General features: G+C 42.1%; 1 protein-coding gene across 1 annotated transcript; it reads left to right on the top strand.

Annotated features, from left to right (window-relative positions):
- Nucleotides 1–55439: 55439 nt before the first annotated feature.
- On the top strand, nt 55440–111129 carry LOC110498936 (glutamate receptor ionotropic, NMDA 2C). The gene is made up of 14 exons (XM_090211867.1): nt 55440–55454; nt 57252–57317; nt 60043–60231; nt 60347–60687; nt 60794–60908; nt 75690–75901; nt 82630–82798; nt 85045–85198; nt 85874–85999; nt 90821–91050; nt 97945–98105; nt 98327–98514; nt 99052–99284; nt 106613–111129. Exons 1-14 carry the CDS (start codon nt 55440–55442, stop codon nt 108248–108250), a joined length of 3837 nt encoding a protein of 1278 aa, XP_090067993.1. The 3' UTR covers nt 108251–111129.
- Nucleotides 111130–144179: the final 33050 nt, after the last annotated feature.

Here is a 144179-nt window from a genome sequence, read left to right as displayed (position 1 = left end):
AGGTTTTCAGCGGTTTAATTATATTTATTCAGTGCGTGCAGGGGAACCACACCAGCAAAGCCCGTTGTGCAACTTTATAAGGTAAGTATGAATATCAACTACTGAGTAGTGCGTAGGAAAGGAGTGCGTAAAAAGGGTCATTTTTGGGTCAAAGTCGGAATCGGCCCTGTGAGAGAATTTGGGTTGATGCATACTATTTAGGCTGGGAATGACATTGGCTCAATGTTTACCTTGTTACATGGCAACAACACCAATTGCGTTTCAAAGTGCTCTTGGTCAAGGTGAACTCATGAATATAAGCTCCTCGCCCACTCAGCCTGTTCTTTCAGGCTCCTGATAGTTTGAGATGAGAGAAAATATAACATTTCTTCAATTCTGAGCATTTAATAGTGTAGAAATATTATGGGTGATGTTTTGGTCATTCAATGTCTCTTTTTACTTGGGAAATCGGATGAATGTGCGGGACCTTTAAGGTAAGGGTTAAGGTTTGGGATAGGGTTACAACAGAAATAACTCAACGGTTAAGTTTAAGCGTTCGTTCTTAAAGGTTAAGGTAAAGGTTAAGGCTCGGGATACGGTTAAAATGAAATAAAACAAGTGCCTAGCACTGGGATTGAACACGCAACTCTTGGAGCTGGATCTCGCAGTTTACACTCATCCACCAACCCTTTCCACAATGCCCTAAGCCTACTTGATGGTAATAGTGCTCAACGTTGCCCCTAGTGGCTGGTTTTGAAGGCATCCCACGTCAAAGAAAATATTCGAAGAACTCTGTCAGCTGAGTTAAGCCACAGGGGTCAGTCACACACACACACACACACACACACACACACACACACACACACACACACACACACACACACACACACACACACACACACACACACACACACACACACACAAACGCTAACATTTTGCTAAGGCTCCTTCTGCCTCAACCAGGGTCACTGAAATGTTTTGGGGGGATTGACCACCTGGCATGGGGACATGGGGTTCCTTTAGCTCATCTGGCTAACACTGTCTCTTAATGTGGGTTGGCAGTTCATGGAGCAACACTGTAAGAGCTTCAACTCTATTACCATCAGCTGTTTCCTGTATCTATTACCATCAGCTGTTTCCTGTATCTATTACCATCAGCTGTTTCCTGTATCTATTACCATCAACTGTTTCCTGTATCTATTACCATTAGCTGTTTCCTGTGTCTATTACCATCAGCTGTTTCCTGTATCTATTACCATCAGCTGTTTCCTGTATCTTTTACCATCAGCGGTTTCCTGTATCTATTACCATCAGCTGTTTCCGGTATCTATTACCATCAGCTGTTTCCTGTATCTATTACCATCAGCTGTTTCCTGTATCTATTACCATCAGCTGTTTCCGGTATCTATTACCATCAGCTGTTTCCTGTATCTATTACCATCAGCTGTTTCCTGTATCTATTACCATCAGCTGTTTCCTGTATCTATTACCATCAGCTGTTTCCTGTATCTAGTAAAGGTGTCACAAAACCTCTTTTTCTGGTCTATTTAACACCACACACACACACACACACACACACACACACACACACACACACACACACACACACACACACACACACACACACACACACACAAACGCTAACATTTTGCTAAGGCTCCTTCTGCCTCAACCAGGGTCACTGAAATGTTTTGGGGGGATTGACCACCTGGCATGGGGACATGGGGTTCCTTTAGCTCATCTGGCTAACACTGTCTCTTAATGTGGGTTGGCAGTTCATGGAGCAACACTGTAAGAGCTTCAACTCTATTACCATCAGCTGTTTCCTGTATCTATTACCATCAGCTGTTTCCTGTATCTATTACCATCAGCTGTTTCCTGTATCTATTACCATCAACTGTTTCCTGTATCTATTACCATTAGCTGTTTCCTGTGTCTATTACCATCAGCTGTTTCCTGTATCTATTACCATCAGCTGTTTCCTGTATCTTTTACCATCAGCGGTTTCCTGTATCTATTACCATCAGCTGTTTCCGGTATCTATTACCATCAGCTGTTTCCTGTATCTATTACCATCAGCTGTTTCCTGTATCTATTACCATCAGCTGTTTCCGGTATCTATTACCATCAGCTGTTTCCTGTATCTATTACCATCAGCTGTTTCCTGTATCTATTACCATCAGCTGTTTCCTGTATCTATTACCATCAGCACACACACACACACACACACACACACACACACACACACACACACACACACACACACACACACACACACACACACACACACACACACACCTGCACACACACACACACACACACACACACACACACTCACACACACACACACACACACACACACACACACACACACACACACACACACACACACACACACACACACACACACACACACACACACACACACACACACACACACACACACACACAGATCTATTTTAGAGTAGCGGTGTTGTATTTTTAGTGGTAAAAGGACCCTGACAAAGCGACTGAGAGGGAAACAGACATATTTTAGTACAGACAGTAACTTGGGAAGACAGGGAAGTTTAAAGTTGTGAAATGCCTGCCGGAATGAGTGAATGATGTAGAGAGAGGAGAAAGAGAGACGGGGAGGGTGTTTGGGTGTTGTTTTAGAGAGATGATATAAACCTTGGTAGTAGAAGTGACAAATGAGAGGTAATCTGAGGATATTGTACACACACACACACACACGTACACACACACACACTAATAATAATAATAACTATATTTGTATAGCGCTTTTAAATACAAGTAACAAAGTGATTCACATCATAAAACAATGAAAAAATAAACAAAAACAAGAGGAGGGAGAAAAAAACATAGCTTATTAAAATCATTCATTAAAAAGCATCTCTATAAATGCCTGTCTTCAGCAGGGATATAAAAAGAGGCACTGAATCTGCAAGCCTTGTGTAGTTTTAAACAAGCGAGTTGACTCGTCTCAATGGTTATGTGTGTGTGTGTAATAATAATAATATAGCGACACACACATAAACAAACATTGAGATGAGTCGCACGCACACACACACACACACACACACACACACACACACACACACACACACACACACACATTGAGACGCGTCAACTCGTTTGTTTAAAAATACACATCAGTCACTTCGGTGCCAATTGCAGAGGTGTAACAGAGTCTATGTGTACTCTTTAAAAGACACCCACAAACACACTTGTAATCACTGTTAAATATAGCTGTTAGTTACTGGAGGTTAACGTTAGCCAAATTATTCAGTATTTTGTCTGCGTGAGTCACAATGTTTCCCTGTGAATACCCATGGACGGATCTCTACGTCTTCGCTGTTAATTCAGATGTAGGATCTTCATTTAATCATTCTGTTGCAGGTGATTTTAACTTAAGGCTTTTGAGGTTTGTAATTTCCACTTTGAAATGTCCGACTTGATTTTCCCTTAAGAGAAACGTATCAACCCCTACAAAAATGTCCATTAATTATAGTCCATTAATTATCGTCCTTATTAATTCACATCTTCTTCACATCTTTGCTGCAGGATTATTTTCCTGCTGTAGCAAACTGGCTCAAATTAAGATCCTACATCTTTATGCTGTCAAGGAAATAGTGCTGGGGTGTAATGGCGAGAAAAAGAGAGGCGGGGGTGAGAGGGAGGGAGAGAGAGAGGGGGGAGGTATGAGAGGGAGGGAGCGACAGGTAGAGAGGAGGGTGAGAGAGTGAGAGCTAGGAGTAAGAGAGAGAATGAGACAGAGAAAGAAAGAGATGGGGAACTGAAACGAATTCAATGGAGAGAGGGGGGTTATAGGATCCTTCGGACCATAAATAGGACCATCTGGACCTATTGATGTTGATGGGGAATTAACGGCCAACCTGAGAGAAGACAGACAGACAGACAGACAGACAGACAGACAGACAGACAGACAGACAGACAGACAGACAGACAGACAGAAGGAGAAATAGAGAGGAAAGGGGTTGGAGGTTCACTGGGTATAGAGAGAAAGAGAGCCGGGGGATTGAAAGGAATTGTGGTAAAAGGAAAGTGTGAATATTACAGAGAGCGGGGCTCCCAGCCTGTCCTGTGACGGGGAGAGAGTTAAAAAAAAAAAAGAGAGAGATACAGCGAAAGAGAGAGAGAGAGAGAGTGAGAGAGAGTGAGAGAGAGAGAGAGAGAGAGAGGGAGGGAGGGAGGGAGATATAGTGCGGGATAGAGAGAGGAAAGCAGGATTACACTCCGACAGTGTCGGCAGTCGAGCGGAGCCAGACAGGAAACTCTTTGACTGTGTGAGTCAGAGCAACAGGAGTTTCAGATCCGACACGCCAAACCACCATTAGTCCGTCTGTCCATCTGTCCGTCTTCCGGTCCCAGAGACATCTGGAGCTCTTCCATATGGGAGCTTCCTCTGGACTCTACTGAACACATCAGACCTGAGGAACACAGACCGGAATACCAAGACACACATCGGAATACTCACCACGCTCCACAAAGAAACCACAAGGAATATTAATATTAGGGAGATTTACACTTACTCCACACACTAGAACACACTACAAACACCGGAGACGCAAACACATCGGAGTACTAACCAAACTTTATAGAGAGGGGACAACAAGGAGAACACACTGGAATACTGACAACACTCCCCAGGGACTCGGGAATACAATAACAAACCAGGAGTGGAGGAGTACTCCAGGAGGAAAAAGGACAGAAACTTTTCTCTTTTATCTGATGACCTGAATAACAATCTATCCGCATGGGGAGGACCTGTACATTCCTGGAGAGAGAGAGGCAGAGGAGGAGGTAGAAAAAGAGAGTGAGAGAAATAGAGGTGTTATGACCAAGGTGGGGGGTTCAGAACAATTTTTTCACTTTTTAAAACCTTTTCACACTGCTTTCTCTCCTCCGCTGAGCGTACTTCTCATCGCTCTGATCTCTCCTCACCAGACCAGCAGGGAGCGAGGGAGACAGGCAGACTGACAGAGAGCTAAAAAGCAGGTTCCCACACACACACACACACACACACACACACACACACACACACACACACACACACACACATACACACACACACACACACACACACACACACACACACAGGTTGCCTCTGTAGTCCCTCACACCTCTCCCCAGTGTATCGCTCCGGTTAGGAGGAAGAGTGTATAGACAGCTTCCCTCCTCTCTCTGTCATCCTCATCTTGCTTTCTCTCCACCCCCCTCTAATTTTCACTGTCCTCACCTCAGTCCCACTCATTAACACCAGCTATCGTCCGCCTTCACACATGAACACACACACAGTAGCACACACACACACACTCACACGTCCATATGCTGGCACTCTCCCGTTGAGATGTGCTCTCTCTTCACGAGAGCATGCCACCACCTCACACACTTTCATACACACACACGCTCTCTCACACACGTACACACACAGTTTAAACACACACTCCTCCTTGCTGAAAGAGGATAGAGGGAAGTGAGAGACAAGCGAAAGGAGAGAGAAGACAAAGCAGGAGAAGAAGAAAAAGGGAGAGTGCACCTAGAGAAAGATGAAACAGCACAGGTAACACGCAACCTAGGTGTGTGTGAGAGAGATGGGTCTGTGAACGTAATGTTTCTGTCAAAAAAGCTGGGTCCTATGAGGGAGAACGGAAGAGGGAAGAAAGAGAAGAGAGTACGAGAGTTAGAGAGATAAAAGGGGGTATAGAGAGAAGAGACAGACAGACATTCCCTGAGTGCAAGATGTGTCGTAGTGGAAATGGCAGCTTATTAATATAATTTTACACTTTTCCAGAGGTGTTGGTGGATCTTAAAAGGTTGGGTTTCTGAGTTTTTCCTCTCTCTCTCTCTCTCTCTCTCTCTCTCTCTCTCTCTCTCTCTCTCTCTGTGTGTGTGTGTGTGCGTGTTTTTGTGTGTGTGTTTCTGATGCCATTTTCTTGCATTTTTAGTAGTGCCATTCACTGTCCCGTTACAGCTGTGTGCAGAAGGTCTAATGTGTGTGTCTGTGTGTGGTTATGATTGGGTAGGGCAGGTCTATAACGCATCTCTGTTAGCGTATCCCACAGTTACTAAGTGATGAATGGCCATGACAAGTCTAATATACATGTCAGGCTGTATAACTGTTTGTTACAATCATAATTACATCCTATCTGACAGGACACAACACTGTCTTTGTATGTGTGTGTGTGTGTGTGTGTGTCTTCTGAAGTGTGTGTGCATGTCTGTGTGGTTTTGTGTGTGTGTGTGTGTGTATCAATCAAATTTCAATCAATCAAATGTCTTTATAAAGCCCTTCTTACATCAGCTGATGTCACAAAGTACTGTACAGAAACCCAGCCTAAAACCCCAAACAGCAAGCAATGCAGGTGTAGAAGCACGGTGGCTAGGAAAAACTCCCTAGAAAGGCTATTACTAACCAGGTATGGCCTGAACATAATCAGAATTAATGTAAACATAACAGTTTCGAAAACACAGCTTTTCCCAAAAAAGTGGTCTCTTGGCACAACTTACCCTGGGTATGGGGTAAGTTGAGCATAGGGACATGCTTAGTTGAGCTGCCTCGGGGTAAGTGGGTGAGGATGTCCTGTGACAGTGGGTGATGATGTCCTGTGACAGTGGGTGATGATGTCCTGTGACAGTGGGTGATGGTGCTGGTAGATCAAAGTGTAATTCATGGAATGGGGTATTTTGTATATCTTGAATGTATGCCTACATTCAGATATAGATCTTTCTGTTCAATATCACTTAGTCTTCCACTTCATGAAGAGCAACTCGTAGGCTGGTTCTCTGGATTTGAGGTTACTAAGCCCGTGAAACTGGTCCACAAGAATCTTGATGTTTAGCAAGATCAGACTATGTCGTCCTGCTCTCGAGAACCCAAGGTGGCATTCTGCCTTATCCCTAGGGTTCTCAGCCGTAAGTGTCGCCCACAGCTGGGACCATGTGAACTACACTCCCAACGCTCAGTTTTAACGTTTACAAAAGTCAATAATCGTCTTTTGCGATACGATTTTACTTTAACATCAGTCATTTCATACTTACTGTACGTACACTGTTTTACTTTTTTTTTTTTTACACAGCCGACAGTATTTTTCAGTTGCAACACTTTTCTGGCGTCCGTCTTCACAGGTGTTCATCACCACCCACTGTCACACACAGGTGGTCGCCTCTGTCTTCCGCCTGTCTTCCGTAAACAAGCGCTGTAACATGGAAATATGGCTATGAGGGAACCTTATAACACTAGAGTCTCAAAACACCATGATTGTGTAATGAAACCATGAAATGCACCTAAGCTGAGATCTGGTGTTTGGAGGGTGTTTGAATGTAAACCCAGTGTAAGTGTTTTCCTACAGAGAATGTGTTTAAAAAATAAAAGAAATATAGTACTCTGAAACAAGTTATACTTCAACCTGAATATTGATGTTTTTAAGACGGCGTTGTGAAAACAGGCAGCATCAAAATAACAAAACTGCAAATGGTTTATAGCCTAACTACCCCAAAGCGATATAAAAAAAATGTATGCAACTCATTTCAATGATTTGTTAATTTAATTTGACTAAAACAATGTAAATCCAATTTTAACGTGGTTCTCAAAATGTAAGTATTCTCACGAAAGAGGAAAACCAAAGAGAGAGACAATACAGTGATTGAACCATTGGAAGTCTTTGGTTTTAATCTCCTTGCATTTCCTGTGACTCTGTTTTTAGAGGATTGTGGGTAAATCAAAATTGTTTTGACTTTATGATTCATTCGCACAACGTTGTATGCATGTTTAAAGAAAATAATATTTATATATCAGTACTAAGCTTGTTGTGCCATGAGGTGTAATGGATCATGATGAACGTCTATCAAAATCATTAGGCAAATTGCCTTTCAGTGAGGACACCCGTTCCCACACTTTTGGTTGTCAATGGAAGAATCAAGCGTAGAATCCTCAGTTCAACTACCAGTTTGAACACTGTGACATTGCCTGCCAAAATGGTACATAATGGTACATTATCAAATGCATAACATTAAGACAATTCATAAAAAGGGATTTCATTCTGCACAAGATGGGATTCAAAAGATCATAATGGTGTTTAGAAGATTTAAAGAGAGGAAACAACACCAAAAGAAAAGGTATCTAATTTTGCAGTGAACAGGACTTGAAACACCAAAATAGGGTTTTATCCCTTTTTTTGTTAGTGCTCCCAGTCCCTATCAAGGTGTTAATTGATTGAGTGTTGTTACAACACACCATGTAAAGTTTCAAAACATCTCAGGAAGATGTGTTTCAATACTTATGCAAAGTTAAGGTTTCATCTCCTTCAACTTGGAGGCAGCTTAGTTGCCACTAGTTTAGGTGTTACAAAGCACTTGATTTCAACAGTGTAGTAAAATCAACCTTTACATTTTTTAGGTATTGATTTCTAGCTGATATGAGATAAGGCCCTTATGTTTCAAAAACTGTACCGTTCAGACAGAGCGCTGGGTCTCTTAATGGAAGGTGCCTTCGCGAATAGACGCTAGAGTTAGCTAGCGTGTATGAGTGAGCTAGACCTTGTGTGCCTCTGCTACAATATAATAGCCTCTCTTTTGCGTAGGTACATGTTTGTTTTCTTTTTTTGTCAATGTACCTCTTCAGTGTCATTCATTGTCATTCAGTGTCATTCAGTGTCATTCATCTGTTGCTGCTGCTCAAATGGACTTATTCCCTTCTCTCATTTCATTGGCTGCTCTCTCAACAGCCTCAAAAGGGAGGCTAAACCCTGCTTGTTTTACATGTGTAAACATGATGCATGATGTCTGCTTTGTAATGATAGAAATGCACATGACACATTGCAAAAATACTAGGAATACTATGCATACAACGGACAACATCGTCATTTGTATGGGGGTGTGGGGCCCATTGGCTCAACTTACCACAAGGCAAACATTTTGATAATATTAGCCCACACAGCTACAGGGATGCACTGCTAGGTTTAAGATGTCATATTGTAGCTCGAGTCCCCGACTGATGTACAAAACGATCTTGAAACCATCTACATTGGCTTAGATACAAGCATCATGAAACCTATAATTTATATGGTAAAAGATGGTGCTGCAGTGGCTAGCAGCTGTTTAATGGGCCCCTGACCAATTTTGATATTTTTCTGTGTTCTGTTACGCCGATGTCACGCAAGCCTTTTATTCTCTATTTGGTTAGGTCGGGGTGTGACTAGGGTGGGTACTCTAGTTTTTTCTATTTCTATGTTGGCCTGGTATGGTTCCCAATCAGAGGCAGCTGTCTATCATTGTCTCTGATTGGGGATCATATATAGGCAGCCTTTCTCCACCTGTTGTGTCTGGGATCTTGTTTTTGTATTGTAGCCTTTTGCACTACAAAGCTGCACGTTTGTTTTGTTACTCTTTATTTGTTTTGTTGCTGGTTCACATGAATAAATATGATGAACGCCTTCTCTGCTGCACCTTGGTCCAATACTTCCAACAACGATCGTTACAGCCGATTGTGTATATAATGTCTCAACCATTATTTCCTATGACCCAAAACAGCTTCTGGACATCAGAACAGCAACAGAACAGCAGAACACTAACCTGGATGCTTATAAGAAATCTCACAACAACCTCCAACGAGCCATCAAAGAGGCCAAGTGTCCACATAGGACGAAGATCGAATCTTCGGCTCTGATGTTCGTAGGATGTGGCAGGGCTTGGAAACTATCACGGATTACTAAGGGAAACCGAGCTGCTCAGTGACGCGAGCCTACTAGACAAGCTACATGCATTCTATACTCGCTTCGAGGCAAGCACAATTGAACCATGCATGAGAGTACCAGCTGTTCCGGATGAAAGTATGATCTCGCTCTCCGTAGCCGATGTGAGTAAGACCTTTAAACAGGTTAATATTCACAAGGCCGTGGGGCCAGGTGGATTACCAGGATGCGTACTCAGAGCATGCGCTGACCAGCTGGCAAGTGTCTTCACTGACATTTTCAACCTCTCGCTGACACAGTCTGTAATACCTACATGTTTCAAGCAGACCGCCATAGTCCCTGTGCCCAAGAACGCCAAGGTAACCTGTCTAAATTAGTATCGCCCTGTAGCCATGAAATGCTTTAAAAGGATGGTCATGGTTCACATCAACAAAAAATGAACCCAGACACCTTGAACCCACTCCAATGCATGTACCACCCCAACAGATCCACAGATGACACAATCTCTAATGCACTCCACACTGCCCTCTCCCACCCGGACTTGAGGAACACCTGTGAGAATGTCTACAGCTCAGTGTTCAACACCATATTTCCCTCTAAGCTCATCATTAAGCTCAGGACCCTGGGACTGCACAACTCCCTCTGCAACTCCACATCAGCCACCGACTCCAACACCATCAGTAAGTTTACCGATGACACAACAGTGGTAGGCCTGATCACCGACAATGATGAGACAGCCAGTAGGGAGGAGGTGAGTGACCTGGCAGTGTGGTGCAGGACAACAACCTCTCCCCCAATGTCAGCAAGACAAAGGAGCTGATCGGGGCTACAGGAAACGGAGGGATGAGCACGCCCCCATCCACAATGATGGGGCTGTAGTGGAGCGGGTCGAGAGCTTCAAGTTCCTTGTTGTCCACATCACTAAGGAATTAACATCGTCCATACACACCAACACAGTTGTGAAGAAGACAAGACAACACCTCTTCCCCCTCATGAGGCTGAAAAGATATTGCATGGGCCCTCAGATCCTCGTTCCTCAGCTGCACCATTGAGAGCATCTTGACTTGCTGCATCACCACTTTGTATAGCAACTGCTTGGCATCCAACCACTAGGAGCTACAGAGAGTAGTGCGTACGGCTCAGTACATCACTGGGGCCGAGCTCCCGGCCATCCAGGACCTCTATACCAGGCGATGTCAAAAAAAAATCAAAGACTCCAGCCATACATATCATAGACTGTTCTCTCTACTACCACACAGCAAGTGGTACCGATGCACCAAGTCTGGAAATAACAGGACCCTGAACAGATACTACTCCTAAGCCATAAGACTGAGCTTAGTATTGACCCTTTTTGCATGAACTCTTTTGACTCATCACATTAGCTGCTTCTACTGTTTATTATCTATCCTGTTGCCTAGTCACTTCACCCCAACCTATATCTACATATCTACCTCAACTATCTCGTACCCCTGCACATCGACTCGACTTTATTCCTACCTCGTGTAGATAGCCAAGTTATCGTTACTCATTATGTATTTATTCCTAGTGTTATTATTTTTCTATTATTTTAAAATGTTTCTCTCTGCATTGTTGGGAAGAGCCTGTACTTAAGCATCTCACAGTCTGCTCCTGTTCTTTACAAAGCACGTGACAAATAACATTTGATTTGATTTGACAATACATTTATTTGACTTTTTGAAAATCCGTTTTTTTGGATCTAACTTGCTTACCACATGATGACCACTCCCAAAATATTTGGTTATGTGATTCATTTTGTGTAGGGTTTTCTAGAAACAAGGGGTGGCTCAACTTAACCTTTAAATCGACTAAACCCACGTTTCCCTATCTGAGTTTTACACTGTACAGGGAAACGACTAGCATAGCCTTGATTGGTTCCATACTGCTGTATCATAACCCCCCCGACACACACACTTCTCTCTCTCTTTCTCGCCATCTACATATAGGCAGTAACATTTATCTGCAAGAGCCATCAAACCTTTATGCCTCAGAAAAACATGGTCCAATAGAGACTGCTGCAGAATATATGACTAGCTGTTCTATGTTGGCTATGTTACACTGTAGGTTAGACTCAGCTGTTACAATGGAGAGGCGTAGAGACACAAAGTTATGATGAATTATAAAACATTAAAGTGAAGAACAACGTAATATGATTTACAAACCGTAATGTGGGGTATTGTTTATTCAGATGTGTGTGTGTGTGTGTTTGTAGGCACAACTGAGTGAGCATACATTTAAATTATTCTCTTTTTTATTTATTTTACTGGTCTGATGGAGCCTGCATCTGAAGGTCAGAATCAAGTCATGGTTTTAAAAGTTTAGAAATCTCACAGTATCAATTTTGCTGTAGCTTTCATTTGCACCTGCTGTGTTACATCCAATTGGCCAGTGGTAGGCCTACAGCACACTTGATTTGCTCCCCCCCTGGAAGGCAGAGTTTCTACTTTCAGACATATGAAATGGTACAAAATGCGAACATGTCGCCTACCTGGCACCTGGCAGCTGAAATGGGTGAACCTAGTGCCAACAGTGCCAGACAAATAGAAACAATAGGAGCGCAAGGCCTATCATTTGGTTTTCTACAGAAATGTTTGGCGATCTACTAAGAATGCCTTGAAGATCGACCGGTCAATTGCAGTCAACCGGTTGGTGACCACTGTCCTATAGCATACTGCTGTGACGGGTGAAACCTGAATATATTGCTTCGCCATAGGTTGTGGAAGCGATTATTGTGGGGTCAGCTGTCATTGAGTGTGTTGTGTACCTCCAATCTTGTTGGTGTCATATGGGCTTAGATATGATGGTAGGGTGTAGGGCTGTGACAGTCACGAGATTTCGTCAGCAGGTGATTGTCAAGCAAATAACTGCCAGTCTCATGGTAATTGACCGTTAATTAACATAAACACATTTAGCAGCTCCTGGCTTCCACACACTACAAGCCACTGATGCAGACCTTTGGAGCATCTGCATGTTAAAAAGTATAATAAATCCATGTAATATAACCTACACCTTCACAATAAATCCATGATTTATTTTAGACAGGTCTAAAGAAACATGATATGAAGAAAATGTAGGCTATTTCAGAAGAACAGAATAGAATACTGTGAATTGTCCTTATATTAGGTCCTCATCTGGCTATGCCATATGGCTGTGGGCTACACTAGTTAATTAGCAGACAAGACTTGCTTAGAATCCAATAGCATTATTTTATAGAATTTTATAGTATGAAGAATACAATTGAACAGAGCTGAATAAAATAGAAAGGATATTTGAGGGAGTGTGCACATTCTGTGTTGAGTGGTTAACAAAGAAATAGTTACTCCTATGTGCTTAACTTAGAGTTTTTCATGTAACTTCAGTTGTTCTACAAATGTTGGGCTATATGTTTAGATATTTCATACATTATAAGGCTGCATGATGTGACTCTAAAGATTATTTGAAAAAAGTTGCATGAAAGGCATGAGCTCTGCTTAGTTTTTTTTGCACAGGCTGTACAAACTTCATCAGTCTCTCTTCCACAATTTGACAAGCACTTGATAATGCCTTGAATTTCCCTGGGGCATCCCCTTTGTGTGGCCGAAATGCCCATTAAAAAAATCCATGCCTTTGCGGCCAGTGGCCGTTGTGCCCTTAGGCTGAATATAAAAATTATAATTCCCTTCTCCCGGAGTGCTGCTTGCTCCCAAGCACATCACATTCACATGGCTCTTCATCACTTGATCGGGTCTTTCTCACAGGCTACAAGTGAAGACAGACCCTTGCTTAGTGGTGTTGCAGACTCTGGGGGCTTTTCAGAACAGGTGTATATATACTGAGATCATGTGACAGATCATGTGACACTTAAATAAAGTACACCTGTGTGCCATCTAACTAATTATGTGACTTGTGAAGGTAATTGGTTGCACCAGATCTTATTTAGGGGCTTCATAGCAAATGGGATGAATACATATGCACACACCACTTTTCCATGTAATTAAAAAAAAAATTGTTCAAACAAGTCATTTTTTACATTTCACTTCACCAATTTGGACTATTTTGTGCATGTCCATTACATGAATTCCAAATAAAACATTTTTTTAATTACAGGTTGTAATGCAACAAAATTGGAAAAATGTGTCACAATCGTTTGAAGCATACTCGGACCAACGTGCAGCGTGATCTGGGTTCCACATCTTAATTTAGTGAAACGCACAAAACAATAAAGCAAGAACAAAACAAACAACGAACTGTAACTAAGAGGTGTAACATACACTAACTCAAAACAATATCCCATAAAATACAGGTGGAAAAATGCTACTTAAATGTGATCCCCAATTAGAGACAACAATAGCCAGCTGCCTCTAATTGGGAATCATACCAAACACCAACATAGAAAAACAAAACTAGAACCCCACATAGAAAATAATAACTAGAAAACCCCCAGTCACGCCCTGACCTACTATACCATAGAAAATAAGGGCTCTCTATGGTCAGGACGTGACAAAATGACAAGGAGGATGAATACTTTTGCAAGGTACTGTACATGGGAATATCTTTGTTTAGTCTCTATGGCTGAGTTACATGACTTTAAAATGTCAATGACTTAAAACTGTTTTCTTTCAATGGGATTGAGTCATATTTTACAATGTAAGACTATCACAATCAATTGAGCTATTCACCTTCTGAGAACAGCAGACAATTAATTTAGACTATTCATGGTCAAATCTACACACACACATATATGTAAAGTGGGGCAAAAAAATATTTAGTCAGCCACCAATTGTGCAAGTTCTCCCACTTAAAAAGATGAGAGGCCTGTAATTTTCATCATAGGTACACTTCAACTATGACAGACAAAATGAGAAGAAAAAAATCCAGAAAATAACATTATGATTTTTTTATGAATTTATTTGCAAATTATGGTGGAAAATAAGTATTTGGTCACCTACAAACAAGCAAGATTTCTGGCTCTCACAGACCTGTAACTTCTTCTTTAAGAGGCTCCTCTGTCCTCCACTCGTTACCTGTATTAACGGCACCTGTTTGAACTTGTTATCAGTATAAAAGACACCTGTCCACAACCTCAAACAGTCACACTCCAAACTCCACTATGGCCAAGACCAAAGAGCTGTCAAAGGACACCAGAAACAAAATTGTAGACCTGCACCAGGCTGGGAAGACTGAATCTGCAATAGGTAAGCAGCTTGGTTTGAAGAAATCAACTGTGGGAGCAATTATTAGGAAATGGAAGACATACAAGACCACTGATAATCTCCCTCGATCTGATCACAAGAACGGTGAGCAAAAATCCCAGAACCACACGGGGGGACCTAGTGAATGACCTGCAGAGAGCTGGGACCAAAGTAACAAAGCCTACCATCAGCAAGGGCATTGAAGATGAAACGTGGCTGGGTCTTTCAGCATGACAATGATCCCAAACACACCGCCCGGGCAACGAAGGAGTGGCTTCGTAAGAAGCATTTCAAGGTCCTGGAGTGGCCTAGCCAGTCTCCAGATCTCAACCCCATAGAAAACCTTTGGAGGGAGTTGAAAGTCTGTGTTGCCCAGCAACAGCCCCAAAACATCACTGCTCTAGAGGAGATCTGCATGGAGGAATGGGCCAAAATACCAGCAACAGTGTGTGAAAACCTTGTGAAGACCTCTGTCATTGCCAATAAAGTGTATATAACAAAGTATTGAGATAAACTTGTGTTATTGACCAAATACTTATTTTCCACCATAATTTGCAAATAAATTCATAAAAAATCCTACAATGTGATTTTCTGGATTTTTTTCTTCTCATTTTGTCTGTCATGGTTGAAGTGTACCTATGATGAAAATTACAGGCCTCTCTCATCTTTTTAAGTTGGAGAACTTGCACAATTGGTGGCTGACTAAATACTTTTTTGCCCCACTGTATATTCATTAAACAAACTTTTCCTGTGGTGCCCCAAATTACTAATGAGTTGTTACATTGATTAATTTAATTGATTATCAATTAAACATAGTTGGTTGATAAAATAAATAACAGTCATCAGGTTAACGATAGTCACGTCACGACAGCATTGTTGGGAAGGGCCCATAAGTAAGCATTTTGCTGTTAGTCTACACCTGTTGTTTATGAAGCATGTGACAAATACACATTTATTTTGTTTTAACCTTGGTTGTCTGGGCACCAGAAGACTGTGTAAGGCCTCTAAGCTAAAGCCTGGGCATTAACTTCGGGAGCTAATTAATGTCCAAGTCTAAGGATTCATGCTACCGTAGGTCATCAAACCAAGTCGGTTACACTGTATGTCTCTAGACATGCTCATATCCTGTCCTATACCTTATCCCACTCTCCCACACACTTTCTGTTGTTAACCTGCTTAGTTCATCACCGCCCAGCCCAGAGTGTAGAGATTATAGTGCTATCAACACACTATAACAGAAAACCGTGAAAATAGACAAATTACTTATTTGAAATTCGTGACAGTACACGATTTCCTTCATAAAGACTTGCAACTTGTTGCGGCTAATGTTAGCTAGGTGGCTAACGATAGCTAGGCTGGGGGTTAAGGTAGGGGTTAGGTAACACACTAGCTAAGTAACTAAAGGGTTAGGGCTAGCTAAATAGCCAGTTAAAATTAATAAGAAGTTCCTAACTATTTAAAATACTAAAGTTGTCCATTGTCATTCGAAAACACAACATTTGGGTTGTTAGACCTTCGCATTATACGCCCACCCATCCTCACCGACCAATCTCCCTCCTATCGTTTCTGTTTCGGGTAAGGCCCAAATTTAACCAGGGTAGGGGCAAAGGAACAGGACGGCAGGCAGGCTCAGGGTCAGGGGCAGGAAGAGTGGTCAGGCTGGCGGGTTCAGAGTCAGGACAGGCAAGGTTCAAAACCAGGAGGGCGAGAAAAAGGGAGACTAGGGAAAAGCAGGAGCTGAGAATAAAACGCTGGTTGACTTGACAAATAAGACAAACTGGCAACAGACAAACAGAGAACACAGGTATAAGTACCCAGGGGATAAATGGGGGATACCTGGAGGGGGGTGGAGATAAGCACAAGGGCAGGTGAAACAGATCAGGGCGTGACAGTTTTAAGTAACCTACTACCTTGATCTATGATTGAAGTGCACTGTATACAAAATTGTGTGGTGAACATAAGTAATTTGTGTCTGTTTCACAATAAAATGTTTTACAGTGGGTTGAGTGTATCTGCAACCAGCATCTCTGTTCTCCAGTCATCTCCTCTAACTAACCCACACACTCTCTTTTTTTCCATTTTCCTTCCCCCTTGTCTGCATTTCTCTTTAATCTCTCTGTTTCTCTATCTTTAAATGGTTATTTTGCCTTCTTGCTATTTTTCTGTCATACTCTCTCTCTCTCTCTCTCTCTCTCTCTCTCTCCCCTCTCTATGTATTTGGCCTTGGGTTGTGACTAGTTTCGATCATATAACTGTAAAAATACAAAGTATTTTTCAAATGAGAAAGAATGAGACCTTGTCTTCTATTACTGTCCGCCACCTTGCTCACCTCTCACACACTCATACTCACACCGGCACAAACATAAACGGAACGCACACGCAGGCATGCATGTGCACACTTTTGACAAATTGTGCATGTTGAGAGCACTTCTTCTTGTCTGTGGGATTTTAAAGTGGGCATTACAAACTAACCAGGCGAAGCCTTTGGTGTTTGATAACCTCTGCACAATCCCGTTCCTGCTTCACACACTCACACGCAAGCACCCACCCACACACACGCACACGCTACGCCCTCCCTCCCCCCCACACCATACACTCTCCTCTGTCAGATGTGCTGTTGGTGTGGTGTGTTTTTGCATTACCGCTGGAAGATGCTATATTGGTCTGTTAATACTAGTACTAGTAACTAGTACTAGTAACTTTACTAGGACTAGTAAAGGCCCAGTGCACTACTTAAATAAAAAAAATATATATATAATGTTATTGTAGAGGCCTGCAGAGGCCTGCAGCACACTCAGCACCCCTACTTCTCGCGGCTATGTGTCTATGAAGTGACCGCTGGCTAATCCATCTGTGTGATCTCTGGTCATCAGAGAGGCCCTCACAATCATCTCACATTCCTCACACTTTCCTATCTCTTTGTTCCAATACAGACCAAATGGCCCAATGTCTCGATGCTGGGATATTGTCGTTTTGGTGTGCAAATGAAGAACGAGACTAAAAAACAAAAGATATTAAGCTCTTAGAATAGAACTGTCATCAGACGTATCCTTTCAACTCTCTTTCAAGCCTCTCTTTTCTAAGGTGATTTTTGTCTGTTTCCTTCCATATGACCGAATGCTCCTGCCGTTGAAGATGGGTACTATTTTATTCATGTACCTGCAGTTGTTCAGCACTAGTTGTTGTTGAAATCAGTTGACCAAAAAATAAATACATCTAATCTAATTGAAATGTTTCTAGATGAAATCTTGTGGAAAGGGGCTAGAGACTAAAATGTTAATGTCTGATGGAGGTCAGGTGCTGGTGTCAGTGTCAGTGGGTGTGTGTGAGATTGCAATGAACAGGGATGGAGAGAGAGAAACATATATAATCCTTAAACAAATGCACTGAAGGATTATGGGTTTCAGTGTCAATCCACAAAATGAGTCAATTTCTGGTAGTTTAATTTAACTTTCTGTCATGATGAGCACATGTTCAATTTATAGGTCCAATGCGGTCGAAATGTCAGGCGCTCTTTTGAAACAGCTCTTGCACTTAATTGGAATTATCATAATTTTCAAAGTATTACTCCAACTTGTGGAAATATATATAAAATGACAACAAAAAAATCACATTTTTGACTGCACTGGGCCTGAACACGATGGGAGACAGAGAGCTGGTTTCGAGCGCAGGGCGTAGCAGGTGTTTATTTGTAAAGGACCATAGGCAGAAGATCATACACAGGGTTTAAAAAGGCAACAGTACAGGCAGTGAAAAGGCTAGTAATGTCATCTGGGAGATCAGGCAATAGGTTGATAACAGGAAATCCGATAGGCTAAAGAACAGGCAGGACTAGGCAAAAGGCGCCGTTAGTGAGGCAGGCAACAACTATCATACCCGAGAGGATTAAATTACAGGAAACCCAAACACTCTGAACAGAAGTGTGTCACAAAACAAACAATACCGCACAGTGATGGGTGCAAGGAACTGAACTAAATAGTGTGTGATAATGACATACAGGTGTGTGAACAGGTGATCAGAATTCAGGTGATTGGGATCTGGAGAGTGAGTTGCGTTCAGGGCATCGATGTGTTTGAGCGTGTGAGCTGGAAAGTGGGCTAGAAAGTGAGCTGCGTTCAGGGGATCTACATGCTTGAGAGTGTGAGTTGGAAGCAGACGTTAAACTTAATATGTTACCCCATCTAAATAAAGACTATAGTAAGTGCCAAATAAAGTAACAGGGTTAATTTAGGTTTAATTTCATCTTAACTCAGCCATAACTCTCATTATGGCAGGGGGAATGGAAGCTTGTGTGCAACAAGGAGAGGAAATTGAATGCAAGTTTCACCCAAAATGTAAATTGGTAAAACATTTTAAGCCTGTCTATCTATGGGTAACAGGGTTGACATGTTATGCTCGACGTGCTCAGTTTTCCACCACAAAACACCAGGGGGGAAAAGGAATAGTTTCACAATATTAAAATGAGGAGTTTGCGTCACAGGGTTGACCATAAAATGAGGGATTTGTATTTTATATTTATCAATCACTAATCAGATTAAATAAATGATCATCTTCAGGAAATACTTTGTCAAAGCAACAAAATAAATAGGGCTTTACAATTATGGGGAAAAATGTGGGCTTAAGTGGGTTAAAATCTTCCCGAGAAGTCACAGAGAGTGCACAAAGGGACATTAGCAAATGTTTATTTATATAAAAATGTTGGATTTATTGAATTGTCCATGTGGTCTATATTAAAGGGCACTTCATTTAATATAACAGACTTTTAAAATCCAATACTGGTGCACAATTTCTACTTAAAATATCAAAGGGACGCAAAAGAGACTAGTTTCGTGGAGCGACACATCAATTGTCACAGACAAAAGCTGCTTGCATGTCTGACTACTGCTCTCCATTTCTTTCCCTCTCTTTGAACCCTCTGTCCCACCCTCACCTCCTCCCCCTCTCCATATCTCTTTCTCTCCTCTTCACCCCCCTTTCTATTTTTACTCCTCTTACTCCTCTCCAGGCAGTAAGGTGCTGACATGGCTGCTCCTCCAGGACAGCCACCTTCTTCTCTGCGATATCCTCCTCTTTTCCTCCTCTTCCTCTCCTCCCTTCCTCCCCTCCTGTCCCGCCCTCTCATCCCTCATCCCTCTATTAACGTGGCGGTGGTGTTCTGTGGCTCTGCTTACCAGAATGAGGTCAGGGGTCATTTGAGCAGAGAGGACTTCGCTGATCTTCCCCTAGGTATGAACCTGTGAACCAGTTTTGCCACTGTATGTTCTTGACATGAATACTTATGGGCAAAAAAGCACTAAAGCACATACTATGTTCACTTTGGAGTGCAACATTCTTTCTTCTTCTGCTTTTGTCATTTTCTTCTTAGAGGTGAACCCGGTCACTGTTCTGGTTAACGACACCAACCCTCGTGCCCTGCTGACACGTCTCTGTGAAACCATGGCGACAGAGAAACTGCATGGGGTCGTGTTCGAGGACGATGTGGGATCAGGAGCTGGACCTCAGGTCAGTCAATCGATGGATCAATCAATCAATCAATCAATCATGTTAAACAAGGCGGAAGGTTAACTCAGATACTGACCTCTGTCCTTTGGGGATATTGAAAAAGCGGGATAGATATGAGATGCCAGATTCCTTGGTAAAAATCATCTATATGTTGTGTGTATCTATTTGACTATCTCCTGGACTGAATAAAAGCAGGTGGCAGAAGTGGCTCAGATCCTAGACTTCCTGTCGACTCAGACAGCTCTGCCCATCGTTGGCATCAGTGGAGGATCTACCGTTGTCATACCTCACAAGGTAAGACAACACATAATACTGTATATATACTCAAGCTACCACACAAATCACAAATAACCCTAGCATAACACATCATGTAGTACTAAAACTCCTCTAGACACCACATAATGTGAGACAAATCACCTATACTGTATATCCCTCAAACTCAACCCTGGACCTTGAAGTCAGTTCCACTGCTTTTTTTTCAGTCATTCCCGCTAATCAGGGACTGTTTTAGACCTGGGACACCAGGTGGATGCAATTCATTATCTCGTAGAACAGAAAACATCAGTAGGATAAGATTCAATAATCTGCTGTACAGGGTACCAATTCAAACACCTACAGACAGCAATGCAACACCACAACACCTCTACAGATATGCTGTTTAACACCAGTATGTAAATAAATGTATGTGTTCTGTCTAAACATGCAACACAGGGCATGGATGAGAAATAGAAATATGTCTTCTACCTCATCTCCATCAACCTTAATCAGATAATAGCTGGGAAAGAGTTGTTCTGCTAGGAAACAAGCAGGAAATAATTCTGAAAATCTGAGACGAGAAATACTGAGAGGGATCTATACCTCAATCACTCATCCTTATACAGACAAATTATACCATGATGATGTGCACAGTGTTTCACAGAAATACATTCAGACAGACACATTGAGCTCGATGCTTAGAGTGTAGAGAGATTATCAATCATCAGATCACTTCTGGTTCTGTTGTAGCCTGATCACCACAGTGTCCACCGAACCTCACCCTCTCTTCTTTATCTTCACTTTGTCCCTCCTCTTGTCCCTAGCTCATCCCTCAGCCCACTTCAAACTCATCTTCCCACTTTCACCTACTATTCCTCCCTCTCATCTCTGTCTCATCACTCCTTCCTTCCCCTTTTCCTCTCCCCCTCCCCTCACCCAAGAGATGTGAGGCACCAACACCTGTCATCAACAACCTGTATTTATAGTACTGACAGTAGCACTCACACACATACAATACAGATGCGCGCGCACACACACACACACACACACACACACACACACACACACACACACACACACACACACACACATACTCCCTATCAAATCACATTTTCTTGGTCACATGCACATGGTTAGCAGATGTTATTGCGAGTGTAGCAAAATGCTTGCGCTTCTAGTTCCGACAGTGCAGTAATATCTAACAGTAATCTAATAATTCCACAACAACTACCTAATACCTGTACACACAAATCTAAGTAAAGGGATGGAATAAGAATATATACCTCTCTCACTCACGTGCACATGCCTAGTGTAACGGATGTGAAATAGCTAGCTAGTTAGCGGTGGTGCGCGCTAAATAGCGTTTCAATCGGTGAGACCTTGAAGTAGTGGTTCCCCTTGCTCTGCAAGGGCCATGGCTTTTGTGGAGCGATGGGTAACGATGCTTCGTGGGTGACTGTTGTTGATGTGTGCAGAGGGACCCTGGTTCGCGCCCGGGTATGGGCGAGGGGATGGTTTAAAGTTATACTGTTACACTAGCCTGATGTTCGGATTTAGCAGGGAATTAGTAAAGAGTGGTCGAATGCGTAGACAAGTCAATGAATAGAGCATCGCAGTATTTCTTCCTATCCAAACAATTTACCACATCGTTTAAAATCAGTGATGCTCCCGAGATGTTGCTCTGCCCTGGGTCTGAAGCCTGACTGATGCACATTTAGAATAGATTTTAAAGTAAAGAAATGTCTTAGCTGAGCATTAATCAAGAATTCCAAATGTGTTTCGAGGCAAGAAAGTTTAGAAATAGAGTGATAATTATTAAGGTCACAAGGGTCACCACTTTGCCGAAGAAAAACATCGCAAAATGTCCTAATGTATGCAGGAACAGTTCCGAACGGTTTCAGATGGGAAGCATGCGGACATCTTAAGTCATCCCTGTGATCGGGTCTGGTGACTCGTATATCTGTATTTTAACAATGAAGTAAAGTACGGTGGAAGTTTGTGCAAGAGTGCTTTATAAACAAAAAGAGAGCAGTGTGTCGATTTACAAGACTTCAGAGAGGGCCAGCCAACTTTCTGATATAAGACGCAATGATGTGTACTGAACCTGTCGCCCGTAATAAAGCTAAGTGCATTGTGGTAAACTGCATCTAATGGTTTCAGTGCAGAGGCAGCTGCATTCATATAAATGGTTTTGATCTATTTCTAAAGAAGAGGCCCATTTGTATTCTCAACTTCTTAACTAACTCATCCATATGCTTTTTAAAAGATAACTTTTCATCAATTCAGATGCCCAGATATTTATCAGAAAACTTAATAACATCCTTGGTTTTATCTGCATATACATTTCAGTTCATGCAAATGCTTTCTGCAAATCAACAAAGGCAGATTGCAGCTCTGAAAAAGTCTGGTCAACCATGGGGGCAATAGCATACACAACAGTGTTATCTGCATACAGGTGTATGTTACAATTCTTTGCAGATAGACCAATATTTATAGAGACAGTAAAAAGTACAGGACATAAAATCGACCCGTTTAGGTTGTTTTATTTTTATTTAACCCTATTTTACCAGGTAAGTTGACTGAGAACACATTCTCATTTTACAGCAACGACCTGGGGAATAGGTATAGGGAACAGGAGGGGGATGAAGGATGGTATGAGGGCACATCTGTGGTCGAAGGTGGCCGAGCTACAGCAGTGTTTGTCAGACCATGAGACATCCCAAAAATCAGTCTTCTCACGAAAACATCTGAAGTGTCCAAATAATTTGGCCTACAAACTAATGAGACTCTCACAAACACGATGGTGTTCTTTGCTCTACGACTCCCACAAGTGTCACAGGACTCGTCTGAAGGTAACTCATACAAATGAATGGAAGTATGGAGGTAGTTTTGTGCCAACAAATATAAGGGATGTAAAAAAACAAAATATTTCCTAATTCCTTATGATTTATTTGATGACTGTCTTTTTGTCATTTATAAATGTGTTATTCAATACGTTTCTATGGCTTGTAGTAGTAAAGGCCAAATTCAATATTTTCTGAATTTTTTTTTTATATACATTTTTTAGACCTAAAGGGATCTTAAAATTCTAAATAAAATAGATAAATGATCCATGGTATGACCATCTTAAAATGATTCCATATGTTAGCTTAGGAAAACCTTACCCTGATTAAATGCATCACTTATCTCTCTTATTTTCAGTAATAATGCCAGTGCCGGACAGAACTTGCTTAGGCAGAGAGTGGGTGGATCCCTGTTACAAACAAATACATATTTTGGCATAGGGCTACATTTATGATCAAAAACACAAACTTTTGGGGATCGTGACACTTAGAGAACATGTTGCCACAAGTGTTGATATCGCATACAGCACCAGTCAAAAGTTTGGACTCACCTACTCATTCAAGGGTTTTACTTTATTTTTTACTATTTTCTTCATTGTAGAATAATAGTGAAGACATCAAAACTATGAAATAACACATATAGAATCATGTAGTAACCAAAACAAGTGTTAAACAAATCAAAATATGTTCAAGATTCTTCAAAGTAGCCACCCTTTGCCTTCATGACAGCTTTTCACACTCCTGGAATTCTCTCAACCAGCTTCATTAGGTAGTCACCTGGAATGCATTTCAATTAACAGGTGTGCCTTGTTAAAAGTACATTTGTGGAATTTCTTTCCATCTAATTGCGCTTGAAACAATCAGTTGTGTTGTGACAAGGTAGGGGTGGTATACAGAAGATAGCCCTGTTTGGTAAAAGACCAAGTCCATATCATGGCAGGAACAGCTCAAATAAACAAAGAGAAATGACAGTCCATCATTTTTTTAAGACATGAAGGTCAGTCAATCCGGAAAATGTCAAGAACTTTGAAAGAATCATCAAGTGCAGTTGCTCTCATGAGGACCGCCACAGGAAAGGAGGACCCAGAGTCAGTTCTGCTGCAGAGGATATAATCATTGGACTTACAGTGCCTTGCGAAAGTATTCGGCCCCCTTGAACTTTGCGACCTTTTGCCACATTTCAGGCTTCAAACATAAAGATATAAAACTGTATTTTTTTGTGAAGAATCAACAACAAGTGGGACACAATCATGAAGTGGAAAGACATTTATTGGATATTTCAAACTTTTTTAACAAATCAAAAACTGAAAAATTGGGCATGCAAAATTATTCAGCCCCTTTACTTTCAGTGCAGCAAACTCTCTCCAGAAGTTCAGTGAGGATCTCTGAATGATCCAATGTTGACCTAAATGACTAATGATGATAAATACAATCCACCTGTGTGTAATCAAGTCTCCGTATAAATGCACCTGCACTGTGATAGTCTCAGAGGTCCGTTAAAAGCGCAGAGAGCATCATGAAGAACAAGGAACACACCAGGCAGGTCCGGGATACTGTCGTGAAGAAGTTTAAAGCCGGATTTGGATACAAAAAGATTTCCCAAGCTTTAAACATCCCAAGGAGCACTGTGCAAGCGATAATATTGAAATGGAAGGAGTATCAGACCACTGCAAATCTACCAAGACCTGGCCGTCCCTCTAAACTTTCAGCTCATACAAGGAGAAGACTGATCAGAGATGCAGCCAAGAGGCCCATGATCACTCTGGATGAACTGCAGAGATCTACAGCTGAGGTGGGAGACTCTGTCCATAGGACAACAATCAGTCGTATATTGCACAAATCTGGCCTTTATGGAAGAGTGGCAAGAAGAAAGCCATTTCTTAAAGATATCCATAAAAAGTGTTGTTTAAAGTTTGCCACAAGCCACCTGGGAGACACACCAAACATGTGGAAGAAGGTGCTCTGGTCAGATGAAACCAAAATTGAACTTTTTGGCAACAATGCAAAACGTTATGTTTGGCGTAAAAGCAACACAGCTGAACACACCATCCCCACTGTCAAACATGGTGGTGGCAGCATCATGGTTTGGGCCTGCTTTTCTTCAGCAGGGACAGGGAAGATGGTTCAAATTGATGGGAAGATGGATGGAGCCAAATACAAGACCATTCTGGAAGAAAACCTGATGGAGTCTGCAAAAGACCTGAGACTGGGACGGAGATTTGTCTTCCAACAAGACAATGATCCAAAACATAAAGCAAAATCTACAATGGAATGGTTCAAAAATAAACATATCCAGGTGTTAGAATGGCCAAGTCAAAGTCCAGACCTGAATCCAATCGAGAATCTGTGGAAAGAACTGAAAACTGCTGTTCACAAATGCTCTCCATCCAACCTCACTGAGCTCGAGCTGTTTTGCAAGGAGGAATGGGAAAAAATTTCAGTCTCTCGATGTGCAAAACTGATAGAGACATACCCCAAGCGACTTACAGCTGTAATCGCAGCAAAAGGTGGCGCTACATAGTATTAACTTAAGGGGGCTGAATAATTTTGCACGCCCAATTTTTCAGTTTTTGATTTGTTAAAAAAGTTTGAAATATCCAATAAATGTCGTTCCACTTCATGATTGTGTCCCACTTGTTGTTGATTCTTCACAAAAAAATACAGTTTTATATCTTTATGTTTGAAGCCTGAAATGTGGCAAAAGGTCGCAAAGTTCAAGGGGGCCGAATACTTTCGCAAGGCACTGTACCAGCCTCAAATTGCAGCCCAAATAAATGCTTCACAGAGTTCAAGTAACAGACACATCTCAACATCAACTGTTCAGAGGAGACTGTGTGAATCAGGTCGAATTGCTGTAATGAAAGCATTACTAAAAGACACCAATAAGAAGAAGAGCCTTGCTTGGGCCAAGAAACATGAGCAATGGACATTAGACCTGTGGAAATCTGTCTGATTAGTCCAAATTTGAGATTTTTGGTTGCAATTTTTGATTCAGTGTCTTTGACGCAGAGTAGGTAAATGGATGATCTCTGCATGTGTGGTTCCCACCGTTCAGCATGGAGGAGGAGGTGTGACGGTGCTTTGCTGGTCAAACTTAACCAGCATGGCTACCACAGTATTTTGCAGTGATATGCCATCCCATCTGGATTCTGCTTAGTGGGACTATCATGTTTTCACAGCAGGACAATGACCCAAAACACACCTCCAGGCTGTGTAAGGGTTATTTGACCAAGAAGGAGAGTGGTGGAGTGCTGCATCAGATGACCTGGCCTCCACAATCATCCGACCTCAACCGAATTGAGATGGTTTAGGATGAGTTGGACCGCAGAGTAAAGGAAAAGCAGACAACAAGTGCTCAGCATATGTGGAAACTCCTTCAAGACTGTTGGAAAATTATTCCAGGTGAAGCTGGTTGAGAGACTGCCAAGAGTGTGCAAAGCTGTCATCAAGGCAAAGGGTGGCTACTTTGAAGAATCTCAAATATAAAATATATTTTGATTTGGTTAACACTTTTTTTGTTACTACATGATTCCACATGTGTTATTCCATAGTTTTGATGTCTCTACTATTTTTCTACAATGTAGAAAATAGTAAAAATAAATAACCTTTGAATGAGTAGATGTTCTATAACTTTTGACCGGTAGTGTAGTAGCTACCCCTCCCCCTTTTCAGTATATAATACCTGAAAATGTCGAGCCAGGTCTCCGTGAGAACCAGAATATCAGGGCTCGTGTCTATACTCAGACATCAAGAAGGTCCATCTTTGACATCAAGCTTTGCACGTTTATGTGTAACAGCCCCAAGCCCTCTATATGATTTGAAAACTGAGGGGGTATCAATAGTTATGGTATTTTAAATAATAGTACTGGACGAGTTGACCACAGTGGGCTTCCCATTTGGGATAACAGTAACAGAGCTAACAGTGGAATTTAAATGTATGTGCACAGGAATATTACTGACAACAATGCTGGGAATAGAGATAACTGTAGTAGTACAATGACAATGCTGTGAAATAGTGGGAATATGAATAAATACCTGAACAGGGGTTGGGCTGTTGTTGAGCCAATGTTTTAGATAGAAATGCATCAAACACAAAGACGTGATGGCGTTATTGAGAGAGAGGGATTGATTGAGTGGAAATAAATCAGTCATAATCTGGTGTCTATATGAAGCTGTAGCCTACTGACAGAAGTCAGTAATTCAGTTCAATCGAGTACAGGCTTAACTGAACGAATAACAAAGACAGAATGCAATATGACATTTTATTAAATAGTTTGGGGAATGACCTCGCTTCCGAGGTAAGATCCCCGGAGACAGATGATGTGATGGCAGGTAGCAAACACTATGCTGGGCTGATGGCATCGGGTGAGTGTGTGTGTCTGTCTGTGCGCTTGTGTGCTCACGTGCGTGTGTGTGACACAGTCAGCCAGTGGTCTCTCAGAGCTCTGCCACTCTATTAAACACTTAATTAGACCCTTTAGGAGGTAGAGACTCCCTTCTGCCCCTGTCACTCTCTCATCTATTACGCTCTCCATGTTCTACCCCCCCCCCTCTTTCTCCATCTCTCTTCCACTCGTTTTTTTCTCTCTCTGTTTCTCCCTCTCCTCTCCACCACTCTCTCTCTTATCCACTCTCTCGCTCCATTCCTATCTCTTTTCCTCTATCCCTCTCTTTCTTTCTCTACCCCCCCACCTCTCTCCATCTCACACTTGCGGATAGCTGATAGCCTGCGAGTGAGTATTTGGCTCTATCTGTAATTAGAGTATAGATAACCCTTGTCTCTTCTTTAAAAGGGTCTAATTGACAGCTTGTTAAAGACTCAGAGATGAGTCACTCGCTGACACACAATCAGCCATGGCTCTTCAAGCGAAGGTAAGGCTTTGAGACATCTAAAATGTCTTAGAAAAAAATTGTGCTATCTAGAACCTAAAAGGGTTCTCCGGCTGTCCCCATTGGAGAACCCTTTGAAGAACCTTTTTGGTTCCAGGTAGAACGCTATTGGGTTCCATAGAACCGGCAAAGAAACTCATTAGTAGGGTTTCTTACAATAGACTAAGATTAAGATCACTTTATTGGTCAATTGCACCCAACCTAGGGTCCAACCAACATGTTACTTTCGCTTTTATCCCAATCCCCCGAAAGACACACATACTGTTCATACACATAGCCACATATATAGGTTTTGGAGAGGAGTGGAGGGCTGCCACACTGGGTGCCCCAGAGCAGTTTTTGTGGGAGGTTAAGTGCCTTGCTCAAGGGCACAACGGCAGGCAATGGCATCTAGGATATGATACGAGCAACCCTCCGGTTGCCAACTAATTTCCAGACAGATTTTTCCCCATCAGACTCAGATTTTTCCCCGCTGGCTCGCCTCTCTAACCTGCAGGTGGGAAGGGAAGTGTGTGTGTTTCTGTATGTGTGATCCTATTCATAGATAAAAGGGTTCAATAGTGCTTGATTATCAATGGCCCTGATGATGAAGATAATGATGAGGAGGAGGCATATCTTTGATGTCTTTGGTGTATTTTTTAAAGGACCCTGCTATTCAGTCTGACACCTATTTCTGGTTCCTTTTTGTTGTCCTTTATCCTCTGTCCCTGATCTATCCATCACTAAACAAGGAACGATGAAAGGGAGATGAAAGATTAAAAAAAAGGAAAGGAGCTGTATGTCTTTTGTCAGGTTATGCATGTACCAATCAAATGATCAAGAGGGTATGATATAGAGGGGGGAGGAAGACAAAGTGTGTGTGTGTGATCGTAAATATTCTGGCTATTGGTGTGTGTGTGTGTGGGCTTGCTTGCATGTGTTATCGTATGCTTTCTTTTGGTGAGTGTGTGTGTGTGATTGTATCTGATTGCTATTGGTGTGCGTGTTTTATGTTCACGGTCGGATATGCTATTTGTGTGTTTGCGTGTGTTTGTATCCGCGTGCATACGTGCGTGCCTTTGTGTTTTCCAGGCTATGAGTCATATTTGTTGGTTGTGTTCAGTAGACAGTGGTGTATCCAGATGTTGTGATGAGGGACTGGTACACACGCTAACATCAGTATCTCCTAACGAGGGAGACAGCTAGTGTCCCCTGAGGAATACTCACACAACTGCGTGATAAACACTCATAAACACGTACCGTATCCCAGCCAGGGCTCCATATGGAAAATAGCTCTGGTCTATCCAGAAACACATGGTAATCATAATCAGTGGTCATATAGTGGAACAGTAAAAGAAACAGTCGTGGCCAAGAGTTTTGAGAATGACACACATATTAATTTTCACAGTCTGCTGCCTCAGTTTGTATGATGGCAATTTGCATATACTCCAGAATGTTATGAAGAGTGATCATATGAATTCCAATTAATAGCAAAGTCCATATTTGCCATGCAAATTAACTGAATCCCCAAAAAACATTTCCACTGCATTTCAGCCCTGCCACAAAAGGACCAGCTGATATCATGTCAGTGATTCTCTCGTTAACATAGGTGTGAGTGTTGACGAGGACAAGGCTGGTGTCAGCGATTAGGAGAATGGATAAGAGGAGTCAGGCGCAGGACACAGGTATGAGTCATCATCTGAATTTACTCAAAATGTAAGCAATGTTCCAACAAGGAAAAATACAAATATCCAGAGCACAAAGAACGAACCCACATGACAATGACAATCACTCACAAAACAGAAAGGGAAGCCAGAGGGTTAAATAAGGAACATTGATGATGGAATGAAACCAGGTGTATATAATGAAGACAAAACAAAATGAAACATGGATCGGTGGTGACTTTTACCGCTGAACGACGCCCGAACAAGGAGAGGGACCAACTTCAGCGGAAGTCGTGACAGTACCCCGCCTTTGACGCGTGGCTCCAGCAGCGAGCCGACACCGGCCTCGGGGACAACCCGGAGGACGAGACGCAGGGCGATCCGGATGGAGCCTCTCGCCCGACGCCTTGAGTCCATGATGGCTCTCACAGTATACGCCGGGGCCCCCTCGATGTCGAGGTGCGGAGGAACCTCCCGCACCTCAGACTGCTGGAGCGGACAAGCCACCACCGGCCTGAGGAGAGACACATGGAACAAGGGGTTAATAAGTTGTAACCTATAACAAACCTTGTTCAGTCTCCTCAACACTTTAAATGAGCCTACAAACCGCAGACCCAGCTTCTGGCAGGGCAGGCGAAGGGGTAGGTTTCGGGTGGAGAGCCAGACCCGGTCCCCTGGTGTATACCGCAGGAGCCTCGATCTGGCTCTGATGCCACGGTGCCAGGACCGGCTGATAACCTAGCACACAATGAAAATGTGATAGGTTAGTGGAAGAGTGGCGGAGGGAGTTTTGGGCCATCTCTGCCCAGGGGATGAAAACCGCCCACTCCCCCGGCCGGGCCTGCAATAGGACCACAGAAACCTACCCACATCCTGGTTTATTCTCTCCACCTGCCCGTTACTCTCTGGGTGAAAACCTGAGGTGAGGCTGACCGAGACCCCCAGACATTCCATAAACGCCCTCTAGACTTTAGATGTGAATTGGGGACCCCGATCAGAAACTGTATCCTCAGGCACCCCGTAGTGCCGGAATACGTGGGTGAACAGGGCCTCCGCAGTCTGTAGAGCCGTAGGGAGACCGGGCAAAGGAAGGAGATGGCAGGACTTAGAAAACCGGTCCACAACGACCAGGATCGTGGTGTTGCCCCGTGACGGGGGAAGATCCATCATGAAATCCACCGATAGGTGTGACCACGGTCGTTGTGGAAGGGGAAGGGGTTGTAATTTCCCTCTGGGTATGTGTCTAGGTGCCTTGCACTGTGTGTACACCGAGCAGGAGGAAACCTAAACCTTCATGTCCTTAGCTAACGTGGGCCACCAGTTCTTCCCAGCAAGACAGCGCACTGTCCGACCGATGCCAGGATGACCAGAGGAGGGTGACATGTGAGCCCAACAGATCAAACGATTGCGGACATCAAACGGAACGTACAGACACCCAACTGGAGACTGTGTGGGAGTGGGCTCTGCACGTGACGCCCACTCGATGTCCGCGTCCACCTCCCATACCACCGGTGCCACCAGGCAAGAAGCTGGAATTCTGGGAGTGGGATCTGCAGACCGCTCCTCTGTGTCATACATCCGGGACAGTGCGTCTGCCTTAACGTTCTGGGAATCTGGCCTGTAGGATACGGTGAAAACTTAGCGGGTGAAAAACATGGCCCACCTCGCCTGGCGAGGGTTCAGTCTCCTCGCTGCCCGAATGTACTCCAGATTGCGGTGGTCAGTCCAAATGAGGAAAGGGTGTCTATCCCCCTCAAGCCAATGTCTCCACGCCTTCTGGGCCCCGACCACAGCCAACAGTTCCTGGTCCCCCACATCATAGTTTCATAGTTTTCATAGTTTCGCTCCGCCGGGCTGAGCTTCTTCCTGGGAAGTGCAGCGTCTACCAGGAAATTTATCTCACAATCCCCCTGTCGATGGGGTGGTAATTGAGTCGCCTTCTTTTTACAGAAGGCGAGTGCCAAATAGGCATATTCGGGGGGAATGTGCATGGTGGAGACCTGGTTTGGACTCTCCACCATAGTGGCACCTAAGGAAACACCTACACACCTCCCTGAGCTCTGACGGGACCATCCCTTGAGAGCCCTCTGTTGCCACGAAATAGTGGGGTAATGAGAGGCCAACCAGGGAAGGCTCAACACCACAGGAAATGCAGGAGAGTCGATTAGGAAGAGACTAATTCTCTCCTCATGACCCTCCTGCGTTATGACCTCCCTAGCTGTGACCTCCCTAATTAGCCCTGACCCCAAAGGATGACTATCTAAGGCATGTACAGGGAAGGGAACATCAACAGGAACAATAGGGATCCCTAATCTAAGTGCAAAGGAACGGTCAATAAAGTTCTCAGCTGTGCCTGAATCTACTAGCGCCTTATGCTGGGAACGCGGGGCAAACTCAGGAAATTCTATATACAACCACATGTGTGCAACAGAGAGCTCAGGGTGAGTTGGGTGCCTACTCACCTGGGATGATCCACCAGTGCTCCGCCTGCTACCTCGACCCCCTGGTGAACCTCCCCAGCACTGACCAGCAATGTGCCCTCTGCGGCCACAGGTGGTGCAGGGAATGGTCCCCCCTCCGGTCCCCCTCATAGCAGCACCTCCCAGCTCCATCGGTGTTGGATCAGAGGTGCTGGGGGATGGAACTGCCGGACCCCGATCTGGACGTCTGCGGGAGGCCAACAGGTTATCCACCCGGATGGATAGGTCCACCAGCTGGTCAAGGTTATGGGTGGTGTCCCTGCAGGCTATCTCCCTATGAACGTCCTCGTGTAAACTACATCTGTAGTGGTCGATCAGGGCCCGCTCATTCCATCTCGCGCTGGCTGCCAGAGTTCTAAAGTCCAGCGCGAACTCTTGAGTGCTCCTCATCCCCTGTCTTAGATGGTACAAGCGTTCCCCTGACGCTCTCCCTTCAGGTGGATGATCCAAAACCGCCCGGAAGCGGCGGGTGAAATCCTCGTAATTGTCCAACGTCTGGCCTTTCCTTCCCCAGATGGCATTGGCCAATTCCAGGGCTTTACCAGTCAGACAAGAGATGAGGGCGCACACTCTCTCGCGTCCCGAAGGGGCCGGCTGAACAGCTGCCAGGTAGAGCTCCAGCTGGAGTAGGAACCCCTGGCACCCAGGAGTGGAGGTTGTTGTGGGAGCTGAAGTGGTGATGATGGATTAACCGGAAAACCCCCTCTCTCCCATCTGTTCATGGTTTGCAGTACGCGATCCATGGCTGTATCGAGACTCTGTAACATAGTCGCGTGCTGCTGAACGCGCTCTTCCACTGGGAGAGGAGTGCTGGCTGGCTGCACCTGCTGACTCCATTCTATGGTGAGTGATTCTGTCAGCGATTAGGTGAATGGATAAGCGGAGTCAGGTGCAGGACACAGGTATGAGTAATCACTGAATACTCAAAATGTAAGCAATGTTCCAACAAGGAAAAATACAAATATCCAGAGCACAAAGAATGAACCCACATGACAATGACAATCACTCACAAAACAGAAAGGGAAGCCAAAGGGCTAAATAAAGAACATTGACTATGGAATGGAAACCAGGTGTGTTTAATGAAGACAAAACAAAATGAAAATGAAACATGGATTGGTGGTGACTCGAAAGCCGGTGACGTCGACCGTCGAACTTCAGCGGGAGTCGTGACAGCTGAAGATCACTCTGTCATGCTGATTGAGTTCGAATAACAGACTGAAAGCTTCAAAAGGAGGGTGATGCTTGGAATCATTGTTTTTCCTCTGTCAACCATGGTTACCTGCAAGGAAACACGTGCCGTCATCATTGTTTTGCTCAAAAAGGACTTCACAGGCAAGGATATTGCTGCCAGTAAGATTGCACCTAAATCAACCATTTATCGGATCATCAAGAACTTCAAGGAGAGTGGTTCAATTGTGTGTGAAGGCGTCAGGGCGCCCAAGAAAGTCCACCAAGTGCCAGGACCGTCTCCTAAAGTTAATTCAGCTGTGGGATTGGGGCACCACCAGTACAGAGCTTGCTCAGGAATGGCAGCAGGCAGGTGTGAGTGCATCTGCACGCACAGTGAGGCAAAGACGTTTGGAGGATGGCCTGGTGTCAAGAAGGGCAGCAAAGAAGACACTTCTCTCCAGGAAAAACTTCAGGGACAGACTGATATTCTGCAAAAGGTACAAGGATTGGACTACTGAGGACTGGGGTAAAATAATTTTCTCTGATAAATCCCCTTTCCGATTGTTTGGGGCATCCGGAAAAAAGCTTGTCCGGAGAAGACAAGTTGAGCGCTACCATCAGTCCTGTGTCATGCCAACAGTAAAGCATCCTGAGACCATTCATGTGTGGGGTTGCTTCTCAGCCAAGGGAGTGGGCTCACTCACAATTTTGCCTAAGAACACATCCATGAATAAAGAATGGTACTGACACATCCTCCGAGAACAACTTCTCCCAACCATCCAGGAACAGTTTGGTGATGAACAATGCCTTTTCCAGCATGATGGAGCACCTTGCCATAACGCAAAAGTGATAACTAAGTGGCTCGGGGAACAAAACATCGATATTTTGGGTCCATGGCCAGGAAACTCCCCAGGCCTTAATCCCATTGAGAACGTGTGGTCAATCCTCAAGAGAAAGGTAGACAAACAAAAACCCACAATTTCTCAACTCCAAGCATTGATTATGCAAGAATGGGCTGCCAACAGTCAGGATGTGGCCCAGAAGTTAATTGACAGCATGCCAGGGCGATTTGCCTTGTCTTGAAAAATAAGGGTCAACACTGCAAATATTGACTCTTTACATCAAGTTCATGTAAATGTCAATAAAAGCTTTTGACACTTATGAAATGCTTATAATTATACTTCAGTATTCCAAAGTAATATCTGACAAAAATATATAAAGACACTGAAGCAGCAAACTTTGTGGAAATTAATATTTGTGTCATTCTCAAAACATTTGGCCACGACTGTACATTTGAGTCATTGTTAGTTTTACACTTAAGACATGACTCTGCCGTTGTGCTGAAGAAATTGTGAATTTTATATGTAAGAAATGATATGCATTAGTAAATAATGGATTAAATCTCAAATAGTCCTTTAACTGATATTTCGTTAGTTATGTTTCAACATTCCCCCCATCTTGTGCCAATATCAGTTATTTTTAAGTCTTGGTTCCAATAGTAAATCTTTTTTTCGAAGACACTGTCAGTTGGATAGGCTGTCTGCAAGTTTTTATATATCTTATGATATGAAAATCCTTTTCTGACTCTTAGGATTCCTTCAAGACTGCCCTGATGTCCAAAATATTTCAAGTCAACATTTCTTGATATTAAACTTTTAAGTTGCATGTATTTGAAAATATCTACACTGGCCAGTCTAAAATTTGTTTTTGGTTTCTATGCCTTTAGTTTTCCATGTGGACCAATTTATCGGTGAATTCTGAAAAGCTATACAAGGATTGTAACATGGGGTTGTGTTTTTAGCGAGTAGTGTTCTTAACGATGAAGCTTTATCCTTTGAAAATAGACAAGTGAAAAGTTCTGGGGATGAGCATGCTCATCTTAAATATGCACCCATTGTTCCTCTTTAGTGCATTTAACAATATGTCACAAGTAAAAGCCTTGGGTGGCGAGTTGATACAATTCCAAGTCTGGAAGGTTAAAACCACCAGCACCTCTTCTCCGGGCCATAACTCTCCCAGTCAACCAGGTACTGGAAAACCCTGCCCCGTGGTCGAACACTCAGGAGGCGTTTCACCGTGTATGCCGGATGGCCATCGATAACAGGGGGAGGAGGGTTGAGCCTGGAGACAAAAGACAAAGGGCTGTGAGACACGGGCTTAATCCTAGACAAATGGAAAGTAGGGTGAATGCGGAGGGTACGGGGTAACAAGAGATGGACAGCAGTGGAACTAAGGACTCGAGAGATGGGAAAAGGACCAATGAAACGGGGGGACAGTTTGCGGGACACCACCCGAAGAAGCATACCTGGAGTTGGTCTTGAGAAGTGCCGCCCGAGCTCTTCTCCAGGTACGTCGACAACGTCGGACAAACATCAGGGCCAAGGGTATGTGGACCTCCTACTCTTTTGTCACATTATAACCTACCCATCTTTTTCCCACCCTTCCTACCTCTCAGACACACTTACTTACATCCATCGACTTACTCATCCATTCTCATTCATTCCCACCCAACATGTACCCTATGGATCCACCCACCCGTTCTCTCCCACACTCCTACACATATTCATGTTTATCGTCCCTCACACACACACACACACACACACACACACACACACACACACACACACACATCTCAGCAATTTTAGGGTTTTCTGTATAGTTGTCTAATGTTGGTGGAGCATATTATTCTGTTTTAATGTTACTCCTGAATCACTGTGGTAAATAAAATTTATTTTCTTGGGTGTATTTCAGTGCTTAATTGGTAAATTGGGAGGTGCCGGAACAGAAAATGAGCACGCAAGGGGGGTAATCTGGGGAGCTCTGAGGTACTGGAAAATCACCTTTATAATAAAGCATCGCACGCGTAGTGGTCTAGACTAGAGCAGTAGAGTAGAGTTATTGTTTTGTAACCCTTTGTAACCTAGGGTGTGGGAAAAAAATTGGCCTTTTTATAAACACATTTTATGCAATTCTATGTAATTTTACATGACTGGAGACTTCAGCAGAATATTTTTTAATACTGCACAAATGATTGAAATGTCAGGCTACTTTGACACTGACAAACTGAGAATGAGAGATCATAAAAAATGAAAATCTTGAATCCATCAGTAGCCTAGGCCAAGGTGTGTGGAAGAGACACAATCTTGACCAATATGAGGAGGAAATTATAGTCCTTAAAAAGCTTTCCAGTTTCACTGACTCACCCATGTGCAGCTCACTCGTCGGCAATGGCCGATGAGCTCATGCCAAAAGCCTATCCCCCTCGTTTTAGTTTGTAAAAACAATGCTGTTCACTCAATAGGAATATTTGAAAGTTGGAAAATATTTTCGTAGCCTACAGCCAGATAACTATTTTTGTTTCAGCGGGACCCATTTGCTTTCCAACCTGTGCTATCCCATGATTGTATTTGAAATATTGTGAAAGGCCTGTTTTGTCTGAAAATTATGTTTTATGCCACCAGAGGTACCGGATCCTGGCAAATAGGTTCCAAAATGAAACAGTCCAAAACTGAGAGGTGCCGGATCCTGTGCTGGCATGATCCTGCTCAAATTTTAAGCACTGGTATATTTATAACAAAGCTGAGGTTTACTTTGAAGTGCAAAGTCTAGAAATACAGGTGAAATCAGTCAATAGGCAGGTTTCCATTGACCCAGGATTATTCAACAAAAGCAGTGTCTTCCAGTCACGATGGCTTATGAAATATAAATCATGAGGATGTGGTAGCCTCAGCCTAATTGTGATGTTAAACATTTCTCCAATCGTTGTTGAGATCTGATATTCTGCACAGTTTAAGATGAGACAGTAGGCCAATGTAATGGGCTTATCATATTTCTCAAATCCTTTCAGGCTAAACTCCAGTTAAACTTGGAGTGGACAGTTTGGCTTCCCAACTATATACACAATATATACAAAAGTATGTGGACACCCCTTCAAATGAGTTGATTCAGCTATTTTAGCCATACCTGTTGCTGACAGGTGTATAAAATCGAGCACCCAGATATGCAATCTCCATAGAATACATTTGCAGTATAATGGCCTTACTGAAGAGCTCAGTGATTTTCAACATGGCACCATCATAGGATGCCACCTTTCCAACAAGTCAGTTTGTCAAATTTCTGCCCTGCTAGAGCTGCCCGGTCAACTGTAAAGGCTGTTATTGTGATGTGGATATGTCTAGGAGCAACAACGGCTCAGCTGAGAAGTGGTAGGCCACACAAACTCACAGAATGAATTCTCGGTTGCAACACTCACTACTGAGTTCAAAACTGCCCCTGGAAGCAATGTCAGCACAAGAACTGTTAGTCAGGAGATTCATGAAATTGGATTCTACACAAGCCTAAAATAACCATGTGCAATGTGAAGCGTTGGCTGGAGTGGTGTAAAATTAGCCGCCATTGGACTCCTGAGCAGTGGAACGTGATGAATCACGCTTCACCATCTGGCAGTCCAACAGAAGAATCTGGATTTGGCTGTGCCAGGAGAACACTACCTGCCCGAATGGATAGTGCCAACTGTAAAGTTTGGCGGAGAAGGAATAATGGTCTGGGGCTGTTTTTCATGGTTTTCATGGCCCTTTAGTTTCAGTGAAAGGACATCTTGACGCTAAAGCATACATTCTAGACAACTCTGTGCGTCCAACTTTGTGGCAACAGTTTGGTGAAGGCCCTTTCGTGTTTCAGCAAAGCGAGGTCCATACAGAAATGGTTTGTCGAGATTGGTGTGGAAGAACTTGACTGGCCTGCACAGAGCCCTGGCCTCAACTCCATTGAACACCTTTGGGAGAAATTGTAACGCAGACTGCGAGCCTGGCCTAATCGCCCACAATCTGTGTCCAACCTCACTAATGTTCTTGTGGCTGAAAGGAATTAAGTCACCGCAGCAATGTTCCAACATCTAGTGGAAAGCCTTCCCAGAAGAGTGGAGGCTGTTTTTATTAAAGCAAAAGCGGGACCAACTTCATATTAATGCCCATGATTTTGGAATGAGATGTTCCATGAGCATGTGTCCATATACGTTTGGTCATGTGCAGTAGTGTACTTACAAAAAGCGTGCTTCTGATGAAGAGCTACAAAATTAAGTAAATAGTCTTATTAGGCTGAATGATATAAGGTCCTTTCATCAACTTGGGAGGCTCTCCATACTTATTAGTTGCTCATTTGATATATTTGCTGCTACCTCACTCAATACCATGTTAAAAGTCTCCCATCCTAACTCTTTTACATTCCCTGAGACCTAGCAGAAATGCTTCCTTTTTTCATAAAACAGCCACGTGCTCTCTCAATTCTATCACCAAAGTTTTCACAAGGCAATGGAGTTGGCTACGCTTCAATTGACTGTTCGGTGCAACGAACTGCAGGGCTGCCAGAGCACACCAGAGCATCGCTCCGCCACTTCTCGGAATGGGGCTCGATCCCTTAGTAAAGTTAGAATAAAAGCTGAATCAATGTCTTCAATGATCACATGATGATTAATAAGTAGTCTACATAACAGAACCAAATATAATAGCATAGTGTAACATTGCTGTTACTCCAAAAACAGCACCTAATTTATCATATTTCAGGATGGTTAGCTGAATGGTCCCAAAATAATTAGCGTAATTAGGCAGAATGTGCTTTGATTGAAACAAAATCCAGGAAGGCTACATAGTTTGTTAACGCCATCTGCTCTAATTTGCTCACAAAACAGTAATTCAATAAGATCTAAATGTATATCCCCATGAAACTGAGATCAAATGATTGGCATGCAGACGCAGTTTCGACATTTCACTGGTAAAATGCAAAGAACTATCATTACCAATTGACATTGACGAAATTACGTATGCTTAATATGGTGATTGAGAGTATTAAAAATATAAATGTTTTAGAAACAATAGGCAGTTGTTGCAATTTTATAATGATATTCCAGGTCTGCTGCCAAATGTTTTTATTCATGTAGGCTACACTGTCCCGGGAATGTCTCCTAAAATCATCCTGTTGTCCCGTATTTGACTATTTTAAATGTGGTCACCCTGTGATGTGATCATGTAACTATAAAGCTCCTTTCTACATTAAATTCTAAATGCCCACTGATGCGAAATACATTTTTTCAACTATAAACATTTTTCTTTGCAGGACAAGGATTGTCCTCACTTTCAAGAATGCCTGAATTGCTTCGCCTGCTTTTCTGATTGGCTGGCAAGTTTCACCATAAAATTATTTCAGATCTACAGGAGTGGAAATTTCACCATGGCACGGACTGTAGTGATATATTGTGACATGAGAATGATTAGAATGTGGCAAATATTAGTCAATTATACAACAGGTGGGTCTAATCCTGGATGCTGATTGGTTAAAAACGCATTCCAGCCAGTGTCTATTCCACAAGTTACCACCGGCTAAAGCTATGACTTTGAAATGCATATTTATTCTGTTCCATCTCACTGAGCAATCCACTGTCTCATTAGCCCAGCCAGGCAATGTATAAACATGATCTCCAATATAAAAAGCATCTATACATTATCTCCCATTTCTTTTAGACTAGCATTTGGTTTTCAACAGCATACAAAGAAATATCAGTAGAAGACAGGTAAAACAAAATTAAATGCAGCTAGATTGCAGTCTTTCCAGCTTCAGTTTTAAGTGATTGTGTTAATTGTATTGTTCACTATCTCCTCTGAACAGCAGTGCCTTTACGAGAGAGCACATTTTCTATGCCATGTGCATAATTAGCTCATTAGCTGTATCCAAATAAATGTCACTAGAAAACAAGCTTAAACAAATGCAGCTACTTTTCTGTTATTCTGGCTACCCTTTCGACGTGACCGTAAATTAGCCGTAGTTGGCTAGCTAGCAAAACAAGGGATAAGAACAGCCAGTATTACAATGGAACATTTAGAAGTAAAGACGGGGTTGCGTCCATAGATACAGAACACTTAACAAATGGGTCGCGTCTCTGGCAACCGAAACGATAGAATGAAAGATCAGCTGGCTTGGGTAGCAACCTTAGATTTGTGTCTAGACTATATCTCATGGAAGGATTAAATAATATCAATAAATTCACCAGAATATATTTTTTATGAAAATAAGTCTATCATTATTTGAATATTTTCATAAAAGTGATAATGCCCTCGAAGCCGGTGTTTTGAGGATACATTGGCATATAGAGTGTCAAGAAAAAGTATGTGAACCCTTTGGAATTACCTGGATTTCTGCATAGATTTGTCATAAAATATGTTCTGATCATCTAAGTCACAACAATAGACAAACACAGTCTGCTTGAACTAATAACACACAAACAATTATAAGTTTTCATGTCTTTATTGAACAGACTGTATAAACATTCACAGTGCAGGGTGGAAAAAGTATGTGAACCCTTGGATTTAATAACTGGTTGACCCTCCTTTTTGCAGAAGTAACCTCAACCAAACATTTTCTGTAGTTGCGGATTAGACCTGCACAACGGTCAGGAGTAATTTTAGATAATTTCTCTTTCTCTCAGCAACTTTCTTGGAATGTCTGGTGTGAACCTCTCTTTTGAGGTCATGCCACAGCATCTCAAATCGGGTTGAGGTCAGGACTCTGACTGGGCCACTCCAGAAGGCGTATTTTATTCTGTTGAAGCCATACTGTTGTTGATTTACTAATGTGTTTTTTGTCGTTGTCCTGTTGGGCTTCAACTGGCAGACAGATAGCCTTACATTCTCCTGCAAAATGTCTTGATAAACTTGTGAATTCATTTCCCCATTGATGACAGCAAGCTGTCCAGGCCCTGAGGTAGCAAAGCAGCACCAAACCATGATGCTCCCTTCACCACACTTTACAGTGGGGATGAGGTTTTGATGTTGGTGTTCTGTGCCTTTTCTTCTCCACACATAGTGTTGTGTGTTCCTTCCAAACAACTCAACTGTAGTTTCATCTGTCCACAGAATATTTTACCTGTAGCGCTGTGGAACATCCAGGTGCTCTTTTGCGAACCTCAGATATGCAGCAAAGTTATTTTTGGACAGCAATGGCTTCTTCCGTGTTGTCGTCCCATGAACACCATTCTTGTTTAGTGTTTTATGTATCGTAGACTTGTCAACAGAGATGTTAGCATGTCCCGGAGATTCATGTAAGTCTTTAGCTGACATTCTAGGATTCTTCTTAACCTCATTGAGCATTCTGCACTGTGCTCTTGCAGTCATCGGCCATTACTAAGGCGAGTAGCAAAAGTGCTGAACTTTCTCCATTTATAGACAATTTGTCTTACCGTGGACGGATGAACATCAAGGCTTTTAGAGATACTGTTGTAACCATTTCCTGCTTTATGCAAGTCAACAATTGTTAATCTTAAATCTTTTGATCTCTTTTCTTCAAGGCATGGTTCACATCAGGCAATGCTTCTTCTTGAATTCAAATTGCGTGAGTTTTTTTTATAGGGCAGGGCAGCTCTAACCAACATCTCCAATCTCGTCTCATTGATTGGACTCAAGGTTAGCTGACTCCTGACTCCAATTAGTTTTTGGAGAAGTCATTAGCCTAGGGGTTCACATACTTTTTCCAACCTACACTGTGAAAGTTTAAATGATGTATTAAATATAGACAAGACAATTACAATAATTTGTGTGTTATTAGTTTAAGCACACTGTGTTTGTCTATTGTTGTGACTTAGACGAAGATCAGATCAAATGTTATGACCAATTTATGCAGGAATTCAGGTAATTCCAAAGGGTTCATGCTTTTTCTTGCCACTGTATATACAGTGGGGCAAAATAGTATTTAGTCAGCCACCAATTGTGCAAGTTCTCCCACTTAAAAAGATGAGAGGCCTGTAATTTCCATCATAGGTACACTTCAACTATGACAGACAAAATTAGGAAAAAAAAATCCAGAAAATAACATTATAGGATGTTTTATGAATTTATTTGCAAATTTTGGTGGAAAATAAGTATTTGGTCACGTACAAACAAGCAAGATTTCTGGCTCTCACAGACCTGTAACTTATTCTTTAAGAGGCTCCTCTGTCCTCCACTCTTACCTGTATTAATGGCACCTGTTTGAACTTATCAGTATAAAAGACACCTGTCCACAACCTTAAACAGTCACACTCCAAACTCCACTATGGCCAAGACCAAAGAGCTGTCAAAGGACACCTGAAACAAAATTGTAGACCTGCACCAGGCTGGGAAGACTGAATCTGCAATAGGTAAGCAGCTTGGTTTTAAGACATCAACTGTGGGAGCAATTATTAGGAAATGGAAGACATATAAGACCACTGATGATCTCCCTCAATCTGGGGCTCCACGCAAGATTACACCCGTGGGGTCAAAATGATCTCAAGAACGGTGAGCAAAAATCCCAGAACCACACGGGGGGATCTAGTGAATGACCTGCAGAGAGCTGGGACCAAAGTAACAAAGCCTACCATCAGTAACACACTACACCACTAGGGACTCAAATCCTGCAGTGCCAGACGTGTCCCCCTGCTTAAGCCAGTACATGTCCAGGCCCATCTGAAGTTTGCTAGAGAGCCTTTGGATGATCCAGAAGAAGATTGGGAGAATATCATATTGTCAGATGAAACCAAAATATAACTTTTCGGTAAAAACTCAACTCGTCGTGTTTGGAGGACAAAGAATGCTGAGTTGCATCCAAAGAACACCATACCTACTGTGAAGCATGGGGGTGGAAACATCATGCTTTGGGGCTGTTTTTCTGCAAAGGGACCAGGACGACTGATCCGTGTAAAGGAAAGAATGGATGGGGCCATGTATTGTGAGATTTTGAGTGACCTCCTTCCAACCTCCTTCCATCAGCAAGGGCAGTGAAAATGAAACGTGGCTGGGTCTTTCAGCATGACAATGATCCCAAACACACCGTCCGGGCAACGAAGGAGTGGCTTTGTAAGAAGCATTTCAAGGTCCTGGAGTGGCCTAGCCAGTCTCCAGATCGTAACCCCATAGAAAATCTTTGGAGGGAGTTGAAAGTCCGTTTTGCCTAGCAACAGGCCCAAAACATCACTGCTCTAGAGGAGATCTGCATGGAGGAATGGGCCAAAATACCAGCAACAGTGTGTGAAAACCTTGTGAAGACTTACAGAAAACCTTTGACCTCTGTCATTGCCAACAAAGGGTATATAACAAAGTATTGAGAAACTTTTGAATTTGACCAAATTCTTATTTTCCATCATCATTTGCAAATAAATTCATTAAAAATCTTACAATGTGATTTTCTGGATTTTTTTTCTCATTTTGTCTGTCATAGTTAAAGTGTACCTATGATGAAAATTACAGGCCTCTCTCATCTTTTTAAGTGGGAGAACTTGCACAATTGGTGGCTGACTAAATACTTTTTTGCCTCACTGTACTAGCAACACCCGTGCCAATATATCCTCAAACAGTGGCTTCTCTGGCATTTTCACTTAATTATTGCATTCTATCTTGCAGACTTTCATGGGCTACCTGAGACATGAGACAGATACTGTACTGCAGGTGGGAGGGCATACACGCTTTTGCTTGTATGGACCCATCAGCCTAATTGGACAGCTTCAGTCACACACAGAGGAAGTTGACAGAAAGTAAGCAGCGTGACAGTGTAGCGTGTGTGTGTGTGTGTGTGTGCAGCCAGGTGGTTCAAGATTCACATCGAAATTGGACGTCTATCCATGTCCTGAGGATGTTAGGAAATGCCTACAAAACCAGCCACTAGGGGCAACATTGAGTGCTATTTCCATCAAGTAGCCCTGGGTTTTGCTAGTGTGTTGTGGATGGGTGTAATTCCATGACTCTGGATCAGAAAGTTGCATGTTCGGTCCTAGTCATGGAAACCGCTTTTGTATTTTCTATTTTAACCCTATCCCAAACCTTGACCCTTACCATAAACATTTGGAATGAGTGCCTAAATGTAATGTTTTATGCCTATCCCGAACCTCAACCCTTACCTTAACCCTTCAGAATGAGTGCCTAAACTTAACCATTAACTTAGAAATTTGATGTTTGGAGAAATGGAAAGATACAGCAGGAGCAACAACTTTTGTTGTTGAAATTTGACATTGTAGAACTTGGATGAACATCTAATTCTGCAGTGAGACCGTTAGAGCTTGATGGTGTGTCTGTGTGAGAACATACTTGTTGTGATCTTGTTGGAGTGCTGCTAAGTCCACGAAGTACTCCTGAAGTCATTTGAAGTTGCGTCTGATGACTTGCACAAGCTCCACTCTCTCTTGTGGACTCTTGAATTAGTTATACATGTCCCATTTCCACCTGGAAATATCGCCAACTGTCAATTAGTCTTATCAAATGTCAAATAATGTCATACAACTAATAATGAATGAATGAAAATCCATTAGAAAGAAAACTAACAGAACTGAGTTGGACTTCTTTTATTACTATTGGCTCTGGTTCGTGAGGTTGACAACAACAAAAATACTAGCAATACAAACATTCTTCTTGTCCTTGCAACAGATGTTTTTTGGATTATGATCAGGAAATAGGTAGTAAACTGCTAACTTGAAATGAAAACTTTCTGACAAAATTAGAAATGTGAAATGTAGCTGGCTAGACTATCTTACCAGCATACATAGACTGACGCTTCTCCCTCTCTGTCATGGTTGCCCTTAGTTTAAAGATGTAATCCGGAGACAGGTGTTTTATACAACAGCCTTTTGTGTGTTCTCTTTTCGACTCCATCTGCATATTTGCGATCAAACTCCTGAATGTTCTCCATCTCCTGAGCTATCATACTCTAATTAATCTGATTTCAAAACTCGGTCCTCCAGAAAGTGGAGAGCAACACTTGTGCAGTTCTAATACGTGATATCTTTCAATAAAGCCACGTTAGAAAGGATTACCTACACATACTAACCAACTCATGTTATAGATAGAAGCGCGTTACATGGCAGACCGATCCAAACTCATCTCTCTGCAGCCCACTCATTATCTCAGCCTATCATGGCTAGCTGGAATGTTGCTGTCTTTTTCCATGGCTAGTATTTACAGATGGCATATACGTTTGTTATTAAGGCACAGGAAAGTTCACATGTTCCAGAAGGCATTTCTGCCCAAAAAAATAATAATTGATGAAAAAATAGAGATAGGTAACAACTGCGCATGTGCGCTCTCCTGGGGGAATCACTTTATTTACAAACGGCATGTAAGGCCCTTGAAAAGATGGTCCCTAAGAACATGGCAGATGGTTTACATTCTCCCAACCAATTGTGCAATTTGTTTTTGTATTTTGTGTAACCTATTTTTTTAAACTTATTGTGTACATAATGTTTCTGCTACCGTCTTATGACCGAAAATAACTTCTGGACATCAGAAAAGCGATTACTCACCGGGGACTGGAAGAAACTTTTTCTTTTAACGAGTCTGATGAGAAGGATATTCTGCTTTTAATGGAACAGGCCCAGATCCACGCCTTTTGCGCAAAGAAAAGATGCTGGAAAAGGGGTTCGCAGATCAGGGATCGTTCTGAGAATCTGGAGGAAACTCCTAATGCCTTCCATTCTCCTTGCTAACATGCAATCGTTGGAAAATAGATTTGATGACCTACTGTTAAGATTATCCTACCAACGGGACATTAAAAACTATAACATCTTATGTTTCACCGAGACGTGGCTGAACTAAGAAACGGACAATATAGAGCTGGAGGGATTTTCCATGCACCAGCAAAACAGAGACGCTACATCTGGAAAGACGAGGGGTGGGGGTGTGTGTCTTTTTGTCAATAACAGTTGGTGTGCAATGTCTAATATTAAATAAATCTCGAGGTATTGCTCACCTGAAGTAGAGTACTGTATGATAAGCTGTCAACCACACTATTTACCAAGAGAGTTCTCATCTGTATTATTCATAGCCGTCTATTTACCACCACATAGCGAAGCTGGCACTAAGACCGCTCTCAACAAACTCTATAAGGCCATAAGCAAAGAAGAAAATGCTCACCCAGAAGTGGCGCTCCTAGCAGCCGGGGACTTTAATGCAGTCAAACTTAAATCAGTTTTACCAAATTTCTACCGGCATGCCACATGCAACCAGGGAAAAAAAAAATCCTAGACCACCTTTACTCCACATACAGAGATGCATACAAAGCTTTCCCCCACCCTCCATTTGGCAAATCTGACCATAATTCTATCCTCCTAATTCCTGTTTACAAGCAAAAAATAAAGCAGGAAGTACCAGTGACTCACTCAATACGGAAGTTGTCAGATGATGCGGATGCTACACTACAGGACTGTTCTCCTAGCACAGACTGGAATATGTTCCGGGATTTATCCAATGGCATTGAGGAATACACCACCTCAGTCATCGGCTTCATCAATAAGTGCGCCGATGACGTCGTCCCCACAGTGACTGAACATACCCACCAGAAGCCATGGATTACAGGCAACATCCACATCGAGTTCATGGCTAGAGTTGCCACTTTCAAGGAGCGGGAGACTTATCCGGACGATTATAAGACATCCCGCTATGCCCTCAGATGAACCATCAAACAAGCAAAGTGCCAATACAGGAGTAAGATTGAATCCTACTACACCGGCTCTGACGCTCAGATGTAGCAGGGCTTGAAAACTATTACGGACTACAAAGGGAAACCCAGATGCGAGCTACCCAGTTACGCAAGCAACACTGAAGCATGCACGAGAGCACCAGCTGTTCTGGCTGACTGTGTGATAACGTTCTCGGTAGCCGATGTGAACAAAACCTTTAAACAGGTCAACATCCACAAAGCCACTGGGCCAGACGGATTACAATTACGTGTACTCAAAGCATGTGCGGACCAACTGCCAAGTGTCTTCACTGACAGTTTCAACCTCTCCCTGACCGAGTCTGTAGTACCTACATGTTTCAAGCAGACCACCATAGTCCCTGTGCCCAAGGAAGCGAAGGTTACCAGCCTAAATAATTACAGCCCCGTGGCACTCAAGTCGGAAGCCATGAAGTGCTTTAAAGGCTAGTCATGGCTCACATCAACAGCATCCTCCCGGACTACCCTAGACCCACTCCAATTCGCATACCGCCCCAACAGATCCACAGATGACGCAATCTCAATTGCGCTACACACTGCCCTTTCTCACCCGGACAAAAGGAACACCTATGTGAGAATGCTGTTCATTGACGACAGCTCAGTGTTCAACACCATAGTGCCCACAAAGCTCATCACAAAGCTAATGACTCTGAGACTAAACACCTCCATCTGCAACTGGATCCTGAACTTCCTGACGGGCCGCCCCCATGTGGTGAGGGTAAGCAACAACACGTCTGCCACGCTGATCCTTAACACTGGGGCCCCACAGGAGTGTGTACTTAGTCCCCACCTGTATTCCCTGTTCACCCATGACTACATGGCCAAACACGACGCGAACACCTTCATTTAGTTTGCTGAAGACACAACAGTGGTAGGCCTGATCACCGACAATGATGAGACGGCCTATAGGGAGGAGGTCAGAGAGTTGGCAGTGTGGTGCCAGGACAACAAACTCTCCCTCAATGTGAGCAAGACAAAGGAGCTGATTGTGGACAACAGGAAAAGGATGGCCGAACAGGCCCCCATTAACATTGATGGGGCTGTAGTGGAGTGGGTCGAGAGTTTCAAGTTTCATCACCACCTGGTATGGCAACTGCTCGGCCTCTGACCATAAGGCGCTACAGAAGGTAGTGCGAACGCCCCAGTACATCACCAAGCTTCCTGCCATTCAGGACCTATATAATAGGCGGTGTCAGAGGAAAGGCCATAAAAGAGAGAATCCAGTTTTTATTATTATAACTTTTTTATTTTAGCCTACTTAGTAAATATTTTCTTCTTCATGAACTGCACTGTTGGTTAAGGGCTTGTAAGTAAGCATTTCACGGTAAAGTCTACACTTGTTGTATGCGGCACATATGGCAGATAAAGTTTGATTTGATTATTCACAATCACAGATGCAAGCTTTTTCAGGGGACAGTAGCCTAGCATTACAGATTAGTTATACGAAAGTAAACAACAACCTGAAGCATGTCTAACGATGAAATATTTGCGAGTGATGAAGAAAACTACTAGAGGGGTGCCAATGGTGGCACCGAACCGTATTTATTTGAGCCTGACTATTCTGACAAGGAATTGAGGCAAACTTGAGTTTCAGATGGCCGCCACCACTCTAGTCACCGAGGCCGGAGAAGCAGCAGGACCACAGCAACAGCCCAACCCCAAAATGAACGCAGATCGGTAGTGTAATTGTGCTCCAATGCAGACTCACGAAGAATGTGATTATTAATGTTGAGAAACAGTTTGCTTGCTTTCGCAACAACAGGGATTTTTCTGCCCAGAACAACTCTGGTGTCCTGGATTTTTTTCTTCTTCTTCCATATCCCAAATATAAATTGGCAACCCCACTCCAGACGGACCAAAATGACAGATATCCAATGAGTAAGTAGCTAAACTTTTAATTTTTTATTTCACCTTTATTTAAAACCAGGTAGGCAAGTTGAGAACAAGTTCTCATTTACAATTGCGACCTGGCCGAGATAAAGCAAAGCAGTTCGACACATACAACAACACAGAGTTACACATGGAGTAAAACAAACATACAGTCAATAATACAGTAGAAAAATAAGTCTATATACAATGTGAGCAAATGAGGTGAGATAAGGGAGGTAAAGGCAAAAAAAAAGGCCTTTGGCGAAGTTAATACAATATAGCAAGTAAAACACTGGAATGTTAGATTTGCAGTGGAAGAATATGCAAAGTAGAGATAGAAATAATCAGGTGCAAAGGAGCAAAATAAATAAATACAGTAGGGGGAGAGGTAGTTGCTTGGGCTAAATTATAGATGGGCTATGTACAGGTGCAGTAATCTGTGAGCTGCTCTGACAGCCGGTGCTTAAAGCTAGTGAAGGAGATAAGTGTTTCCATTTTTTTTGTAGTTCGTTCCAGTCATTGGCAGCAGAGAACTGGAAGGAGAGGCGGCCAAAGGAAGAATTGGTTTTGGGGGTGACCAGAGAGACATACCTACTGGAGCGCATGCTCCCGTGCTACAGGTGGGTGCAGCTATGGTGACCAGCGAGCTGAGATAAGGGGGGACTTTACCTAGCAGGGTCTTGTAGATGACCTGGAGCCAGTGGGTTTGGCGACGAGTATGAAGCGAGGGCCAGCAAACGAGAGCCTACAGGTCGCAGTGGTGGGTAGTATATGGGGCTTTGGTGACAAAACGGATGGCACTGTAATAGACTGCGTCCAATTTATTGAGTAGGGTATTGGAGGGTTATTTTGTAAATGACATCGCCGAAGTCGAGGATCGGTAGGATGGTCAGTTTTACAAGGGTATGTTATGCAGCATGAGTGAAGGATGTTTTTTTTGCGAAATTGGATGCCGATTCTAGATTACATTTTGGATTGGAGATGTTTGATGTGAGTCTGGAAGTTGAGTTTACAGTCTAACCAGACACCTAGGTATTTGTAGTTGTCCACATATTCTAAGTCAGAACCATCCAGAGTAGTGATGTTGGACGGGCGGGCAGGTGCAGGCAGCGATCGGTTGAAGAGCATGCATTTAGTTTTACATGTATTTAAGAGCAATTGGAGGCCACGGAAGGAGAGTTGTATGGCATTGAAGCTCGTCTGGAGGGTTGTTAACACAGTGTCCAAAGAAGGCCAGAAGTATACAGAATGGTGTCGTCTGCGTAGCGGTGGATCAGAGACTCACCAGCAGCAAGAGCGACATCATTGATGTATACAGAGAAGAGAGTCGGTCCAAGATTTGAACCCTGAGGCACCCCCATAGAGACTGCCAGAGGCCCGGACAACAGGCCCTCTAATTTGACTCACTGAACTCTATCAGAGAAGTAGTTGGTGAACCAGGTCAGGCAATCATTTGAGAAACCAAGGCTATCGAGTCTGAGGATGTGATGATTGACAGAGTCGAAAGCCTTGGCCAGATCAATGAATATGGCTGCACAGTATTGTTTCTTATCGATGGCGGTTAAGATATCGTTTAGGACTTTGAGCGTGGCTGAGGTGCACCCAACACCAGCTCTGAAACCAGATTACATAGCGGAGAAGGTATGGTGGGATTCGAAAGGGTCGGTAATCTGTTTGTTGACTTGGCTTTCGAAGACCTTAGAAAGGCAAGTTAGGATAGATATAGGTCTGTAGCAGTTTGGGTCAAGAGTGTCCCCCCCTTTGAAGAGGAGGATGACCACAGCTGCTTTCCAATCTTTGGGAATCTCAGATGACACGAAAGAGAGGTTGAACAGGCTAGTAATAGGGGTTGCAACAATTTCGGCAGATCATTTTAGAAAGAAAGGGTCCAGAGTGTCTAGCCCGGCTGATTTGTAGGGGTCCAAATTTTGCAGCTATTTCAGAACATCAGCTGACTGGATTCTGGATCTGTCGTAACCAGCCGTGACCGGGAGGTACGTGGGGCGACGCACAATTGGCCTAGCGTCGTCCGGGTTAGGGAGGGTTTGGCCGGTAGGGAAATCCTTGTCTCATCGCGCACCAGCGACTCCTGTGGCGGGCCGGGCGCAGTGCACACTAACCAAGGTGTTTCCTCCGACACATTGGTGCGGTTGGCTTCCGGGTTGGATGGCGCTGTGTTAAGAAGCAGTGCGGCTTGGTTGGGTTGTGTATCGGAGGACGCATGACTTTCAACCTTCGTCTCTCCCGAGCCCGTACGGGAGTTGTAGCGATGAGACAAGATAGTAGCTACTAAACAATTGGATACCACGAAATTGGGGAGAAAAAGGGGTAAAATTCACAAAAAAAAAAAAAAGCTAGCCTTGGCTTTTCTAACTGCCTGTTGGTTTCTAGCTTCCCTGAAGAGTTGCATATCACGGGGGCTGTTCGATGCTAATGCAGAACAACATAGGATGTTTTTGTGTTGGTTAAGGGCAGTCAGATCTGGAGATATACCAGGATATCTGTTCCTGGTTCTAAATTTCTTGAATGGGGCATGAGGAACTAATTAAAAAAAAACAGGCATCCTTTACTGACAGGATGATGTCAATATCCTTACAGGATACCCCAGCCAGATCGATTAGAAAGGCCTGCTAGCTGAAGTGTTTCAGGGAGCGTTTGATAGTGATGAGAGGAGGTCGATTGACGGCTGACCCATTACGGATGCAGGCAATGAGGCAGTGATCGCTGAGATCCTGGTTGAAAACAGCAGAGGTGTATTTAGAGGGCCAGTTGGGTAAGGATGATAACTATGAGGGTGCCCGTGTTTACGGTTTTGGGGTGGTACCTGGTAGGTTCATTGATAATTTGTGTGAGATTGAGGGCATCAAGCTTAGATTGTAGGATGGCTGGGATGTTAAGCATCTTCCAGTTTAGGTCTTCCAGTTTAGGTCGATAGATGGTGGGCAATCAGTTCACATATGGTGTCCAGAGCACAGCTGGAGGCAGAGGGTGGTCTATAACAGGTGAGAGACTTGTTTTTACAGAGGTGGATTTAAAAAAAATAGAAGTTCAAATGGTTTGGATACAGACTTGGATAGTAGGATAGAACTCTGCAGGCTATCTCTGCAGTAGATTGCAACACCGCCCCACTACTGAATGATCATCATAAACCTCTGAGCTTGACTGTTGTGGGTTTATGTTTCTGCATGATCTCAAACACTGTCCAGATAGGTTTTCACATGATCACAATGTTTTTAGCATCTTTTATTTGAGTAGGATATAGGAAATATAGGCCTACACATTGAACTTGAAATAACAGCCAAATCTAAGAACAGAAAATGAAAACTTGTTTCCATATATTGTCCAAAAAATTAAATGTTATGAGTACATGACTTCTGCTCCAGATTCTCAAATCCACAATGCCCTTTGGTCTATTGTCATTCCAGACAGTTGAGACTAGTCTCCTACCACATAATTTTGGAGTGGGTCCTCCACGGTGAGACATTGGGTCCAGGAGTCCAGATCCCTTTCCCAGCCTGCGTGGTAAATGCCATTGTAGCCAAATATCAATCGCATTATGGGGTCTACACTGGTTTTCAGGAAGTGGAAGACTCCCAGGACTTGTGAATAGTCAAAGTTACAGGTATTCGCTGCTCCCAGACTGTGATTTGTCTGTTGTGTATCATGTTAGAAATGTGACTGCAAAAATAAAGAATATCCATGCAAATGGGCCAATAAAGCATGAATTGTATTGCATTTTTATAATATATATTTTTATAATATATATTGAACAGAAATATAAACGCAACATGCAACAATTTCAACGATTTTTACTGAGTTACAGTTCATATAAGGAATCAGTCAATTGATATAAATTCATTAGGCCCTAATCTATGGATTACACATGACTGGGAATAAAGATATGCATCTGTTGGCAACCTTAAAAAAAGATGAGGGTGTGGATCAGAAAACCAGTCAGTATCTGGTGTGACCACCATTTTCATCATGCAGCAAGACACATCTCCTTCTCATAGAGTTGATCAGGCTGTTGATTGTGGCCTGTGGAATGTTGTCCCACTCCTCTTCAATGGCTGTGTGAAGTTTCTGGATATTGGTGGAAACTGGAACATGTTGTTGTACAGTGTGCAAACCCACAGTTTCATCAGCTGTCCGGGTGGCTGGTCTAAGACGATACCGTAGGTAAAGAAGCCGGATGTGGAGGTCCTGGGCTGGCGTTGTTACACGTGGTCTGCGGTTGTGAGGCCAGTAGGACATACTGCCAAATTCTCTTAAATTACATCTGCTTATGGTAGAGAATAGAACTTTCTATTATCTGGCAACAGCTCTGGTAGACATTCCTGCAGTCAGCATGCCAATCACACATTTCTTCAAAACTTGAGACCTCTATGGCATTACGTTGTGACACAACTTCACATTTTTGAGTGATTGTAATGACCAGGCTGTTTAATCAGCTTCTTGATATGCCACACCTGTCAGATGGATGGATTATCTTGGCAAAGGAGAAATGCTCACTAACAGGGATGTAAACAAATTTGTGCACACAATTTGAGAGAAAAAAGCTTTTTGTGTCTGGGAACTTGAAACATGGGACCAACGCTTTACATGTTGCGTTTATATTTTTGTTCAGTATATTTTGTCACAAAAAAAATGTAATACAAAACATTCAAGTATTGTTTGTGCCCCCTCAACAAAGAAAGGGGAAGACATTTGGTTGCATATAAAGAACAAATCCTGGGGTGATGTCTTCTGATCTAACCAGGTCCTCTTTCTCAGGTCTCTCCTCTGTGGCAATGTTGTCTGGAAGATTATGCTTGGGCAGGTGGGATGAAGGAAACCTGTAAACCACAGTCGGATCCTGTCGCAGCTCCAGCACCTGGTTATTTATTTGGCAACACACTGCTTGGACTGTTTCGGGAACTGTTTTTCACAATCACTGCAGAGTGCAGTTAGGCATATTTAGATGACACACACACACACACACACACACACACACACACACACACACACACACACACACACACGCACACACACACACACACACACACACACACACACACACACACACACACACACACTTATTCTAAATAGTCATTTTTGTGTTTCACAAAATACAGGTAGCTTATGTTGTAACAGAAAATATGGTACTTTATGTTATGCTAGACAATGTCTTCAAAGTGTGATTTACATGTGACGCATTTTATAATAAAAAGACTGACATAAAGTCAATTGGGTTTATCCATTCGTTCAAGTTCTTCAAGTATCAGTGGCAGTTGTAGCTTATTCCATGCTCACATTTTCATTGATATATGCCAAATTATTATTATGTGTATTGACTAAGAAAAACTACCACCCTGACACACAAGTCAAGTGATACCATGTTTACTAACCTGTACTAAACTCGCATCTGTGATGTCAAGCTCCAAATAAGGGCATATACGTCACAGAGTTTGCGGCACGAGAGCGCACATGCACAGTTGTTACCCATCTCCACTGTTGTTGCAGTTGGCCACATAAAATAATGATATAAAATAATTGCAACCACTTTAGGTGGAAAGGTACACATTTCCTGACTAAAAAACATTAGTACTTTTGATAAAAATAGCAAATTTGTCTGTATTCTTTCAATAAAACAACAAATTTGCCCACAATTCACAGATTTCTCAATTGTTCTTAGTAGTGCACAAAGAAACCTCATGAGTCACATGAACCGTTTTTGCAGCTTTCCAGTTCAAGACTGCAGGGAGAGAAGGCAAACCTCACCTAACTAATTTCAATGAATGGTATCACTTGGGAAATTTGTGATTTAAGGTACTTACCCTTTAAAGGTACTTACGCCTGCCGTAAGACAAGTTTAGCCTTTTATTCATTTTATAAAATATTTTATCCACATTTTATCCCCAATTTTGTGATATTCAATTGCAATCTTGTCTCATCACTGCAACTCCCCAGTGGGCTCTGGAGAAGCAAAGGTCGAGTCAAGCATCCTCTGAAACATGACCTGCCAAACCGCGCATCTTACATCCGCCGGCTTAACACGGAAGCCAGCCGCATCAATGTGTCGGAGGAAACACCGTTCAACTCACGACCAAAGTCAGCCTGCAGGTTCCCGGCCCACCACAAGAAGTCGCTAGAGCGTGATGAGCCAAATGAAGCCCCCCCCCCCCCCCCCCCCCCCCCCCCGCCCAAACCCTCCCCTAACCCGGTCGAAGCTGGGCGAATTGCGTCCCCCTGGAATCGAATCCTGGTCTGTAGTGATGCCTCAAGCACTGCGATGCAGTGCCTTAGACCGTTGCGCAACTCAGGAAGCCCTACCTTTTGCCTTTTCACAGTGTGTTATTACATCAGGTGCTATGTCATTTTCATAGGATTGTTGTGTCGGATTTATGACAGCTTATATAGTCTGCTCACAGTCATATACAGAATGCCTGCTGAGAAGGTAATGTTTAATTAACCATTTCACATATAGTGCATTCGAAAAGTATTCAGACCCCTTGAGTTTTCCACATTGTGTTACGTTACCGCCTTTTTCTAAAATTGATTAAATACATTTTCAACCTCATCAATCTACATAAATTACAATACCACAAAATGACAAAGCAAAAACAGATATGTAGAAATTGTAAAAATGAAAACATTCAGACCCTTTACTTTGTTGAAGCAACATTTGCAGCGATTACAGATTCAAGTCTTCTTGTGTATGATGCTACAAGCTTGGCACAGCTGTATTTGGGGAGCTTCTCACATTCTTCTCTGCAGATCCTCCAAGCGCTCTCAGATTGGATGGGGAGCATCGCTGCACAGCTATTTTCAGGTCTCTTTAAGGATGTTCGCTCGGGTTCAATTCGGGCTCTGGCTGGGCCAATCAAGGTCATTCAGAGACTTGTCCCGAAGCCACTCATGCGTTGTCTTGGCTGTGTGCTTAGGGTCGTTGTCCTGTTGGAAGTTGAACCTTCGCCCCAGTCTGAGGTCCTGAGCGCTCAGGAGCATATTTTCATCAAGGATCTCTCTGTACTTTGCTCCATTCATATTTTACCCTGTCCTGACTAGTCTACCAGTCCCTGCCACTGAAAAACACCCAAAAAGCATGATGCTGCCACCACCATGCTTCCCAGTAGAGATGGTGCAAGGTTTCCTCCAGATGTGACGCTTGTCAATCAGTAAAAGAGAGAATCTTGTTTCTCTTTGTCTGAGAGTCTTTTACAGTAGGTGCCTTTTAGCAAACTCCAAGCGGGCTGTCATGTGCCTTTTACTGAGGAGTGGCTTCTGTCTGGCCACTCTACCATAAAGGCCTGATTGTGGGAGTGCTGCAGAGATAGTTGTCCTTCTGGAAGGTTCTCCCATCTCCACAGAGGAACTCTGGAGCTCTGTCAGAGTGACCATCAGGTTCTTGGTCACCTCCCTGACCAAGGCCCTTCTCTCCCAATTGCTCAGTTTGGCCGGGCGGCCAGCTCTAGGAGGATTCTTGGTGGATCCAAACTTCTTCCATTTAAGAATGATGGAGGTCACTGTGTTCTTGGGGACCTTCAATGCTGCAGACATTTTTTGGTACCCTTCCCCAGATCTGTGCCTCGACACAATCCTGTCTCAGAGCTCTGCTGACAATTGCCTCGACCTCATGGTTTGTTTCTTGCTCTGACATGCACTGTCAACTGTGGGGCCTTATATAGACAGGTGTGTGCCTTTCCAAATCATGTCCAATCAATTGAATTTACCACAGGTGGACTCCAATCAAGTTGTAGAAACATCTCAAGGATGATCAATGGAAACAGTATGAACCTGAGCTGAATTTCAAGTATCATAGCAAAGGGTCTGAATACTTATGTAAATAAGGTAGTTCTGTTTTTTAGCTTTGTCATTATGGAGGATTGTGTGTAGATTGACGAGGAAAAAAATGTGTGTATTTAATACATTTTAGAAGAAAAATGTCTGAATACTTTCCGAATGCACTGTATATCAGTGTTCATAGCGTGGCTTTAATAGAGATAGAATCGACCCTCACAGCCCGTTGTTTACGTGTGTGTTTGTGTGTGTCTATAGGTGTGTAGGTGTGTTTAGGTGTTATAACAGCGATAGGATTGACCACACATTATTTACCTCCTCTGGGTGTGTTTACTTGAGAGTTTGCGAGTGCTTGTGAGTGTGCTCACCTGAATAGTGTACAGTATTATTGGATTGAGCTAACATTCTCATTCCCCTCTCCCCCTCTTTCTCACCCCACTCCTCCCCCCTTTAGGCTGAGGGTTCCACGTTTCTCCAGATGGGTGCCTCCCTGGAGCAGCAGATCGTCTGCATGTTCAAGGTACAGGAATAGAATAATCTAAAGTTCATGTTCACTTATAGAGCCCCCTTTCAGCCAATCAGAATGTAGTAATCAGGAAAGCAGTGGTCTGAAATGTTATGTCAATATATGATTTTACATTTATGGGTCGTTCCACAAGTACGTTTTGCATTTCTTTTGATATTTTGAGTATAAATTGTGCACCAATATTGCATTTTAAATGCCTGTTATATTAAATGAAGTGCCCTTCAGACTATTAGTATGAATAAAGACTTGCTAAAGCAAGGTTTCCGAAACCTGGTCCTAGGGCCCCCCTGGGCGCACATTTTGGTTTTTGCCCTATCACTACACAGCTGATTCAAATAATCAACTCATCAAGCTTGGATTATTGGAATCAGCTGTGTAGTGCTAGGACAAAAAAAAAACGTATGTGCAACCAGGCTGGGCCCCAGGACCGAGTTTGAGAAACACTGCGCTAAAGTGTCACAATTCAGCATTTTGACATGTTTCTTGTCTCGTTTTTCCGAATTAGATTAAGATTTCAACCCACTTATGAAAGTTTTCATTTTAAAGCTTTGACCAAGTTCTTTCTGAAGAGTATTATGTATTTATGTTATTAGTAATCAATTAGCATCTGTCCCTCATTTCAAGGTCCAATCTTTTATGTGAACTGAACTCTCGTTTCAATGTGGTGAAACTATTCATTTTTAAATAATTTTTTCAGTAAAAGTAAAATCATAGAGTGAAAGCAGGTGAGCTGGTTCTACTCTTTTTGGCCTTTTTCTGGTGTTCTGTGGTGGAAAACTGAGTGCATCCAGCACAACACGTCAACTCTGTTACCCATAGATAGATAGGCTAGAGATGTTTGAACAGTTTCATTTTTTTGTGAAGCTTGCATTCAATTTCAACTCCCTGTTGCACACAACAAGTGTCACGGCCGTTAAAAGAACTGGACCAAGGTGTAGCGTGGTGAGCGTATATTTTCTCTTTTATTCGAAATGACACCGACAAAACAAACCGTGAAACTTAAGGCTATGTGCCGTCAAAAAAAGTTAACTTCCAACAAACACAGGTGGGAAGAAAGTATGGTTTAAGTACCTAAGTGTGGTTCCCAATCAGAGACAACGATAGACAGCTGTCCCTGATTGAGAACCATACCCGGCCAAAACATAGAAATAAAAAATCATAGAAACACAAAACATAGAATGCCCACCCCAACTCACGCCCTGACCAAACCAAAATAGAGACATAAAAAGGATCTCTAAGGTCAAGGCGTGACAACAAGCTTCTATTACCGATGTCACAAGTGGATTTATCGCTGATTTTAAGATCAAAACATCAACCCTGCTAATTTATTTTGCACTTTATTGGCACTTACTTTTGTTAGACTTCAGTGCGGCCTTTGACATTATCAATCATAGTCTGCTGCTGGCAAAACTTATGTTATGGCTTTACACCCCCTGCTATATTGTGGATAAAGAGTAACCTGTCTAACATAACACAGAGGGTGTTCTTTAATGGAAGCCTCTCCAACATAATCCAGGTAGAATCAGGAATTCCTCAAGGCAGCTGTCTTGGCCCTTTACTTTTTTCAATCTTTACTATTGAATTGCCACTGGCTTTGAGGAAATCCAGAGTGTCTATGTATGCGGATGACTCAACACTATACATGTCAGCTACAACAGCGACTGAAATGACTGCAACATTTAACAAAGAGTTGCTGTTAGTTTCAGAGTGGGTGGCAAGGAATAAGTTTGTCCTAAATATTTCTAAAACTAAAAGCATTGTATTTGGGACAACTCATTCACTAAACCCTAAACCTCAACTAAATCTTGTAATAAATAATGTGGAAATTGAGCAAGTTGAGGTGACTAAACTGCTTGGAGTTACCCTGGATTGTAAACTCATGGTCAAAACATACTGATACACCAGCACTGTCAGCACGGCTGGCCCTTGGATGTACACGTAGAGCTAATATTATTAATATGCATGTCAATCTCTCCTGGCTCAAAGTAGAGGAGAGATTGACTACCTGTTGAATGCACTGAGCTGTCTGTTTGAACTACACCCATGCATACCTCACAAGACATGCCACAAGAAGTCTCTTCACAGTCCCTAAGTCCAGAACAGACTATGGAAGGTTCACTGTACTAAATAGAGCCATGACTACATGGAACTCTATTCCACATCAAGTAACTCATGCAAGCAGTACAAATAGATTTTTCTTAAAGATAGAAAAACACCTTATGGAACAGCGGGGACTGTGAAGCAACACAAACATCGTCACAGACACATGCATACACACACACACACACACACACACACACACACACACACACACACACACGATAGCATACGCACTATACACACACGTACACATGGATTTTCTACTGTATATATGTTGGAGTAGGGGCCTGAGGGAGCACAGTCTGTGAATGTATTGTAATGTTTTTAAAATTATATAACTGCCTTAATTTTGCTGGACCCCAGGAAGAGTAGCTGCTGCCTTGGCATGCGGATCCATAATAAATACAAATACAAAATACTAAAATCATTTTTTTATTTCACTTCTTGAGATGGAAAAACTTGTTTTTTTTTTCAAATGAATTTGAACATGTGCTCTTTATGACAATGTTAAATAGGTGAAATAAAAAGTTATTTTGGACCAGATTACACGAGCCAAAATGTACTCTATTAGTGGAACGACCCTTTACATATAATGTGTTCTATCATGTCTATATTCTAGTTGATGGAGGAGTATGACTGGGGAGACTTTGTAGTAATCACCAGCATGTGGCCGGGATATGAGACGTTTGTAGACTACGTCCGATCCTACACGGACACTTCCTACTTCCTATGGAGGCTACAAGATATCCTGTCTCTGGAGATGTCTGTCGGAACCAGTGACGTCCGAGCCAAACGCATGTTACAGCAGGTAGGAGAGAGAATTTTTTCAAACTATTTCCAACGAGAGAGAGAGAGAGAGAGAGAGAGAGAGAGAGGTTAATGTTAGATATTACTTACAGTGTTATATCTGTCTGTCCCTCTAGATTGATTCCCAGGTGCTCCTGGCCTACTGTTCCTATGAAGAGGCCCAGTACCTGTTCCAGGTAGCAGGGGAGGTGGGTCTACTGGGGCCTGGGTACATCTGGATCCTCCCCTCCCTCGCGTTGGGCAACACAGAGAGTCCTCCACCTATCAGCTTCCCTGTAGGACTGATTGGCGTCATCACTGACCACTGGAGGAAGAGCCTGAGGCAACGTGTCAGAGAGGGAGTGGCCATAGTGGCCAAAGGGGCGGATAGTTTCAGAAGGCATCAAGGGTTCCTTCCAGAGGGACACAGCGACTGCAACACACCAGTTACACATATCAACAACAACACACTGTTCAGGTGAGTGTGTGAGGCCACACACCCTCTCGTCCTGTGTGTGTTATTGTAAGTAGACACATACTAAACATGTTGAACGTGTTGAAAACTGAATCTGTGTGTGTTGCAGACACATGCTAAATGTGACATGGGAGCGTAAGGATCTGTCGTTCAACAGTGATGGCTACCTGACCAACCCCTCCATGGCCATCATCGCACTGGACAGAGACAGACTGTGGGACAAGGTACTGAATTACATGTGTGTATGTATGTGTGTGTGTGTGTGAGTGAGTGGGTGTGTATCTGGACCATGAAACAACCAACCCAGCACTACCTGGTGGTGTCCTTTGACAGCTCTTTGGTCTTGGCCATAGTGGAGTTTGGAGTGTGACTGTTTGAGGTTGTGGACAGGTGTCTTTTATACTGATAACAAGTTCAAACAGGTGCCATTAATACAGGTAACGAGTGGAGGACAGAGGAGCCTCTTAAAGAAGAAGTTACAGGTCTGTGAGAGCCAGAAATCTTGCTTGTTTGTAGGTGACCAAATACTTATTTTCCACCATAATTTGCAAGTAAATTCATTACAAATCCTACAATGTGATTTTCTGGGGGTTTTTACTCTCATTTTGTCTGTCATAGTTGAAGTGTACCTATGATGAACATTACAGGCCTCTCTCATCTGTTTAAGTGCGAGAACTTGCACAATTGGTGGCTGACTAAATACTTTTTTGCCCCACTGTATATAATTTACAAGTCCAAAAATGGATGTAGCAACTACAGATTTCCCCCTTAAGTCTTTCAAAAGTTTGCGAGTTTCAGCAATAAAAGCCCCACGTTTATTCCATAGGCTGGGATCCGCACTGTACAGCTGTTGCAAGAGTGCATTTTTCACTGGCTGTCCACTGGTTTCAAAAACAATGATTGATAGGCAGCTTAAACTTCTTGAATTCAATCATTGTTGGGTTCAAATACACATTTAGATTTGTGAACAGGCATCCACAATAACCACAATCCATAATAGCTAAATGAGAGAGCAACAGTGTGATTCACATCAATGCGCTATGTAGATAACACTATTAAGTGATCTGTATTGCCGTAGACTACTCCACTGTTGTCATCCTTACCTCCAAGCACGTATTTACATAGGATAATCTTTGGATGCCGACAGCAGTCGTACTATTCGAAGACATTGCTTGGACTATAGACTAAAAAAGCCTATTCCTGCTCTCTTCCCGCGATCCATCAAACTCATTTGGTGTGTCATCATAGTGGTCTCTGACTTGTGGTCAGACTCACTCAGGTGGAACAAACTTAAACTTGTGCCTCTTTTCAATGCTGATTTGAATGTCATTGAGAGAACAGTGTCAAATAGCCCTTTCTCTCAAACATCCTTTATGAATTTAAAAGTAATCAAAGTAATCATCTAGTTTTTCCAAAAGTATCTGTAATCTGATTACAAGATTTTTTTCTGGTAACATTACGGATTACAGATACCATTTCTGTAATCCCTTACATGTTACGGATTGCAGGTAATCTGTTACCCCCCAACCCTACACACACACACACACACACACACACACACACACACACACACACACACACACACACACACACACACACACACACACACACACACACACACACACACACACACACACACACACACACACACGCCAGGCAGTGACATTGATACAGTAGGCTTGCTGTGGCAGGGCAGGAATACATGTGTTCAATAGTAGGAGGGAGATTACTCTCTGGGCTTTTCCTACAGTCCTACTGTAGTCCTCTGGCTACCCTTGGGAGATTTGTCTGTGTGGTTTGGTTCTTCTGTCCTTGCGGGGACCTAAAAGCCCCCAAAGTCCCCACAAGAATAGCAAACAAGAGAAATTCTCCCTTGTTGGGACATTTCCCACATTCCCATGAGGACAAAGGCTATTTTAAGATTAGGGGTTAGAGTTAGGGTGACAATTAAGGTTAGGGTTCGAATTAGGGTTAGGGTAAAGTGTTAGTGGTGTCGTGTATTTACTATCATTAAATTGAAGACTTATAGTTTTTTATCAAAGATTCTCTGTAATTAGTATTACGCGAAATTAGTATTCAGATTACAAAGTTATAATTTCCTAAAATAACTTTTCAGGTATTTTAATCTGATCAATTAGTCTTCGAATTAATGAATGATTTACTTTACCTCACGTTAGCCTCATTCCAAACGTCGTAAATTGTTGGTTATCTGCACAAACCCAGTCTTCACTATGAGTCATCCATACATCAATTGTCTTAAATCATTTATTTATTACTAACTAAGTAATTCACAGAAATGCATAAACATACAGTAAATATGGTTACAAGAAATTATACGAGAATGTGCCCTAGTGGGCTAAACTGGCATGGCGGCTTGTTAGACAAAAGGGGAAGTGGGGGTCGACTAAGAAGTCACTACAGAGTGATAATTATAACAATTGAAATGCTAATTCTTTGCACATAAATGCTCACTCATTCGGGAACAATTGCAATCAATATATATTTACGCTCAGTGTGTCGTCTTGATCGCTGGTGAAAAGTTGTTTCTTTTGTAGAATTGTTCGCCTCTCTCCCTCTATCTCTGTCGGGGTTATACTGGATAGTTCAGAGTGACATTCATTCGTTTCGTTATAGAGTGGATGTTTCGGCGGTTGTCGTTCTTCTAGCTGCCGACTAGTAATTAATATCAAAGACTTGTTTTTATTCTGTCGGTATCGATAGTCTAAGAGTTTAACAATGTGGTATGGTTAAAAGATTCAGCAATGGTCTACAACCTTTGTCCTCTCCTAATAGAGAAAAACATGGTCTGGTGATAATTTCCCAAAGTTGGGTTTTATTTGGAATTGCAGAAAAGGGGCTGTCCCAGGATGCCTGACCTAACTGGGCTCAGGGGCAGTCCTCTGATTTAGTTCAAATCAAAAGGGAATTGTATTTTCCTTCATTAAACAGTTCAAAATCATAGTACACAATTTTACAAACAGTATCATACTCACTCATTCATCTTATACAACAATTTGATGTAAACCTCATATCTGAGGCTATTATATAAACAGTGTTATGGTAATCTGGCCACAACGTCTCCCTTGAGCTTCCCCAAATTGTAACAAACGGACCAGTTCGTACCTGGATTCTTCACCGATCTTTTATACTTTCTCCAGAACATGAAATTTGTTTGTACCTCAAGTTCTGTGAGGTGGAAGAAATTCCTTTGTGCTCTATGAAAATGTACTCTGCCTCTAATACTATGTGGCCATGTGGCAGGATCTTCTCAGGAATTTACGACCTCTCTCTGACCACAGCAGCCTAGTTGAAGGAGGCCAGGGGAAGGCAGGGAGAGGGGGATGGGGCTTGCTATACCCAAAGAGGGCAACTTCATGACAGTGGTCAGGTTTAGGGTTAGGAATTAGATGTAGGGTTTGGCTTAGGTTTATGGGTTAAGGTTAGTTAGGTTTAGTGTTAGGGGTTAGGGAAAATAGGATTTTGAATAGAAAAACATTTTTAGGTCCCTACAAGTATAAAGGAACATAACCGTGTGTGTATGGTTGTGTGTGCGTGTGTGTGTGTGTGTGGGGGGGGGGGGGGGTCGTGACTGTGCAGTCGGAAACTCAAACACAAACAAAAAGTCAGGCTGCTGGGGAATGCTCTGGAATTCCAACAAAACACACAGTCATTCACAACCCCTGCTTCTATTTCTTCCCTTTAACCTTCTCACTCTCTCTGTAACACTCTCTCCCTCTTTCCTTTAAACCTCTCTCCCCCTAGTTACCTCCAGTGTCATGTAGCTCATTCATTAGTGAAAAAGTGTCATTGTGCACTTACTTGTGGGTTTGTGCATGTGACATGCCCTTTTCATCCCTTCTCTCTCTTTTTGACACACTGACAGCACTACACATCTCATTTTTTAAAACTAAGTCAGGGGGAACCGTCTCTCTATCTACCTCACTGCTTTCCTCCTAGAGAGGGAGGGAGGAGTGATTGATTTCAGTAACTGCCTGCGAAAAGTTCATAACAGTTAAAACAGCACTGCAATTCATAGTCAGACACAATCGTGTGGGTTATGTACATGCTAATGTCGCTTTAAATAGTGTTGTAGCTATTTCTACTTTAAAAAAAATGTAATATAAATCAACAGAGCTAGATTTAGAGTTAGAAAAATGTATTTAAGTGTCACTCCATAATGACACAATAGTCCAAAATGCAGATTATCTTTTCAACCACAAAAGAAACGTCTTCGTTGGAGGATAAGATGGCAGGCTTTGGCGCATTGACCTTTGACTTATTCCACATGTTGTTGTTTGTTACAGCCTGAATTCAAAATAGATCAAATAGTTTTTTTTCTCACCAACCTACACACAATACTGTGTGTGACACTTTGATAATGACAAAGTGAAAACATGTTTTTAGACATTTTTGCTGATTTATTGAAAATTAAATACAGAAATAGAGTCAGCTCCAAAAGTATTAGGACAGTCACACTGTTTTGGTTTTGGCTCTGTATTGCACCACTCTGGATATGAAATTATACAATGAATTTGTTTGAGGGTATTTTCATCCATAGCAGGTGATTTTACAATTGTTAACACATTTAGTTACACTGTACGTGTATTAAAGTAGTCTAAAGTGTAGTATTTGGTCCCATATTCCTAGCATTATATATATTTTTTTGGTTGTGTTTCAGATGATTTTCTCCCCAATATAGATTAATGGTAAACAATGTATTGTGTCATTTTGGAAGAACTTTTACTGTAAATAAGAATATAATATTTTTCTAAACACTTCTACATTAATCTGGAATCTACCATAATTACGGATAATCCTGTGTCACACTGTGAACTGTTTCACCTGTCCTTGAGATTGTCTCCACCCCCCTCCAGCTGTCACCCATCTTCCCCCTTATCCCCGGTGTATTTATACCTGTGTTCTCCGTATACCTGTTTGTCCGTTGCCAGTTCATCTTGTTTGTCAGTTCAACCAGCATTTTTGTTCTCAGCTCCTGCTTTTCCCAGTCTCTCTTTTTCTCGCCCTCCTGGTTTTGACCCTTGCCTGTCCTGACTCTGAGCCCACCTGCCTGACCACTCTGCCTGCCCCTGAGCCTGTCTTGCATGTCTTGGGGGGTATGATATTTGTGCATCTGTAATATTCTCACTTATCATTATTCACTAAAATATATCACTGTCCCAATACTTGTGGAGCTCACTCTATACCATTTACATAAGTATTCACACCTCTGAGTCAAAACCTGTTAGAATCACCTTTTGGCAGCTATTATCTTCACTGACAGTTTCATACTCTCCCTGACCGAGTCTGTAATACCTACATGTTTCAAGCAGACCATCATAGCCCCTGTGCCCAAGAAAGCAAAAGTAACCTACCTAAATGACTATTGCCCGTGGCACTCACGTCGGTAGCCATGAAGTGCTTTGAAAGGCTGGTCATGGCTCACATCAACACCATCAACCGGAAACCCTAGACCCACTCCAGTTCGTATACCGCCCCAACAGATCCACTGGTGACGCAATCTCAATCACACTCCAAACTGCCCTTTCCCACCTGGACAAAAGCAACACCTATGTGAGAACGCTGTTCATTTGACTACAGCTCAGCGTTCTACACTATAGTGCACACAAAGCTATCACTAAGCTAAGGACCCTGGCACTAAACACCTCCCTCTGCAACTGGATCCTGGACTTCCTGACGGGCCGCCCCCAGGTGGTAAGAGTAGGTAACAACACATCTTCCACGCTGATCCTCAACGTGGGGGCCCCTCAGGGGTGTGTGCTTAGTACCCTCCTGTACTCCCTGTTCACCCACGACTGCGTGGCCAAGCACGACATCCAACACCATCATTAGGTTGGCTGATGACACAACAGTGGTAGGCTTGAGGACCGACGAGACAGCCTATAGGGAGGAGGTCAGAGACCTGGCAGTGTGATGCCAGAATAACAACCTCTCCCTCAACGTGAGCAAGACAAAGGATGCGGATCATGGACTACAGGAAAAGGAAGGCCATTCACATTGACGAGGCTGCAGTGGAGCGGGTCGAGAATTGACATAATTTGAGTCAATTGGAGGTGTACCTGGGGATGTATTTCAAGGCCTACCTTCAAACTCAGTGCCTCTTTGCTTGACATCATGGGAAAATCAAAATAAATCAGCCAAGACCTCAGAAAAAAAAATGTGGACCTCCACAAGTCTGGTTAATTCTTGGGAGCAATTTCCAAATGCCTGAAGGTACCACGTTCATCTGTACAAACAATAGTACGCAAGTATAAATAACATGGGACCACGCAGCCGTCATACCGCTCAGGAAGGAGACTCATTCTGTCTCCTAGAGATTAACGTACTTTGGTGCGAAAAGTGCATATCAATCCCAGAACAACAGCAAAGGACCTTGTGAAGATGCTGGAGTAAAAGTATCTATATCCACAGTAAAATGAGTCCTATATTGACATAACCTGAAAGGCCGCTCAGCAAGGAAGAAGCCACTGCTCCAAAACCGCCATAAAAAAGCCAGACTATGGTTTGCAACTGCACATGGGGACAAAGATCATACTTTTTTGGAGAAATGTCCTCTGGTCTGATGAAACAAAAATAGAACTGTTTGACCATAATGACCATCGTTGTGTTTGGAGGAGAAAGGGGGAGGCTTGCAAGCTGAAGAACACCATCCCAACCGTGAAACACGGGGGTGGGAGCATCATGTTGTGGGGGTGCTTTGCTACACGAGGGACTGGTGCACTTCACAAAATAGATGGCATCATGGAAAATAGTTGGAGAATTGGATATATTGAAGTAACATGTCAAGACATCAGTCAGGAAGTTAAAGTTTGGTCGCAAATGGGTCTTCCAAATGGACAATGACCCCAAGCACACTTCCAAAGTTGTGTCAAAATGGCTTAAAACCTGTTAAAGAGGCTGCAAAATTTCAACGTCCTGCTACTCATGCCAGGAATATAGTATATGCATATGATTAGTATGTGTGGACAGAAAACACTCTGAAGTTTATAAAACTGGTTAAATCATGTCTGTGACTATAACAGAACGTGTGTAGGAGGCAAAATCCCAAGGAAAACTGTTCACAAAAAAACACAAAAAAAACATCACTCCGCCAGTCTCTGTATTGTCTATGGCCAAATGGGAAAATAGATAGGGCCCAGTTTACAATGCCTACAGCTTCCACACGATGTCGCCAGTACTGGCATTTAGATTGAAGTTTATCCTTGGTGAAATGAGAAATAGGCACTTCCTGTCGTCGAGTACACCAGAGGAAGTTATGAAAGAGAGAATGTGGACCATGATTTCAAAACGTGCTGCTATTGAATACAGATCGCCCCGTGATCAATTTGATCGATTATTAACGTTTACTAATACCTAAAGATGGATTACAAAAGTAGTTTGAAGTGTTTTGTCAAAGTTTATAGGCAACTTTTTTAATTAAAAAAAATGACGTTGCATTTGGAACGGTGCTTTTTCATGGATCAGACGGGCTTCATAAATGGACATTTTGGGTATACATGGACGGATTTAATCGAAAAAAATACCCAATTGTGATGTTTATGGGACATATAGGAGTGCCAACAAAGAAGCTCGTCAAAGGTAATGAATGTTTTCTATTTTATTTCTGCGTTTTGTGTAGCGCCGGCTACGCTAATTATTTTGTTTACGTCCCCTTTGGGTATTTCGGGGGTTGCATGCTATCAGATAATAGCTTCTCATGCTTTCGCCGAAAAGCATTTTAAAAATCTGACATGTTGGCTAGATTCACAACGAGTGTAGCTTTAATTGAGCACCCTGCATGTGTGTTTTAATGAAAGTTTGAGTTGTATCGAGTACTATTAGTTATCACTCTGAAATTTCCGCTGATGTTGGTCCCTGTACAGGGACAGCAGCCCTAAAAGGACAACAAAGTCAAGGTATTGGAGTGGCCATCACAAAGCACTGACCTCAATCCTAGAGAAAATTTGTTGGCAGAACTGAAAAAGCGTGTGTGAGCAAAGAGGCCTACAAACCTAACTCAGTTACACCAGCTCTGTCAGGAGGAATGGGCCAAAATTCACCCAACTTATTGTGGGAAGCTTGTGGAAGGCAACCCGAAACATTTGACCCAAGTTAAACAATTTAAAGGCAATGCTAACAAATACTAATTGAGTGTATGTAAACTTCTGACCCACTGGGAATGTAATGAAAGAAGTAAAAGCTGAAATAAATCATTCTCTCTACTATTGTTCTGACATATCACATTCTTAAAATAAAGTGGCAATCCTAACTGACCTAAGACAGGGAATCTTTACTAGACTGAGTTTAAATGTATTTGGCTAAGGTGTATGCAAACTTCCAACTTCAACTGTATGCAGGATGCTACCCACCCTCCACGGCTTGGCCTTCGCTCCAGACCAAAACTCCAAACCCATAACCTAATTATTACTAATTGCTTAATTACCTAAAGCAGAGATTACTGCTTTCAAGGTTTTCTTTTTCCAAGCTATTCGAAGGGTGCTCTAGCAAACAAACAGCAGAGACCCGAGGACACCATTCCAACCTGGAACTGAGTGAGTAGCATTTGGTCTGATGCTATTTTGAAAGCCTAGAAGAAAAATAAAAAAACGTTTTTTTAAATAATCAAGTGCATTACAGTGATATATTTTACTTTATGGGGACTGCATGCTGAGTTAAGGCTCCGAGGCTTGCAAGGACAGACCAAATACAAATTCAATTCGCACTAAATTGTGACGTAAACAGTCTTTGGGCCCAACAAGTGTCAGGAGTCTTTGAAGAGTCTTCTGAACCCCCCCTGCTGCTGTTCAAAGACCATTTTCTACAAGAAATCTGCCTCTAGAAATAAAAGCTTATCCCAAGTGTGTGTGACACCTACTACCATTGCCTGCTGCACTGCTGCTTGGATTACACCTGGCCATCTGTTTGCCGTCTGCCCTGCCCACACGCACTGTTAAGGCGAGTAACTATTAAATTACTATGGCTAGCCCAAGTCTATTCGTTATATATTATTTTTCTTTCTTGTGCATTTTGCTATTTTGCTATTTGCCTCATGACTCCTGCATACTTTGTTGACTACAACCTTCTTTACCCAACTGTGGGACAGACTATGTTTGTTCCCACACTCAGGACTCTCGATTGGTTACACAAACTTTTTGCCTCCCATCCTATTCTAACCACCTCTTGCCGGCTTTGTATTCATGTTACCTGATGAAATTGCTGTACAATATGATCTTGTTGCCATCTGATGCACATTCAGATATCATAAATCAGCACTGCAGAGCTCTCCCTGTACTCTGTCGTGCCTTGATTGTATTACAGTTGATGATAGCTGGAAATGTGCATTTACACCCTGGCCCACCTACTGTTGCTAGCCCCAATTCTGACTTGTGCTCTGATATCTGCTTCACTGATTTCTGATTTCGTAAAAGCCTGGGTTTTCTGCACGTTAACACTGGAAACTTATTACGTAAAATGGATCAATTGAAAGTGTGGGTTCACAGCTCAGAGTGCTATCGTCCTCCATCAGTATCGGCCTACGCTTGCTAAAAAACTTTAATAAGCAAGCCTTTCTTCATGAACTGTGTAACAAGTGCACTGAGAGTCAGGAAGAAAGTTCAGGGAGTGAGTGTTTTAATAAATATAATTAACAATAAACACGTAACACAAACAACGCACCAACATGAAAACAGAGTCAATAACACCTGAGGAAAGAACCAAGGGGAGTGACAGTTCTAGGGAAGACAATCAAGGAGTTGATGGAGTCCAGGTGAGTGTCCAGAGGCGCAGGTGCGCGAGACGATGGTGACAGTTGTGCGGGAGAGGGAGTATATGTGACAAACTGGCCTCTGTAAAATGGTATAGAATCAGCTTGAAGACGCTTGGACCTTCTTTTTTAATTTTTTTTCAGTGGTATTGTTAACAAACACGCCCCCCATAAAGAAATTAAAAACAGGTTCAGCCCTTGGTGCGGCCATGATCTTGCAGAGTTACTCCACCTCAAGAATTGCATTTGGCGAAAGGCTCGGCAAAAGGCTCAGGCTGACTGGCTATCATTCAAGCAAATGAGAAATAAGTGCATTCAGGCTACCCAGAAGGCCAAAGTTAGTTACTTTATGGAGCAGTTCTCTCTCTGAGGGTCTAAACCCAAGAAGTTCTGGAAAACGGTTAAAGACTTGGAGAATAAACCCTCCTCCTCACAGCTGCCCATGTCCCTTAATGTTGATGATGTGGTTGTTACTGACAAGAAGCACATGGCTGAGCTCTTTAATCACCACTATTTAATCTTCAGGCACTCTAAGATGTAAATAAACTATAATATTTCATACGGAAAGAAGTATGTTCAATAGGAAAGCAAAATTAGAAAGCGCGCCCTCACCCTCGCGCGCCGAATGACTGATAATGTTCCGGTGCTCTCCTCTCCAAAACTCAAAATTCTTGCTTGTTTTTTAAAAAACAAGCCTGAAACATTGAATAAAGATGGTTGACATATAGTGGAAGCCATAGGAATTGCAATCTGGGAGACGGAATTACATAGGACCCATAGCTTTCCACTGTAGGAGCCTGGGACCTAAATAATAAAAAATCTCTGGTTGGTTTTTCTTCTGTCATATCAATTCTATTATAGTCTCAGACATTATTGTAACAGTTTTAGAAACTTCAATGTGTTTTCTATCCAATGCCACCAATTATATGCATATCCTGGCATCTGGGCCTGAGTAACATGCCGTTTACTTTGGGCACGTCAGTCAGCCGGAAATTCAGGAATCTAGACCCTATCCCTAACCAGATTGATTAATTAAGTCAGGATTCCTATTTGACTCAGCCATGCCTCCTTGCCCATCCAGCATTTCCTCATCTCCCACCCCTTCTAATGTGACTATCCCTGATTGTCACGGGTAACTTGGTGCGTGAGGGAAGAATCAGGCGCAGAGAGCATATAGTTCCACAGGAAGACGTGTACTTTTAATATCGCACAGAAAATAATGCCGAACAAAACAGGGCGCGGAAAATGTGGACCAACCCAACGCAACAGGGTACCAGGTCCAGAGCACGAACACCAAAAAAACATACACACGTAACATATGAGTAATCCCGCACGAAACAAGGGCGGGTAAACTTATTATAAATAAGGAAGCCAATCAAGCACACAAATAGACAGGTGCAACTAATAAGACAAAACAAACAGGCAACGAAAAAGAGATCGGTTGCGGCTAATAGTCCAGTGACGACGACCGCCGAGCACCGCACGAACAGGCAGGGGGGCCAACTTCGGTGGAAGTCGTGACACTGATGCTTCTCCTTCTGTTTCCCCTGCCCGCTACAAAGTTTCTTCCTGCAGGCAGTCACTGAGTCCGAGGTGCTAAAGGAGCTCCTTAAACTTGACCCCAAAAAAACATCTGGGTCAGATGGTTTAGACGCTTTCTTCTTTAAGTTTGCTGCCCCTATAATCGCCAAGCCTATCTCCAACCGTTTTAATCTGTCTCTCCTTTCTAGGGAGGTTCCCATTGCTTGGAAGGCAGCCACAGTTCACCCTTTATTTAAAGGTTGAGATCAAGCAACCAATTTATATTATGCCCTGTTTATCCAAAGTGTTGGAAAAACTTGTCAATAATGAACTGACTGGCTTTCTTGATGTCTATAGCATACTCTTGGGTCTGCAACCTGGTTTCCGCTCAGATTATGGATGTGTCACTGCAACCTTAAAGGTCCTCAATGATGTCACCATTGCCCTTGATTATAAGCAATATTGTGCTGCTATTTTTATTGACTTGGCCAAAGCTTTTGATATGGTAGACCATTCCATTCTTGTGGGCCGGCTAAGGAGTATTGGTGTCTCTGAGGGGTCTTTGGCCTGGTTTTCTAACTACCTCTCTCAAAGAGTGCAGTGTATAAAGTCAGAAAATATGTTGTCTCAGCCACTGCCTGTCACCAAGGGAGTACCCCAAGGCTCAATCCTTGACCCCACGCTCTTCTCAATTTACATCAACAACATAGCTCAGGCAGTAGGAAGCTCTCTCATCCATTAAATGCAGATAATACACTCTTATACTCAACTCGGCCCCTCCCCAGATTTTGTGTTAAATACTCTACAACAAAGATTTCTTAGTGTACAACAAGCTTTCTCTATGCTTAACCTTGTTCTGAACACCTCCAAAACAAAGGTCATGTGGTTTGGTAAGAAGAATGCCCCTCTTCCCACAGGTGTTATTACTTCCTCTGAGGGTTTATAGCTTGGACTAGTCAACTCATACAAGTACTTGGGAGTAGGGCTAGACGGTGAACTGTCCTTCTCTCAGCACATATCAAAGCTGCAGGCTAAAGTAAAATCTAGACTTGGTTTCCTCTTTTGTAATCACTCCTCTTTCACCCTAGCTGCCAAACTAACCCTGATTCAGATGACCAGCCTACCCATGCTGGATTACGGCGACATAATTTATAGATCGGCAGGTAAGGGTGCTCTCAAGCGGGTAGATGTTCTTTACCATTCGGCTATCAGATTTGCCACCAATGCTCCTTATAGGACACATCACTGCACTCTATACTCTTCTGTAAACTGGTTATCTCTGTATACCTGTCGTATTTATAAAACCCTCATCCTCCAAATACAACACCCGTTCTGCCAGTCACATTCTGTTAAAGGTCCCGAGAGCACACACACATCCCTGGGTTGCTCCTCTTTTCAGTTTTCTGCAGCTATCAACTGGAACGAGCTACAACAAACACTCAAACTGGACAGTTTTATCTCAATAACTTCATTCAAAGACTCAATCATGGACACTCCTACTGACAGATGTGGCTGCTTTGTGTGATGTATTGTTATCTCGACCTTCTTGACTTTTGTGCTGTTGACTGTGCCCAATAATGTTTGTACCGTGTTTTGTGCTGCTACCATGATGTGTTGCTACCTTGTTGTTGTTTTGTTGTGTTGCTACCATGCTGTGTTGTCATGTGTTGCTGCCTTGCAATGTTGTTGTCTTAGGTAGTTTTGTGTTGTCTCTCTTGTTGTGATATGTGTTTTGTCCTATATTTATATATATATATATATATTTTTTTTTTGAATCCCAGGCCCCTGCCCTGCAGAAGGCCCTTTGCCTTTTGGTATGCTGTCATTGTAAAGAAGCATTTGGTCTTAACTGACTTGCCTAGTTTAATAAAGGTGAAATAAAAATTCTGAAAGGTGAATTTGTCACCTAGTGTCTGATGGAAAGCAGTTTTCCTGTGTTAAGCTCTATTCTGTTTTTTTTATACCCTAAAACCTCCCTAGTCCTTGCCAATGACAAGCAAACCCATAACATGATGCAGCCACCACCATGTTTGAAAATATGAAGAGTGGTACTCAGCAATGTGTTGTATTTGCCCCAAACATAACGTTTTTTTTTTCAGGACATAAAGATTGTTTCGTTGCCACATTGTCTTTGCATGTTTTGGAGTATTTCTATTTTGTACAAGCTTCCTTCAATTCACTCCATTGTTTAGGTTAGTATTGTGGAGTAACTACTATGTCGTTGATCCATCCTCAGTTTTCTCCCATCACAGTCATTAAACCCTGTCATTGTTTTAAAGTCACCATTGGCCTCGGGGTGAAATCCCTGAGCGGTTTCCTTCCTCTCCGGCAACTGAGTTAGGAAAGAAACCTGTATCTTTGTAGTGACTGGGTATATTGATACACCATCCAAAGTGTAACTAATATTTTCACCATGCTCAAAGGGATATTTAATGTCTGCTTTTTTCTCTCCCTGGACTTTGTGATTGAATCTGTGTTTGAAATACACTGCTCAACTGAGGGACCATTGTATGTGCGGGGTACAAAGATGAGGTAGTCATAACAAAATTATGTTAAACACTATTATTGCATACAGAGGGATTCAATGCAACTTATGTGACTTGATTGGCAAATATTTACTCCTGAACGTATTTAGGCTTGCCATAACAAAGGTTTTGAATACTTATTGACTCAATACATTTTAGCTTTTCATTTTGAATTAACTTGTAAAACATAATTCCACTTTGACATTATGGAGTATTGTGTGTGTGACACAAAATCTCAATTCAATTCATTTTAAATTCAGGCTGTAACACAACACAATGTGGATAAAGCATATTATTGTTATCTGTTAACATGTCACATAGTTTATTATTTTCATCAAGACCGTTACAATTTCCATTTTGGCTGATGCATGATGCAAAATCACTGCCATTTTTTTTTAAACATAGCAACTGACGATGCCATATTTTCCAACCCATACAGCGCCTTGAATAACAGGATTTGTTGTGTATTTATCCACACCAAGGTAAAATCAGCATTTACACAAGACAAAATGATAATTTCTGTGCCCCCATACTCCTGCAGCATAAGTATAAATACGGTATGTAGCACCAATGAATCAAACAGTTTAGTGAAACATTTAAATGGTAGCCACCCATGGCTTTGTACTTTGCAATGATGGCACCAAGGGCACAATTCGCATGGTTAGATATGTACTTAACAGACACATTGTGATCCACAAAGTCTTTGATAATCAATCCCATATACTTGTACTCACTGATCATATCTACTGTGGCCTGGAGCACAGCAGTGTTCTAGTCACTGCTGAATTCCAATAGTGTACTACCTTAGTTTTGTCCACATTGATATTCAGATTCAATTGTCCACACCAGTTAAAAACAATATAAAACATTTATTGAAGCTTATCTTCACTTTCAGAGATCAGTACAATGTCATCTGCATATAAAAGAAGAGGCACTATGATTTATGACTGGAGGGATGGAGTTGGAAGCTCCAGGGAAAGAAGCCTGAGTGATAAATGGAGCCCCAGTAGGGTTAAGCGAGGACAGGTTCTTAACGGGGATCACTGGGTCCTCTGGGGCTCTGCTTAGAGTCACAATCCATTGGATTACTTGGATCAGCCTCTCTCAGATCTACAGCCCTGAGTGTGTTTAATCCACTTTCATGTACTCTTTCTCTCCCTCTCCCTTCCTACTCTCTCTCTCTCTCCCACCCCTCCCAGGTGGGTACATTAGAGCGGGGTATCCTCCAGGTGCGTTACCCGGTGTGGCCTCGCTATGGCAGTTTTCTGGAGACGGTATCAGATGACCGCCACCTGACGGTAGCCACTCTGGAGGAGAGGCCTTTTGTCATCGTAGAAAACGTGGACCCCGACACGGGCACCTGCGTACGCAACACCGTGCCTTGCCGACGCCAGTCCAACCGCACCGAGAGGTACACACGCACGCACCAACAACAACATGCAAATTGCAAATGTATACAGATGGCTGCACATAAAGTTGAAGTCGGAAGTTTACATGCACTTAGGTTGGAGTCAATAAAACTTGTTTTTCAACCACTCCACAAATTTCTTGTTATCAAACTATAGTTTTGGTAAGTTGGTTAGGAAATCTACTTTGTGCATGACACAAGTGATTCTTCCAACAATTGTTTACAGACAGATTATTTCACTTATAATTCACTGCATCACAATTCCAGTGGGTCAGACGTTTACATACACTAAATTGACTGTGCCTTTAAACAGCTTGGAAAATTCCAGAAAATGATGTCATGGCTTTAGAAGCTTCTGATAGACTAATTTACATAATTTGAGTCAATTGGAAGTGTACCTGTGGAGGCTGGCGTAAACAGATACAAAAGTATCTATATCCACAGTAAAATGAGTCCTATATCGAATAACCTGAAAGGCCACTCAGCATGGAAGCCACTGTTCCAAAGCAGCCATAAAAAAAGACGGTTTGCAATTGCACATGGGGACAAAGATCATACTTTTGGGAGAAGTGTTCTCTGGTCTGATGAAACAAAAATGGAACTGTTTGGCCATAATGACCATTGTTATGTTTGGAGGAAAAAGGGGGAGGCTTGCAAGCCGAAGAACACCATCCCAACCGTGAAGCACGGGGTGGTAGCATCATGTTATGGGGGTGCTTTGGTGCATGAGGGACTGGTGCACTTCACAAAATAGATAGCATGAGGAAGGAATATTATTTGGACATATTGAAGCAACTTCTCAAGTCAGGAAGTTAAAGCTTGGTCGCAAATGGATCTTCCGAATAGACAATGACCCCAAGCATACTTCCAAAGTTGTAGCAAAATGGCTTAAGGACAACAAAGTCAAGGTATTGGAGTGGCCATCACAAAATCCTGACCTCAATCCTCTCAAAAATGTGTGGACAGAACTGAAAAAGCATGTGCGAGCAAGCAGGCCTACAAACCTGACTCAGTTACACCAGCTCTGTCATGAGGAATGGGCCAAAATTCACCCATCTTATTGTGGGAAGCTTGTGGAAGGCTACCCGAAATGTTTGACCCAAGTTAAACATTTTAAAGGCAGTGCTACCAAATACTAATTGAGTGTATGTAAACTTCTGACCCACTGGGAATGTGATGAAAGAGATACAAGCTGAAATAAATCATTCTCTCTACTATTATTCTGACATTTCACATTCTTAAAATAAAGTGGTGATCCTAACTGACCTACCACAGATAATTTTTACTTGAATTAAATGTCAGGAATTGTGAAAAACTGAGTTAAATGTATTTGGCAAAGGCACATCTGGTAAACACATACTGGAAGCTAGATTTTGAGACCGGGATACTTGTATACATTTAAAACACACAAACATACATGCATACACTAGGATGCACTGTTGTCAGAGCACATAGCAGCTGTGTGATCAAACCACGTGCATGAGCACACCTGGAGAGAAACGGATTACTAATAGGAGCCAACCCATAACACAACAATGACACACCAGGGGCCAACCATTTACACACTTGTTACATACCCGCTGTGCATCCTTTCGACATTCACACGAGTCAGCACATCAATTATCGGCCCAGTATATTAATAGTGGAGAGATGTGTGGGGAGAGTAGTTGTGCGCGATGGCACATTGATTGGCTGTAAAGAAGACTTATCTGCCAACACTGGCATATATATCATGCCACTGTCGGGTAGAAATCACACAACCCTCTCTTTCTCTTTCTCCTGATTCAACGCTTTATTGGCATGAATGGGTGGTTGTCACTGTTGCCAGAGCAATGTACATGAAGTATTACATAAATTAACCATGTGTTTGAGCAACAATAATAATAATATATAGGAAAATAATAAAGAAAACATTTAACAAACAGCAACAATTGAGAAATATAAATCTGCAAGGGCTATTGTTTCTCTTACATTATGACAGGCCAGAACATCATCTGGAGCAACATCTACTGTCTCTACATTTTCTCCAAACAAAATGCAGATTTTCTCCTCAACAGGCAGGTCAAGAAATCCTGCAATTCTGTCTTCAAATTTCAGGAGATAAATGCCTCTGATTGATTCGTATTTTGAGCAGTGGAGTAGGAAGAGCTGCTCATCATCTACTTCACCTGACCCACAGTGCTTACTTAGTCTTTCTTCTCTGACCTTCCATGCTTTTCCATGGCGTTCTGTCTCTATTGCCAGGCTATGGTCTCTCTCTCTCTCTCTGGTCCCTCTCTCGGTGTCTCTCTCGGTGTCTCTCTCTCTCTCTGTCACACCCTGACCATAGTTTGCTTTGTATGTTTCTATGTTTTGGTTGGTCAGGGTGTGAGCTGGGTGGGCATTCTATGTTACATGTCTAGTTTGTCTAGTTCTATGTTTGGCCTGATATGGTTCTCAATCAGAGGCAGGTGTTCGTCATTGTCTCTGATTGGGAACCATATTTAGGTAGCCTGTTTGGTGTTGGGTTTTGGTGGGTGATTGTCCTTATGTCCTTGTTCTGTGTGTATGTGCACCAGTATTAGGCTGTTTGGTGTTTGGTTTTGTGGGTGATTGTCCTTAGTGTCTTGATGTCCTTGTTCTGTGTGTATGTGCACCAGTATTAGGCTGTTTGGTGTTGGGTTTTGGTGGGTGATTGTCCTTAGTGTCTTGATGTCCTTGTTCTGTGTGTATGTGCACCAGTATTAGGCTGTTTGGTGTTGGGTTTTGTGGGTGATTGTCCTTAGTGTCTTGATGTCCTTGTTCTGTGTGTATGTGCACCAGTATTAGGCTGTTTGGTGTTTGGTTTTGTGGGTGATTGTCCTTAGTGTCTTGATGTCCTTGTTCTGTGTGTATGTGCACCAGTATTAGGCTGTTTGGTGTTTGGTTTTGTGGGTGATTGTCCTTAGTGTCTTGATGTCCTTGTTCTGTGTGTATGTGCACCAGTATTAGGCTGTTTGGTGTTGGGTTATGTGGGTCCTTAGTGTCCTTATGTCCTTGTTCTGTGTGTATGTGCACCAGTATTAGGCTGTCTCGGTTTTCCTTACGTTTATTGTTTTGTAATTTTTGTATTAGATTCGTGTTACTTCAGTTTCATTAAACATGGATCGCAATAGCCACGCCGCATTTTGGTCTGACTCTCTTTCACATACAGAAAACCGTGTCTCTCGCTCTCTCTCTCTCCCCCCCCCCCCCCCCCTGCTTGGGGAGTAATCAACACTACGGGCTACCAGGGAAAACCAGAACGAGAGAAAGAGGGAGAGAGTTAGTGAAAGTAAAATAAAGGATGTTAATCATATGTTGGGTGACATGGCTCTTCTCCGTGGCAGATGTTTGGTGTAATTGAAAGGTTTTTTTACTCATTAAAACTCCTCTCTTTGGACAGCGGCTGGTCTCATTGGCAACATAACTGAACTCCAATAAGTGAGTATCGTAAACAGGTTGTTTGTTCAGCAACAAAAACCAATGCATGTGCAATTATGGGGCAAAACAGACAGAGTTGGCTTAGATTGTTGACATGTAAACTATATTTAGTCTCAAATGTTTGAAAACAAATACATTTGCACAATGAGCACTTGTGTCAAATACACCATTATCCTGTCGTTGCTAGCAAATTTGAGCCATATTAGCATAGATGTGACATCAGTAAAAACACTTCAAATCAAGACAGTTTCATCTTGTTCCTGATACCATCTGAAACAAGCCACACCCACGATTCCCCACATGGCAACATCTTGTCATCGTTAGCTATCTGGCCCATCCCAAATCACAACACACAGACTTCTGCCCCATTTGAAGCGTGTGCACCGTTTTCGTTAAGTTGTCAGCTAACCCTTCTTTAAGGCACAGTCAAAAGCACCCTCTCTAACTGACTGTGGGCTAGCCGCAACAGTGATGCTATTGGTGCGTGATCCTACATGCTGTACTATGCTTTGTCTGGGTAGAATCCTAACTTGTCCACGTGTGGGTATCTGACTAATGTAGTTGGCGTATACCTGCGAGCAGTACGGGTTTGGGGACGCCCAGAGTGCGCGAGAGTTGTATTGCAATGGCAGAATATTCAAGTGCAGTACTGCAAGACCTTTGTTTAGTTATGTAGAAGCTTTGGGACAATTGCAACAACTGATGGCCACGAGATTATCACCAGCCCTCGTTAAACTCTCGATACGAGCTAAAACCACCTGCACAACAGATCTCAATTGCAACCATCGTCCACCACTGTTAAACATCTGCATAATGCCGATTTCGGGGTTATCTTTTAGTCCTGATTCCAACCAACATTTTTCAATACTATTTTGTTCTCTGGTGGGTATTATCATCGGAACATTTTAATCTTGCTAGTTTTTTAAATGTTTATTTTTTATTTCACCTTTATTTAACCAGGTAGGCTAGTTGAGAACCAGTTCTCGTTTGCAACTGCGACCTGGCCAAGATAAAGCAAAGCAGTGTGACACAGACAACACAGATTTACACATGGAGTAAACAATAAACAAGCCAATAACACAAACAAGTCAATGACACAGTAGAGAAAAGAAAGTATGTACAGTGTGTGCAAAAGGCATGAGGAGGTAGGCAATAAATACGCCATAGGAGCGAATAATTACAATTTAGCAGATTAACACTGGAGTGATAAATGAGCAGATGATGATGTGCAAGTAGTGACACTGGTGTGCAAAAGAGCAGAAAAGTAAATAAAATAAAAACAGTATGGGCATGAGGTAGGTAGATTGGGTGGGCTATTTAATGATGGACTATGTACAGCTGCAGTGATCGGTTAGCTGCTCAGATAGTTGATGATTAAAGTTGGTGAGGGAAGTAAAAGTCTCCAACGTCAGCGATTTTTGCAATTCGTTCCAGTCACTGGCAGCAGAGAACTGGAAGGAAAGGTGGCCAAATGAGGTGTTGGCTTTGGGGATGATCAGTGAGATGAGCAGACTAAGAGTGATGTATCTATTTGACGACTGAAACAAAGTATTTCCTTTTCTACCATGGCAAATCTACTGTGGCAATTTTCCTGACACGTTGTATGAATGGAAAAAAATTATGTTAAAGGTGTAGCCTATTCTTAATTATTTTATTTGTCTCCAATTTATGCTCTCCATTAAATGCAACGGTCTTTAAAAGAAAATTGTCTGATATGGTCATATCAAGATTGAGGGTAAAATATCCCTGGACAGTCCATATTAGAAATTTGCAACAATATCAAGTAAATCATGATTGAGTCATATAATCTATATTTGTTTATCAAATGAAAATGTAGTCATTTACGTTATACATTGAAAGACAATTATTTTATTTTGCCATTTAAGGTGAAGCATTTTAATGAAATGAGGGCTACTACTTCTATCTTCTTAGACATCAATCAGCCTTGATTTCTGATGCTTCTGATTGGGTGATAATTCATTCGGGGCGGAGTAGAGAATCTAGACCAGCTATCTGGTATCATAATCACTTGACATGGTAACAACGAGAGATCAACTGATTTTTTTTGTTGCAATCAAGCTTAGTCATCTCCCATTTGTAGCGTTTTAAGGAATCCAGCGGTAACCTGCAGGACTGCGTTAAATTCTGCCTGTTGGTTGCAATCGAGCCATAGGTATTAGCATCACATACCTAAGGGTACACCACTGGCAATCTCCCCACTGAAACATATGTTCTCAATCTTCCTTCCTCATTATTTCTTTCTCCACCATTCTCTGTCTTCCTTCCTCATAGCAAAGGACGTTTTTTTTTGTGTTATAGCTTTAGATTTCCTCCCTCTGTTCACATTGTTTCATACTGCTGTAGTCTCAGGGAAGAACCCTGGAGCAACAGAGCCATCGCTAATCCTCAGGTGTGTCTGTGTGCGTGTGTGTGTGTAGGGTTGGGGGGAGATAGAGGAAGCAGTTTTTTTGTTGTGTAGCACACACACACACACACACACACACACACACACACATTAGAACACCCTAACTCAGAGCTCTTAACCTGCAGCGTTTAGCCCAGGCAGCTGGTGAGATGAGGGAGACGGGGACAGACCTGTTTACTCTAGGTCAAACAACAACAAACATCCCCTCTCTTTCATCCCTCTCTCTCTGTCCTCCCCCTCTACGTACACATCATTAGACAGTGGGGTCGAGGGGAGGCTGGAGGTGACGGATCATCACCGCTCTGTGTGTGTGTGTGTCAGTGTTCCTCCAAACACCCTAATGGCCTGTGTTTAGAGTCTGTCTCTGGCCCTCAGACATCCAAGGTTTCAGACTGGACTGTGTGTGTGTGTGTGTGTGTGTGTGTACATGTCTGCCCCTCTGACTGCGTGTGTGCATCTCTGTCTCTGTTTGTGTGTGATTATGTGTGTCTGTGTCTGGGGGATACCGATTTACTGTTGTCGTTCGTGTCTGCAGAACAGGTCCTTGATTCCCAGTCATTAGTACAGAGTACAGTTTGCTCTTTGCTCTGCTATGATGCTGTTTAGCTTATTGATCTGATATGTCTCACATCTTCAGCCATCAGGACTCACTGTGCTCCTGCTGTTTAGGAGGTCAATAATAGGACATATTAGGTCAATTAGGAGTTCTTCTTCTTTCTCCAAAAACGTATCATGCTTCACCTACGTTCTTTCTCTCTCTCTCTCTCTCTCTCTCTCTCTCTGTGGGTCGATCTCTGCAATATCTCAGGTCACTGAAGAATTTACTAATCTCTGTTCTGTGTGTGTGCTCCTCCTCTCCCTACAGTATTGTGGGCCACTCGGAGCCCTACACCAAGCTGTGCTGTAAGGGGTTCTGTATAGACATTCTGAAGAAGCTGTCTCGCACCATTAAGTTCTCCTACGACCTCTACCTGGTCACTAACGGGAAACATGGAAAGATGATCAGTGGCATCTGGAACGGCATGATCGGAGAGGTGAGAGGAACACTAATGCAAAACCCCATATCAAACCCTAGTCTATGGGGATCTGAGAGTAATCCGTAGGTGTAACCAATGTGGTAAAAGCTCCACTGGCATTCTGATAGCACACTTGATTACACTTATCAAGGCTTTCATGGTCCGTTGATTAGTGTCATCAAGTGTGTTAGTGCTGGCCTGGGACAAAAGCCTGCACATCCAGGAGTTTTCCAGGACCAGGAGTGCAGAACATTACAGGAGATGTCTGTGCTCGGGCAGAGGTGGTGGGTAGCATAGAGGCTCGAGAGGTGTACCAGTAGCTTGGAATGCTGCTGTTTCAAATCCCAGAACGATAACAATTGGAATATAAACTAGCTTCTCCATAAATAGCTACAGTGCTCCTACTCCGAACTATGTGCTGTGTGTTCCATGGGAGCAGGAGAGAAAAAGAGGCAGTGGTCAGTGGCAGTGGTTACCTGGGTAGGTGTACAGTAGCTCTGCCTATCTCTTTGATGGTGCATTTTAACTAGGCAATGGTGTATGAGGACATGCACATATGGTGCTGAAGATGCAAAACACACACATCAAACACAGTTGCATCCTAAGGCGTACGCCTTAACAGGTGTTCCTCATGAGAACATCACTGCCTGCATTCCTCTGCCCAGAGGCTCAATACTTTGTATGTGTTTGACATATTTTGAGTGAATTCTAGAGAAAAATACCATAGTGTGCACACTTATATACAGCTCATTCAGAAAGTATTCAGACCCCTTGACTTTTTCCACATTTTGTTACAGTATAGGCTTCTTCTGAAAATGATTCAATCGTTTTGTTCTCTCAATCTACACACAATACCCCATAATTAGTTTCTCTCCAGATCCTCTCAAGCTCTGTTAGGTCACTGCACAGCTATTTTCAGGTCTCTGCAGAGATGTTCAATCTTGGTTCAAGTCCAGGGTCTGGCTGGGCCACTTAAGGAACTTCAGAGACTTGTCCCCAAGCCAGTCCTGCGTTCTGTTGGCTGTGTGCTTAGGGTTGTTGTCCCGTAGGAAGGTGAACCTTCGCCCCAGTCTGAGGTCCTGAGCGCTCTGCGGCAGGTTTTCATCAATGAACTCTTTGTACATTGCTCCATTCATCTTTCCCTCAATCTTAACTGGTCTCCCAGTCCCTGCCACTAAAAACATCCCCACAGCATGATGCTGCCACCACCATGTTTCACTGTAGGGATAGTGCCAGGTTTCCTCCAGAGGTGACGCTTGGCAATCAGTAAAAGAGTTCAATCTTGGTTTCATCAGACCAGAGAATCTTGTTTCTCATTGTCTGAGAGTCCTTTACAGTAGAGAGAGTCCTTTACTCCAAGCGACCTGTCATGTGCCTTTTACTGAGGAGTGGCTTCTGTCTGGCCACTCTACCATAAAGGCCTGATTGGTAGAGTGCTGCAGAGATGGTTGTCCTTCTGGAAGGTTCTCCCATCTCCATAGAGGAACTCTGGAGCTCTGTCAGAGTGACCGTCAGGTTCTTTGCCACCTCCACGACCAAGGCCCTTCTTCCCCGATTGCTCAGTTTGGCCGGGCGGCCAGCTCTAGGAAGAGTCTTGGTGGTTCCAAACTTCTTCCATTTAAGAATGATGGAGGCCACTGTTTTCTAGGGGACCTTCAATGCTGCAGAAATGTTTTGGTACCCTTCCCCAGATCTGTGCCTAGATACAATCCTGTCTCAGAGCTCTGCTGACAATTGCCTCGACCTTATGGTTTGGTTTTTGCTCTGACATGCACTGTCAACTGTGGGACCTTATATAGTCAAGTGTGTGCCTTTCCAAATCAAGTCCAATCAATTGAATTTACCGCAGGTGGACTCCAATCAAGTTGTAGAAACATCTCATGGATGATCAATGGAACCTGGATGCACCTGAGCTCAATTTCGAGTCTCATAGCAAAGGGTCTGAATACTTATGTAAATTAGGTATTTCTGTTTTTTATTTTTAATAAATTAGCCAACATTTCCATAAACCAGTTTTCGCTTTGTCGTTATGGGATATTGTGTGTAGTTTGATGAGGACATTTTTTATTTAATACATTTTAGAATAAGGCTGTAACGTAACAAAATGTGAAAGGGTCTTAACTTTCTGAACTGCACTGTACGTTAACAGTGGGATTATGTACAGTAAATCCTATTGTCAGTTGTATAATGTAAAGATGCACATGTATCAACCTGACACTCTCTTTTCCTCACCCTGTCTCATCCCTCACCCTCTCCTCTCCCAGGTGTTCTATAGGAAAGCAGACATGGCCATAGGTTCTCTCACCATAAATGAGGAGCGTTCTGAGATCATCGACTTCTCCGTGCCCTTCGTTGAGACGGGCATCAGCGTCATGGTTGCCCGTAGCAATGGGACTGTCTCCCCCTCCGCCTTCCTTGGTGAGACAGTAGGATTGATTAATTGATTGACTTGAGATAATGTAAATATAATTTGATCTGAGTTCGGTTTAGTTGAATTACTCCAATAGCTATCATTAGGCTATGGGGAAGACAAAATGATCCTAGATGTGTGCCTAAGAGTAATGTACCTGTATTGTAAGCTATGATGCCTCTCCCCATGGATGCAGCAGGACCGCTAGCTCCCATGGCAACGCTCAGTGAGCACAAACGTGTGTGTGTGGCCTACTTTACTGAGTTCTGTCTCAGTGGTCTGTTTTTTCTGCTTTAGGAAACTTTAGATTAAAGTTTTATCCCGCAGATATGACTAAATCCCACATAAACCCTGAAACAACAAAATCAAAATGAAAACAAGTTGCTGGATATTTTCCCATGTTAAAATGTATAATTTTATCTCTGCCTCTTCTCTCCCTGATCTTCAAATTACAGTATGTATAATTACCTTGTTTGAGCCTGGCAGTACAAAAGCTAACACGACAACCAAAGGAATGGATGAAGAATCCCATGATTACCGTTAATTCATCTTTAGAGACTATGCAGAAGACATTGTTAGCCATTATTGGCCAGTCCAAAATACATGAAAAGAAAGATGTCTCTCTCTCCTTCTCTCTTTGCCCTCCGTCCCTTTCCCTCCTTGACTCTCATCCTCTCCACTAGAGCCCTATAGCCCAGCGGTGTGGGTGATGATGTTTGTAATGTGCCTGACCGTGGTCGCTGTGACTGTATTCGTGTTTGAGTACTTCAGTCCTGTCGGGTACAACCGAAGCTTGGTCAGTGCCAAAGGTGAGTTGAGACAAACCTGTCTGCTAGCCTGGATTTAGCTCAGAGGGCTAACACAGGAGACCCAGGTTCAAACTCAGTTGCCTTTAAATTGTTTAACTTGGGTAAAACGTTTCGGGTAGCCTTCCACAACCTATCCACAATAAGTTGGGTGGATTTTGGCCCATTCCTCCTGACAGAGCTGGTGTAACTGAGTCAGGTTTGTAAGCCTCCTTGCTCGCACACGCTTTTTCAGTTCTGCCACACATTTTCTAGAGGATTGAGGTCAGGGCTTTGTGATGGCCAATCTAATACCTTGACTTTGTTGTCCTTAAGCCATTTTGCTACAACATTGGAAGACCTTAATCCTCTAGAAAATTTGTGGGCAGAACTGAAAAAGCGTGTGCGAGCAAGGAGGCCTACAAACCTGACTCAGTTACACCAGCTCTGTCAGGAGGAATGGGCCAAAATTCACCCAACTTATTGTGGATAGGTTGTGGAAGGCTACCCGAAACGTTTGACCCAAGTTAAACATTTTAAAGGCAATGCTACCAAATACTAATTGAGTGTATGTAAACTTCTGACTCGCTGGGAATGTGATGAAAGAAATACAAGCTGAAATAAATAATTCTCTCTAGTTATTCTGACATTTCACATTCTTAAAATAAAGTGGTGATCCTAACTGACCTAAGACAGAGAATTTGTATCTGGATGTCAGGAATTTTTTAAAACTGAATTTAAATGTATTTGGCTAAGGTGCATGTAAACTTCTGACTTCAACTGTATATAGACAGTACCAGTCAGAAGGTTGGACACACCTATTCATTCAAGGGTTTTTATTTATTTGTACTATTTTCTGCATTGTAGATTAAAAGTCAAGACATCAAAACTATGAAATAACACATGTGGAATCATGTAATACCCCAAAAAGTGTTAAACAATCAAAATGTATTTTATAGTTGAGATTCTTCAAATAGCCACCCTTTGCCTTGATGACAGCTTTGCACTCTCTTGGCATTCTCTCAACCAGCTTCACCTGGAATGCTTTTCCAGTCTTGAAGGAGTTCTCACATATGCTGAGCACTTGTTGGCTGCTCTTCCTTCACTCCGCTGTCCGACTCATCCCAAACCATCTCAATCGAGGCCAGGCCATCTGATACAGCACTCCATCAATCTCCTTGGTAAAATAGCCCATACACATTCGGGAGGTGTGTTTTGGTGTGTTCATTTTCCTGTTGAAAAACACCCGTTAACCCCAAACCAGATGGGATGGCGTATTTCTGCAGAATGCTGTGGTCGCCATGCTGGTTAAGTGTGCCTTGATTTATAAATAATTCACTGACAGTGTCACCAACAAAGCATCCCCACACTATCACACCTCATGCTTCACGGTGGGAACCACACATGCGGAGATCATCAATTCACTTACTCTGCGTCTCACAAGGACACAGCGGTTGGAACCAAAAATCTAAAATTTGGACTCATCAGACCAAAGGACAGAATTTCACCAGTTTAATGTCCATTGCTCATGTTTCATGGCCCAAGCAAGTCTCTTCTTCTTATTGGTGTCCTTTAATGGTGGTTTCTTTGCAGCACTTTGGCCATGAAGGCCTGATTCACACTGTCTCCTCTGAACAGTTGATGTTGAGATGTGTCTTTTACTTGAACTCTGAAGCATTTATTTGGGCTGCAATTTCTGGGGCCGGTAACTCTAATGAACTTATCCTCTGCAGCAGAGGTAACTCTGGGTCTTCCTTTCCTGTGGTCGGTCCTCATGAGAGCCAGTTTCATCATTAGGCTTGATGGTTTTTGCGACTGCACTTGAAGAAACCTTCAAAGTTCTTGAAATGTTCCAGATTGGCCGACTTTCATGTCTTAAAGTATTGGTGGACTGTCATTTCTCTTTGCTTATTTGAGCTGTTCTTGCCATAATATGGACTTGATATTTTACCAAACAGGGCTATCTTCTGTATACCACCCATACCTTGTCACAACATAACTGACTGGCACAATGCATTCCAGGTGACTTTCTCATGAAGCTGGTTGAGAGAATGCCACGCGTGTACAAAGCTCTCATCAAGGGAAAGTGCGGCTACTTTCTACTTTAAAGAATCTCAAATATAAAATATATTTAGATTTGTTTAACACTGTTTTGGTTACTACATGATTCCATATGTGTTATTTCGTAGTTGTGATGTCTTCACTATTATTCTACAATGTATAAAATAGTAATAATAAAGAAAAAACCTGGAATGAGTTGGTGTGTCCAAACTTTTGACTGGTACTGTATATTCCGGACAACTTGGGGAGCCAAATAAAATCACCCACCGAAGGAAGTCGACCCACGGGCCACCTGTTGGGGAAGCCTTTACAGGTTATGAAACAGAATGTCCTACAGAGAGTCCCCGGGAGACTGTGGGGTATAGCCATACACAAAACAAAGACGGCTATTCAATCCCAGCATGCCGAGATGCCAAAGCTCGCTCTCGTCTCACTGTCTGAAAGGTCACTTCCTGGTTTAATTAACGTTTGTCGCTAGGCTAATCTGACGGAGATGGATGTGGCTCCGCTAAGATGAGCAAGATGGATGGACTTAGGGTGTGTTCCCCAACACGACACACAGCTAGAAGCAGGCTAGCGGCAAGCGCAGTGTTCCCCAACACGACACACAATTAAAGGCTAATGCTGTCTTCCACAACATGATACACACCAGGTGGAGGCAGGCTAATGGCTAACCTTTCAGTGGCTAGGCTAATGCTGAGAGGATCGCTAATGCTGCTGGGTAGAGTGATGGGTTAGGGAACGACCTATGAATAGAAACACTATATAAGTTTGACCTTTTCAGCTCTCTATAAGGCCTAGTAGTGGCCTATAGAAATAAGCTAATTGGAAATTCATGATTCTGTCATCAACAGTATAGGAACATGGACGTATAAGGATTATGTTTCATGAAACACATCAACAACACTGAATCTTGGGAGCTTCATTGATCCATTCATCCAATTGGACATCTGCTAATGAGGCTGTTATGATACCTTGGGTTTATTAACCAAACATCTAATCTCCACCTCCCTCTCCTCCCTAACATCCCCCCGCCTCTAACTCTCAATGGTAATGTAAAGTGTTTTGTATTTTGAAAATACAAATGACAGAATTTAGAAAATACAAAATACATTGGAGTGTAGTTCAGCCCAGTGTAATTCAAATAAAAAAATACTCAGAAGTAATTAAAATATGTATTTCAAATACACTACCGGTCAAAAGTTTTAGAACACCTACTCATTCAAGGGTTTTTCTTAATTTTTTTTACTATTTCATACATTGTAGAATAATAGTGAAAACATCAAATATGAAATAACACATACGGAATCATGTAGTAACCAAAAATTGTTAAACAAATCAAAATATACTATATATTTGAGATTCTTCAAATAGCCACCCTTTGCCTTGATGTCAGCTTTGAACACTCTTGGCATTATCTCAACCTGCTTCATGAGGTAGTCACCTGGAATTCATTTCAAGTAACAGGTGTGCCTTCTTAAAAGTTAATTTGTGGAGTTTCTTTCCTTCTTAATGTGTTTGAGACAATAAGTTGTGTTGTGACAGGGTAGGGGGGTATACAGAAGAATCATATTTGGTAAAAGATCAAGTCCATATTATGGCAAGAACAGCTCTAATAAGCAAAGAGAAATGACAGTCCATCATTACTTTAATTTTAAGACATGAAGGTCAGTCAATATGGAAAATGTCAAGAACTTTGAAAGTTTCTTCAAGTGCAGTCGCAAAAAACATCAAGCTCTATGATGAAACTGGCTCTCATGAGGACCGCCACAGGAATGGAAGACCCAGAGTTACCTCTGCTGCAGAGGATACGTTCATTAGAGTTACCAGCCTCAGAAATTGCAGCCCAAATGAATATTTCACAGAGTTCAAGTAACAGACACATCTCAACATCAACTGTTCAGAGGAGACTGTGTGAATCAGGCCTTCATGGTTGAATTGCTGCAAAGAAACCACTACTAAAGGACACCAATAATAAGAAGAGACTTGCTTGGGCCAAGAAACTTGTGCAATGGACATTAGACCAGTGGAAATTTGTTGTTTGGTCTGGTCCAAATAGGAGATTTTTGGTTCCAACTGCCATGTCTTTGTGAGACGTGGTGTGGGTGAACGGAGGATATCTGCATGTGTATTTCCCACCATAAAGCATGGAGGAGTAGGTGTTATGGTGTGGGGGTGCTTGGCTGGTGACCAGGCACACTTAACCAGCATGGCTACCGCAGCATTCTGCAGCGATACACCATCCCATCTGGTTTGGGCTTAGTGGGGCTATCATTTGTTTTTCAACAGGACAATGACCCAAAACACACCTGCAGGCTGTGTAAGGGCTATTTTACCAAGGAGATTGATGGAGTGCTGCATCAGATGATCTGGCCTCCACAATCACCTGACCTAAACCAAATTGAGATGGTTTGGGATGAGTTGGACAGCAGAGTGAAGGAAAAGCAGCCAACAAGTGCTCAGCATGTGTGGGAACTCCTTCAAGACTGTTGGACAAGCATTCCAGGTGAAGCTTGTTGAGAGAATGCCAAGAGTGTGCAAAGCTGTCATCAAGGCAAAGGGTGGCTATTTGAAGAATCTCAACTATAAAATACATTTTGATTGTTTAACACTTTTTTGGTCCACATGTGTTATTTTGTAGTTTTGATGTCTTCACTATTATTCTACCATGTATAAAATAGTAAAAATAAAGAAAAACCCCTGAATGAGTAGGTGTACTACAACTGTTGACCTGTAGTGTATATGTAATAAAAATACTGCCCATCTCTGCTCCTTCCCCCCCAGCGCCCGGAGGTCCTACCTTCACCATAGGGAAGTCAGTGTGGCTACTGTGGGGCATCGTGTTCAATAACTCAGTCCCCATTGAGAACCCTAAAGGCACAACCAGTAAGATCATGGTGTTGGTGTGGGCCTTCTTCGCTGTCATCTTCCTGGCCTCCTACACTGCCAACCTGGCTGCCTTCATGATCCAGGAGCAGTACATAGACACTGTGTCTGGACTGTCTGACAAGAAGGTAGGACAACTAATCAATCACCTGAGTCATCCATCAATCCATCCTGATAACTGTCCTCTCTGGGCTCGTCCTGTCAACGATTCTCCCTGTCAGACCATAGCATTCACACACACACACACACACACACACACACACACACACACACACACACACACACACACACACACACACACACACACACACACACACACACACACACACACACACACACACACACACACACACACACACACACACACACACACACACACACACACACACACACACACACACACACACACACACACACACACACACACACACACACACACACACACACACACACACACACACACACACACACACACACACACACACACACACACACACACACACACACACACACACACACACACACACACACACACACACACACACACACACACACACACACACACACACACACACACACACACACACACACACACACACACACACACACACACACACACACACACACACACACACACACACACACACACACACACACACACACACACACACACACACACTTCGTGATTTGGCTCATTATTCCTCAGCGTAATCACAGAAGAGGAAAATGGCAAGCGACAAACTTCACTTCAGAGTATGAGAGCGAGAAACAAATAAACTGAGAATAGATACAGAGAGAGAGAGAAAGCCAGGGCCTCAGGGGATGTGTTGAGACAATATTATATTATTTTCAGACAGTGAACACACACACACAGGATCTTATTGTAGAGAGGTCCATCCATCTTCACAGGGATCTGAAGGTCAATACTAACAGCTTATAATGGAGAGTTTTTATTTACACTTTAATTGAGTTTCATGAGCGTCTGGGTTCTGTGTGGTTCTGTCAAAGGTTTCATCCATCCTGCACTCTGAATCCTCTCAACTCTGACCTGACTTGGCCAAACGGCCCTGAGTTGAAGTACTACACTCAAAAAAATGCTGCGTGAACAGTAAATAGATATTTTGGACCCAGCAGTTGGGGTACTTAGTTGGGTTATTGAGCTATGACGAGATTGGCAGTATGTCTGTTACATATATTTGAAATAGATATTCCAATTACTTCTGAGTATTGTATATTTTGTATTACACTGGGCTGAACAACACAATATAATTTGTAGCAAGATACTCTTGAAAGCTGTAATTTCTGTATTTCAAAATACTTTTTTTATAGCGGTTCACAATTTTGTGGGACCCTTTCACCCAACATTGGTATCAAATGTCTGATGGTGCTATGGTGTGATAATAGCATCTGCTAAATTAACTAAATATAAATGTATATGTAAAAATAAACAATTGGAAAGCATGCTGAGTTATTCTAATGAGCTTTCGGTCATTTAGAATTATCCAGAGTGCATGCAGCTAAGGTAGACAAGCAACAATATATCACAGTCAAAGCAAGTAAGACGGTTCCACAACCACACAGGATATTGTTGCTGGCTACTTGCACATTTAGATTTGTATTTTAAAATACAAAATACATGGCTTTTAATTAAATGCAATGCTTGCAACAGTATTTTATATTTTTTAATTTTGATACATTGGTCTTTTGGTATTTTGTAATTGTAATTTGTAATTTATTCCCATCCCTGGCAATGACCCAGCAGGCCAGATCAGAAGACTGGAGGTGTGGCTAAGTAGGGGTGTGGATTTCAGATAGCTATATTTGGCCACCCATGAGTGTAAATGTCAGGTTTGTTTTGTCTGTGGTATTGTCATTGCATTACAATTTTGAGCTGATAGTTTTGTAGCTTTAAAGAGGTGTACATAACAGTATGAGTACATCAAGAACCTATGCATTTCCAAATATTGGAATTGGTACCCCTGTGTGAAAGTCTTTGAATGAAGATGTTATTCATTTTATATTAGGACAATAAAATGACAGTTGTAAGACTTTAAGACACAGCATGAAATGAAAATAAAAAATGACCCATGTTTGGGTAATTCAAAGGCATAGCCTATTGAGAGTGTGGCTTTCAGATAGTTATTTTAGGCCACCCGTGAGAGTAAATGTCATTCCTGTTCATCATGTTAAATTTGTACACTGCAAATTAAAATGTTGCTTAATGAATTACATTATATCAAAGTGGTACCCTTCCCAGCATTTAAGGCACTCATACACTTTGGAAGCCTTATTAAAATACAAAAGTGTCAGTACTCAACCTTAACATATATTGACAATACAACAGAACAGATGATCTGGGATGACATTTACACTCACGGGTGGCCGAAAATAACTTGCCTAAAGCCATGCCCCTACTAAGCCATGCTTCCAGTCTTCTGATCTGACCCGGTGGATCGTAGCCAGGGATGGGCATAAATTACAAACTACAAAATACAACTACAAAATATCCTAAAGACCAATGTATCAAAATAAAATATAAGATACTTTTTCAAAGTACTGTATTTAATTGAAATACATGTACTGTGCCCTCAGAAAGTATTCACACCCTTGACTTATTACACATTTTATTACTAAGTGGGATTAAAATGGATTTCATTGTCATTTTCTGTCAGCAGTCTACACAAAATACTCTAATGTCAAAGTGGAAGAAAAATTCTAGCATTTGTAAAACAAATCATGAAAACTAAAACACAAATATATTTTGATTAAATAAGTATTCAACCCCCTGAGTCAATACATGTTAGAAGCAAGCACACCCATAACATGATGCAGCCACCACTATGCTTGGAAATATGGAGAGTGGTACTCAATAATGTGTTGTATTGGATTTGCCCCAAACATAAAATGTTCTATTCAGGACAAAAAGTTAATTGCTTAGCCTTATTTTTTGCAGTATTACTTTAGTGCCTTGTTGCAAACAGGATTCATGTTTTGGAATACATTTATTCCGTACAGGCTTTGTTCTTTTCATTCTGTCAATTAGGATAGTATTGTGGAGTAACTACAACGTTGTTGATCCTTCCTCAGTTTTCTCCTATCACAGCCATTAAACTCTGTAACTGTTTTAAAGTCACCATTGGCCTGCAACTGCTAAAACACTAAAACCCATTGGCTGAACAAAGTTCTCAGTTGCCTGGACTCATTTAGCTAATTATGCAGTCTGTTGTCAATACCTGAAACCATTTCACATGGTAAAACACAATTTGCAGATCTCACTTAGACGTTTCAGCAAAACTCTAAACACATTCTCATTCTCAAAACACATTCTGCATTCTAATGGACATGTCATCCATGCTGGTTAACACAAGTGGCAACAATCAAATACAAATAGAGAACATATGTCATTGATTGAACACAACCACTCAATATAGATTTAACCTGTTTCAAATGATGCAACCAATATAAGCAAGTTCAGAGAGCAAACAGGTTGTTGAAGGTGGGAAGGAGAAAGTCTGAGAATGGATACTGTAGTACAGTGCATTGTAGGCTGTATACTGTACAATGGACAAATTGTATGGCCCTGAACATTGTGCTTACATTTTTCAATACACAAACCTGTTTTTACTTTGTCATTATGGGGTATTGTGTGTAGATTGATGAAGAAAAAAACGATTTAATCAATATCAGAATAAGGTTGTAATGTAACAAAATGTGGAAAAGGTCAAGGGCTCCGAAATACCACATTGGAGTGTTGTTCAGACCAGTGTAATATAAAATACAAAATATTCAGAAGTACACTATATGACCAAAAGTATGTGGACACCTGCTCGTCGAACATTCCAAAATCATGGGCATTAATATGGAGTTGGTCCCCCTTTGCTGCTGTAACAGCCTCCACTCCTCTGGAAGACTTTCTACTAGATGTTGAAACATTGCTGCGGGAACTTCCATTTAGCCACAAGCATTCGTGAGGTCAGCACTGATTTTGGGCGATTAGGCCTGGCTCGCAGTCGCCGTTCCAGTTCATCCCAAAGGTGTTAGATGGAGTTGAGGTCAGGGCTTTGTGCAGGCCAGTCAAGTTCGACAAACCATTTCTGTATGGACCTCGCTTTGGTAGTGAGTGTTGCAACCGAGGACAGATGTTTTTTTACGCACTATGCGCTTCAGCGGTCCTGTTCGGTGAGCTACGTGGTTCAGCCATTGTTGCTCCTAGATGTTTCTGCTTTTTTCAAAAGCAGCACTTACATTTGACCAGGGAAGCTCTAGCAGGGCAAAAAATTTGACAAACTGACTTGTTGGAAAGGTGGCATCCTATGACAGTAAGGCCATTCTACTGCCAATGTTTGTCTATGGAGATTTCATGGCTGTGTGCTTGATTTTATACTCCTGTCAACAACAGATGTGGCTCAAGTAGCCAAATCCACTAATTTGAAGGGGTGTCAACATACTTTTGTATATATAGTGTGATTAAAATATGTTTTTGAAATACGTGTAATATAATAATTCCCATCTCTGATTTATTTTTTTATTTTATAAAATGATTTATTACAAAAAGCACAAGGAGGAGGTAACATTAAAGTATTAGAACATGAAGGACAGACAATACAGCATCAAGACACTATCAAACATGTATCAGTCTTTCCGCAACAGAGCCATCCTTATGCGTGAGGGTGCGTGTGTATGATAGCGATATAAATTATATGTCATAGTTTCCTTTTTCATGATCACAATCTTGTGAGACCGGAACCCTCCAAGATCCCCCCACAGTTCCCCAATAGCTGTCGCTCAACCATTCGAGAACCCTCCCCCCCGGAAGAATAAAAATAAAAAATACAATTAATTCCATTCCCCACCCTCAAGAACCCCTCAATGCACCAACAACCAAAATAATGAACTAATGAGAAAAAAGGAAAAGACAGATGAAAACAGCAAACAACAATGCAAAAAAAAATTACAAATACATAAAAAACTAAAAAAACAAAGGACATCAAGGACAACTGAAATCATAACAGCAATGCCAACTGTATATGTTTGTGTCCATGTCTGGCACTATTACATGTATGTGTGTGTTCATGTATGCGTTTATTTGAATTAGAGTCTGTGTATATATCTACAAACACCTGCACGGCATCAGCCTCAGGCAAACTGGCTTTAGTTGTAAAAACACTGCCACTTAGTGTCATTCAAATGTACTTTTATTATGTTTTATTTGGACTTGATTTCCTTTCTCTTTATCATTCTCTCTCTCACACAGCAACTCCACTCCCACTTGACCCTATTCCACATACCAACCCTCAGCTTCCCTCAGCCCATCCCATCTATCTCTGCTGGCCACCCACTTCGTGTTTCTACGCAACACATATCTTTCAACTATGCTATGATGTTTAACGTACAATTTCAATCTATCTAATAAAATAGAAACTACAAATTGTGTGTTGAAGATAAATACTTTTACTAAGTATTAGTAATTGACTGACCCGGTCTCTCGAGATCTCCCAACAGTGCTATTTCTAGGGTTAATTTTAGATCAATGCTATGCATTTTCAGCCATTCCTGAACCTGAAACCAGCAACAGGCTACCTGAGAGCAATACCAAAATAAATTGTCTATTGATTCTGTATCCTCACAACAAAATCTGCAGAGCTTCGATGATTTTATGCCCCAAATATTCAACATTTTGTTGGTGGCAAGAATTCTATATAATCATTTTAGGTGAAAAGCACGAAGTCTTGAGTCTTGCGTTGTTTTATATATCAACTCATGCACCCCGTACCATGGAATTGGTACATCAAAAATCTCTTCCCAACTAATTTGAAATCTGTCTGGCACAGTTGTCAACATCCTGGTCCTCAAATGAAACTTGTATACTTTCCTATTTATGCTATTTATGCTATTTATTCCTCTGTCAGTTTTGATCCTTAATATTGGGCAGACAGACCAGTTCCCTACCTCCTCCCGCTGCCACTCGCCTCTTCCATTTTTGGGGCAATACTGTTATCAATTGGTTGTACTCTTGGATTGAGCAGACCTTTCCATACAATTCTGATAACTCCATGAAGGACATAACTCTACCATTCCAATTTACAATATTTTTTAAGAACAAAATAACCTTCTCAAACATCTTTCCCATAAATACAGGTATCTTATCAACCAGCACATTTGAGTTCAGCCATAATATTTATTGTGATATTTGTTTGAGCCATCTCTGATTTTAGCTAAATACTGCAGCATCAACAACCCAACCTGGCTCTGGCAATGTGTTCTTAAATGACCCAACTGCTGGGTCAAAATAACCCAACATGTGTTCTGTCCTATATTTACCCAAATTGAGTTGTTTTTAAAGCAGCGTTTTTTTTTAGAGTGTGGTAGACTGAACTCAATCAATCAATCAAATGTATTTATAAAGTCCTTTTTAAATCAGCCGATGTCACAAAGTGCTTATACAGAAACCCAGCCTTAAACCCCAAACAGCAAGCAATACAGATGTAGAAGCACGGTGGCTAGGAAAAACTCCCTAGAAAGGCAGGAACCTAGGAAGAAACCTAGAGAGGAACCAGGCTCTGAGGGGTGGCCAGTCCTCTTCTGGCTATGCCGGGTGGAGATTATAACAGTACATGGCCAAGATGTTCAAATGTTCATAGATGACCAGCAGGGTCAAATAATAATAATCATAGTGGTTGTAGAGTGTGCAACAGGTCAGCACCTCAGGAGTAAATGTCAGTTGGCTTTTCATAGCCGATCATTCAGAGTTAGAGACAGCAGGTGCGGTAGAGAGAGAGAGTCGAAAACAGCAGGTCCGGGCTAACAGCAGGTCCGGGCAATCTATGGCTATTGAATTGACTCAAAAATAATGGCCTTGAATTATATCAAATCTACACAAATTGAAAAGGGTAGAATGACATTCAATCAAATTAAATTGAATTGAGTGGAAGTGCATTTATTTGAATCAGTTTGAAATTAATAGGACGGCTCTGAATTAGATCTCATTGAACTGAATCTCCTCTCCTCATCACTTCCTACAGTTCCAGAAGCCTCAGGAGCACTACCCTCCATTCCGTTTTGGTACGGTCCCTAACGGCAGTACAGAGAGGAACATCAGAAGTAACTACCCTGACATGCACGCACACATGGTCAAATACAACCAGAAAGGAGTGGAGGATGCCCTCAACAGCCTCAAGACAGGGTAAGAAAAATGCACTGAACTCTCCTCCAGCTCTCAACTCTAACCCTCATCCCAATGACCTCAAAATAAATTACAGTCCATTAACCCAAAAATTGGATTTAGTCCCATTTACTGGAAGGAGTTCTATTTGGCTCCCTGTGCATCTACTTTATAACTCATTCCTAATATAATCTGGAGATTTATTACATCACTGTCTGATTATTTTTTGTGTTATTCAATAGGAAGCTGGACGCATTCATCTATGATGCTGCGGTGTTGAACTACATGGCAGGGAAGGATGAGGGCTGTAAGCTTGTGACTATCGGCTCTGGGAAAGTGTTTGCCACGACAGGCTATGGTATAGCCCTGCAGAAAGATTCCAGATGGAAACGACCCATTGACCTGGCCTTGCTGCAGTTCCTGGGAGACGGTGCACGCACGCACACACACGCACACAGCCCGTAGAGCTGGCACTTCTCCATTTGTTGATGACAGTGTGTGCAGCAGCACCAGGGGTGAAGCTTAGAGAGAGAGTTAATATCCTTCCTCACAGTAAGGAGGTGTGAGGATGATAACCATTATGGACACACACACTCATACAGTAGGAGTTAATATCCGCTATCACAGTAGGATCGTAGGAACCACAGGGAGGTGTTAGAGATATCATGAGTGCAGTGTTGGGAATACAAACTATACAACACACACACACACATACAGACACAGAAAAGGTTTCTTATATATGTATAACAGGAGCCATCTGTGGTCATACTGATACGATAGAATTATGGAAGTCGTCTCTTGTTCACTGCTAACCCCAATTTGTAAGTCATAAATAATGCATTCCTCAATAGACTACCCTTATTTGAAAGAAAGCTAAAGCAGCTGAATCTAACTAGTTATTCACTTGTGAGTCCAGTCCCTCCTCAAGGGGATTATGACCATGGCCCTCTTCTCTCCTCTCTCCCAGGTGACACCCAGCGCTTGGAGACGGTCTGGCTGTCAGGCATCTGTCAGAATGAGAAGAACGAGGTGATGAGTAGTAAGCTGGACATAGATAACATGGCCGGGGTCTTCTACATGCTACTGGTGGCCATGGGGCTCAGTCTCTTGGTGTTTGCCTGGGAACATCTACTCTACTGGAAACTACGCAAGAAACTAGACAAGTCTCCTCGCATGGACTTCCTGCTCGCTATCAGCAGGGTGAGAGAGGTTTAGAAAGTCGACTGTGAACAGGGCAGTCAGGAGACTCGGCTCTCTGTTTGCTGATGCAGTATGAGTCTATTTGCTCAGAAAGTGTGTTCAGTGTGTGTGTGTGTTCATTGTGTGTGTGTGTGTTTGTTTAGCTATAGGCAGTGTTGTAATACTCAAGACAGGTCTCGATCTCGAGTCCGGTATCGAGACCACATTGAGTGTCGGTCATTCCATTCAGCCAGGCCAAATATTCTTCAAACATGAATACAGCATCATAACAGCCTTCATATCTATTATAGACATGTTTGCGCAGTGGCAAACCTATAGGCCTTCAGTGTCTGACAGGTTTGTGATTCTGAATGGACATCAACTGTAATAACAGCGCACTCATGTAGGGGAGTGCACTTTTTGTAGAACACAAAGAAGTGGAGGCTATACGCAGATATAAACCATACACCTACTTTTCTTTCAGTGGGCATTGCATATACTCACTTATTAATCCCTACTGATGCGTGTCAAAGTATGCGACTTATCAATGATGTGGTACAATAGAGAAATTGTGCACAAAAGAAGCCTCCACAATTGCAAAGCATGTGAAATATATTCACATGTGCGCCGCGCAAACAGCCTAGTTTCAGCAGAATATCATCTGCAGGTAGCAAGAGTGTGCAGCTCTCAACTATTTTTGGCATGGAGCAGCTCAGAGAAGAATGACATTGGTAGCCGGTAAATGCTGACTAATGCAACAATGGGTATGCAAACCAGCTAATGAAAAGGTTTAGTCTGAAGTGTTGATTGGTAGGCTATTTGTCAGTGGTGGAAAAAGCACCCAATTGACATACTTGAGTAAAAGTAAAAGAGGAACATACCTTAATAGAAAATGACTCAAATTAAAGTGAAAGTCACCCAGTAAAATCCTACTTGAGTAAAAGCCTAAAAGTATTTAGTTTTAAATATACTTAAGTTTCAAAAGTACATGTCATTGCTAAAATAATTATACTTAAGAATCACAAGTAAAAGTATAAATCACTTCAAATTCCTTCTATAAAGCAAACCAGGCACATTTTCATGTTTCTTTAAATTATGGATAGCCAGGGGGCACGCTCCAACACTCAGACATCAATTACAAATGAAGCACGTGTAGGGATGACCAGCGACGTTCTCTTGATATGTGTGTGAATTAGACCATTTTCTTTTAGGAATGTAGTGAAGTAAAAGTTGTCAAAAATATAAATAGCAAAGTAAAGATACTCCAAAAAATGACTTAAGTAATACTTTAGAGTATTTTTACTTAAGTACTTTACACCACTGCTATTTGTGATGCGCAATTGTCATCATGCGCTGTTTGCATCAGGGGCGTAGACATGGATGGATCTAGGTGGACAGAGGCCCACCTACTGGGGAGCCAGGCTATGACTGGCCTACCTAATTAGACTGATGTGGTTTAAGCATTGTTGTGGACAATATTTGTAAACATTTTTTATTTAAAATAAGTGTGATTGAGAGTGAGAACCGGAAAAATCTATAGGAAAACTTTTACAAAAACTAGATATTTCACACCAGGGTGCCTTTACTTCGCTGGGTGGGCCGTTTGGGAACTTTTGGCAAAATGTTATTACACCCACTTCTCCAGGCACCATTACGTAGGGCCGATGGAAAGACAGCAGTCACATGCAGCATGTGGATAAAGGATAAGCAGTCCATAAACTCAGGCAAAATAAGCCAGTAGGTCCCAATCATAACATTACAAAACACAACCATTAAGCAATTCCCAATCGAAAGGTACAACTACTCCTTCCCATTGCAAAAAAAATATCACGTTTAGCACACAAAGTAACCGGTGACCTAAACTATTCAGATATGAAACAAACAGACAATCATAATATCAGTAAAAAAGATACAATTCCCAGTTTATGCTACAAAACCAACTTTATAAGAGGTTTAAAAGATCTATTTGACTCAATGTTCCATGATGTACACTAAGACATTGTTGTCAGAATAGATGGATGCAGTTCAGTGCATGATTAATATAATTCACCAATACATTTCCTGGTCGTCCCAAAATGTTGCTATCATGTTGTAAATCACAGCTGGCCACAGCTGGTACATTGTTTGCTGGCTCCATTCGGAATGCGCTGTTTCAGTTTCAATTACCTAATATTCTGGACAAAAACTGATGACATTAAGTACTTTAAAACCTCTTTGGGCTGAGATCCCGCTAACGTGATCGATATGACAACAGCCAGTGAAAGTGCAGGGCGCCAAATTCAAAACAACAGAAATCCCATAATTAAAATTCCTCAAACATACAAGTATTTTACACCATTTTAAAGATACACTTCTTGTTAATCCCACAGCAGTGTCCGATTTCAAAAAGGCTTTAGATCGAAAGCAAACCCAAAAATGATGCTAGGTCAGAGCCAAGTCACAGAAAAACACAGCCATTTTTCCAGCCAAAGAGAGGAGTCACAAAAAGCAGAAATATAGATACAATTAATCACTAACCTTTGATGATCTTCATCAGATGACACTCATAGAACTTCATGTTACACAATACATGTATTTTTTTGTTCGATAAAGTTCATATTTATATAAAAAAAATCTCAATTTACATTGGCGCGTTACATTTAGTAGTTGCAAAACATCAGGTGATTTTGCAGAGCCACATCAATTTACAGAAATACTCCTAATAAACATTGATAAAAGATACAACTATTATGCACGGAATAATAGATACACTTCTCCTTAATGCAACCGCTGTGTCCGATGTCAAAAAAACTTTAAGGACAAAGCACACCATGCTATAATCTGAGTACGGAGCTCAGAGACCAAAACAACCCAGACAGATATCCGCCATGTTACATGCTAAATATTCCCTTACCTTTGATGATCTTCATCAGAATGCACTCCCAGGAATCCCAGGTCCACAATAAATGCTTGATTTGTTCGATAATGTCCGTTATTTATGTTCAATTAGCTACTTTTGTTAGCGCGTTTGGTATACATATCCAAACGCTGGTTCTGGTCAGCGTTACATCGGACAAAAACGTATAGTTATATTACAGGTCGAAGAAACATTTCAAACTAAGTACAGAATCAATCATTAGAAGTTTTTATCATTGATCTTCATTAAAGTTCCAACCGGAGCATTCCTTTGTGTCTTCAGGAGCCATGGAACGCAGGTCGCTATCATGTGAAATGCGCGTGACCATAAAATGGCTGACTGCCAGACACCTGATTCATTCTGCTGTCATTCAGTCCCACAACACAGTAGAAGCCTCATTCAAATTTCTATAGACAGTTGACATCTAATGGAAGCCCTAGGACGTGCAACATCATTAATATCTCAAGGGGATTTTAATGGGAACTGTGTTGAATACATACCAACCTCAGATTTCTCACTTCCTGTTTTGATTTCTCCTCAGGTTTTTGCCTGCCATATGAGTTCTGTTATACTCACAGACATCATTCAAACAGTTTGAGAAACTTCAGAGTGTTTTCTTTCCAATACTAATAATAATATGCATATATCAGCAACTTAGACTGAGGAGCAGGCCGTTTACTTTGGGCACCTTATTAATCCAAGCTACTTAGTACTGCCCCCCAACCATAATAAGTTTTTAAGCTTCAGCTAACCTAGAAGCCCTGTAGAGAGAAGACTAGGCTCAATAGTTACACCTCACATATAGTAAGAAAGTAATTTCATTCAACAAATTTTGCCAGTTTACAGAAGTTATGAATTCCTTTTACATTCCCCTGATTACACAGAACATCCCTATAGCCAGTGTTGTGTTCGAGACCAACTAAAGCGAGACCGATTCAAGACCAAGACCGGAGCAAATTGAGACCAAATCAAGACCGAGACGAAAAAAACGTCAAATTCAAGACCATGATTGTAATTTTGTCAAATCACCACCATAATAAGAGTTCTAAATGTTCAGTATTTCAGTGTTCATATTTCAGAATAACATATGGATTCTTTAGAATTTCAAAATAGTGCAAAAAATATTACTAACCCAAACACAGTTAGGAACAATGGGCCTTCTACACTTTCAGAGAAAGCTAAAATAATGATTACAATAGTATAATAATAATGATAATTATATTATTATTTTCAATGCTGTTCTGATTTAATCTCTTCCGTTTTGTTGGAAAGGAAAGCGTTAACACTGAAGAGAAAATAATATCCAATCAGGATTTTTCTTTGCTGGTTTCTGGGAGATACATCTTGCTAGGTAAGTCAGCCATTGGCTAGGCCAACAGAATCTAGATGAAGGCATCTGCCAAAAAAACAGTATTAGGGCAAAACTTTGGAGTGACAGTGGAATCAAACGATCACATTTTGACTTAATGGGTTTTTACAAAACGCATGGAAGCCTTTGCCTTCTTGAAGGCCAACAGGTCACTAGCGCAATAGCGAGCAGAAGTTTTCCCACAGTTTAGCTAGCTAGCTTTTGTTGTCAACTACTTTTTAGTGGCTGAAGCGGGTGTTATGAAAGAGGATATTGTTGCTATTTCTTTAGCTTATCACTTTTCAAGAATACATTTAAACAAGAAGTTAAGTTTCAAATGATCATCATCCGGTGAGTGTTTTTTAGTTTTTATAACACTTGCTGTTGTTAGCCATCTCTTTGAAAATAACTTATGTTTGTGAAAAACACATTTTAAGTGGAACTAACAGCATTTTAGCAATACTAAATTTGATAAAAAATCTGTTCATGTACACCCCCCAAGAAGAAAATGGTCATTTTCACGTTTTCATAAATTCTTAGAATGTTTGGGAATTATTTATAGTAAGGAACATGTGAAAATTCTATAGCAATATAGAGTGAGAACGTGGCGTTTGGACAAACCTCTAGTGACTCCCCATCCCACATGCGGGAGCGTAATCATCGACTGACACTAATTAGCATAACGCAACGGACATAAATATTCCTAGAAAATATTCCTATTCATGAAAATCACAAATGAAATATATTGAGACACAGCTTAGCCTTTTGTTAATCACCCTGTCAAAATATGCTTTACAGCCAAAGCTAGACAAGCATTTGTGTAAGTTTATCGATAGCCTAGCATAGCAGACAGTCCAGCTAGCAGCAGGTAACTTGGTCACGGAAATCAGAAAAGCAATCAAATTAAATCGTTCACCTTTGATGTTTTCGGATGTTTTCACTCACAAGACTCCCAGTTAGATAGCAAATGTTCCTTTTTTCCCAAAATATTATTTTTGTAGGCGAAATAGCTCCGTTTGTTCTTCACGTTTGGCTGAGAAATCGCCCGGAAATTGCAGTCACGAAAACGCTGAAAAATATTCCAAATTAGCTCCATAATATCAACAGAAACATGGCAAACGTTGTTTATAATCAATCCTCAAGGTGTTTTTCAAATATCTATTCGATAATATATCCACCGGGACAATTCGTTTTTCAGGAGGACCGATTGGAATAATGGCTACCTCTGTATTTTACGCGAGAGTCACTCTGGGAGCCATCAGGTGACCACTTGCGCAATGTAGCCGCTTATGGGTATTCTTCAACATAAATGCGTAAAACTACGTCACAATGCTGCAGACACCTTGGGGAATACGGAGAAAGAGTAATCTGGTTGATAGCCCATTCACTGCTCAATAGGGATGCATTGGAATGCAGCGCTTTCAAAACATGAGGCACTTCCAGTTTGGATTTTTCTTAGGCTTTCGCCTGCAACATCAGTTCTGTTATACTCACAGACAATATTTTTACAGTTCTGGAAACTTTAGAATGTTTTCTATCCTAAGCTGTCAATTATATACATATTCTAGCATCTTGTCCTGACAAAATATCCTGTTTACTACGGGAACGTTATTTTTCCAAAAATGAAAATACTGCCCCCTAGTCACAAAAGGCTTTAGACACTGCAGGAAATAAAACTGTTTTGTCCAGGACCGGAGTCTACAGAGACTGGTGAGCTATAGCCAATCAGATCTACAGTAGGCCTTTAAACAAACAAGCCATTTGCCACACGGCCCTGCCATCATTCACTTTGAACTGGACTGTGTGTTTACAGGCAGTTGCAACAGCACAACTTTAGATAATTAGAACTCATTCGACAAAAGCCACAAAATACACCTGAAAGGATTTCTGCAAATGTGTTAACACCATGGGAGTCCTCTTACATTTGGGAACTTTGCAGTACTATTGATCAAACAACCATGAAAATTTAGGCTCTCTCTCCCGCAGTTACGCACTTCAAGAAGTTAAAAAACTAATGCTAGCCAGAGCAAGATGAGCTAATATCTAACGAAGGAACATTAGATAAACCCTCTCAAACGTTTTCAGCGGGTAGGCTCTAAAAATTGTACTGGTGAACCATGGGGAATTGTAGCCTCCTCGTCCTTCTGCAGCTTGTCTGCCAATGCATGCTTGTCCCAACCAAGCACCCAAGCTGACTGTTTAAATTTGCCTAGCTTGCTAGCTAGCTACTTCCAGACACAAATTAGAGAACACCTCACTCTGACAATTTTACTCGCTGTAGCAGAGCTGGTTAGGCTGTTTACATGTTATCTAGTGCATTCTTGACTAACTATTACTTTTTTGTCTACATTTATTGACACCGGTCATATTCAGCAGGTGTTGCGCATTTATAAATTCATCAGTTGTTCTGTGCTCTGGCAAACTCAAACGAGAGTGCTCCGAAAAAAGATAGGAGGGGAAGAAGTCAGTCACTCACCCACTCCTCCAATGGCATGACATGACATCCTCCTAGCAGCTTGATAGCTAGCTAGATAATGTTAGAATCTTTGTTTTTAGCTTGCTACATAAATAGATGCCCTAACCTATTAGCAACATTATGACTGATCATTGCGATGTGATCATTGCAATCATTGCCCTTGCTAGTTTGATCGTATTGACATTTCCAGCCTTAGTTACATTCATTTTTTTATTTTACCTTTATTTAACCAGGTAGGCTAGTTGAGAACAAGTTCTCGTTTACAACTGCGACCTGGCCAAGATAAAGCACAGCAGTTCGACATATACAACAACACAGAGTTACACATGGAATAAACAAACATACAGTCAATAATACAGTAGAAAAAAGAAAAGTCTATCTACAGTGTGTGCAAATGAGGTAAGATAAGGGAGTTAAGGCAATAAATAGGCCATGGTGGCGAAGTAATTACAATATAGCGATTAAACACTGGAATGGTAGATGTGCAGAAGATGAATGTTTCATGTTTTAAGTGTAATAGATCATCATTTTCTCACTTCTACCCCCCCATTCCTCTCTTCCTTCCTCTACTTTCCCTCCCTCTATCTAACCTCCTCTATCCCTTTCTCCCTCTCTCTTCCATCTCCCAGGGAATCTACAGTTGCTTCAACGGGGTGGAGGAACCAGACCACCCTAACCTGGCAAACTCAGATCTGACAACTAACTATGCCCAGGCTAACATGCTTAAGATGTTACGCACCGCTAAAGACCTGGTCAACTCTGCCCAGGTCGAGACCTCACTGGACCATGCCACCAAGACCATAGAACACTGGGGTCGCCATGGCGGCAATCTGCCAGTCCACATTCCGCAGCAGGTCACCACGGAAATGGTTCCAGGAGGGTTTTCTCATGTCACAGAGAACACACACACACACCTGTCCCCCGAGCACCCCCTCATCCCGCAATACTGCACGCTGGGTGTAGTGACTTCTCTGAACAGGCAGAAGGGGCTGGCGAGACCCACGCCCCTACGATACACGCTCCCGGCTCGCACTTCCTCCCTCTACGACAGACCACTTTCTGTTTCTAGTCTCAGTAGCCCTCACCTTGACCTGGCTGGAGTGGACCCCCTCTCTTCCTACTCTCAACCCTCCACAGGTAGGCTGTATGTGGAGCCCCAGCACATCTCCCACCCCCGCTCTCCTTTCATCCCCTATAGTGAGCTTCAGCTGCCAGACATCTACCCCTTCTCTCACCACCCCTCTGCCATCTCCCATCCATCCCACACAGAACCCTCCAGGAAGAATAGGAGGAGCAAGAGCCTCCTCTCAGGGGAATCAGGAGGAGGAGAGTGGAGGAGGCGCAGGGCGGAGAAGACGGTGTGTCTGGGTGAACTCCGGGCCAACCACCTCCAGGAGAACAACGTCTCGCCCCAGATGCCCGACTCCCTGTACCCAGGAACGATGCTCTGTCCTGGGGTAGAAGGCTGCGTTGGCTCCTGGCCTCTTCCCTTGGAGGAGCTGGTTCTGGCAGGCAGACCGAGGCTCCACCGACGGCCATCTTTCCTCCGAGCCACCTGGGGGAGTGAGCGGATTCTCCAGCCGGATGAAACTCTGCCTACATCCCTTGATTGCCAATCACATTCTGCTTTACCAGACCTGTTCCCCTGCGTCATGGCCGACCAAGAAACTCCCACTAAACTCTACAACCCCGCCCCCCTCCGGAACAACCTATGCTACCCTGCCACCTCAACTCGCCAGCATGCGTATCTCCATATAAGGCAGGACCAGAGGAAAGGGAACGGACGTAAGAAGCTGCGGTACTCAAACTCCACCCACCTGCCCACCTACAGGGAGGCCATGCTGGGGGGTCAGGGAGGCGGAGGGGGGGTAGGCCTTGGGGGGGTCCGGAGAGCCACCAACCTGCTCAGCAGACAGTACTCCCACTATCTAACCTCCTACCCTGGGCTGCCTCTCTACCATGGTCCCCTGGACCTCCAGGCCCATTCCCAGGCATCCAGCAACCACGCCAGCCCCAGCCCCGGTACATACCCTAGTCCCAGCCCAGTATGCCAGCTCTTGCCCTGTGGTGGCTTTCGAGGCCAGAGGGGGTTGCTGTACCAGGACAGTCTGTATGGAGCCTATGGGGCCAATGGAGCCTACCAAGAGGACCAGGATCCTGGCTTAGAGCCCCAGAGAGGAGATACATCAGTAGGTTTGAGGTCTGAGGACAGATCCTGTGTGACCCAGCACTGGGGACGCGTGTCTAGTCTGGAGTCAGAGGTCTGAGAGACACAGACAAACACTGCAGACTTTACATACTGGAATTTATACAACAGAATATACCGTTTGACTTCCACCTTTAAGATTTGTGATCCACAGTGACCGTTTCAGAGGGAGGTGGGATATGTCTCATACACAGAAACATGTGCACAAAGGATTTGTACAGTAAAGGTGGTAAGCTGAGGGGTAGGTGGGTTGGACAGTTGAACTTCCTTATTCCTTATTGAACAGACAAAGTAGAGTGTTTGACTAAATGTTAATTGGCCATTTTGGAAAAAGCATGAAATTGAAAGGATGTGTAGTGGAGGTGACTGTACTGCAGCTAGCTCAGCCTAGCACAGTGATGCCCCTTTTTCTTCAAATGTTACACTCTTAGAAAAAAGGTGCTATCTAGACCCTAAAATGGTTCTTCGGCTGTCCCTATAGGAGAACCCTTTGAAGCACCCTTGGCTTTTTGATGGAATGTTGAATTTACTTGCTGCTTTGAAACATTATATTCCTGTGTTCTGTGCATTGTATTACGTGGCCACGATGTACAGAGTCAGTAGTGTTGCTGTGTGGGACAGATGCTCTCAAAGACAGCCCAGAGAGCTGTGTGTGTATTCTGTGTGTGTGTATGTGTGCTGTGTGTGCTCTGTGTGTTGTCAGCCCTTGCCGGGTTATTTCCTTCTCCACTGAGCCGAGCGAAAGGGGAACATGTCTTCAGCTCTCCATATAAGCAAATAACCTCCCACAACCATACACACTAACAAGATCACAGTTACCTGTATCTATTGACTTCTATGTACAAGGCCATGACAACCCAGCACTTTCTACAAGTAGGAGTACATTTAAAGAATCTGGAGAAGAATTGCAATGAAAAGGTTTCCGTTGTAGATATGAACACACTGTATATTGGTAAGGAATACGGAAAGCTAAGGGCTGGACACAATCCCTATCGCGGAAGTATTGAGAAAGATCGGCATTAAAAGGCAAAGATAATTTCCGATTGAGCCGACATGCAGGGTTTACTGTAAGTGCAGTCTCTGCAAATGTGGGAACATTGCCTATAATGAGCTATAACGCGGATCTTCCGTGATACTGTGGGGATACGGGTTGAATCCTGCCCTTAGTGTGTGTATCTACAGTGCAATAAAAACGTTTCAGCTGTAGAAGTGATCTGAAAAGCTATATAATCCTGGATGTTGATCTGCGGTCAGTTTTGTGTTCCCACCCTGATGGTTAAGGTAAGGTTTTAGGGAAGGTAGGCTGATACTAGATATGTGCCTTCTCTGAGCACATCACACTGGATGGATGATACATCCACAGCAGCACACAATCTAATAGGGCTTCTCATCAGATTTACAGTGCATTCGGAATGTATTCAAACCCCTTGACCTCTTCCAAATTGTTTTTACATTACAGCCTTATTCTAAAATGGATTAAATTGTTTTTCCCCCCCTCGTCAATCTACACACAATACCCCATAATGAAAAAGCAAAAACAGGTTTTTATTCATTTTTGCAAAACTGAAATATCACATTTACATAAGTAATCAGACCCTTTACTCAGTACTTTCTTGAAGCACCTTTGGCAGCGGTTACAGCCTAGAATCTTCTTGGGTATAATGCTACAAGCTTGGCATACCTGTATTTAGGGAGTTTCTTCCATTCTTCTCTGCAGATCCTCTCAAGCTCTGTCAGGTTGGATGGGGAGCGTCGCTGCACAGCTATTTTCTGGTCTCTCCATAGAGAGGAACTCTGGAGCTCTGTCAGAGTGACAATTGGGTTCTTTGTCACCTCCCTGCCCTGTCACCAAGGCCCTTCTTCCCCGATTGCTCACTTTGTCCGGGCAGCCAGCTCTAGGAGGATTCTTGGTGGTTCCAAACTTCTTCCATTTAAGAATGATGGAGGCCACTGTTATGTTAGGGACCTTCAGTGCTGCAGAAATATTTTGGTTTCCTTCCCCAGATCTGTGCCTCGACACTATCCTGTCTCGGAGCTCTACGGAAAATTCCTTCGACCTCATGGCTTGGTTTTTGCTCCAACATGCACTGTCAACTGTGGGACCTTATATAAACAGGTGTGTGCCTTTCCAAATAATGTCCAATCAATTGAATTTACCACAGGTGGACTTCAATCAAGTTTTGAAACATCTCAAGGATGATCACTGGAAACAGGATGTACCTGAGCTCAATTTCGAGTCTCATAGCAAAGAGTCTGAATACTTACGTAAGTAAGGTATTGATGTTTTTTTTATTTTATAAATTGTAAAAAATGTGCATGAACCTGTTTTAGATTTGTCATTATGGGGTATTGTGTGTAGATTGATGAGGGAAACAAAAGATTTAATCAATTTCATAATAAGGCTGTAATGTAACGAAATGTGGAAAAAGTCAAGGGGTCTGAATACTTTCAGATTGCACTGTATATGTATTCTATATTTAGATATAGATAATATATACTGTAGATATATCATGCTGTTTGTTGTTTTAGTGTTATATTAATGTATTAATATATATCTCTATATATATATATATATATATATATATATATATATAGTTTCTAATAACCAATAACTATTCAGGCATATCTTTCAGGACTTTTATAATGGCAGAACTGACTGACTTGGTGAGGCATTTACTTTGATTGATATTCTTTCTCTCTCCATCTTTTTCCCAGTCCCTTCCCAGTCCCTTCCTTTTCCCCTCTCTCTTTCTCTATTTTTCTCTCTTCTGCTCTCTCTCTCCTCTCTCTGTGTAATGATGGCAGAACTTACTATTTCTCCCCTCCCTCCTCTCACTGTAAATTATAGCTAAAGGAGGTCATTGAAAGCTATTCTAGTATCTGTATTACCTGATTTTTCCACATTGTAATTAATCACTAAGAACAATTAAAGGTATTTTGGACGGACGTGCCTGTGAGTCTCTCTTTTGATCTCTCTGTGTGACTCTATTGCTCTGTCCCATGTTTCTCTCTTTTGACCACTGTCTGCCTCTGTGCCTGTCACTCTATCTCTCTTTATCTCTGACTGCCGGCTTCATTCTCTGTCATCTGTTTCTGTCTTATTATCACTGTCCCTATGCACTCTATGAAGGGTGACCAAACAAAAACCCAAATATTTAGTACACAAAACACATTTATCAAACAATGGGTAAAATAATATTGTGTAGATAACCCTCTAAAAAAAATGTCCAAACCTCATGTCTCTATTATAATCTGTTAAAAAGTTATTGGAGTTTTTACCCTTGTAGGATGTCCATAATTAGGGTGACTAAATCAATGCAAGCCAGAGACAAAAAGTGGTCAAAAATCTGGATTCTGTGCAAGAATTAAGGCTACTTGCTACCTGACAGGCTCACTATCCCATTGAACTCATCATCTTTCTTCTCAAATCTGCGGGTCATTAAAGAATATAGAGGTAAGATGGATATCGATTTTGAGAAAATACGTGTAGTATTTTCATATTTTAGTATATGCTTTTTCATATTAATTCACAATTCCTGTAAGAACAAAAACAAGTGTATCTCTGTTAGAGGTTGACCGATTATGATTTTTTTTAACGCAGATACCGATTATTGGAGGAACAAAAAAGTCGATACCGATTAATCGGACGATTTTTATTTATTTATTTGTAATAATGACAATTACAACAATACTGAATGAACACTTATTTTAACTTAATATAAAACATCAATAAAATCAATTAAATAAATAAATAATGAAACATGTTCTATTTGGTATAAATAATGCAAAAACAAAGTGTTGGAGAAGAAAGTAAAAGTGCAATATGTGTCATGTAAAAAAGCTAACATTTAAGTACATGAGAACATATGAAAGCTAGTGGTTCCTTTTAACGTGAGTCTTCAATATTCCCAGGTAAGAAGTTTTAGGTTATAGTTATTATAGGAATTATAGGACTATTTCTCTCTATACGATTTGTATTTCATATACCTTAGACTATTGAATGTTCTAATAGGCACTATAGTATTGCCAGTGTAACAGTATAGCTTCCATTCCTCTCCTCGCTCCGACCTCGGCTCGAACAAGGAACACATCGACAACATCCACCCTCGAAGCATCGTTACCCATCGTTCCATAAAAGCCACAGCCCTTCCAGAGCAAGGGGAATAACTACTCCAAGTCTCAGAGCGAGTGATGTCACTGATTGAAACGCTAATTAACGCGCACCCCGCTAACTAGCTAGGTATTTCACATCGGTTACACCAGCCTAATCTCGGGAGTTGATGGGCTTGAAGTCATAAACAGCGCAATGCTTGAAGCACAGCGAAGAGCTGCTGGCAAACACACTAAAGTGCTGTTTGAATGAATGCTTACGAGCCTGCTGGTGCCTACCATCGCTCAGTCAGACTGCTCTATCAAATCATAGCCTTAATTATAACATAATAACACACAGAAATACGAGCCTTTGGTCATTAATATGGTTTATTCTTTCAGTGAAATACGTAAACGTTCCGTATTTTATCTAAGGGGGATGGCATCCCTAAGTCTAAATATTGCTGTTACATTGTACAACCTTCAATGTTATATCATCATAATAGTCAATTCTGGCAAATTAATTACGCCTTTGTTAGGAATAAATGGACTTCACACAGTTCGCAATGAGCCAAGCGGCCCAAACTGCTGCATATAACCTGACTGCTTGCACGGAACGCAAGAGAAGTGACACAATTTCCCTAGTTATAAGAAATTCATGTTAGCAGGCAATATTAACTAAATATGCAGGTTTAAAAATATATACTTGTGTATTGAATTTAAAGAAAGGCATTGATGTTTATGGTTAGGTACATTGGTGACGACAGTGCTTTTTTCGCAAATGCACTTGTTAAATCATCTCCCGTTTGTCGAAGTAGGCTGTGATTCAATGAGAAATTAACAGGCACCGCATCGATTATATGCAACGCAGGACACGCTAGATGAACTAGTAATATCATCAACCATGTATAGTTAACTAGTGATTATGTTAAGATTGATTGTTTTTTTTTTATAAGATAAGTTTAATGCTAGCTAGCAACTTACCATGGCTTCTTGCTGCCCTCGTGTAACAGGTAGTCAGCATGCCACGCAGGCTCCTCGTGGAGTGCAATGTAAGGCAGGTGGTTAGAGCGTTGGATTAGTAACCGGCAGGTTGCAAAAACGAATCCCAGAGCTGACACGATAAAAATCTGTCGTTCTGCCCCTGAACAAGGCAGTTAACCCGTTCCTAGGCCGTCATTGAAAATAAGAATGTGTTCTTAACTGACTTTCCTAGTTAAATAAGGATTTTTTTTCTGAATCGGCAAATCGGTGTCCAAAAATACCGATTACCCATTGTTATGAAAACTTGAAATTGGCCCTAATTAGTCGACCTCTAATCTCTGTGAAATGTCAACGGAGCACATTTACATTTAACAAGCTTTCATTTTCAAAACCTACATTTAATTCAGCTCGTGTCATGCTAATTCAGCTTTTTGCGACCCACGGAAACAACTTTGATGTCGACGACCCCAAAATGTAAAATCCTCAAAAGCTGTTACGAGAAACCTGCATCGCTATGTTAACATAGCTCATTGCTTATTATCGGCTGTATTAGGTGATGGAATTTGACTTTTTGGATATAACGTTAATGATAGGTTAGTGAAAGACCCCACTGAACAATTCAGAACATGAATAGTCATATTTGTCTTGGTAAAATGTATTTTATAACAAAAGGAACTTACTTTTCATCACCAAAGCACCTTTTCACCCTACTTTATATACAGTATGGGTGTGCACTTTTCTCTCTCTCTCTCTCTCTCTCTCTCTCTCTCTCTCTCTCTCTCTCTCTCTCTCTCAGTTTAATTCAGTGCTTTATTGGCATGGGAAACATATGTTTACATTGCCAAAGCAAGTGAAATAGATTATAAACAAAGTAAACATTACGCAAACAAAAGTTTCAAAGGAATATAAACATTTCAGATGTCATATTAGGGTTATGTTCAGTGTTATAATGATGTGCAAATAGTACAAAAATGAAAATAAATACACATACAGTAAATATTAGTTATATTTACAATGGTGTTAGTTCTTCAATGGTTGCCATTTCCTTGTGGCAACAGAACACAAATCTTGCTGCTGTGATCAAACAATGTGGTATTTCAACCAATGGATATGGGAGTTTATCGAGATTTGATTTTTTTTTTCAAAAATCTTTGGTGGGTTTGTGTAATCTGAGGTAAATATGTGTCTCTGATATGGTCATACATTTAGCAGGAGGTTAGGAAGTGCAGCTCAGCTTCCATCTAATTTTCTGGGCAGTGTACACATAGCATGTCTTCTCTTGGGAGCCAGGTCTCCCTACGGCGGCCTCTCTCAATAGCAAGGTTATGCTCACTGAGTCTATACATAGTCAAAGCAATCCTTCATTTTGGGTCGATCACAGTGGTCAGGTATTCTGCCACTGTATACTTTCTGTTTGGGGCCAAATAACAATTCGAGTTTGCTCTGTTTTTTGGTAAATTCTTTCCATTGTGTGAAGTAATTATCTTTTTGTTTTCTCATGATTTGGTCTAACTCTGTTGCTGTTGCTATCCTGGGGCTCTGTGGGGTCTGTTTGAGCCCCAGGACCAGCTTGCTTAGGGGACTCTTCTCTAGATTAACCTCTCTGTAGGTGATGGCTTTGTTATGGAAGGTTTGGCTTTGTTATGGAACATTTTTTTTGCCAACTTTAACTGCACACTTGTTTGTGTACATGGATTTTATAAATGTTGTATGTTTTTCCCCCCACACTGTTTTCCATCAATTTGTATAGCAGACCTCAATGCCAAATGGAGTCAAAAGCTTTTTTGAAATCAACAAAGCTTGAAAAGACTTTGTTTTGTTTCTGGTTTGTTTGTTAATTAGGTTTTGTAGGGTGAATACGTGATCTTTCAATTAAACTTTTGCTCAGCACATTGTTTTCACAGAGAAAATGTACGAGTCTGCTGTTAATGACAACACAGAGGATTTTCCCATGGTTGCTGTTGATGCATATCCCACGGTAGTTATTGGGTGTCACACCCTGATCTGTTTCACCTGTCCCTCTGATTGACTCCACCCCCTCCAGGTGTCGTTTATTTTCCCTGGTGTATTTATCCCTGTGTTTCCTGTCTCTCTGTGCCAGTTCGTCTTGTATGTTCAAGTCAGCCAGCGTGGTTTTTCCCAGTGCACCTGCTTTGTTTTCTCTTCTACTAATCCTCCTCCTGGTTTTGACCTTTGCCCGTTTTCTGTACTCCATTCCCGCCTGCCTGACCATTCTGCCTGCCCTGACCTCGAGCCTGCCTGACCAGTCTGCCTGCCCTGACCTCGAGCCTGCCTGACCATTCTGCCTGCCCTGACCTCGAGTCTGCCTGCCATTCTGTATCTCTGGAACTCTGAACTGGTTTTGACCTTTTGACTGTCCATGACCATTCACTTGCCTACACCTTTTGGATTGTTAATAAACATCTTGGACTCTAACCATCTGCCTCCCGTGTCTGCATCTGGGTCTCACCTTGTGCCCGTATATTGGGGTCAAATGTATTTCCACTTTTGTGGATTGGGGCGATAAGTCCTTTGTTCCAAATATTGGGGAAGATGCCAGAGTTGAGGATAATGTTAAAGAGTGTAAGCATATCCAATTGGAATTTGTGCTCTGTATATTTTTATCATTTAATTTAGGATTTAGGATCAATATCACAGGCCTTTCTGAGTAGCAGGGTTTGTATTTTGTCCTGTAGTTCATTCAATGTAATAATTAATTCTGGTAGTCTTTAATAGCTGATTCTAAGATTTGTCATTTATCAGTTTTTGCTGTCTGTGCTTTGTTATAGAGCCAAAAAGATTGGAAAAGTGGTTTATCTATCTCCGTTTTGGATAGATAACTTTGTTGATTGTTTAGTGTCTTCCAATTTTCCCAGAAATGGTTCGATTCCATGGATTGTTCAATCACACTAAGCTGATTTCTGACGTGCTGTTCATTCTTTTTCCGTAGTGATTTTATGTATTGTTTTAGTGATTCACCATACGGAAGGCACAGGTTTTCTGGGTCTCGTTTCAGGGTATCTTTTGGTGACTGTAACTGTGCTGCTGGCAAGGCCACTCCAGGACCTTGAAATGCTTCTTGCGAAGCCACTCCTTTGTTGCCCGGGTCGTGTGTTTGGGATCATTGTCATGCTGAAAGACCCAGCCACGTTTCATCTTCAATGCCCTTGCTGATGGAAGGAGGTTTTCACTCAAATCTCACGATACATGGCCCCATTCATTCTTTCCTTCAGTTGTCCTGGTCCCTTTGCAGAAAAACAGCCCCAAAGCATGATGTTTTCACCCCCATGCTTCACAGTAGGTATGGTGTTCTTTGGATGCAACTCAGCATTCTTTGTCCTCCAAACACGACGAGGTGAGTTTTGCCAAAAAGTTATATTTTGGTTTCATCTAACATTCTCCCAATCTTCTTCTGGATCATCCAAATGCTCTCTAGCAAACTTCAGATGAACCTGGACATGTACTGGCTTAAGCAGAGGGACATGTCTGGCACTGCAGTATTTGAGTCCCTGGCGGCGTAGTGTGTTACTGATGGTAGGCTTTGTTACTTTGGTCCCAGCTCTCTGCAGGTCATTCACTAGTTCCCACCGTGTGGTTCTGGCATTTCCTAATAATTGCTCCCACAGTTGATTTCTTCAAACCAAGCTGCTTACTTATTGCATATTCAGTCTTCCCAGCCTGGTGCAGGTCTACAATTTTGTTTCTGGTGTCCTTTGACAGCTCTTTGGTCTTGGCCATAGTGGAGTTTGGAGTGTGACTGTTTGAGGTTGTGGACAGGTGTCTTTTATACTGATAACAAGTTCAAACAGGTGCCGTTAATACAGGTAACGAGTGGAGGACAGAGGAGCCTCTTAAAGAAGAAGTTACAGGTCTGTGAGAGCCAGAAATCTTGCTTGTTTGTAGGTGACCAAATACTTATTTTCCCCCATAATTTGCAAATAAATTAATTAAAAATCCTAAAATGTGATTTTCTGGATTTTCTTTCTCATTTTGTCTGTCATAGTTGAAGTGTACCTATGATTAAAATTACAGGCCTCTTTCATATTTTTAAGTGGGAGAACGTGCACAATTGGTGGCTGACTAAATACTTTTTTGCCCCACTGTATATTCTGACTCGGTGGGCGAGTTTATTAGCAAGTGCATCTGAGATGTATTCGCTGTGACTAAAACCTTCCCTAACCAGAAACCATGGATTAATTGCAGCATTCGCACAAAACTGAAAGTGCAAACCACCACTTTTAATCATGGCAAGGCGACCGGAAACACGACCGAATACAAACAGTGCAGCTATTCCCTCCGCAAGGCAGAAAAAGAAAAAAAAAGAAAACCAGCCCGGTTGCGGACATTGACATCTTGCTCCCAGACAAATTAAACAACTTCTTTGCTCGCTTTGAGGACAATACCGTGCCACTGACACGGCCTGCTACCAAAGCCTGTGGGCTCTCCTCCCTACGTGAGTAAAACATTTAAACGCGTTAACCCTCGCAAGGCTGCCGGCCCAGACGGCATTCCTAGCCATGTCCTCAGGGCACGCGATGACCCGCTGGCTGGCATATTCAACCAATTCTTATCCCAGTCCGTTGTTCCTGCCTTCTTCAAGTCAGCCACCATTATTCCTGTCCCCAAGAAAGCTAAGGTAACTGAACTAAATGACTATTGCCCCATTACACTCATTCTGTCATCATGAAGTGCTTTGATAGACTAGTCAAGGATCATATCACCTCCACCCTACCTGATACCCTAGTACCGTCCAAACTCGTCATTAAGCTCGAGACCCTAGGTCTCGACCCCGTCCTGTGCAACTGGGTCCTGGACTTTCTGACGGGCCTCCCGCAGGTGGTGAAGGTAGGAAACATCTCCACCCCGCTGATCCTCAACACTGGGGCCCCACAAGGGTGCGTTCTCAGGCCTCTCCTGTACTCCCTGTTCACCCATGACTGCGTGGCCATGCACGCTTCAACTCAATCATCCATCAAGATTGCAGACGACACTACAGTGGTAGGCCTGGTTACCAACAACGACGAGACAGCCTACAGGGAGGAGGTGACTGCCCTCTGAGTATGGTGTCAGGAAAATAACCTCTCACTCAATGTCAACAACAAAAAAGGAGATGATCGTGGACTTCAGGAAACAGCTGAGGGAGTACCACCCCGTCCACATCGACGGGACAGTAGTGGAGAAGGTGGAACGTTTTAAATTCCTCGACGTGTACATCACAGACAAACTCTTATTTGCACCCATCTCAGTGAACGAATCCAACGCTAATCCATTGGGGAGGCCGAGACTAATCCATTGTGTAGGCTGCGGGGATGGCACAGTCCAAGAAGGGGAGTGTTGGGCAGAAATGCACAATGTCTCTTTCCAGAATGTGCTCTCTCCCACCAATGTGTGTACATTCATTGTTTCATGACTTCATTGGGTGAATTGTTTGCATTTGATTGTGAGTGTCTATCTATTCCCCTTTTAACATACACTACATATAAAAAAGTATGTGGACACCCCTTCCAATTCGGCTATTTCAGCCACACCTGTTGCTGACAGATGTATAGAATTGAGTACAAAGCCATGCAATCTCTATAGACAAACATTGGCAGTAGAATGGCCTTACCTAAGAGCTCAGTGGCTTTCAACGTGGTGCCATCATAGGATGCTACCTTTCCAACAAGTCAGTTCGTCAAATGTCTGCCCTGCTAGACCTGCCCCCGTCAACTGTAAGTCAAATCAAATTAAATTGTATTGGGCACATACACATGGTTAGCAGATGTTAATGCGAGTGTAGCGAAATGCTTTGTGCTTCAAGTTCTGACTGTGCAATAATATCTAACAAGTAATCTAACAAATTCACAACAACTACCTTATACACACATGTAAAGGGATGAATAAGAATATGTACATATAAATATATGAATGAGCGATGGCATGCGGCATAGGCAAGATGCAGTAGATGGTGTAGAATACCGTATATACATATGAGATGAGTAATGTAGGATATGTAAACATTATTAAAGTGGCATTATTTAAACTGAATAGTGATACCTTTATTAAGTCCGTTTATTTACGTGACCAGAGATTTGAGTCGGTATGTTGGCAGCAGCCTCTGTTATTGATGGCTGTTTAATGACTGATCAATGACTAAAATATAAATAAAACAGTGGCTGTGTTCACTATTCCAGCACCACTTCAACTTATAATCAACTATGCTTGGTCTAATACAGTGACAACTAAATATTACCAAAAACGATTTAGTCAAATCAACGCAAGCTAAATATGATGTGGCTGTCCATGGTACTGATTTCTGTGCGTGCAAGTACAAAAACATGTTAACTCACCCTACTTAGAGAGAAATGCCATCCTCTTTCATGTTGCGCAAACAGTCATATGGCCTAACTACCTTTCAGGTGCAATGATCCACCAGGCGAGCTAGTTAACATCAAATAAAATTGTATTTGTCACATGTGCAGAGCTTACAGTGAAATGCTTACTTACAAGCCCTTAACCAGCAATGCAGTTTTAAGAAAATACCTAAAATAACGATTATAATAAAAAAAAAGATAAATATACAAAAACTAAAAATGTTGAAAGTTATTACATCTAGCTACATGTTTAACTACCCTCCTCTCAGTCCAGGGACACAATGTATGGATTTATGGTTGGATCAGAATCACAGTTGTAATCGTTGGCCAGCATAGAGAATTAAGTAAAAACACAAGTCCAAATCCTTATCTCCATCCATGGCTAATTTAGGAAAGGGACGATTAAAGCTAGCTACCCAAATGAGGACAACGAAATGTAACAATTCAAGTTCTGTAAATTATGTTTTGCTTCAAATGTGATGTGATTGGCGTGATGCCAAATCCAAACTGGCTTCCTTTGACACTTTTTTTTTCTTGTGCCAGGACCATTCACAGCTGAGCTCACTCAGTTTAGCTCAACACCGATTGTTTTTTTTTTTTATGGTCGGCAACTGTCATACTCTTTTTGACCAGACAGCATAGATGGCTGGCTACACATAGAGAGACAGAGGAGCGCTGTTCAATTCACTTGACTGCTTTCTCCGCTGTTGGGGGGATGACTCACTGGACCTGTCCTGTGTGTGTGTGTGTGTGTGTGTGTGTGTGTGTGTGTGTGTGTGTGTGTGTGTGTGTGTGTGTGTGTGTGTGTGTGTGTGTGTGTGTGTGTGTGTGTGTGTGTGTGTGTGTGTGTGTGTGTGTGTGTGTGTGTGTGTGTGTGTGTGTGTGTGTGTGTGTGTGTGGTAGGCTAGTTGAGAACAAGTTCTCATTTTCAACTGCAACCTGGCCAAGATAAAGCATAGCAGTGTGAACAGACAACACGGAGTTACACATGGAGTAAACAATTAACAAGTCAATAATACAGTAGAAAAAAGGAGAGTCTATATACATTGTGTGCAAAAGGCATGAGGAGGTAGGCGAATAATTACAATTTTGCAGATTAACACTGGAGTGATAAATGATCAGATGGTCATGTACAGGTTGGCGTGCAAAAGAGCAGAAAATAAAATAAATAAAAACAGTATGGGGATGAGGTAGGTAAAAATGGGTGGGCTATTTACCGATAGACTATGTACAGCTGCAGCGATCGGTTAGCTGCTCAGATAGCAGATGTTTGAAGTTGGTGAGGGAGATAAAAGTCTCCAACTTCAGCGATTTTTGCAATTCGTTCGTGCGTACTACAAAGAGAGACCTGAGAGAAAGGGAACTCTGAGAACTTAGATGGAATGTTACTGCTAGCATACTGTATGACTTATTGTGTTCCTCTGAAACCAACAGAGAACTACAGGAAATGTAAGACAACAGACATGTGATTTCTTGCAGAGAAAAAGGAAGACAAACAGGCAGTGAGAGACATTACAATACAGTAAAGAATAGCAGCCTCAAAATACTAGACTAGAGACTAAATGGCATGGTGTCTTTGGTGTAATAACCAGTGTTTTACTGTCCTGTACTAGTCATAATGGCCATAGATTAAACTGCAGTTTGACATACTGTCTTCATTTCTCTCTAGCACACACACACACACACACACACACACACACACACACACACACACACACACACACACACACACACACACACACACACACACACACACACACACACACACACACACACACACACACACACACACACACACACACACTAACTCAAACTGTAATCCTAATCTTTGGAAACACAAACATTGATCAGCTGTTGGTGTTCAAGACGCCTGTGTGTGTGTGTGTGTGTGTGTGTGTGTGTGTGTGTGTGTGTGTGTGTGTGTGTGTGTGTGTGTGTGTGTGTGTGTGTGTGTGTGTGTGTGTGTGTGTGTGTGTGTGTGTGTGTGTGTGTGTGTGTGTGAGAGAGAGGCCAGAATTCTGCCATCTGTGAATCCAGACGGTGCAGGTCGTTCCCCTGTCTCTATTGGAGGGGGAAAATGTGTTGGTCAGATGGGGGACAACGATGAGATGACTCTTATTAATGGACTCTTCGTCCATGCCGATGTCCTCTGGGGTTAAAACCAGAATGAACTCTATCCTCACCTCTCTCAATGTACTCTGTTTTTTCCTCTCCTCTCATCTCCTCTCTTCCTATTCAGAATCGTATCTTTTTAATCTCCGGGTTTTTGTGCTAATCTAGGAAAAAGAGTGTCAAACCCTGGAACATGGTCAATATCCCTCATGTAGAACAAATGCAATTATGTGATAATAATAACATGAGTAACCTGAGGAATATCTCTCACCTCACAATGTATCTGTCAGTTAATAATACCGGTTATATTGGCTGCTTGGTGCTAGGGGTGCAGAGAGGAGGGGTGAGGGAGTCCAGAGGGGTTGAGACTTACACCTCCAGTTAATTAGAGGGCTATGGGTTCAGTGGGAGCTCTGTAGCTCTTTGGCAGCCTGGCAAATGTGTCTCTATGTGTGTCGTTGGCAGCCCGGCCACGCTCCTTGTTGGGACTGGCTCTGTGGCAGGTTGTGGTGGGGTAGTTCATTTGCTGGGGTGATTGATGCCAGCCAGACCACAGGGGCTGTCACCTTGGAAGGATGAGGAGAGAGGTGACAGCCTGGTGACACACACAGACACACACACACACATACATAGAGGCGACAGTTTGGTGACATCTTGAGTATAGTCAACAACAATGTGAGCCGCCTCTTTACGTAATGATGGAGGGAAAAGCTCACCATTGTCATGGTTACTGTCTGTAGACTGTGTGCGTGTACGTGCACGTGTTTGTGTGTGCGTGTGTGTACAATATGTGTATGTGTGTCTGACAGTACTGATGATGTATGGCCTGTGTACACCCCATTGTATAAAGAACCTCACCACTCCCTGTGCCATGCACAAATTGCTCCCCAAAACCCATCCTGGAACCATTCAGAAACTGGACCGTCTCAGAATTGGATCCTCTGGTCTAATAGGCTGGTGACAGCATAGAAGTGATGACAAATCACACCGCAAAATCTCTAGATGGAAAAAGATCATATCGTGCCCAATATGTAAAGTAACATAATCATTTTTCCTCATCAAGCATTTCGAGGGTTTCTTTGTGAAAGAGGAAATGGCGTCTTTGTTATCTGCCACTCAACACACGATTCTTGAGATATTGTAAATGTCTGTCTGCATCCCACTGGCATAACAAATCCTGCATTAATTTCTACAAAATAAAGATCCGTTTTGTTTTGAAATCAGATATATTCGGAATAATGAAGATTTTCCCATTTTCTTCATTTGATATTGTTTGAAGAAACGCATCTAAAACTTTAGGACTAACCTTTTAGATTTTTTTTTTTTATGTTACAGTTTTCCTCAAACAAGCTCCAACAGAATCTGCTCACCAGTGTTTTTTTTTATTTGTTTCCTTGTGGTCAGTCCAGACGCTATCCAGAGAGCAAACTTTATTACTGATGTCTAGTGTGTCACGTCTGCCCATTTACGTCAGTTAACAGTTTTGGATTTGAATTTCGAAATCTTCGTATCGTAATGCTAAACTCATTCCGGCTCCTGTGATGGATGGGATGAATGTAGGCACCGAGCCTGGAATCTTGGCGTTGCCAAGGTAATTAACGCTCCTGCTGGCTAAGCCAATCACGTCGTCTGATCTGGAGAGTGACTCAGACATGACGTGAGTGGCACACAATTAATCAAAGAAAATGTCACACATCAAACACTTCTCAGGTGCAGGGTACAAAATATTTAATCTGGAAGGAATAGAAATACCAAATATCAGTCAAAATATTGCAATAGACTACTGGAATTGAACTACTACCACAGATTGTTAATAAAATATCTTAGAGTATTACAGTTCAAATGAATAGATATCTTCAACGTATATTTTATTAGAAACAAAACATGGTCCCTTTTGTCATGCTCCCCAATATCTCCACACTCACCCCTTCTCTCCTGATTCAGAGGGGATGGATTATATGCAGAATACACATTTTGGTTGAATGCTTTCAGTTGTGCAACTGACTAGGTATCCACTTTCCCTCCCTCCTATCTATTTTCTTCTCCTCCCATTCACAATCTAATATTGTGCAGAGCAGGATTACTATTGCAACAACACATCATCAGTAGGGTAAAACTAACCTGTCTCACGACGGTCTAAACCCAGCTCACGTTCCCTAGAAGGGCTCAGGGCCAGACCCAGATGCAGACACGGGAGGCAGATGGTTTGAGTGCTTGATATTTATTAGTTCCAAGGCAAGAGAATAGTCGTGGACAGGCAAAAGAGAGAACAGCAAAAGCAGGAGCACGGGAAAAACAGGCTGGTTGATTTGAAACAGAAAGGACGAACTGGCACAGAGAGACAGGAAACACAGGGATAAATACACTGGGGAAAATAAACAACACCTGTAGGGGGTGGAGACCATCACAAGGACAGGTAAAACAGGTCAGGGCGTGACAATCTCTTCCTTATCCAACCGCTCCTCTCCCCTCCCTAATCATACCCCTCTTTTCTCCCCCTATCCCCACCCCCTTTCTATTTTCTCATATTCCACTAATATCTCTGTCTAATCCAACCCCCCTTTCATTCTCTTTCTTCCTTCATCACCTGTCAGCCCTCTCTTTTTCTCAAGGTGACTCTGAGCATCTGGAGTAGTTTACGTCACATGAGCCAATTTATTCAGGCCACCACGCTCCACAGGTGTGTGTGTGTGTGTGTGTGCTTGTGTGTGTGTTTGGTCTGAGCGATATACCCTTTTTCAAGGTCATATGGTTTTGTGAGACATTCACCTGTTTATGTGTGTTTCCTTGAGAACGTGAATAATTACTACATTTTCTCCTCGGGGGGCTCCTGACGCTCCTCAGGTGTGTGTGTGTCCATGAGAATGTGAATAATTATGTGAATAATTTTCTCCTCGGGGGGTCCTGACCCCCCCCCCATCTCTCTCTCTCTCTCTCTCTCTCTCATCCTCCACAGATGTTTTTGCACCTGTGGAACCATTTGTCACCTGGCAACAAAGCTCCTCTCAACAAAAAAAACGCCCACAGATCTACCTTTATGAAAGTCAAATGAGTTAAGTGCCGGTGTGTTCAGCCATGTGTGTGTCTCTTCTGAAGTCGGTTTCTCCTCAATCAGCGCATCTTTCTATTGATCTCCTCATCCCGCTCTCTCTCTCTTTCACTATTCTTCTTGTAGGACATTACACTGTAAAGGGATTTCTGTGAATTTGACAGGCAGCTCATGGGTGTAGTAAGTAAAATGATGTATTTCATATTTCAGTACACCTACTGTAATATTAATATGGTATCAAAGCCATAAAAATGTACTGTATTATACTGTTAAAAAGTTAATACTACCATAATTGTAAGGAATTAATTAATGAATGGATGGTTTATTTTTCACTGCATTTTACTGTAATTACAAGGGATTGGAGCAAGGGCAGGTTGGCTGCTACACTGTAAGAAACGTAACTTGTTTTCATGGTAATTTACTGGCAGCCAGTTATCTGTAAATTACAACAACAACAAAACAAAAAAAAACTTAATCTGTCCCCTACACAGCAAATTCTGTAAAAAACAAACAAATAAATACAGAGTTAAATCAACTCCGGAACAGTGTTGAATTAACACACTGCTTAGTGTAAAGGCTTTTACAAATATTTCCCAGAATGCCTTGCCTTTCGAGTAAATTGTAGAGTTACCACCCATGACTGTATTGGTTAGTGACAGAGACATGGTTGTTGCATTCTGCCATTTTTGGATCCTATGGACTTCACCAAGTGAGATCCTAAAGTGAATATGTCATCATCATTTATATTTTTTTAACACATTACCATACATACACTGAGTGTACAAAACATTTGGAACACCTTCCTAATATTGAGCTGCACCCCCTTTTGCCCTCATAACAGCCTCAATTTGTCAGTACATTGACTCTACAAGGTGTTGAAAGTGTTCCACAGGGATGCTGGCCCATGTTGACACCAATGCTTCCTACCGTTGTGTAAAGTTGGCTGGATGTCTTTTGGGTGGTGGACTATTCTTGATACACACGGGAAACTGTTGAGCATGAAAAACCCAGCAGCATTGCAGTTCTTGACACAAACCGGCGTGGAAAAACACAGCAGCGTTGCAGTTTTTGACACACTCAAACCGGTGTGCCTGGCACCTACTACCATTTTATTTATTTATATTTAACTTTTATTTAAACATTGAGATTAAAATACATATTTTACATGAGAGCCTGGTATACATTACAATAAAAACAGAATGATAAAACATACACATACAGTGGGGCAAAAAAGTATTTAGTCAGCCACCAATTGTGCAAGTTCTCCCACTTAAAAAGATGAGAGAGGCCTGTAATTTTCATCATATGTACACTTCAACTATGACATACAAAATGAGAAAAAAAATCCAGAAAATAACATTGTAGGATTATTAATGAATTTATTTGCAAATTATGGTGGTGAGATCTTGCGTGGAGCCCCAGATCAAGGGAGATTATCAGTGGTCTTGTATGTCTTCCATTTCCTAATAATTGCTCCCACAGTTGATTTCTTCAAACCAAGCTGCTTACCTATTGCAGATTCAGTCTTCCCAGCCTGGTGCAGGTCTACAATTTTGTTTCTGGTGTCCTTTGACAGCTCTTTGGTCTTGGCCATAGTGGAGTTTGGAGTGTGACTGTTTGAGGTTGTGGACAGGTGTCTTTTATACTGATAACAAGTTCAAACAGGTGCCATTAATACAGGTAACGAGTGGAGGACAGAGGAGCCTCTTAAAGAAGAAGTTACAGGTCTGTGAGAGCCAGAAATCTTGCTTGTTTGTAGGTGACCAAATACTTATTTTCCACCATAATTTGCAAATAAATTCATTAAAAATCCTACAATGTGATTTTCAGGATTTTTTTTCTCATTTTGTCTGTCATAGTTGAAGTGTATCTATGATTAAAATTACAGGCCTCTTTCATATTTTTAAGTGGGAGAACGTGCACAATTGGTGGCTGACTAAATACTTTTTTGCCCCACTGTATATTCTGACTCGGTGGGCGAGTTTATTAGCAAGTGCATCTGAGATGTATTCGCTGTGACTAAAACCTTCCCTAACCAGAAACCATGGATTAATTGCAGCATTCGCACAAAACTGAAAGTGCAAACCACCACTTTTAATCATGGCACAATCATCTTCATCTTGCACAATTGGTGGCTGACTAAATACTTTTTGCCCCACTCTACACTGTGTGTACAAAACAATATAATTCAGCACACGATAACAAAATAAACATGTTTAATAAAGGCAATCACATTCAACTATATTGAGGTCCTCAATCAATCATCATTTAAACTGCCTGAGTGGCACCAGCACATCTAACTGCAGTGAACTCTGCAGATTGTTCCACAAATTAGATGCAAAAAATGTTAGATTTTCCCAGCTCTGTGGAGACTGAAGGGATCTCTAGTGTTATCCATTCCTGAGAATGCGTTCGTTAACTTGTGATTCTTAACTTAATGAAGTTACATGTGAAGTGAGTTTCTGTAAGATTGCTTTGTAAATAAATAAAAGATAATGAAGCTCTCTTCTTTCAGACAGAGAGATCCATCCCACATTTGTATACAGTCTACAATGATAAGTCCTTAAATTGTCCTCTGTGATAAAACATATTGCGGAATGATAGACTGTCTCCAAGAGTTTCAAAACAGAGGTTGCCGCATGCATTTAAACAAATGCAATACAGGGAGAAGTGTTGTTTGAACAATCTTTCTCCTATTTTCAATACTGAGGCCTGATTTTGAATACTGAGGCCACTGTTGTACTGTGCCGTTATTTGCCTGTTTGTGGCCCGCCTGTTAGCTTGCACGATTCTTGCCATTCTCCTACGACCTCTCATCAACAAGCTGTTTTGGCCAGCAGGACTGTCGTTGACTGGATGTTTTTGTTTGCCACACCATTGTCGGTAAACCGTAGTCATTGCCATGCTTGAGAAGCCCAGGAGGCCGGACGTTTATGAGATACTGGAACTGGCGCGCCTGGCACCGACGATCATACCACGCTCAAAGTCGTTTTGCCCTTTGCAACGTTCAGCCAAACAGTAACTGAATACCTCAATGCCGATCTGACTGTTTCATATAGCAAGCCATGGCTCACTCTCTGTAGAGACTAACCATTTTCGTGAACGGGGTGGTGTACCTAATAAACTGGCAACTGAGTGTACATTCTACTGATTCACATAGTGCATGCATATAACATATGGAATATACTGGATAAATATATTGGGTATATATTGGATTTTATAAACTGGGTGGTTCGAACCCTGACTGCTGATTTGGCTGACAGCCGTGGTATATCAGACCGTATACCACGGGTTAAACAAAACATTTATTTTTACTGCTTACGTTGGTAATCAGTTTATAATAGCGATAAGGCACCTCGGTGGTTTGTGATATACGGACAATATACCATGGCTAAGCCTGTGTCCAGACACGCCGTGATATACTGGCCATATACCACAACTCCTCATGCCTTATTGCTTAAATATTAATTGAGAATAAATGTATACAGTGTCTTGCGAAAGTATTCGGCCCCCTTGAACTTTGCGACCTTTTGCCACATTTCAGGCTTCAAACATAAAGATATAAAACTGTATTTTTTTGTGAAGAATCAACAACAAGTGGGACACAATCATGAAGTGGAATGACATTTATTGGATATTTCAAACTTTTTTAACAAATCAAAAACTGAAAAATTGGGCGTGCAAAATTATTCAGCCCCTTTACTTTCAGTGCAGCAAACTCTCTCCAGAAGTTCAGTGAGGATCTCTGAATGATCCAATGTTGACCTAAATGACTAATGATGATACATACAATCCACCTGTGTGTAATCAAGTCTCCGTATAAATGCACCTGCACTGTGATAGTCTCAGAGGTCCGTTAAAAGCGCAGAGAGCATCATGAAGAACAAGGAACACACCAGGCAGGTCCGAGATACTGTTGTGAAGAAGTTTAAAGCTGGATTTGGATACAAAAAGATTTCCCAAGCTTTAAACATCCCAAGGAGCACTGTGCAAGCGATAATATTGAAATGGAAGGAGTATCAGACCACTGCAAATCTACCAAGACCTGGCCGTCCCTCTAAACTTTCAGCTCATACAAGGAGAAGACTGATCAGAGATGCAGCCAAGAGGCCCATGATCACTCTGGATGAACTGCAGAGATCTACAGCTGAGGTGGGAGACTCTGTCCATAGGACAACAATCTAAACCCCATTTTTCAGTATATTGCACAAATCTGGCCTTTATGGAAGAGTGGCAAGAAGAAAGCCATTTCTTAAAGATATCCATAAAAAGTGTTGTTTAAAGTTTGCCACAAGCCACCTGGGAGACACACCAAACATGTGGAAGAAGGTGCTCTGGTCAGATTAAACCAAAATTGAACTTTTTAGCAACAATGCAAAACGTTATGTTTGGCGTAAAAGCAACACAGCTGAACACACCATCCCCACTGTCAAACATGGTGGTGGCAGCATCATGGTTTGGGCCTGCTTTTCTTCAGCAGGGACAGGGAAGATGGTTAAAATTGATGGGAAGATGGATGGAGCCAAATACAGGACCATTCTGGAAGAAAACCTGATGGAGTTTGCAAAAGACCTGAGACTGGGACGGAGATTTGTCTTCCAACAAGACAATGATCCAAAACATAAAGCAAAATCTACAATGGAATGGTTCAAAAATAAACATATCCAGGTGTTAGAATAGCCAAGTCAAAGTCCAGACCTGAATCCAATCGAGAATCTGTGGAAAGAACTGAAAACTGCTGTTCACAAATGCTCTCCATCCAACCTCACTGAGCTCGAGCTGTTTTGCAAGGAGGAATGGGAAAAAATGTCAGTCTCTCGATGTGCAAAACTGATAGAGACATACCCCAAGCGACTTACAGCTGTAATCGCAGCAAAAGGTGGCGCTACAAAGTATTAACTTAAGGGGGCTGAATAATTTTGCAGGCCCACTTTTTCAGTTTTTGATTTGTTAAAAAAGTTTGAAATAGCCAATAAATGTCGTTCCACTTCATGATTGTGCCCCACTTGTTGTTGATTCTTCACAAAAAAATACAGTTTTATATCTTTATGTTTGAAGCCTAAAATGTGGCAAAAGGTCGCAAAGTTCAAGGGGGCCGAATACTTTCGCAAGGCACTGTATATATATACACTGAGTGTACAAAACATCAAAAACACCTGCTCTTTCCATGACATGAACTGCACAGGTGAATCCAGGTGAAAGCTATCAGGTAGGTATTCAAATCTCAGTCTTCACATACATTTTCCTAAACGAATTAGTTAGATTTTTTAGTACCTGTGACTGAAATGTTTGTTCAAGTTTAAATTCCCTAGGTAGTCTCCTCATAATGTTCCTACACCTGGAACTCATTCTGATTGCAAGTTGCAGGTAAATAAAATGAATATGGTTGGATATCTTAACTCTGGCTGGAACTACACATCACTTTGCAAGCCATCAACCAGGATTTTTGGAAAATCTGGGCATTTTGGGAAAGTCATTTTGCAACTCTACTTGCAGGCCTGATGTGTCTTGTGGTATGAACTGAGGTACAATTATGTTTGTACCCCATTAGCAACAAATCTAAACCTTTTTTCTGTGAGTGTAATACAATAGGCTGAAACTCATGGTTTACAGGCCACCTTGCAGTTACGTTTTAACATTTTAATCACCCGCAATTTGTAATCAGAATGACTTATAGGGTTAGGAAGACTAAGCTATGAGTCTACCTAAAACATCTAAACTGGAACAACAATTTCAGTAATGAGTGCAATAAGTACAAGTATAACATATTGGATTAGTTTAGAAAATGTTACATTTATATTTGAGTAGCCTAATATTAAATAATCAATCAATGTACATGCACCAACATAGATAATGAAACAAATAACTCTAAAAATCTACCTGCAAAAGAGCATGCTGGGAGATTTTCGTTCAAAGTGATGTGTCTGAGTTCCAGGTCCCTGTGTTAGGGTCAAACTCAGGCCTTATGAAATGCATATGGTAGTTTCTCCAGCTCAAAATGCATATCAGCCAATTAAAACTGTTACTTGCACAACATAGAAAGCTACATTGAAGCTGGTCCAATCAGATAACCTGGCATATGATAGCCCTATGATAACCTCACCAGGTGGCAGTGATTATATCCTTCAAGAATTTTTTCATCAGCCTATCAAATATCTATGACTTTATATTTATCAGTCAATGGCATTTCATAAAATAGGTCAAACCTGGCCACAAGAGGTTTTCAACCTACAAAATCAAGGTTTACTTTTGATATATATCACACAGTAGAAGTCGGAAGTTTACATGAACATTTGCCAAATACATTTAAACTCAGTTTTTCACAATTCTTGACATTCAATCAAAAATTCCCTGTCTCAGGTCTGTTCGGGTCACCACTTTATTTTAAGAATGTGAAATGTCAGAATAATAGTAGAGAGAATGATTTATTTCAGCTGTTATTTCTTTCATCACATTTCCAGTGGGCCAGAAGTTTATATACACTCAATTAGTGTTTGGTAGCATTGCCTTTAATTTGCTTAAATAGGGTAAAATGTTTCAGGTAGCCTTCCACAAGCTTCCCACAATAAGTTGGGTGAATTTTGACCCATTCCTCCTGACAGAGCTGGTGTAACTGAGTCAGGTTTGTAGGTCTCCTTGCCCGCACACGCTTTTTCAGTTCTGCCCACAAATCGTCTATAGGATTGAGGTCAGGACTTTGCGATGGCCACTCCAATACCTTGACTTTGTTGTCCTTAAGCCATTTTGCCACAACTTTGGAAGTATGCTTGGGGTCATTGTCCATTTGGAAGACCCATTTGCGACCAAGCTTTAACTTCCTGACCGATGTCTTCAGTATATCCACATAATTTTCCTACTTCATGATTCCATCTATTTTGTGAAGTGCACCAGTCCCTCGTGCAGCAAAGCACACCCACAATATGATGCTGCCACCCATGTGCTTCACGGTTGGGATGGTGTTCTTCGGCTTGCAAGCCTCCCCCTTTCTCCTCTAAACAGAATGATGGTCATTATGGTCATCTATTTTCGTTTCTTCAGATAAGAGGACATTTCTCCAAAAAGTACAATCTTTGTCCCCATGTGCAGTTGCAAACCGTAATCAGGCTATTTTATGGCTGTTTTGGAGCAGTGGCTTCTTCCTTGCTGAGCAGCCTTTCAGGTTATGTCAATATAGGACTTGTTTTACTGTGGATATAGATACTTTTGTACCGGTTTTCTTCCAGCATCTTCACAGGGTCCTTTGCTGTTGTTCTGGGATTGAGTTGCACTTTTCGCACCAAAGTACATTCATCTGAGTCTCCTTCCTGAGCTGTATGACGGCTGCGTGGTCCCATGGTGTTTATACTTGCGTACTATTGTTTGTACAGATTAACATGGTACCTTCAGGCATTTGGAAATTGCTCCCAAGGATGAACCAGACTTGTGGAGGTCCACCATTTTTTTTCTGAGGTCTTGGCTGATTTCTTTTCATTTTCCCATGATGTCAAGCAAAGAGGCACTGAGTTTGAAGGTAAGCCTTGAAATACATTTGTGGAGTGGTTGAAAAACACATTTTCATGACTCCAACCTAAGTGTATGTAAACTTCCCACATCAACAGTAGGTTAGAGTCATTAAAACTTGTTTTCAACCACTCCACAAATTTCTTACAATCTAACAATCTATCGTTTTCCACAAGTTATTTTTCCAACAGTTGTTTACAGACAGATTTTTTTCACTTTTAATTCACTGTATCACCATTCCAGTGAGTTAGAAGTTTACATTCACTAAGTTGACTGTGCTGTGCCTTTAAACAGCTTGGAAAATTCCAGAAAATGATGTCATGGCTTTAGAAGCTTTAGAAGGTATGCACGTTGCGGGTGATAAATAATTCCACTTGTTGGATATCCTAACTCTGTCTGGATTCCAATAGGAATTACATTTAAGTTTTTAATCCAGCATAGTGGGACAAGTAGGGCTGATGTGGCCTGTAAACCAGGAGTTTCCTAACACCACTGTTTTAGGGTAGGAAATAGGCCTTCAAAGAAAAGCCTTATGATATATGTAATATCATAATATTTCATCGTAAAGGCTAATAAGGCTGGTGGAACCATTCATAGAGAGTTCTAGGAAGATCCTTTAGAGGATAAAAAGGTTATTGGTAGAACCCTTCATAGAGGGGTTCTTTATTACCAAAAAGTGTTCTACCTAGCACCAAATATAGTGCTTAAGGCAGGGGTGTCAAACTCATTCCATGGAAGGCCTAGTGTCAGCTGGTGTTTGGTTTTTCCTTTCAATTAAGACCCAGACAACCAGGTGAGGGGAGTTCCTGACTTATCAGTGACCTTAATTAATCAATAAAGTCCAAGTTAGGGAGTGAAAACCCGCAGACACTCGACCCTCCGTGGAATGAGTTTGACACCTGTGTCTTAGACACTCTAGGGCAGGAGAGGAGGTGTGAAGGGGGCTGATTACCAACAAATGGTGTAAAGCTGAACTTTGTCCGAGTGGGATTTGACTATTATCCCGTTCGGTATTGCTGAATGTTATCTGAGTTTGCCTGGTTGTGTGTGTGTGTGTGTGTGTGTGTGTGTGTGTGTGTGTGTGTGTGTGTGTGTGTGTGTGTGTGTGTGTGTGTGTGTGTGTGTGTGTGTGTGTGTGTGTGTGTGTGTGTGTGTGTGTGTGTGTGTGTGTGTGTGTGTGTGTGTGTGTTTGATAATAATAATTTGGTGGGTGCTTATATTTGGCCTTTTTCACACATGTACAAGTGTGTATTAATGTGTGAATTGCAAATGTGTTTTCTTGCATATCACATCTCCTCCTGAGACAGCCAGGGTCTTCCAATATCAACAGCGACCCTGGAGCAATTATGGTAAAGTGCCTTGCTCAAGGGCACTTAGACAGCTTGTTCACCTTGTTAGCTCTGGGATTTGAACTAGTGACCCAACGCTCTAACTGGCCCAACGCTCTAAATGATAGGCTACCTGCCTTGTGTGTGTGTGTGTGTGTGCGTGCGCACGCGCAGTGGAGGGTATACGCAAGTGTACGCCATGTACTGCACCCACTTACTTAAGGTATTATAATCAATAATGGAACAGATCAGAATGTTTAGCTTAAAATGTTAAGCGATTACATCTGAAACCTGTGAATTTCTGACTAAGTTGACAGCCTCATTTATCTGTTTCAATAGCATGCCACTAACATTTTCGGTCACTCCGAGTCCAGATCCTTGATATCCTTTGTCTGCGCTTATGGACTGCCCTCTCCAATTCAAATGGCAGGTTTTCAATGGGATTCAATTCCCGGAGAGTGAGATGGCCATTGCAAAATGTTGATTTTGTGGTCAATTAACCATTTCTTTATGGAGTGTGATGTGTGCTTCGGGTTATTGTGGCCAAGTTTCACCTTTCTGGCAAACATGTTTTTGGCTAAAATGCCCTGCACTTGGTAGAGTTAATGATGCCATTGACCTTAATGAGGGCCCAACGGACCAGTGGAAGCAAGATAGACCTGTAACATCAAAAGTGAGCCAACCTATTTTACAGTGATATGTGGTTATTTTCTGCGTTTGCATTCTTTCGACGACAAACCCACCACTGTGGTGCATGGCCAAAGAGCTCTATTTTCATGTCATCTGACCATAGGACGGGCTCCAATCCAAGTGCTGTTTAGCAAACTCCAAGCATTTACATTTGCTGGGTTACGTGAAAATAGAGCTCTTTAAAAAAAATCATTACAATTTGTAAACATTTTTGAGCAAACTATACACTGTAGCTCAGTATTTGCTTTCTTTGATCATCTATATCACGGGGTGCCAATAATTTTGGTTGTGACTGTATTGGGGTGGCAGGTAGCCTAGTGGTTAGAGCGTTGGGCCAGTAACCGAAAGGTTGCTAGATCGAACCCCTGAGCTGCCAAGGAAAAAGTATGTCGTTCTGCCCCTGAATAAAGCACTTAACCCACTGTTCTTAGGTAAATAAGAAATTGTTCTTAACTGACTTGCCTAGTTAAATAAAGGTAAAAAACACATATGTCTCTGTAGGGTTTTGACCTTAAAGCATTTGGTGTCCCGATCTGCACCATAAAGCATGTGTGAAACACAACTGAACCCTGGCTGAAATGAATCCTAGACCTGCGTGAGAAGTGGGTCTAAGACCAAGGACCAGAGTACCAGGAATGGTCATGTAGAATGTGTGTCTTGCTCATTGCAGCCTGAAATTGGTATTTTCTAAGAACAGTAATGAGGCTCTGTGAACTCTGTACTATCCTCTTTAGACGTGTGTCTCTGACTGTCATCTTTACCTCCCTGACTAGCCTATTACAGTAGCTGGATAACATGAAACTTACCCTAGATATTTATTCATACTTTTACTACTCAACTCCTTCATATAGTGCTAACCCCACGGCAACACACACACTCATGAATGCAGGCACTCACGCACGCACACACCAGATACAGTGGGGAGAACAAGTATTTGATACACTGCCGATTTTGCAGGTTTTCCTACTTACAAAGCATGTAGGTCTGTAATTTTATCATAGGTACACTTCAACTGTGAGAGACAGAACCTAAAACAAAAATCCAGAAAATCAAATTGTATGATTTTTAAGTAATACATTTGCATTTTATTGCATGACATAAGTATTTGATACATCAGAAAAACAGAACTTAATATTTGGTACAGAAACCTTTGTTTGCAATTACAGAGATCATACGTTTCCTGTAGTTCTTGACCAGGTTTGCACACACTGCAGCAGGGATTTTGGCCCACTCCTCCATACAGACCTTCTCCAGATCCTTCAAGTTTTGGGGCTGTCGCTGGGCAATACGGACTTTCAGCTCCCTCCAAGGATTTTCTATTGGGCTCAGGTCTGGAGAATGGCTAGGCCACTCCAGGACCTTGAGATGCTTCTTACAGAGCCACTCTTTAGTTGGCCTGGCTGTGTGTTTTCCATGACGGCATAGTGTGTTACTAATGGTTTTCTTTGAGACTGTGGTCCCAGCTCTCTTCAGGTCATTGACCAGGTCCTGCCGTGTAGTTCTGGGCTGATCGCTCACCTTCCAAATGATAATTGATGCCCCTCGAGGTGAGATCTTGCATGGAGCCCCAGACCGAGGGTGATTGACCGTCATCTTGAACTTCTTCCATTTTCTAATAATTGCGGCAACAGTTGTTGTCTTCTCACCAAGCTGCTTGCCTATTGTCCTGTAGCCCATCCCAGCCTTGTGCAGGTCTACAATTTTATCCCTGATGTCCTTACACAGCTCTCTGGTCTTGGCCATTGTGGAGAGGTTGGAGTCTGTTTGATTGAGTGTGTGGACAGGTGTCTTTTATACAGGCAACGAGTTCAAACAGGTGAAGTTAATACAGGTAATGAGTGGAGAACAGGATGGCTTCTTAAAGAAAAACAAAACTAACAGGTCTGTGAGAGCTGGGATTCTTACTGTTTGGTAGGTGATCAAATACTTATGTCATGCAATATAATGCAAATTAATTACTTAAAAATCATACAATGTGATTGTCTGGATTTTTGTTTAAGATTCCGTCTCTCACAGTTAAAGTGTACCTATGATAAAAATTAAAGACCTCTACATGCTTTGTAAGTAGGAAAACCTGCAAAATCGTCAGTGTATCAAATACTTGTTCTCCCCACTGTACATCTCCGTAGCTCCGGTTTTCTAGTATCATTGCCATATAAAGCTCTAACATTTTGTGTGTGTTTCAAGTTTCTATTGTCACATGCTCTAGTTCAGTGAATAGCCTTTCTTGCTTGCTCTTTCCCAACAATGCAGTATTACAAAAAAAAATGATAAAGTCAAAGTAGAACAAAAACACACAACAAAAATAGAGATAAGAAAAACACGAGAAAGTAAGTAAGCTATATTCGTTGTCCGTTCCAGGGTCAGTGCCAATACCATATTTACAATGTGCAGGGATACAGGAGTGTTAGTGGAAGCTCCTCAGAGGAAGAAAGTGACGACCATCCTACTCACTGAATTTCATTAAAAAAAAAAATACATTCACGTCCCCAAAGAACTGATTAAAACACTGTTTTGCATTGAAGGTCAATAGAAGCCTTAACAACATTCTGTAAGGTAGCAGCATAGAGAAGTAGACGAAGGAAAGCAACTTTCCGTCCACGTCTGGGTACATTGATTTCAATACAAAACCTAGCAGGCTCATGGTTCTCACACTCTTCCATAGACTTACACAGTAATTATGAAGACTTCCGGAGTGTGTGGGTGAGGAAATTGAGTGTGTGTGTTGGAGTGTGTTTGTGTGAGCACGTGAGTGTGCATAGAGACTGTAATGCAAACATGTAAAATTTAAAAAAGAAGGGTGGGTGTGTGTGTGCTGGAAGTGTCTGTCTTCAAGACAAAATATTCTGACGGCCTGGAGGAAAGCGGCAATTAAAACTCGCCTGCAGTAGATCGCTATCATCATTAAAGCACCCCACACCCACCCAACCGCAAGTATGCACGCATGCACCCACAAGCACACACATTGTCCTAGTTCAAGCAAGCTTTGTATTCAGGACGTTTAATCAGCTGATTGTATGTTGGGGAGTCTGTGGAAGGAATGTACTCAGAAAACAACTGAGTTCTGGCCTTGGTCTATAATCACAAAGCCGGTATCACATTGTGTGTGTGTGTGTGTGTGTGTGTGTGTGTGTGTGTGTGTGTGAGGTTGAGTTTGGGTGTGTGTGTTTGGGTATGTCTGTGGCCGGCCCCTGGGCAAACACAGCTAATGGTGCTCAGACTCATCTAATCTGTCCTGAGATTAACAGAGTGCTATTACTGTTCTCTCTTTCTACCTTTTTCTCTCTCCCTCTGTCTTTGGGGCTCACGGTGAACAGCACAGTATTTGGAACCAGCCAGGTCGCTCAAGCTTCACTTCGAAATTGGATGTCCATCCATGTACTGAGGATGTCGAGAAATGCCTTCAAAAACCCACCACTAGGGGCAACAGTTGGCTTGGGTTTTGGGTTTTGCTAGAGAGTTGTAGACAGAGGTGATGGATGGTTGTAAGTTGCGAGCTCTGGCTCTGAGGGTTGCGTGTTCAATCCAAGTGCTAGACACTTGTTCAATTTTGGGGGTTTTAACCCTATCTCAAACCTTAACCCTTAACCTGACTATTCTGAACTAATGCAGCAGTAGCAGGTAACTCAAACAATCGACCATGGCAACACAGGCTGTCAATGTTTTTGTTGAAATGTGATGTTTGGAGCAACTTCAGCATTTTTACATTTGGAGAAGGTGTTCAAAACATTTGTATCTGAACTCAAATTGGTCAAACCGTTAATTCATGGGAAAATCATCTCTCCTCATCATTTATCCATATTTCTCTTTCAGCCTAAATAAGATGGCGTGAGAAAATCAAGAGTTTAACGAGAGCTTTGAACTGACCTTGATACCATGCAATCTCTCTCTCTCTCTCTCTCTCTCTCGAACACGCACAGAAGCACACGCACATGCAGGGGCGGACTGGGACCAAAATCAGCCCTGGCATTCCTAACACACTGGACCATTTATTTCCTCGAGGCCCCCGTTATTAACCAGATAATGATCGTTTTGACCAAAAAAAACAAGACAGGCCCATTGGGCAAATGTTCGCAAAATGCAAACACAGGTTTGATTTCTTCCACCAGGCTCAGGGGGTCACCCCTTCCATCCAAGCCCAGATGAGGTGGGTATGGTTGGGCAATCAGCCACGACCTGTCCCTGGAGAGGAGAGGCTGGAGGTTGTTGAGATGAGGCTGGCTAAGAAGAATCTGCAGATTAAACACAGGTGCAGTGTGAACTCTCAGCGGGAAGAGGATTTAACAAATGAAACAACTTTAATCGTTCTGAATGTAGTGCTTCATCTCCTAGGATATTTGAAGAAAGGTCAGTTAAAGAAGTATTTATGTCTGGGATGTCTGCCTGTAGTGTAATATTAATAGTTCATTGGACTGTATTACAGTGAAGGTCTACAGTATGTGTGCCATTTCAGTTGCTGACTTTTGTTTTCTAATGTAAACTGCTGGACTTCTTTAACTTCTTATGGCTGGGGGGCAGTATTGAGTAGCTTGGATGAATAAGGTGCTCAGAGGAAACTGCCTGCTACTCAGGCCCAGAAACTAAGATATGCATATTATTATTACACTCTGAAGTTTCTAAAACTGTTTGAATGATGTCTGTGAGTATAACAGAACTCACATGGCAGGCAAAAACCTGAGAAAAAAATCCAACCAGGAAGTGGGAAATCTGCGGTTTGTAGGTTTTCATGTCTTTACCTATCCAAGATACAGTGTACATTTGGTCCGATTGCACTTCCTAAGGCTTCCACTAGATGCAACCGTCTTTAGAACCTTGTTTCAGGCTTCTACTGTGAAGGGGGATTTCTTTTTTGAAATCTGACACAGCGGTTGCATTAAGGAGAGGTATATCTTTAATTCTATGCATAACATTTGTATCTTTTATCAACGTTTATGATGAGTATTCCTGTAAATTGATGTGACTCTCTGCAAAATCACCAGATGTTTTGGAGGCAAAACATTACTGAACATAACGCGCCAATGTAAACTGAGATTTTTAGACATAAATATCAACTTTATTGAACAAAACATACATGTATTGTGTAACATGAAGTCATATGAGTGCCAACTGATGAAGATCATCAAAGGTTAGTGATTAATTTTCTCTATTTCTGCTTTTTGTGTCTCCTCTCTTTGGCTGGAAAATGGCTGTGTTTTTCTGTGACTAGGCGCTGACCTAACATAATCAGATGGTGTGCTTTTGTCGTAAAGCCTTTTTGAAATCGGATATTGTGGTGGGATTAACAACAAGTTTATCTTTTAAAATGGTGTGTAATACTTGTATGTTTGAGGAATTTTAATTATGAGATTTCTGTTATTGAATTTGGCGCCCTGCACTTTCACTGGCTGTTGTCAAATCAATCCCGTTAACGGCATTTCAGCAGTAAGAAGTTAATGGCTTAAACGGTAGAATAGTTTTGTGCTCCAGAGTGGCGAGGAAGAGCGGAAAAGAGAGAGAAAGTACATGTTTCTAAAATGAGATACACAACAGGTGTCACGTATACTCACTCTCCGACGCTCGAGGTCGCCAGTCTGCTGATTATTACGCACACCTGTCACCATCGTTACGAGCACCAGCACCTCATCAGATTACCCTGGACTTCATCACCTTACAGATTTCCTTTTATCCCTGTATCTGTCACTCCATTTGGTTCTTTCCCTAGGCGTTATTGTTTCTGTTCCGTTGTTTCATGTCTGTACGCTACTCGTGTTTCTTGTTTTGTTCTAGGTCCATTTATTAGATGAGACGTTTTCAGATGTTCAAAAGGTTCTACAGCTGCACCATCGAGAGCATCTTGACGGGTTGCATCACTGCCTGGTATGGCAACTGCTCGGCCTCCGACCGCAAGGCACTACAGAGGGTAGTGCGTACAGCCCAGTACATCACTGTGGCCAAGCTTCCTGCCATCCAGGAAGGACCTCTGTACCAGGCGGTATCAGAGGAAGGCCCTAAAAATGGTCAAATACTCCACCGTAATAGACTGTTCTCTCTGCTACCGGCAAGCGGTACTGGAGTGCCAAGTCTAGGTCCAAGAGGCTTCTAAACAGCTTCTACCCACAAGCCATAAGACTCCTGAACATCTAATCAAATGGCTACCCAGACTATTGCATTGCCTCCCCACTTTTACGCTGCTGTTACTCTCTGTTATCATCTATGCGTATTCACTTTAATAACTCTACCTACATGTACATCTTACCTCAATTACCTCAACTAAGCGGTGCCCTCACACATTGACTCTGTACCGGTACCCCTGTATATAGCCTCACTATGGTTATTTTACTGCTGCTCTTTAATTATTTGTTACTTTTATTTCATATTTTTTGTGGTATTCTTCTTAAAACTGCATTGATGGTTTTAAGGGCTTGTAAGTAAGCATTTCATTGTAAAGTATTTTTGCATTTCAAATCAAATCAAATTTTATTTGTCACATGTGCTGAATACAACAGGTGTTTTGTATTCAGCGCATGTGACAAATCAAATTTGATTTGATTTGAAATACACTCCCTGAACTTACTTCCCAACTCCTAGTGCACACGTTACAGAATAATTCCTCACTAAAGGGGAGCATCAGGGAGTGTTTTTTGTTTGTTTTGATAGGTGACGTCGGGTCCGGGTGCCGTTACCGGAGCAACCGAGAATGCCTCAGCTAGCTCGTCAGGCTCCCATGCCTCAGCTGGCTTGGCAGATCCAGCGACTCAGCAGAAGCGATCGGCTCGCTTCTGGTCCCCGGGACCGTCCCTCTGGTCGGCGTCCTGCGGCTGGAGCCGCGCGTCAAGGAGGGGGTACTGTCACGTATAGTAACTCTCCGGTGCTCGAGGTTGCCAGTCTGCTGATTATTACGTACACCTGTCACCACCATTACGTGCACTAGCGCCTCATCAGTATCACCTGGACTCCATCACCTTCCTGATTTCCTTTCCTATATCTGTCACTCCCTTTGTTTCTTTCCCTTGGCATTATTGTTTCTTTTTCGTTGTTTCATGTCTGTACGCTACTCGTGTTTGTTTTTTTGTTCTATGTTAATTTATCAAATACACTCCCTGAACTTGCTTCCCGACTCTCAGCGTACAAGTTACAACAGGCAATAGACCGATAGAGAAGAGAATGGACCTATTTAGTAGCTCAGCCACTCAGCAGAACAACAGAACATTACTAGACTGGACCAAGCCCTGCAGACACACACGATAACACCTATTATGGGCCCGCAGGCTGTCCCTTGGTGTCTCTGTGCGTGCAGATGTGTGGCCTTGTCAGGAGAAGGACAGTTCAACCTTGTAGGTAATGTGACCTGGTCAGTAGATCTGTGTTTTCAGTGTACGTATGGGGAATGGAATGACTGGGGGAGGGAGGAGAGAGGAGGGTAGAGGATAGCAAGGAAAATGTAGAATAAAGCAGGGATGAAGAGGGGAGAGGGAGAGAGTGTGGTGAACTGCAAACACAGAGTACAGTCCCTCACCCTTATTTAAATTATAAATGCTTATAGAGTCAGAGAGACCGCAGGGCACAGAAAGGGCAGGGAGAGGGTCAGAGACACTCACGTACACACACAAACACACACACAAACAGGCATGCACACACGCACACACACACAGCAGGGGACAGTACACACAGAGGAGGCATAGGAGGCAAAGAGATTCAGTGGTGAGGTTCTTGGTTTACACTGACTTTAATATTACAATCACGTTTTGTAGGCTAGCCATTCTCCAGACAGTGCGACTGTAAACTTACAAAGACATACACTACCGTTCAAAAGTTTTGGGTCACTTAGAAATTACCTTGTTTTTGAAAGAAAAGCACATTTTTTGTCCATTAAAATAACATAAAATGTATCAGAAATACAGTGTAGACATTGCTAATGTTGTAAATGACTATTGTAGCTTGAAACGGCAGATTTTTTTTATGTGATATCTACATAGGCATTGAGTGGCCCATTATCAGCAACCATCACTCCTGTGTTCCAATGGCACATTGTGTTAGCTAATCCAAATGTATCATATTAAAAGGCTAATTGATCATTAGAAAACAATTTTGCAATTGTTAGCACAGCTGAAAACTGCTGTCCTGATTAAAGAAGCAATGAAACTGGCCTTCTTAAGACTAGTTGAGTATCTGGAGCATCAGCATTTGTGGGTTTGATTACAGGCTCAAAATGGCCAGAAACAAAGTACTTTCTTCTGAAACTCGTCAATCTATTCTTGTTCTGAGAAATGAAGGCTATTCCATGTGAGAAATTGCCAAGAAACTGAAGGTCTCGTACAACGCTGTGTACTACTCCCTTCAGAACAGCGCAACCAGGCGCTAGCCAGAATAGAAAGAGGAGTGGGAGGCCCCAGTGCACACCTGAGCAAGAGGACAAGTACATTAGAGTGTCTAGTTTGAGAAACAGACACCTCACAAGTCCTCAACTGGCAGCTTCATTAAGTACCCGCAAAACACCAGTCTCAACGTCAACAGTGAAGAGGCAACTCCGGGATGCTGGCATTCTAGGCAAAGTTCCTCTGTCAGTGTCTGTGTTCTTTTGCCAATCTTAATCTTTTCTTTTTATTAGCCAGTCTGAAAAAAAAAGCCATATAGCTTTTTCTTCTCAACTCTGCCTAGAAGGCCAGCATCCCGTAGTCACACATAGACTCCTTCCTGTTGTTGATTGAGTTCAAATTTTTATATTGAGGGACATACTGTAAAACAGTTTTGAGTGAGATGAGAAAACACATTATAACATTTGTATCAAAGGGGCAACTTTATTATACCATCCCTCCCACATATAGTGCGCTCTGAATATATTCAGACAACTTGACTTTTTCCACATTTTGTTACGTTACTTATTCTAAAAATATTCTAAAATTGATAAAAATAAAACAATTTCCTCAGCATCTACACACAATACCCCATAAAGACAATTTTGCTAATTTTTGCAAATGTATTAAAACCTAAAAACAGAAATACTTTATTTACATTAGTATTCAGACCCTTTGCTATGAGACTCAACATTTATTTCAGGTGCATCCTGTTTCCATTGATCATCCTTGAGATGTTTTTCTATTTTTTTTTTTTTTTTAATTGAATATCCAAAACATACAATATACTTGCAGTGAAGCCGCTCAACAACTACATCATACCAGTCATCCAACAGACTCCCATTCAGAGCGACACACAGAAGCATCCAGGGTCAATGCCCTGCTTAAGGGCACGTTGACAGGTCTCCCACCAGGCCAAAAAACATGAACCCAAACCCTCCAAGATCCCCCCACAGTTCCTCAATAGCTGTCCCTCAAACCATTTGAGACCCATTTGAGATTACATGTATGTGTGTGTTCTTGTATGCGTTTATTTGAATGAGAGTGTGTGTAAAAACACCTGCACGACATCAGCCTCAGGCAAACCGGCGTTAGTTGTAAAAACACTGCCCCTCAGTGTCATTCAAACATACTTTTAATCATGTTTCATTTTTACTTTTTTAAAATGTTTATCTTTGACCATCATTCTATCTCCCGCACAGCAACTCCACTCCCTGCTGTGATTTTTAACATACAATAATAATCTATCTAATCGAATAAAATCCACAGATTGTGAGTTGATGATAAATACTTTTACGAAGAGTATTAGTATATTAGTAATTGACTGACCCGGTCTCTCCAGATCTCCTAACAGTACTATTTCTAGGGTCAGTTTTAGATCAATGCTATGCATTTCCAGCGGCTCCTGAACCTGAGACCAGAAACAGGCTACCTGAGGAAAGTACCAAAATAAATGGTCTATTGATTCTGTATCCTCACAACAAACTCTGCAGAGCTTCGATGATTTTATGCCCCAAATATTCAACATTTTGTTTGTGGCAAGAATTCTATA

Source organism: Oncorhynchus mykiss, chromosome 20 (genome assembly GCF_057628025.1).
Source record: "Oncorhynchus mykiss isolate SJ-2025 chromosome 20, ASM5762802v1, whole genome shotgun sequence".
Lineage (NCBI taxonomy): Eukaryota > Metazoa > Chordata > Actinopteri > Salmoniformes > Salmonidae > Oncorhynchus > Oncorhynchus mykiss.
The sequence above is the reverse complement of the archived record's forward strand: the minus strand, read 5'-3'. Positions and strand labels throughout refer to the sequence as shown.

What these genes read in the sequence shown, in the direction of transcription:
- LOC110498936 (XM_090211867.1), top strand. An exon ending in AGATCGTCTGCATGTTCAAG is followed by an intron (nt 57,318 to 60,042) that starts GTACAGGAATAG and finishes TCTATATTCTAG; the next exon opens with TTGATGGAGGAGTATGACTG. An exon ending in GCTGCAGTTCCTGGGAGACG is followed by an intron (nt 98,515 to 99,051) that starts GTGCACGCACGC and finishes CCTCTCTCCCAG; the next exon opens with GTGACACCCAGCGCTTGGAG.